We start from the raw sequence: 141,956 nt of genomic DNA, 5'->3' as shown, positions 1-141,956 counted from the left end.
AAAAAAAGCACGGGATCTCATCTCCTGTAGACAGGCTTTCACACCCGCCATCTGACCTTGGACAGTTCTTCCATCCTCCTCACGGCTGAGGAGCAGATCCAGGAGGGGATCTGGAGAAAGGGGGTTTTCTCCTCACCCACCCTGACGAGGACCCCAACAGTGACCAAGGAAAGGAGGCAGCTCTAGAAATTCTCCCACAAGCTCATTTAGGAAGCTTGAAGGCAGTTCCTAGAAAACCTACCAAACTGTCTACAGTGAGTGAGCTGATACTGTCTGTGGGTTCCTGGAGAGCCCCTGTGAGCTGACTGAATGCGTGTTCCCTCATAGGCCCACATGTGCCAGAAAACCAGCCAGCCACCAACTGTTGCTCTTGTTGCGCAGTCTCCGAGATATTAGAAAGAAACTTCAGAAGTTAGAGGGGACTGAGGGCACAAGTAGCTGCCGATTACTGAAGATTGCTCAGAAAGCTGTATAATAACTATGACTCTGAAGAAGAAAATCAGAATCAAGGATTGACCAGAGCAGTATCGGCAGCGCTCAGGGAGACTGAAAAGAGAGACAGGGCGGGGACGGGCCAGAATCTCTGGAAAAGAAGAGGCTAGTGGGCAGTGGAAAAATGGATGCCCACATAGGAAGTAGAAAGGATGCCTCCTCCTTCATCTGGATGAGAAGTGATGGGGCCGGGGCTCCACTCCACTGAGCCCGCACGAGCCTAGGCTGACATTAAAGGTGCGGGCAAATCTGCCGTCTTCAGAATCTTCAAATCTGCCTCGCCTGAATTTAGTGGCCCTATAAGGCAAGCCCCGACAACCGTAAAACAGAAATTGTCCCTTCTTTTTTAGTGGCAGGTTTGCATTTACTTCAAGCCCCAGCCTTGAGCAACTTTGAACCCCGACCCTTCTTTCTCTACCTTCCAAGAGCTGGGAGACCTGTGCCTCTGTGCCCTGCCTCCTCATCCTCGTCTCCTTTTCCTTCTAGTCATTTTTTTTTAAGATTTAGTTATTTATTTTATGTATATGAGTGCTGTATCTGCATGTACACCTGCACGCCAGAAAAGGACATCAGATCTCATTATAGATGATTGTGAGCCACCATGTGGTTACTGGGAATTGAACTCAGGACCTCTGGAAGAGCAGCCAGTGCTCTTAACCACCGAGCCATCTCTCTAGCCCCACTACAGTTACTTTTTTTCTAGTTATTTTTTAATCTGGTTCTTTGTTGTTAAAGTTTTGCTTCTTACTTTTGAGTTCATCTCATGTTTCTGGGATGAATAATCAACAAGTTTTACCCAACTTGAAGCTACCTTTGCAAGAGCTTAAAGAGGGTCTTAGTTCAGTTCACGCCATCACTGTTTTGTTTTTTTCTGTTTTTTTTTTTTTTTTTTCCAAGACAGGGTTTCTGCGTAGGCCAGGCTGTCGTGGAACTCACTCTGTAGACCAGGCTGGCCTCAGACTCAAGAGATCTGCCTGCTTTTACCTCCTGAGTGCCAATCTTCATCATTGAAAAAATCAATGTGAATCTTCATCATTGATTTTTCTTTTCTTTTTTTTTTTTACACTTTATATCTCAATTGTAGCCTCCTCCTGATCCCACCCTCCCTTCCTCTTTTCCCCCTCCCTCTCCCCTAGTCCACTGAAAGGGGGAGTCCTACTCCCCTGCCATTTTACCCTAGCTTATCAAGTCTCATCAGACTGCCTGAATCCTCTTCCTCTGTGTTCTAGCAAGGTCCCCCAACCAGGGGGAAGTGATCAAAGAGCAGGTAACCTAGATCATGTCAGAGACTGCCCCTGCTGCCCTTACTAGGGAACTCACATGGAGACTGAGCTGCCCATGGGCTACATCTGAGCAGGGGGTCTAGGCCCTCTTTGTGTATGGTCCTTGGTTGATGCATCACTCTCTCTGCAGGGGCCCCTGGGCCCAGATTTTTTGGCTTTGTTGGTCTCCTTGTGGAATCCCTGTCCCCTTCGGGTCCTTTTAGACACTCCCCCTTCCCCCCCCAGCAATCAGCCTGCCTCTACCTTCCTGAGTGCTGCGATTAAAGGGGTGCACCACCAGGCCTGGTTTGCTGTATATACTTTCTTTTCTTTTTTGAGACAGGCTCTCACCCTGTCATGCTAGCCTAGAACTTACTATGTAGCCCAGGCTGGCATCAAACTGACAAAAATTCTCCTGTCTTAGTCTCCCAAGTGCTGGGATTATGGCACCACGCCTGACATACATTCATCTAATTAGGCTGAGGAGCAGAAGCCATGGCTTGTTTGTGCTCTGCTCCCGGGCCAACGGTGTCACCACAGAGCTGCCGGTCTCTACTGCCTAGTTTTCTGCTTTCAGTTTGATCATAAACATAGACTTGGTAGTGAGCCAGTTTCCACATTCGCTGGGGCTTTTCTTTTTTAAAACTGGGTCTTTCAGTGTATCACAGGCTGCGCTGAAACTCAGCAATCCTCCTGCCTCAGCTTCCCATGTGCTAAGATCACAGGCATATGCCACCACCTCTGGCCTAATCAAACCTAAGTTTTACTCTACAAGTTCCATGTTCTCTGTCTTTCCCGAAGCTTGCTTTTACTCCCAGGGAGGCCTCAGAGGGAAGGAACTCACCCAGCTCAGCCCAGCAGGTGCTCATCAATGGAGGACTTTTCACCATCCGGTCCTTTCCCCAGACACAAGGCTGAGAGCTGCCCAAAAGGCTGCTCAGGCCGACTTGGCTGGCTACTATCTCTGTCCTGAGGAGATAAAGAACCAGCCCACAGGACAAGGGTCAAAGATAAACAAAATGGGAACACCAAGAAACATAGAGACCTTGGCCCCATTCAGTTGGCATCACAGTCAAAGCTGGGAGCCCAGAGCTTGTCAAGGAAGCTGTAAATGTCTACGCTCCTCCCACAAATGCATTATAATTTTTTAAAAACAGAGTCCTGAACAGCCTTGATTTTTTTTTCAGGGACTTGGGTTTCCAAATGCTCAGAACTACTTTTCACTGTTTCGTCTGAGCTCCCCTTTATTTTTATTTTTGAGACAGACTCTTAAAATATTTTGCCTAAGCTGGCCTTGAATTTCCAATCCTCCTACTTTAACTTCTTTTCTTTTTTGGTTTTTCAAGACAGGGTTTCTCTGTGTAGCTTTGGCTGTCCTAGATTCACTTTGTAGACCAGGCTGGTCTCAAGCTAACAGAGATCCACCTACCTCTCCCTTCCTGAGTGCTGGGATTATGGGCATCACCGAGCCCGGCCACTTTAACTTGAGTGGCTGGAATTACAATACTATGCCATACTGAACTTTCTTTGTAGACCAGGCTCGCCTTGAATCACAGAGATCTGCTTGTCTCTGCCTCCTGAGTGCAGGAACTAAAACCATGCGCCACCACCTCCTGGTAAGATTCCTTTTCTTTCTTAAGATTTTTTTTTATTTTGAATTATTTGTATGTGGTAATGGGGTATGCGCTGGAGCCCTCAGAGGCCAAAGGAGGTTGGTACAAGATTCCTTGGAACTAGAGTTCCAAGTGGCCATGAGGGGCTTGGTCCAAGGTCAAGCTGGATTACACAGTTCCAGGCCAGCCAAAGATGCAGAGCAAAACTGTCTCTAAAAGCAAAAAACAAAGCAAAGCAAAAATTGTCCTGTTTGGGGTTTTTGATTGTTTCTTTGCTGTGGATTCTTAAAATCTGAGTAACCTATAAAATACAAGAAATGATTCTCTGACCCATGCCCATATTAATTATTGTCTTTCAGAGAGAAGGCTGGGGCGAATATCACCTGAGAAACCACTAAGTTCTCCTCCTCCAGGAACATTAGAGAGAAACCTGCGTAATGAATTGAAAATAGTTTCGAACTGGTTGAGGGACACATGAAGGCACGTTAAACTATTAGATCCAGGTGTCTCAGAACCCTCACCATGCCTTAGCTCCCAAGCACTGTCACAGCTTTCCACTGAGAGGGCAGTACGACTGGGCCTCAGCCTGGGGCCCTGGAAAAGGCTCTGGGGCCCCATGGCTTTTTAACCATTCCTTTCCTTCTTGGCTCTTTTGTTTTCCTCTGATAATCTAATCTGGGAAGGGGGAGATCTCTGTCAGTTCACGGGGTGCGGTGAGTTGAAAGAGACCAGAACGGCAGTGGCAGCTGTATGTATGTGTGTATATGTGTGTGTGTGTGGGGGGGGGTTTGAGTGGTTTGTGCATGTGTGTGTGTCTATGCGGTGTCCGTGGTCTGTGTATGTGTGTGTGCGCGGTGTGTGATGTGTGGTGTGTGTGGTGGATGTGTGGTATGTGGATGTGTGTGTGTGTGTGATGTGTGGATGTGTGGTGTGTGTGGGTAGGGGTGAATGTGTGTGTGTGTGTGTGGTACATGTGTGGTGTGTGTGTGTGTGTGTGTGTGTGATGTGTGGATGTGTGGCATGTGGATGGAGTATGCACACTAATGTCAGGGTGCTATGTTGTTTGGACATGGCATGTAGTACCATGTTGTTTAGTCTGGAACTCTGCAACCTCTTCCTGAACCACCTGAACTGGGTTTACACACCCGTGCCACCACACTCAGCAGCGTCTTAAACCTTAAACACTCCGACCTTTTGAGAGCTTAGGGGGAGGGGGGAGGAGACGGTTTAGACAGTAAAGCACTGGCTGCCCAAACCGGAAGACCAGAGTCAGAACCCTCAGAGGCCGTCTAAATGCCAGGCAGATGCGGTGCCAGCCTCGCAACTCCGGAGGTGGAGACAGGGGTCTCCCGAGAGTGAGCTAGCTAGACTAGCCCTTCGGCAAGCTCTGAGTTCAAGTGTGTGCCCCGCCTCATTACATAAGGTGGAGGGCAGTCAGGAAAGACACCCAACATAGACCTCTGGTCTCCACACACATGCACAGCTGTGCGCACGCAGGTGCACACACATGTATGCCCTCCACACACAAAAATAAAAAACTAGGAGAAAGCAAGCGCAGGCGCCACCGTGGGCCACGACCTAGTCACGTGACACACAGGCCCCTCCCCTGCCTGAGGGAGCAGGTGTAAGGTGTGGGCTCCTTACTGGCTCAGCCTGAGATACACTCAAAAAATAAAATAAAATAACCAGTCTCAGCGAAGGCGGCCCAGTCTCCATCCAGTCCCCCCCACGAGACCCTAAGAAGCCCACCGGGAAAGCGGCAGGATGGAATTCCTTCCTCGGGGCCCTTTTCACCATCTCTTTCTCACTTTTCCCTCATAAATCTCTGCTCTGCTTTGCTCCCTCCTTGGGCTCATTTTTTCTTATTATTCATGAGCGTGAGGCAGGGAACTCAGCAGCCCCTGGCCCTGGGTGGCTCTGCTGGCTGGTGGCTATCCTGGACCCTAGTCCTCGGAATGCAGCTCGCCAGAAGCTGAGGAAGGCCCCATCCTTCTCGGAGAACCCACATCAGGCCTGCTGTTCACACAGCCACCTCTGAACTCGGGCGGGTCTCCTACCTCAGGGCGGACAAACCAAGCCACAGAAAAAGAGAACCCCTCCTTCTCTTCAGCTCCCACAGTGTGGTTCTGTGAAGCCTGAAGTGAAAGGCAGGACAGACGTTCGGAGTGACCTCGTTTTACTCCCATCCACGCGCATGCCCACACATACACTAATTAGTAACAATGACAGTAACGGTGCCAGCAATGCTGATCAAGAAAATTAGAAAATTATCAGCTTACAAGTGGCATCTAGGAAAGGGGTCTTACACAAAGTTAGCACGCCCGCTCTCCCGCGGAAAGCTCCCAGGCGGAACACGCCCACTCACTTCTTGGCTGCCTAAGTGTGAGGAAAGTACCCGGAGTTACCCCCAAACACTAGCTCAGGCTGAGTGCGCGGCCACAGGACTTGCGATGAGCATGCGCGATCAGGCACCTGACTTGGGCGTCGCGGGCCCCACAGCACGTCACAGGAGGTGAGCGGGCCAAGTGAAGCCCACAGAGAAAAGGTGGCTGGGGAAAGGCCCTGGAGTCAGCGGGCCTCTGGACCAGGCAGTGTGGGCCGCTGCTGCGCCAGGCTCGGAGAGGGCTAGGAAGCGAAGCGGTGTGGGTCCCAAGGTGGCGAGCATGGACAATTGCCAGGTGCCTCTTCTCACTCTGACCGAGGGGACGCAATGACAGGCCCTACCCGGAGGATGCCTGCTCCCGGCAGCTCCGCCGGAGAGCACTAGGCAGCGAGTCCCCACACATGCGGGCCCCCTTGGCTGAACACTCCGGGCAGAGCTCGCCTTTAATCAGTTGTCTGCTGTAACCAACACCGTGCACGCGACCCCGCCTTCCCTCAACCTGGGGGTACACCTGTGTTTTGTTTTTCGAGACAGGGTTTCTCTGTGTAGCCCTGGCTGTCCTGGAACTCACTCTGCAGACCAGGCTGGCCTCGAACTGACAGAGTTCCACCTGCCTCTGCTTCCTGAGTGCTGGGATTAAAAGGAGTGTGCCTCCACCGCCCGGCTCCACACTCTTCCACAAGCATACCTTGTACTAAAAGGCAGTTGTGAGGACTGTACCCCTCAAAAATTATTTGGGGACCGTCTGCAACAGATTGTTCAATATGGGGTAGGTAGAAAGGGAGGATGAGAGTAAATTCTTAATCTTGGTCTAAACTTGCAGCGGAATTGCCAGAAGGACCAAGACCAAAAGGAATTCACAAAAAATCAAAACGTTCTGAGGAAGAACACAGGGTGTTGTAGTGCACACCGTGGGTCCCAGTGCTTGGGAGGCAGAGGCAGGCAGACTGCCGTCTATTGCTGGGTTTTGTTTGTATTATTTTATTCGTATGTGTATGAGCGTTTGGCCTGCATGGATAGGGGCACGCGGTGCCTACCGAAGCTAGTGGGGACACAGGATCCCCCGGGGCTGGAATTACAGGCGGTTGTGAGTCCCTGTGTGGGCGCTGAGAATAGAACCTGGGTTCTCTGCAAGAGCAACAAGAGCTCTTAACCACTGGGCCATCTCTCCAGTCCCATTTTGTTTGTTTTGACTTTGTTTTCATGCTTTATTTTGAGACAGGGTCTCTTTTGGTCCTGTCTGTCCTGAAGCTCAATGTGGAGACCAGGCTAGCCTCGAACTCACAGACATCCTCCTGTCTCTGCTAGGCCGACACATCCAGCCCTCCCCTTCCGCCCCTCCCCTATTTCTTTGAGGCAGCTCCTCACCACCATGTAAGCAAGCTGAGCTCACAGAGATCCACCTACCTCTGTCTCCTGGGTGTTGGGATTAAAGGTATGTACCATCCAGCCCTTGGAGATCCTGTCTAAAATTTTAAAAAGAAAGATTGGGAAGAAACAGCATCTGGTTTTGTTTGTTTGTTCTCTTTTAATAACTAATTTTTTTAAAAGTTACCCTCATAAAGTGCGTCTTCCATTTTTTTTCTTTCACAAAACCTGCCAAAAGGAATCCTAATTTGTAAAAGGCAAGTAAGCATGATCAAACGAAAGCCCAAGCTTAGGGTTGGCTACATCCTCTGGTGAATAAAGTACTCAGTAAACCTGTCTCCCTGTTGTGAAAACTCGTATTTGATGAGACCAGGAACGAACGATTGTATGCTCCCAAAGCTTTGCTCAGTGATTAAAACCACGGGAAGGAAGGCACAGGTTAGGAGGCGGATATGTTCCCCACATCTAAAAGCCGGTAACCCTGGGGCTGGCAAGATGGCTCCGCTGGTAGAGGCACCTGCCACCAAGCCCGACAAACCCAAGTCTGCTCCCCAAGGCCTTCATGGCGGGAGAGGAGAGCCCACTCCCACGGACTGCCCTCCCAGCCTCCAGGTGAAGCACACTGACGTACAGGCACACACATCCACAAATAATAAAACGTAATCCTTCTTGTAGCTGTTACCTCTTACCTGAGAGCTAGTCTACAAACAAGAAACAAAGCCCACGCCCACCGAAAATACTGAGCTGATGGAGGAGGGGGGCCTGGCTCCATACCATAGGGAACAAAATTGTATCTTTTCTTCGAAATTAACTTATTAATTCAGCCATTGCAGCCCAGGCTGACTTCAGAGTCACAGGGTAGCCAAGGATGGAATTTTGATCCCCCTTCCTCTCCTTCCCCGATGGTGGTTTTAAAGGCATTCACCACCAATCCTTGTTTAAGAAGTGCTGGGGAGGGGGGGCTAGAGAAATGGCTCAGAGGTTAAGAGCACTGGCTGTTCTTCCAGAGGTCCTGAGTTCGATTCCCAGCAACCACTTGGTGTCTCATAAACCATCTATAATGAGATCCCGTGCCCTGTTCTGGAGTGCAGGCACACATGCAGGCAGAATAATGTATAAATAATAAATGGAAAAATCTTGAAGAAGAAGTTCTGGGATCACACTGGCTCAGCCTGCTTTCCACCAGCTACACCACATCCCCAGCTCTTATGTAATGTTTAAATCCCAAAATATTGGAAGATCGTCCTTTGCTGTTGGTCTATAATGGTTCAAAAGCAGCAGTACTTAGTGAACTAGGTTTAAACAACGGCTGATTTTCTTTTTCTATAGTGCGACTCACACTTGAGACACCCTCCATAGTGTAGCCAGGCCTGTTTACAGCTAGTCCCCAAGCCCACTGGTGTCTATGGGACATTTTTGAACAGAAACTCTACAACAGAACTAGATGCTAAAATGCTCTGGAGACAACAAAATTCGGCTTCGATGAATTGTGCCAAGTACAGGCTGTGAGAACGAGGCCAGGAGTTACTCACGCTGGTGGTCCTGTTCTGCTGTCCCTCGTCCTTAGCACCTTTGCTCAGTCCGCTGATGTGTCCCTTGTGTCTGCCACCGCCGTTGATGGTGTTTACATCAAGTTGCTGTTCATCCAGACGTGGTTTCCACTTTGACCACGAATACAGTGGAAGATGGTTGCTCCTTGGACAAAGCTCCTTAATAGCTTATAGTATTCAGTGCCTGCGATGTGCCAGGGACTTCTATACTGGAAGTTCCCAAACTTTCTCTATTCAAAGAACTCATAGTGTGTCGGGAATTTTCCACCACATTCTGAGGCCAAAAGAAATACCTTAACAGGGTCGGGAAGCTGGCTCAGAGGGGAAAGGCGCCTTTTGGGTGGCTTTTTTTGTTTGTTTGCTAATTTGGTTTGGTTTGAGGTTGTGATTTCATTTTCTTACGTGGACAGATGTTTTGCCTGAGTGTACTCTGTGCATGACATGCATGCCTGGTGGAGGGGTCAGAGGGTGGCATTGGACTCCCTGGAATTGGAATGACAGACAGCTTGAGGCACCATGTGGGTTATGAGTCAAACTCAGCCCTCTGCACCACTGAGCCATCTCCTCAGCCCTTCCTGCTTCCTACCAGGCACTCTGTATTCTTGACTTTCGTAATCATCATTCTTCATCTTCCTTTGTAACTTTGCTGACTGCTCACACGTCCGCAGATACTGGACAGTCGAAGCAAGAAGCACCTCCCTCCAGGCATTGCCCACAGCCTCTCGCTCCAGCCAGGAGGCTGCTCTCCTCAGACACACCTGCAGGCTTACTGGACCCTTGCTAAATAGCTTCTTAAGAAACTGCAAAGGCAGGTGTGGTGGTACACACCCAAATTCCCAGTACTCGGGAGCGAGGTGGAGGCCTGAGTCTCAGGACTTCCAAGCCAGGCAGCGCGGTGACCCGCCCAGTGGCCAGGAGGCGGAGGCAAGTGGATCTCTGAGTTCCAGGCCAGCCTGGTCTACAGAGCCTCAGCTATGCAGTGAGTTGAAGGTCAGCCTAGACCAGCAGTTCTCAACGTGTGGGTTGAGACCCCTTTGGCAAACCTCTACCTCCAAAGGTATTTACATCATAACTCATAACAGTAGCAAAGCTGCAGTGATAAAGTTGCAGTGATTAATTTTCCAGTCGGGGAGTCACAACAACAGGAGGAACTGTATTAAAGGGTTGCAGCATCGGGAAGGTTAAGAACCGATGGGCTAAGCAATATGAGATTCTTAATAAGTGAGAGAGAAGTAAAAACTCTGTATCTAAAATGTCTCTATTATGCTATCGTATCTGATTCATAATTTCATAATTTGACTCAGGGTAGAATTCTAGGTTGAGAATCACTTTTCATGGGGCTATCAGTCAGAGTTATCTAAAGGAACAGAACTGAGAGAATGAGTATGTATGTGTATATATATGGGGTTTTATATACGGCGTTTATTAAAGTGACTTTGAGACTGTGGTCCTGCTGGCCCACTGACAGCTGTCTTCTGACAGAAGGCACAAGCCTCCAATAGTTGTTCACACCACAAGGCTGTCTCAGCTGATCTAAGACCACAGTGAAGGAACAGACTTGCAGGCAAGAGCTGTCAGGGCCAAGAGGAAAGCTTTCTTTCTCATCTTTTACGCCATAAGAAGGTGTGGCCCAGACTTGAGGTGGGTCTTCCAACCTCAGGTGATCTGGATTTAAGGTGGGTCTTCCTACCTCAAACAATTAACTAAAAAATCCCTCACGGGTGTGTCCCAGCCCCGTGGGTTCTTAGTTAATTCTAAATGTTGTTGACAAACCAAGTTGACAGCCAAGAATAGCCATCACAAAAGACTCTTAAAGAGTGTGTGTGTTTCCAGGACAACCAAGTCTACATAGAAAACAGAACAAACAGTACGTGTTTGTGAGTGTGAACGGGTGGGTGTGCCCGTGTTCACAAGCACGAGATTTCTCAACGCTGGAGTTACAGGCATTTATGGGATGCCTAGCTTGATGGACAGGTGCTAGGACCTGAACTCTGGTCCTCAACCACTGAGTCATCTCTCCAGCCTCATGGACTGAGAAGGAACTTTGTTGTTTTGTATGATTTGTTGTTGTTGTCTTATTTGGGGTTAAGTTTTTGTTGTTTGGTTTTTGTTTCTTGGGGTTCTTTGTTTGATTAGTTGGTTTTGGTTTTATTTTTGTTTGTTTGTTTGGTTGGTTGGTTGTTTTTTTCAGACAGAAATTCTCTGTGTAGCCCTGGCTGTGCTGGCCTCAAACTCAGAGCTCCGCCTGCCTCTGCCTCCCGAGCGCTGGGACCAAAGGCGTGCACCACCATCCAGCTTTGTCTCTTGTTTGAAAACAGATCTCATCGTGTTGCCCTTGCTGGTCCTGAACACAAGATCTTCCAGCCTCAGCTAACCTCAGTACTGGCTTTCCCAGCAAGCACCGCCACACCTGGCTGCGCCTTCTAATGCTCTCTGAGCATTCTGAGGCCATCTCTCCCTTTGGGCAAGCCTCCTGGTTTGTTCTTTGGAAGCTTCAGGATCTGCTGTTCCCCACGGGTTCTGAAATATGGAAGTCATGGCCATTAAGTTCGCCTCGGGAATGTAGATCTTACCCCCGAGCTCCTGAGAGTGTTGCCATGACAGTTCGTGGACACTGCTTGGAGAAGACTTGGCCGAAGGCTTTGCAGAACCAGCTAGCATCCAGTGGCTGACAGTGTGGGTCATGAAGGACCAGCTCCCTCAACTCAGCGGGTGTCAACCCCTCAGGATTCCACCAGCTCTGGAATGACAAGTAGGCCAGCTGACGTCTTCACCGGTCCTCCGTCACAGCCCCACTTCTCTGTCTGGTCTGGTTTCTTCTATGATGTTCTGACAAACTATGATACGAAGCGCAGACAATCAATCTAGTCTGTTACTGTTACTGTTTACTGTCATTGTGAGTGCGATGGCCATCTAGCCATTACAAAAACCCATTGTCAGCATTATAACTGAGTAGGGATATACTGAAAGTATTTCTTCTGTTTTTTTCCATTCTTATTCGATATAGTACTTGGGTTCTGAGCCAAAGCAATAGACAAGAAAAAGAAAAAGGATCTAAGTGTGAAAGGAAAAGCATTATCCCTATTGGCACACAATATGATTCTATACTTAAAAGATCCTAAAGCTTCCCCTAGGAAACTCTTAAAATTGATAAACACATTGAGCCATGGTAGAAAAGACACAAAATGCTAGTTTTCTCTCTGCCTCCTCCTCCTCCTCTTCTTCCTCTTCCTTTTGAATTGAGACAGAGTCTCATGACCGGGTTGGACCTTACAAAGTAGCTGAGAATAACTTTGAACTTCTGATCCTTCTCCTGTCTCCACCTCCCAAGTGCTAGGATTACAGGCTTATGCCGCAATGCCCTGCTTCTAGCAGTATCTTTTCTATACATTCATTTTCTTTTAATGCTGAGAAATAAGTCAGGAAAAAAAAAATACTATTTACAACATCTCAAAAAAAAAAAAAAAACTTTAAGGGAGCTGGAAAGATGGCTCAGAGTTTAAGAGCATTGGCTCTTCTTCCAAAGGTCCTGAGTTCAATTCCCAGCAACTACGTGGTGGCTCACAACCACCTATACTGAGATCTGGAGTGCTCTTCCCATGCAGGCAGAACAGTGTACACATAACAAGTAATCTTTAAAATAAAAACTTTAAGAAGAAGTGCTGGCTCACGCCTGTAGTTCCAGTATTCTGGGAGGTAGAGGCAGGCAGATCTTTATGAGTTCAAGTCCAGCCTAGTCTATATACAAGTACCAGTACAGGCCAGGACTACACAGAGAAACCCTGTCTTGCAAAAGAAAAAATAGAAAGAAAGAGCGAGAGAGAGAGAAAGAGAGAGAGAAAAAGAAAGGGGAAGAAAACCTCAACACTTGGGAAGCTGAGGCTGAAGGATAGTACGTTTGAGGTCATCTCCTGCTACATGGTGAGTTCCAGGCCAGCCTAAGTTATGTGATCCATTGTCTCAAAAGAGAAAGGTGAGTCAGGCATGGTGGCATACACCTTTGATCACTTGGGAGGCTGAAGCAGGCGGAGCTCTGAGTTCGAGGCCAGCCTGGTCTACATAGTGAGTTCCAGGACATCCAGAGCTATAAATAAATGCTTTCATAAACAAATAGACAGATAATTAAGTAAATTTGGAGGCAGCTCAGTAGTTAAATTTTAAGAGCATGGGTTGCTCTTTCAAAGGACCTGGATCTGGGTTCGAGTCTCAGCACCTACATGGTGGCTCACAACTGTCTGTAATGCTAGTTCCAGGGGCCCTAATGCCCTCTTCTGGCCTCTTGGCACCAATACACACAGCATCTACACACAAACACACACAAATAAAAATAGATTTAAAAACAGATATTTAATAAGTGGATAAAACCTCAGAAATATCAAAGGAGACTCCTCAATACTAAAAAGTCCCACAAAGGCCCAGTCATGAGTGTAAAGGTGTATCATATACACCCTTTCCATTACACAACAGGGTCTCTGGGAAACTTAGAGGTGGAGAATTGTTATCTCAAAGAGGTGTGGAGACTCGCTTCTGTGCAGAGGAATGAGCATGAATGAGTCACGTCAGTTTTCCCTGGAAGCACATCAGTTTTCCAGGGAATTCTGCTGATAGAAATGCCAACTTGGAAGGAGGGAGACTGGACCTTTGGAATTCTGCTAGCAGGAATTAGGCAGTAAACAGTGCAAAGGGGTTCGTGCTTTTAATACTGTTACTCCAAAAGCTGTGATAGGAGCTGCTAATTGAGGGAGCACTTGGGATACAAACTACTGTCTCAGAGGGGAAGGGGGGAGGAAGAGAGAGAGAGAGAGAGAGAGAGAGAGAGTTTTCTCTAAGCATGATGACTCATGCTTGCAATCCTAGCATTTAGCAGGGTATGACAAAGGAGCATTGTGAGTTCAAGGACAGCCACACAGTGAGCACTAGCCTATGCTACCAGTGGCCCTATCTAAAAGAAAGAATGAGCCAGGGAGACTTACATGTAGTGTCATAAAAGATAGATTCATTATGTAACGTTCAAAAGCACAGCTAGATATAACCCCAGCACTTTGGAGATGAAGACTGAAGGGTCAGGAATTCAAGGTCATCTTCAGTTACGTAGAGAGTTCCAGACTATCCTGGGCTACATGAGACATGCTGACTCAAACAAGTAAAGAAAAGTAAGACAAAATATAATAAAGGGATAACAGCACAATGCCATGTTTTGAGTTATACCTGCATAAACGAACTCTGCTGGCACCCACTCACAATCCCAACACTCTGGAGGCTTGGGGGAGAAGGATTACAAACCCGAGGGCATCGTGGGCTACACAGTGAGATCCTATTTCAAAAGGCAACAGTAGGGCCGGAGACAGGGGTCAGCGAGAAAAGCAACTTCCGGGTTCAGGCGAAAGACCCTGCCTCAATGCAGAAGGAGGAGAGCTACGACTGAGTGAGGAAAACACCCAGTTTTAACCTTTGGCCTCTAAACACACACGGGCATACATACATGCCTACCTGCTCACGTGTATGTGAATGTGCGCACACACAAATCCTATAAGTGTATTTGTATGTAGTGCACGTATGTAGGAATATGTGCAGAGAAAAATAATCCACACCAACCCGCTCATAACGATTACTTACAGGGAGCGGGACAGAGATGCTCCTGTTTACTATAGTATATACTTCAATTTCAGGTCTTTTTCTGGTTAACAAAGCAAAAATCACTTATGAAAACACACTTTTGTGTATGCACTCCTCGTCACATGCTTTACGGATAACATTAAATTTGTATTTTGTAGGCATGCAAGTGCAGCACAGGCTTTTTAGGGACAGTCTGCAAACTTGACTGTGCCTGCCTCAGAGAAACTCAATGAAGCCAAAAATCCCAGGCCTGTCAACAAGAACCTGTTGTGCCACAAAGTGCCGCTAGATGGCAGACCTCACCCAGTAGCCCTCTGCTACCGTGGTTCCTCGTCTAGCGCATCATGAGTATGGCGTCACAACGAGCCTTGCAAGCTTCTCTGAGCAGACCCAGAGTTCCTCCTGCACAGAGTTAGCTCTTGGTTTATTTTGGACCCATAAGTGTGAAGTCCTGGCCCGAACCCCTAGGGCAATATTTTTGGAATGGATAGATGCATTTATGTATATGTCTCTGCATACTATTAAAAACCTCACAATCAGCGTCATAGCATCCTCCTTGAAAAGCAGAGAGGAGCTGGGCACGGATCTTGCCGCCAAGCCTGTCAGCCTGAGTTTTCCACCCAGAATCCACGTGGTAGGAGAAAAGAGACACCCACAAGCTGCCTTCTGAGCTCCGCAAGCAATCTGTGGCTTATCTTCACACACGGATAAATGAATGAAAAAGTGTAAAAAAACGAGCCCCTAAGGCTGTCCTAGAACTCACTATGTAGATCAAGCTTGCCTCAAACTCGAGGTCCACTCGCCTCTGCCCTCAGTGTGCTGGGATTAGAAGCATGAGCCATCACACCCGCCAAGCTTCCTGCTCAAGGTACCACCAAATAACTTTGTTTCCAGCTGGCTAGATGGCTCAGTGGGAAAAGGCACTTGCTGCCAAGCTTGGAGACCTGAATTCGATCCTCAGGACCCACGCCGTGGAAGGAGACACCTGATTCCTCCGCGTTGTCTCTGGCAGAGAGCAGGCTTGTGGCGCAGTGAGTAAATGCAAATGTCCCTGAAAGGCATTCACAGCGCTTAAAAACTGCCAAATGGCGTGACCTGAAAACCCCAAAGGCCTTCTACCTCCAGCATACCGGGATGATGAGATGTCAAGTGTTCCGGGGAAGCACTGGGCTGCCACCAGCGAGGGCTGGATCAGAGGTGCAAACCTCGACGCCCAGGGCCATTTATGGTGAGTCCCATTTTACAGGGAGTAGCTGGGATCCAGGGAAAGGGGACTCATCCAGGGTGACGCAGTGCATTGCAGCTCAGGCAGCCCAGATCCCGCCATCCTGCTTCTCCACAGACCGTTCAAACTCCCCGTGCTACAAGGATGACGCTGAGTAGACCAGCGGGGCTGTCCCCCCACAATCCTGTGTCCCGTCTTACTGTACACGACTGGCCTTCCCCAGTCCTTGGTTCCCTATTTCTTTTCTTGACTCCTCGTGGGGCTCTGCGCTCACGGTGGCTGCTTACACCGTGGAGCAAGCAAGCTGAGGAAGAGCTGGAAAGGGGCGTGGGAGGCAGGGTCAAGAAGGTGACTGGGAGAAAGCCATAGCTTTCTAGAGAGAGGATTTCTCCACTACTTCCTTCTCTGCTTCCTAAGAGATGGAAGAATATTTTTATAAAGTGCCCACTAAATGCCACATACAAGGGGCACACAGGAAAGTAAGGCCTAGTCAAGCCAGAGTTGATGGCACAAGCCTCTGATCCTAGCATTCTAGAGGCTGTGGCGGTTTGAGGCAGGCTTGGGCTACAAGGTGTGTTCTGGCCAGCTTGGACAATAGGGTAAGACCTTTCTCTACAAAACAAAAGACCAACCAGAAGAATAAGACCCTACCCTACCCCTCACACACAGATCATTACAGAGTCAGGCTAAAAGTCTTTCAAGGGACTTCTGGGACAACACCAAAATGGCATTAACCATTCCTTCCTGGACCCATAGAGTTGCCCCCAAATCAAGCATGCTCCTAAGAAGTGAAGGTTAAATAACAGATTTGGTTTTTTTTAATTAGGAAAATTAGGGACAGAGAAAGGGCCACTGAGGTAAACTCAGAAAGCCTTTCCCAAGTGCCTTAACTCTGGGGTATCTCTTCCCCCAGCAATGATGCCCACCAAGCAAGCTGTGGCCAGGAGATGGCTTTTCCTGCCAGTGATAACTCCTAGAAAAGTGAGACAGGAAAAGAGAAAAAGTTAAGAAAGAGCGTGAGAGAGAGAAAGAAAGAACAAAAGAAAGAGAAAGAGAGAGAGAGGGAAAGAAAGAAAGGAAGGAAGGAAGAAAAACAGATCCATCATATTATAAATTTTTGCATAAGGTTGCTACACGTCTCTACACACTATTTTCATAATTATCTTGCTGCTCAAAGACAATCACTTTGCAGACTGCCACCACGGCTGACGCCTGCTCTGCCTAAGGAATCCTGGGGACTCCTAAACTCTAGAGTTCTTTTGGCGCCATGCGTGGTGGGTCACCTCCTCCGTGAGCCCAGTGTGCGGGAAGAGCTGTGGATGGTGTGAGGGTCACAGGGCATTGGCTGAGAGCCTTCCCATCCATGCTTCTTCCCCTTCAACTACTCTCGCCTCCCCACCCCTAGGGAGGAGCTCCATCCCGGTGACGTCATCCCTATCCCCACCTAACTGTGCCTGGAGTCCTATTAGAGCCCCACAAGCCTCCCCCCTCCCTTCCCTCATCCTTTCTAACGGACAGGCCTCTGCCTGAGTAGCTGAAACCCTAGTGACGAAGCGGCATGGGGAAGAGGCTACGTGTGCTCAGCATGCAAGAGGCCCTAAGTTTGACACCCAGCACCCCTCGTCCACAAATCTGTGTTGGTTACAGAAATGTCTTTTCAGATAATGGCCCTGGATGGCACAAAGATTCATTAAATGTGTAAGCTCTTGATAAAACTGGAGATCTGACCCTCAGGCACAAGAGGGAAGACGGGAACTACAGCAGAACTGACTGTGATAGAAAGTGGTAGGAGAAACAGCTGGGAGATAGTCTTTGGGGATTCTTCTCCACAGCCCCACCGGTCCACCATCCAGCCACCAAGGGAAAGGTAGAGACAGTGAGAGTGTTCACTCATTTGGGAGGGAGGATCCCCAAAAAGCTCTTCTATTCTTAATAGAATGGTGGGGGTGAAGGGTGTGGTCTGGCTCCCAGGGAGAGGTGATAAGTTCAGGGGTGGGGCCTGGGCTGCTGGAGGCAATGTAATTCTAAGCAATGGGCAGTCTCACACAGTCAGTGACCCCAAAAGTGGGAGACCTCTCAGCCCCTCTCAGTCTGGGAGGGAAGGGTGTGGCCTCCTTGAAGCCTTTGGGCAGAGACCTTCCTCTCTGATGCCCCATTGGGTCAGCAGTTCCTGGGGCTCTGCCAATGAGGGACAAATGAGATGGGCTGTTGATTTTTTCCCCTCTGGGCTATGGAGAATTTGGCCACATAAATACTGAGAAATACTGAGAAATCCTCACTTCTCTGCACTTGGCCCTGAGCTGGATCTGGTCCCCTGGGACAGGCAGGGCCATGGGGCACTTGCTTCTGCTTTGGATGGCTTCGGTCATGTGCTGTTCTGCCTTCAGCACTACTGCCTGGTAAGCCTTTGCCCAGGCCTCACCCCCTACCCGGGAAGCCGCTGTCTCAGCTGCACTCACCTCAGGTTTTCTTTTTGGCAGGTCAGTGAACAATTTCCTGATAACAGGTCCCAAGGTAGGATAGTCTTCCACCCTTCCCGTTTTGTTTTGATCCTCTGGGGTCCCTGATGGAACTCTTCTGGGGAAAGAGAAGGGGGCAGGCGAGACGGGACAGCATCAGAGTGCCTCTCCTTCAGAAATCCAGCACTGTTCACTTTTCCGTTGTTGTGTGGTTTCATGGTGCCTGGGATTGACCCTAGGACCTTGTGTACTAGGCAAGTGCTCTCCCACTGAGCAATGTCCCCAGATGGTTCCTTACTGGGAAGCGATCTTATTTGAGTTCTGCCCTCTCCCTGACCCCACGTGACCTGTGCCAGGGAAGCTCACAGCCCTTTCTCCCGGCCCAGGCCTATCTGACCTACACCACCAGTGTGGCCTTGGGTGCTCAGATTGGCATCGAAGAGTGTAAGTTCCAGTTCGCTTGGGAGCGATGGAACTGTCCTGAGCACGCCTTCCAGTTTTCAACCCACAACAAGCTGAGCGGTGGTAAGTTCCCGAGGGACCACAGCTGGGAGGGGAGTACACACAGGTGTGGCCTGTGTGTCACCGTGAGGCGCTGCCTTGCTGTCTGACCCTGGGTGAGGTCCTTTCCCTCTCTCAGCCTGGGGAAGGGAGGGCTCCAGCCCTGCTCAAAAGGAGTGATGTACCAGAGAGGGGCACGGGCAGCTCGGGGAAGTTGCTTCCCTCTTTCCACCGGTCATCAAGCTTGGCTGCAGACGCCCCGGCCTTCTGAGGTGCCTCACGGACCCCAGGAGGGCTGTGAGGGTGGAATGGGATGAGGGGCACTGTCACAAATGCTGGGGCAGGTGCTCGCGAGTGTCCGCATGGGTGTGTCCGCACATTCTCTGCTCCGACTTGACTGAAAAGAACTAAAAATGGAGAAGGGAACCCAGGGAGAGCCCTTGAAGGAGTTACGTTTACCCCATCATCGTGACTCCAGTGCCGACGAAGCTGAAAGATCAGAGTGAGTTTGCCTCAGGCGGGGGGGGGGGGGTGTGTGGAGTGTGTTATGTGTGGTGTGTAGGTGTAGATGTCCGTGAGGAATGTATGTGGAGGGTGTGGGTAGTCTGTGTGTATATGTGTGAGTGTGTACGTGTATGCAAGTGTCTGTGTGTGTGTGTGCTCATGCATGTGTGTGTGTATGAGTGTGCATGTATGTGAGTGTGTGTGCTCATGCATGTGTGTATGAGTGTGCATGTATGTGAGTGTGTGTGCTCATGCATGTGTCTGTGTGTGTATGAGTGTGTGTGTATGCATGTGTGTGTGTGTGTATGGTGCATATGTATGTGAGTGTGTGTGCTCATGCATGTGTCTGTGTGTGTATGAGTGTGCATGTATGTGAGTGTGTGTGCTCATGCATGTGTCTGTGTGTGTATGAGTGTGTTTGTATGCATGTATGTGAGTGTGTGTGCTCATGCATGTGTGTGTATGAGTGTGTGTGTATGCATGTGTGTGTGTGTGTATGGTGCATGTATGAGTGTGTGTGCTCATGCATGTGTCTGTGAGTGTGTGTGTATGCATGTGTGTGTGTGTGTGTATGGTGCATATGTATGTGAGTGTGTGTGCTCATGCATGTGTCTGTGTGTGTATGAGTGTGTGTGTATGCATGTGTGTATGGTGCATATGTGTGTGAGTGTGTGTGTATGCATGTGTGTCTATAGTGCATATGTATGTGAGTGTGTGTGCTCATGCATGTGTCTGTGGTGTGTGCACGTGCGTGTTTACAATTAGGTTCGATAGCGTGAACGGGAAACCGTTTTGAAGAAACGACGGAGTTGCTGAAAAGAGTGAAGGAGCTGCGGCAGGGAGCTTCCTCCCCAGGAACCTGGTTTGGATCTGGGTGTGGCGGCACACACCTGTAATCCTGTCTCCAGGAGGACCCCGGGCCTTAGTGAGCAGGGTCCAGCCAGCCCGAGCTCGATTCAGAGAGACCCAATCCCAAAGCAAGATGGAGCACAATAGAGGAAGACACCCAGTGTTGACCTTTGGCCCCTCTATAAGCACACAGGTACACACACACAGAAACACACACACCATCAGGCCTGCCTACTCAGTGCTCAGGGTCTTTCTCGCTTACCCATACCGGCCTTGGGGCCGGGTCTCACTACCTGGGTACTGGTGGACAGAGGTCTAGACTAGACTTTAGGGGTGTGAACTCCCCATCTGAAAACCACAACCATGGCTGAGAGTTTCATCTTCCCTGTCTGCAGCATGGGGCTCTCCATTGCTGCCTGGAGGAGGTGAAGAGGATGAACAGCGCAGGCACTCTGAGGGGAAGGAAAAGCGGAAAACCGGAGGGAAAACAACAAGGCACCCTTGCTTTCCCCAGGCCTCTGCTCTGGGCCGCTAGGATCCCCATTTCTAATCAGTCCCCGTTTCCCTCCAAAGCCACGAGAGAGACGTCCTTCCTTCACGCTATTCGCTCCGCTGGAGTTGTGTACGCCATCACCAAGAACTGCAGCATGGGTGACTTTGAAAACTGTGGTTGTGATGAGTCCAAAAACGGAAAAACGGGTAACTTGGTGTCTGATGGAGGTGGAAAGGGATGGGGAGCTACAGAACCAAGCGCAGATTGAGGGTTCTGAGAAAGGTCTGGGGGACTCAGTGCTCTCATGAGAGACTCTAGACTCATGGGAGTTCACAGGCTGAGAAGTACAGTTTGCATCCCTGAGACCAGCAATTAGAAAGTTTCTCTAAAACCAACAAGGAACCTTGGAGCAAGAAGGTGGGAGAGTTAAAAGGTCCAGCCCTGGTACAGGAAGAAGGTTGTCCTCAGCCTAAGCTTCCTTCCCATTTACAGACTCAGACCTGTACCTGATGAGGGCGGAGGGGGGCTGATATTGTTGTAGGCCTGCAGGGGTCCAGAAAGTGTGACTACAAGGAGCCTCTGAGATGACTGGGTTTGGATGCCTGGCATGCGCCTCTTTCCTGTGGGCGCAGAGGGCTTGCCCAACCAGTGCTGAGACACACTCAGAGTCAAGTACCTCCCCTGCCCTGTCTTCCCTCTTGCCTGGCACAGTGGCACATGCCTGTGATCCCAGCACTCTGGGAGGCAGAGACAGGCGGATCTACGCAGCAAGTTCCCGAAAGCCAAGGCTACCCAGAGAAACCCTGTCTCAGAAAAACAAACAAGACCAACCCTGTCTGAGCTCCAGACACGCACTGCTTTAGCGTATCTTTTCAGGGCTCTTGTGGTGACTCAGCTGTCAACTAAAGGTCACTCTCTCCCTGGGAGCTGGCTGTCGTGTGCAGAACTTCTTTCCTTGTGCGTAGGCGGCCATGGCTGGATCTGGGGAGGCTGCAGCGACAACGTGGAATTTGGGGAAAAGATCTCCAAACTCTTTGTGGACAGTTTGGAGAAAGGGAAGGACGCCAGAGCCCTGGTCAATCTTCACAACAACAGAGCCGGCAGGCTGGTGGGTATAGGACTCTCCCCGTTTTGACAACCCCTCACAGTCTCATTCACCCGCCAAAGCCACTCAGGAAGACCTGAGGCGGTTGACTCTGATCTTTGCAAGACAGTTAAGTCCAAGAGAAGTGGCTTGTGTGAGACAATACAGTTGACAAACCTTTCTTTCACGCATTACGTTAATAAGTGTGTATCCTCCAAAGCGGGGCCTTCTTACGTAGCCCTGGCTTACCTGGTACTTCACTATACAGCCCTTGAACTCATGGCAATCTCCCATCCCAACCTCCCAAGTGCTGGGATTACAGGCAGTGGCCCCAAAAGATTCTGACCACCTTAACCGCACTCTAAGACACTAACAGAGGCCTATTACTGTCCTAATGTCTGTCTGGGATTTGAGAGGTTGGGACTGTAGAGTCTATTCTTCACCACGAACCAAGGTTCTGGTTGGGTAATGTTGTGAACCCAAATCTGGAAGCAAGTTGGGCCTAGAACAAAAATCATTGACATTTTTCCCGTGAGCCACTTCCTGGATGTCCTGGACACACACACACACACACCGCCAGGAGAGAGGTGCTTTCAAGGCAACTACCACTGCCCTGAGGGTAAATGGGTTCGGATACCAGGAGCTCTTCTGAGAGAGGGTGGATGTGGAGGAGACAGACGGAGGGTGACAGCCGACAGAGAAACCACAAGTCGTCTGGCTTCAACACAGATAAGAGTATCTGAAGTTGTAATTTTTTGTTTTGTGTTCGAGACAGGGTTTCTCTGCGTAGCCTTGGCTGTCCTGGACTTACTTTGTAGACCAGGCTGGCCTTGAACTCACAGAGATCCGCTTGCCTCTGCCTCCGCGAGTGCTGGGCTCACAGGCATGCGGCACCGCGCCCCGCCATCAGTCCCTATTCTAATCCTTGTTTCAACTGGACCGAGAAACACACTGAAGTGACTTGTTTGGGCCAGGAGCCTCTGTTTCGGGCTGCAGCCACCCTCTCAGCACTTGGCCGGCTCTCCACAGAGAGCATCCTGGTCCTTCACCCGTGAAAGGTCTCCTTAAAAACGTCTGCGACAGGGTTGAGGAGCGTCGCCCTCCCCTGTAACCCAGATAGGTGTCCAAAGCTAGGAAGCCCAGATCTAGAATATTCCATTTGCTTCCCAGCCACTGGCCTTCTCCACGAGAGTCATTCTTGCTGTTTTCTCTGTTTTCCTCCCCCACCCCGCTCTCTCTCTCTCTGAAGGCAGTGAGGGCCGCCCTGAAAAGGACGTGCAAATGTCATGGCATCTCCGGAAGCTGCAGCATCCAGACATGCTGGCTGCAGCTGGCTGACTTCCGGCAGCTGGGAGACCACCTGAAGGCCAAATACGACAGCGCGCTGAAAATCGAGCTGGAGAAGCGCCAGCTGCGGGCCGCCAACCGGGCCGAGGGCCGCCGGGCCCCCGCGGAGGCCTTCCTCCCCAGCGCAGAGGCCGAGCTCATTTTCCTGGAGGGCTCCCCCGACTACTGCGCCCGCAACGCCAGCCTGGGCGTCCCGGGCACGGAGGGGCGCGAGTGCCTGCCGCAGGCCCGGGGCGCCTCCCGGTGGGGGCAGCACAGCTGCGGGCGCCTGTGCACCGAGTGCGGGCTGCAGGTGCAGGAGGAGACGGCGGAGGCCGTGGGCAGCTGCGACTGCAGCTTCCGGTGGTGCTGCACGGTCAGGTGCGGCCGGTGCACGCGCGTGGTGAGCAGGTTCTACTGCTCGAACCCTGCTGCAGGCCGCGCCCGGCCCCGCCCCGGGGCCAAGGCCAAGGCCTGGTGACGCCACCGACAGCTTCCGGCCTAGAGGACCCTGGCTGGGAAACAACTGGGATCTCCCAGGGTGGGCCTGGGGGCCTTGTAGGTGCCGTAGACGACCGTGCGGCCTCCTCCCTCAGAGCTGAGATCGGAACCTTGTTCCCCCTGTCTTTTCCTGTGCAGTTATTCTTGGACTTGACTTCAGTAGCTCATTAAAGGAGGAGGTTGAGCCGGTCCTGATGGCACTGTAATCCCAGCCCTCTGGGAGGCAGAGGCAGGCGGATCTCTTGTGAGTTCCAGTACAGCCAAGGCTACACAGAGAAACCCTGTCTCAAGACAAAAACAACAAAACACAACGAAAGAGGGAGAGAGAGAGAAGAAAAGGAGTTTGATTTGGGGGTGCGCAACCTAAGGACCCTCAGAGAATTCGTCCCATTAAGTTTCAGTTCTCGCTCTGCCCAGCTGTGCTGCTGGGAGTTAGAGCAAAGAAGAGCTAAAGGAAAGGAGTCTGGGGGCTGGAGAGATGGCTCAGTGGTTTAGGACGCTGGCTGGCCTCCCAGGGGACCAGGTCACTTCCCGGCACCCAGTTGGCGGCCGTGAGCCATCTGTACTTTCAGTTCCAGGGGATCCAATGGCTTCTTCTGGTCTCAGACTGTGCATAGACATCTGTGCAAAATGCCTATACATGTAAAATGATAAAGTAAAGTTTAAATTTAAAAAGACACGAGTTCTGCTCCACGCTCTGAAGGACGCCCTGTGAAGGACCAATTGCAAGCTCTTGCAGAGAGAGTGTGGCGCGGGGACAGCTTTCTCCTGCCTCCGGGGTGGTAGTGTGCTGTTTTGTTTTGTTTTGTTTTGTTTTGTTTTGTTTTGTTTTGTTTTGGTCTGCTTGTACACTTTGAAAAAGTACCCCACCCCCCGCCAGTTAAAGTCTAGGAAAATCAGGACCCAGCATGAGCAAGGAACTTTCTAGCACATACACCATCTCCAGAGCCAAAAATGACAACGAGTGGGCCGGGACCTGGACGTAGCAGACAACATTGCAGAAGAGCATTTCCCGGAGGGCTACAGGACCTCTCTGCTTTGTTATTTCCCCGGATGGGGAACTCAGCTTCATTTGCAATACGTGCTCCTAGGATACAGGACTTTTCTAAATAGGACTTTTCTTTAAACATTAACTTGTAAAAATGTTGTGCCTGCATGTACGTCTGTGTGCGTGCGCATGCCGGAGCCGGAAGAAGATTCTGAGTTACGGATAGTTGTGAGCCACCGTGTGGGTGCTGAGAATTGAACTCGGGTTGGGCTCTAAAGGGAGAATGAGGCCGGGCTGTCTCAAAAACCAAAATAAATAAAAACAAAAACAACCAACCAAAAAAAAAAACAACAAACCAGCCGGATGGTGGTGGCACCGGCCTTTAATGCCAGCACTCAGGGGCCTGGCCTACGGGGTGAGTTCCTGAGCAGGCAGGGCTACACAGAGAAACCCTGTCTTGAAAAACAAAACAGAAGAAAAACAATAGGAATAAGGTAACAGGAAGACAATGCGCACAGATTTGGGTGTTGTTTCAGAGGAAGTGAGGAAGCCCTTTGAACTCGGGCCATATTCAAAGCGTGTTTACCCTCTGGGCTTTGACTTCCTAGGGGGTCTGTACGCCTGCGCCCCAGGGCGGTCCTCCCTGAAAGCTGTGGATTACACTCTCACTGCCTCCGAGGGTATCTCTGCAAGACGGGGAGAGCTGCCCGCCCCCTTCCCAAGCCGCTGGGCGCCTAACCCTGAATTTCCCAGCCTGGGGAAACTTCAGCGCAGTGGGCCAGGCTCCCCGCGGGGAGGGTTAACGAGTGAAGCGACCCGACCCAGCAGCCAGAAGCAGCCAACGCTCCCAGGTTTACTGTTTGAGGAACAAGATGCTTCTGTTTCTTTTTTGACTTGCCTACAATAAACAAAGGTTCTGGTCCCTGGAAAGAATTAGAGAGTGGCATTTTTTTTTTAAAATGCCTGAGGGAATAATCAGTTCATCTTTTAATTCTAGTTTTGTTTGTATGCATGCGGGGCGGGAGGGGCCCCTGCACAGGCCTGGCCGGAGGAGGCCAGTAGACTTCCGAGTCTTTTAGAGCTGTAGTTACTGGTGGCTGAGCCACCTGCTGTGGGTGCTGGGCTTTGAACTCGGGTCCTCTGCAAGACGACTCCCTCCAGCACCAACAACCAGTTCGTTTCAGTTTTTTTTTTTTTTTAGTTTCAGATTGTACTAATAAAGGGAGTAAAATATTCACTAAGGGAGTTGGCATCACAGGAGAAACCACTGGTTTCTTTTAAAGTGCCGTTAAAGTCTGGACTGACCTCTATAAAATCCAGTTTTAAAACCCCGACACGTGAGTGACGCACGCCTGTAATCCCAGCACTTAGAGAGGCAGAGGCAGAGGCAGGCGATCTCTGAGTTCGAGGCTAGGCTGTTCTACAAAGCAAGTACAAGAGAGCCAGGGCTACACAGAGAAACCCTGTCTCGGAAACAAACAAACAAAACCTCCACACATGTGTCAGGGACCAGATATAATGGGGAATCCATAGACATGCTTTTCTCGGTGACATACATCAAAGCAAAGGCTTAAAAACACATGACAGTAACGGCAGAGAAAGCTAGAGTGGGTGACATGGGGAGGGGGCTTGATACGGAAAAGAGAGAGACTATATGGGGGGCAAAGGCTCTGAGCAGGAAGCCAAAGAAAATATTATTTTCCCGGGGACTAAAAACTAAAGCATGAAATTATGTAATCCTGAGTCTCTATTCTCAAATAAATGTTGATTTCAAAGTCCCCAGCCTGACACCCAGTTTGAGTTGTGACACGATGGTAGGGAAATGAACAACTCGGTTTTCTCCCTGTGTCCCTAACAGAATTTCCATCCAACGAACCCAAGGCCCCTGATGCCTTGACTTTCCACCCCTCCCTCCTACGGGGGAGGTGTTGGGAAACAAAACCATCCCTGCTGCTCTGTTGAGGAAATCACTCCAGGAGAGCTTGCCTTGTGATCCCTGTGGGGCCATGGAGAAGTTTTTGTTAAGAAAACACAAAGAACTCTGTGGAAAGATGGTCCAGCACCCCCTGAAGCCCATAGTCCACCGCTGTCTTCTTCTGAGCCTCCCCCACCCTCATCCATCTTCCCTTCAACCTCATTCAAATTCATCCGTTACAGCTTGGCTCCTGCCTAACAAGCTGGCTTTCATCAAGGTGACAGAAAATAAAACTCACATGTGCAATAGATTCAGGGTGGGAGACAGGGAGCTGGGCCCACGGTTAACGGTGTTTCTTGAGCACCTGCTGATAGGGGGATTGGCTCAAGGAGGGAAACTTGCACCTGAGTCAGTATTTCATGAAGTCCAGGCACCACATCGCTTCACCTGCAAAACCGACTCCTGTGTTTTCTGTTCAGACTAAAAAAATACACTTATGACAGCCACAGATCCCATCGGACTCTTTCCCTGCTGCCTTCTCTTCTTTCTTCCCATGGGGACAGAACTAGGGACTCCTGAAGGTGCTCCTGAAGGCTATTTCCAGAGGCTGCTGTAGCAGTTTGGTAACATTCAGGGTACAGGAACCAAGATGGGAAGGGAGTATCAGACCTACCAAATGACAAATGACACCCTTTCCTTCAGTCTTCAAACATCTAATTAAAGAGTTAAAGTTACTGGGGACTTGGTATAGCTCAGAGTAAAATATATGCTTAGTACCAGGTCCTGGGTTCAATCCCTGAAGCCCCTTCAAAACACCCCAATGTTTAAGGCTCACAATCATTTGGCCCTTATAGTGCCTCAGGGAGGGCAAGCACCCCAGTCTAAAAGGAACAGGGAGGTGGGTTTGAATTCAGACCTGTCGACACATAAATTTAAATTCTTCCCTTTTACAACCACTTCCCCCGTGGGGAGCCAAAAAATCTCCGGGAAACACTTCAACCATTGTGACAGTTTTGTGGAGTGAGGACCATTCATATGCAGTAAAAGGTGTCTTTCCCCTCCCTCTTCCACAAGTGAGAGAGTCAGAGTCCTCCGCCTTTCTCCGGAATAAAGACCTTAACTTTTGATTTGCAAAAGCCATTCTTAGAATGATAAGGCAGATGGCCCGGCACCTGCTGGCTGGGGAGGGCAGACCTCCAGTTCTCCAACTGGGCTCAAAGGAAAAAAACAAAACACTAATCATTATGGATTCATTAGAGGTCAAAGTTTCAAGAGGGGGTGTCAAGGGAGAGTGTTTAATTCAGGAGGTTGAGGAAAGGGAAACAATCTCCCAGGGGAAACAGGGAAACCCCAGCCCCTCTTCACAAACTGCCTGCGATCCTCATTGGTGACGGAAGACACAGGTTGGGGAAAAACGGAAAAGAAAGTAATGACTGCTGCAAAGGCTTGAAATGCAGCTCTAAGCCCCCCCCCCCCCCCCCCCCACCCCCCCCCCCCCCCCCCCCATCCCGCTTCTCTCCAGCTACAGGAGGAAAGACCCCTCCACAGCAGAGCAGAGAACAGACCCAGCCCCGAGCAGTCTCCACGGCTGATACTCTGGTCAGACAAACCAGGCTGCCCTTCTCAGGGGGAGGCAACAGAGAAGGGACGCGTGACGTCCCAGGGAAGTGTGGACGGAGTCAGGCCATGGATCGGCGGGTCAGAGAGGCTTCAGACTGCACCTTGTCAGAGAGGCTAGGGAGATGATAGATAGGGCCTGGGGACATGGACAGGAAATAGGTGGGGTGCAGAAAGGCCTTGTGGTTGGGGTACTAGGTGCCTGAGAACATAAATGCAAAATTATGATGAAAAAACAAAAACCAAAACCTGACAACCAAAGAAAAAGATCATTTCACTAAGGCTCAGAGAAAAAAAGTTTAAATCATAATTATCTGACCCTGAAGTTAAAACTCTAATAACGATGCCAGAGTACTCATGCCCTGCTGGTGTGGTGTAATCCTAGCACTTGGAAGAGAGAGGCAAGAGGATCAGGGAATCACAGTTATTCAGCTACATTAGACTTGGAGGGAAGGAAGGAAGGAAGGAAGGAAGGAAGGAAGGAAGGAAGAAAAGGAGGAACGAAGGGAGAGAGGGAAGGAGAAGGAAGAAGCCCGGCATGGCAGTACAGGCCTTTAGTCCCAGCACTCAGGAGGCTGAGGCGGGTGGATCTCTGAGTTGGAGGTCAACCTGGTACACAGAGCTAGTGCCAGGGCTACACAGAGAAACCGTGAGGGGGGTGGGGGTGGGGGTGGGTGAAGATAAAAGAAAGTCAAAGAACAGCACAGCACACTCAAACTGTTTGGGTTTGTTGATTGTTGCCCTGGGTTTGTTGGTTTGTTGGTTTGTTCCTCTGAGACAAGGCCTTGCCGAGAGCCCAGACTCACCTTGAACTAGAGATCCTCCTGTCTCCTCCTATCCAGCTATGCGCCCTGTCTTAAAAGACCATCAGAAGAGGGAAGTAGACCCCTCCCTCGCCTCCTTCCTGGAGCAGGTGCTGGCACGGCATGTGCTCCTCTGCCTTCTGTCTTCTAAGGCCCCGCGTTATATGCTCAAGACTTCAGCTGCTCCTAGTTCCAGGAGATAGCCCCAAGTGCTCCAGTTTCTCACTGTTAACCCTTACAGGTTGTCTACAGATGCGCTAACTCTGGGTTTCTGTAAAGCGTCAGGTGAGGTGTGAGTGAGCCTGTCCGGCCTCAGTCACCCTCACCTGTCCTTTACAGCTGAAGGGTATCCTTATTCTGAGTCATCGGAGAACTTTGTCTTACTTGCGTTTCTCCACAGCTGAAGCTCTTCTTGAACTCTTTCCATCCTAGCCGTAGAGTTTAAATGCCAGCCGCATCAGCTGAGATTGACCCAGTAGATCAGCCCCGGTACCAAGGGTCTCCTGGGAACTGGAGGTGGGATGGGGACCAGAATGTGAAAATGACAATCAGGGGCCCTCTGTCCTATGATTCATGGCACCTTCGCACTCCCGCCTTCCGTACTTGAATGTTTAGTCCCAAGTTTATGGTACTGTTTGGGGAGATTTAGGTGAAACAGCCCCATTGAAGGAAGCAAGTCTCTGTAGGTAGAACGTGAGACTCAAAAACAAAAATTCTCCCCCACTCCACCACTTTCCGTTCACTCTCTGTACTTCCTTCTTGCCAGAAAAAAAAACAAAAACAAGAAAACCCTCCCAGCATCCAATTCCTGGCGCCACCTGAGTCCCTCGCTGCCACCCTTCCCACAGTAATGGACTCCCCTGTCTGGAACTGTGAACCGAGATAAATTCTCCTCTGAGTTGCCTTGGTCACAGTGTCTTGTCACAGCAGCAGAACAGCGACTAACACACTCACAGGGATGGAGCTCGTGCTGTGGAGTCTGCCGTGGCTCCACCTCCTGCTCAGCTGTCCGCCCTGGCTGCCTCTCCTTGCTTTGTTCTCCAGCTACTTCTTGCTCGCCAGCGCCTTTGCCTCAACTCCAGGTTGTACCCGTGTCTGAATTTCGCGCTAACCTAGTAACTCGTGTTTTGCTGTTGTTTTTCAACTCTTTAGGGTGTCCCTCTGTAGCCCAGGACCCAGGGAGGCCGGGAACTCATTTTATAGCCCAAGTTGGCCTTGAACGTATGGTAGTTCTTCTGCCTCAGCCTTCCAGGGACTGGGATTACAGATGTGGTGCCATATCTGATTTATTATAATGAATTACATGCACGTGCACAAACATATATGTTTGTGTATAATCACTTTCACTCATCCTCTTTGCCAGCCCAGCATCCTTCCCAGGCACAGCTTTTTTCTTTCTTTTTTTTTTTTTTTATTGAGACAAGGTTTCTCTGTGTAGCCTGTGCTATCTTGGACTTGCTTTGTAGACCAGGCTGGCCTTGAACTCGCAGCAATCCTCCTGCTTCTGCTTGCTCCTACAGCTCCAGCTGGGCCTGGCTGATGGTGCCTTGCACATATAATTTCTACTTGTTTTTTGAACCCGGTTGAGACCATTTCCCTTCCTGAAGTACCTTTTCTCCTGTTTGTTCTGGAAACGGTATCTGCTCCTTGGCCTTGTGCTCATTGGTCAGAGAGAGCCAGATATCATTGCCTATGTCGTGCTTTCCTGTTTCTGCAACAGATTGAGCCAGGCTTGGTGATGCTTGGCTGTGATCCCAGGCGGAGGCAGGAGGATCCAGAGTTCAAGCTTATCCCTCAGTTACTGGACAAGCTCTAGGCCAGCGTGGGCCACAGGAGACCCTGTCTTAAAAACACAAATGAAGGGCTGGAGAGATGGCTCAGAGGTTGAGAGCACTGGGTGTTCTTCCAAAGGCTCTGAGCTCTCTTCTGGCTTGTGGACACATGAATAATACTGCATGAATAATAAGTCTTCTGTTTGTTTGTTTGTTTGAGACAGGGTTTCTCTGTGTAGATCTAGCTGTCCTGGACTCACTTTGTAGACCAGGCTGGCCTTGAACTCACAGAAATCTGCCTGCCTCTGCTTCCCTGAGTGCTGGAATTATGGACGTGCGCCACTGCACCTGGCTAATAAATAGGCCTTTTTGAAAAAAACCACACAAATAAAAAACCCACAGTAGAGCTGACATGCATCTCTCTTGGAGACAGAACTATGATGCCATCGTCAAAATCCCACTGGACTTTAGTGACCTCTGAAAACACAGGACTCTTTCTATTACATCTCAGTTTAGAGCTTTATTGAAAGTGCAATTTTATGACTCCTCCTGTCATTCTGTAAACAGTCCTGCACTTTTGTTTTATTTTGTAGTTTGGAGGACTCCAGCTCAGGGCCTTGTGCATAATAAGGCAGGTGCTTTACCACCGAGCTACAATTGCACCCCAGCTTGTCTCTGTATTTTGAAACAAGATCTTGCCATGTCGCTGTGCTAGCCTGAAACTGGCTATGTAGGTTAGAACCCGCCTCAAACTTTCAGTGAGGACTCCGTGCCTCAGACCCCTGGGCAAGGGGCACACATCTGTAACCCCAGCCCTGTGCAGGCAAAAACAGGCAAGTCCCTGGAGCTTCCTGACCAGTCTAGTAATGAGAGACCCTGACTCAACAAATAAGATGATGAGAAACTGAGGAAGACCCCTGATATCAACCTTTGGCCATCCACAGGCATGCTTAAAAACGCTTGTGCACATCACACACACCCCCACACACACACACAAACACACACGCAAGGGCTGGCAAGATGGCTCAGCAGGAAAAGACACTCGCCATTCTAGCCTGATGATGAGATCTGTCTCTGGAATTCAGATAAAGGTGGAAAGAGAACTACTCCACATTGCCCTTTGACCTCTACACAAATTGGGGAGTGCCCCACCCCCAACCATGCACACACAAAATGGTGATAATGATGGTAACAAGCGTGTGGCTGTACTCAGTCTCAACAAACGCCTGAAAGCAAGCACAGTTAGGCCCATAGCGATGCCACGTGATAAGCGTCCTGCTGGAGCAGTGTGCAAGGGCAGGAGCCCTGGGGAATAAAAGTGGCCCCCGCTGGTGGGCCCGGGTGAACAGTGAGAGGGGCAGTTCACTGCAAGCAAGCTCCAAAACCAAAAAGTGCTTCCTTCTGCTCATCCCCCGGCTTTTATTTTCAAACAAATCGTAGAAAGGTAAAATCGGGACAGGTTTGTGGGCACAGAAAGAAGGTTTTTGATCTCACTGTTGACAATAGAGAGCAGGCTTCTCCAAAGAGCCTTGGTCAGTCAGGTGTGAAGTGAGGGTGGGCGTAGGTGGAAAAGTGGGAACGAGTGGTTTATTACTGCATTTCTCTCTCTCTCTCTCTCACACACACACACACACACACACACACACACACACACACACACACGCAGCAATAAAATCCTTTGCCCTGGGCATAGGGTCATAATCAGTAGGACAAGCTATCATTTAACAGAGGAGGAAATTGAAGTTTCATTTCCTTCCTTTTGCGGCACCCCTTGGATTGGGCTGAGGACACCATTCAGTCGGTCAGCATGAGGCCTGCTTTACCAATTTTGTTTTGCAAAACAAAGCCAGTCATGGTCAAACTCAGTTGGTCAATTTCATAGATTAACACCAGAGGCTTCTGGAAAGCAAAGCAGCTGGGAAAACTCTCCCAGGGAAATGACTGGGTTAATCAGGGCCAGCATAGCAGGGAGCTTCATGAGATTTTTCAGGCCCCTGGTACCCTACTATTTCCCCAGCCCCCCACACCCAGAGCTCTCCTCTACCACCTGTGTCCTCAGCTTGACTCTATAATCTTCAGAGTTTGAAGGACAGGGCCGGGTGGAGGCTAAGAATGTTTCCTCATCGTATACGTAATTCTCCTCCATCAAGGCTGGGGAGCATATTATGGTAAGGGAAAACCCGACCAGAGTCCATAAGAGCAAACCCTGGGAGGTGGTTTAGTCAAGGCTCTCTAGAGGAACCGAACTGATAGAATGAATGATAGAATTATATGTGGGGATTTGCTAGAGTGGCTACCGTCCAACACGGTCTGTCTCCAACGGCAGGTCCCAGAATCCAGTAACGGGTCAGTCCACGAGACTGCATGTCTCAGCTGGTCTTCATGCTACATCAGAATCCCAGAGAAGCAGGCTGTAACTAATGGAAATGAGTGGAGAGCAAGAGCAGGCAGGCAAAAGAGCAAGAGCTTCCTCCTTCCCTGTTCTTTACATGCATGGGCTTTCACCAGAAAGCACGGCCCAGGTTTAAAGCGGATCTGCCCACTTCAAAGGATCCAATTCAAGGTGGGTCTTCCCGCTTCAAATGACTTAATTAAAAAGAAAATCGCTGGGCAGTGGTACACACACCCTTAACCCCAGCAATAGGGTAAGCAGAAGCAGGTGGATCTCTGATTTCGAGGCCAGCCTGGTCTACAGAGCGAGTTTCAGGACAGCCAGGGTGACTCAGAGAAATTCTGCCTCAAAAACAAAACAACAACAGAAGGAAAGAAAGAAGGGAAGAAAGAAAAATTCTTTCTTCCCAGGTGTACCCAGCCACTTGGGTTTAAGTCAATTCCATATATAGTCAAGTTGAAAACCAGGAATAGCCCTTACAGGAGAGGAAAAAATACTAAATATCTTCTTTTAAAGAAGTATATATTCAGGCTGGAGAGATGGCTCAGAGGTTAAGAGCACTGGCTGCTTTTCTAGAGGTCCTGAGTTCAATTCCCAGCAACCACATGGTGGCTCACAACCATCTATAATGAGATCTGGTGCCCTCTTCTGGCATCAAGATGTACATCCAGACAGAACGTTGTATACATAATAAATAAACAAATAAATAAACAAACAAACAAACAGTATACATTCACTTATATATATGAGCACAAAAGCATCTGTAGAGAAAGTTCTCAAGAATTCTTTCAGGGGAGCCCACGGAGCTCCTTCAGAGGAATCTTTACAATCCTGGAAGTTGACAACATCCTCCATTTGGTGTCACTGGGGCTTAGTGGAGGTTGAGGTTCAGACCAGACTACTGGTCTACCTTAAGGGGCTTGAACAATGTGAGCCCAGTGTAGACGCCGAACAGGAATGTAGAGTAGGCAGGTGTGTTATTTTATTCAAACCAAGACAGACCGTAGCTATCATAACAGAAGGTTTTTTAGATTCTTTGGCTTCCCCCCCCCCAAGACCCAGTGTCCTGGAGTACAAATTCAGCCACACTGGCGGTGTTTCTAATGTCTCCTAGGTTGCATGGCAGGTTGAAGGTTGAAGTTCCTGATGATATTCATGTTGTCTCTTGCAGAAGCTCATCCCAGGCAGTGGAGTTACCACTATGCAGCTGAGATCCAGGAAGGGCACCTCCCTGCTGTCTGGTGCTAGCCTGTGGTACAGCTTTCCCAGCCATGTTAGAATCCAGAGACAGCTGGAGGAAAGCTCAGAGGTAGAGTCTTGGCCCTATGTAATGAGTCAAACAGTGTCCACTCATTGGTTTGGGTCTTAAGGGAGCTTATATAAAAGCATGGGTTTTTTTTAATAAAATTTTTATTTTTTATATTAATTATAGTTTATTCACTTTGTACCCCAGCTGTAGCCCCCTCCCTCAACCCCTCCCAATCCTACCCTCCCTCCCTCATCTCCTCCCATTCTCCTCTCCAAGTCCACTGATAGAGGAGGTCTTCCTCCCCTTCCATCTGACCCTAGTTTATCAGTCTCATCAGGACTGGTTGCATTGTCTTCCTCAGTGGCCTGGCAAGGCTGCTCTTGCCTCGGGGATGGGGGGGTGGGGGGGTGGGGGGGTGGTCAAAGAGCCTGCTACTGAGTTTATGTCAGAGACAGTCCCTGTTCCCCTCACCAGGGAACTCACTTGGATACCGAGCTGCCATTGGCTACATCTGAGCAGGGGTTTTAGGTTATCTCCATGAATGGTCCTTAGTTGGAGTATCAGTCTCAGAAAAGACCCCTATGCCCAGATATTTTGGTTCTGTTGCTCTCCTTGTAGAGTTCCTGACCTCTCCAGGTCCCACGATCTCCTCCTTCTTTCATAAGATTTCCTGCACTCTGCCCAAAGTTTGGTTAAGAGTCTCAGCATCTGCTTTGATATATTGCTGGGTAGAGTCCTTCAGAAGCCCTCTGTGGTAGGCTCCTGTCCTGTTTTCTGCTTTCTCCTTCTTCCAATGTCTATCCTAAAACCATGGGTTTTAATAAAACTTGTTTACTTGATGTTTTCCCACAGGTGTTAGGGAGGGAAATTGAGAGGAATGATTTTAAAATTTAAGTTGCTTTTAGCAAGTTGTTCCTATGCAGCTTTTCTATGCCACCTTTTAAATGTATTTGCTTTGGCTTTTTTTTTTTTTAATAAATGGGCTCATTCAATTAATATATGTTTTTATAATATGCTATTCTGTATGTATGTATGTATGTATGTATATGGAATGACATGAGAGACACTAATTCCCCAAAGTTGGCAAACAGAGATAAAAGTTTTACACACGTAAGTGGGACCAGTATCTGTTTGTTTTGGGACCCTTACGACAAAGCGTGAAACAGCTTGAGCAACGCACATCTTCAAGCGCTAGCAAAGATAAAGCCTGAAAAATCATCAGCGCAAACACGAACAAATTTAAAAGGAACAAAGAAATTTATGTGAGTAACTATCTGTCTGCCAAAGAAAATTATAATGAGAAGAGAAGAGAGGGAGCAGAAGATGGAGCAGGAGAGAGAACAGAGATGGAGAGGATGGAACAAAGAGGTCAAGGGAAGTGCACCGTGAGGACAGACTGGTGGGGCAGAAGCCGCCTGGGAGTCATCGGGTTGGATGTCATGATCTTTGATGATGAGCATGTGAATGTCACTCGGGAAGAGTGGGCTTTGCTCGATCCTTCTCACAAGAGTGTCTACAAACATGTGATGCTGGAGACCTACAGGAATCTCATTGCTATAGGCTACGATTGGGAAGACCATCCTATTGAGGAACATTGCCCAAGCTCTAGAAGACATGGAAGGCAGGAAAGAGCACAGACCAGAGGGAAACGCTATGGGTGAAATCAACTCGGTAAAGCCTTTGCACATCACAGTGGTCTTCAAAGGCAGGAAAAATTCATACTGGAGAGAAACCCTACAAATGTAACCAATGTGGTAGAGCCTTTTCACAATTCAGTATCTCCATATCCATAAAAAACACATTCTGGACGAAAACCCTATAAATGTAATCAGTGTGATAGGCCATGGGCCTCAACTCTTCTTGGGATGGAGTCTTCACTGTGCCCAAGCTTCGTTTTCATGGCTTCACACAAGGGTCTTCATGGCTTATATGTGTTTGGGTTGGGGTGGGGGTGTCAAAACTGGTCCAAATGCTTGAGCAGAATCACTGTGCCCACTGAGCCACTCACCTGACCTGATTTTGTTTTCTTTTCACTTCAAAATTTTATGTGTATGGATGTTTTGCTTGCATATACATTTGTGAACCATACAGGTGCCTGGTACCCATGGGGCCAGAAAAGGGCATTGGATCTCTTGAGGCTGGTATAGACAGTAGTGAGCTGCCATGTGGGTGTTCAGAATCAAACATGGATTCCCTGCAAAAGCGGCCAGTGCTTTTAACTGCTGAGCCATCTTTCCAGCTCCTAAGCCCAAGATTCTTGACATAGGCAGTGACCGCTTAGGCTGGCTAGTTTTATGTCAACTCAACACAAGCCAGAGTCATCTGAAAGGAGGGAACTTCAACTGGGAAATGGCTCCTTAGATCCAGGTGCAAGGTGATCAAGGGGTGGGGGGGGGCCACTGTGGGTACCAGCTCTGGGCTGGTGGTCCAGGGTTCTGTAAGAAAACAGGGTTGCCAGCATTTGGGAGGCAGAGGCAGTTGGATCTCTATGAGTTCAAGGCTAGCCTGGTCTATAAAGTGAGTTCCGGGACAGCCACAGCCAAGACTGCACAGTAGACCCTATCTCAAAGCAACAACATCAACACAAGGAAGGAAGGAAGGAAGGAAGGAGGGAGGGAGGAAGGGAGAGAGGGAGGGAGGGAAGGAAGGAAGGAAGGAAGGAAGGAAGGAAGGAAGGAAGGAGAGAATGAAGGGAGAGAGGGAGGAAAGAGGAAGGGAGGAAAGGAAAGAAGAAAGCGAGTTGAGCAAACCATGTGGAGCAAGCCAGTAAGAGGCACCCATCCATGGCCTCCACATCAGCTCCTGACCAGGTTCCTGCCCTGTCTGAGTCCCTGCATTGACTCCCTTCAGTGAGACTGTTATCTGGAAGTATAAACTGAGATCAACTCTTTCCTCCCAGTTGCTTTGGTCATGGTATTTTGGGTATTTATCACAGCAATACTAAACCTAACTAGGACACCACTCAATTTGAATCCCTTAAGAAACATTATCAGGACACTACTTTTATTTTCTTATTTTAAGACAGGGTCTCATGAATCGTAAGTTGACCTGGAACTTGACGTGGAACTAAGGAGATAGTGATCTTTTTGCCTCCCCACCCCCAAGTACGAACTGCACCCAGCTTTATATGGTACCATACTGAACCCAGGGCTTGATGCTTTCTAGGAAAAGTCTACCCACCGAGCTATATCGCTATGCACACTGGTTTTAATTCCTCTGCTCTGTGACAGGCTTATTTCAGAGACTTGCAGCAGCAATGTAGAGGTTACTATGGGGCTGGGTCACTGTGGCTAGCACGTACCTAGCATGCACGAAGTCCTGGGATGATACCTAACACTCCCATAATCCCATGGTGCAGGAGGAGGACAATGAGGAGCTGAAGGCTATCTTCTGCTACATACTGAGTCTGGGCGAACACTGTCTCAAAAAAAAAAAAAAAAAGAAAAGAAAAGAAAAAGAAAGAGAGAGAGAGAGAGAAAGAGAGAAAAGAAAAAGGAGACGGGGGAAAGAAAAGAATAAATAAAAAGGTGAAGTAAACAAAATAAGAAAATGAAAATGAGGCTGGTGAGATGGCTCAGAGGGTGAGGGTCTTCCTACCGAGCCTGATGACTTGAGGATCCCCAGAATCCACACGAGAGGAGGAGAGGTCTAATTCCCAAAGTCCTCTGACTTCTAAACACTGTGGCACCCACCCTCCCACCCACAGAAAATAAGCAAATAAATGTCAAAGGAAGGAAAAGACTGTAGCTAACTGTAGTGACCCACGCCTGTAATCCCAGCCTTCAGGAAGCTAAGACTGGGATCCCTTAGATACTGTCTTAAAAACAAGGGAGCAGAGAAAATGCAAAGACTAGGACTGCAGCAAAAGAGCCAGATCTTGGGGGTGGATGCCCAGGGCTTACGGCAATCTCTGGGTCAGTCTGTTAGAGGCAGGTTTCTTGCATCCATTTTAGGAAACTGAACAATGACGTGAGTTCACTGATGGGATAATAAACCCTACTACGATGACCTGACTTCACTCAGGACATATGCTGTGTTTCTTTCAAGTGCTGTGTTGTTTTTTAAACCACCCTTGGAAGACATGAAGGAATGATTAACAGGCTGCCCTTTGTAGATTTGAGCCCAGATTTGTAAAAATGAAAACAGGTCAAGCTCAAATCAGCTGGGATCTGGGGTCCTCCTACCAACCACACTGTAACTGAGCTGAGGAGCCCTGAGGCTTCAGGAGTCTACAGGTTGCAGCTGGCTTAGTGTGCGCCCAGCCTTGGCATGCACACAAAGGCCAGCACCACCAAGAAGATGCTGGTTTCCAAAGCTTCCTCCTCCGTACAGACTGCTTTAGGCTGGCCCTTGTCTGACCATTTTATGGCGCCAGGAGGTGCGAACCACACAGATATGCTAAGGACCCCTTGAAATGGTCTGACACTGGCAAGGGCCAGAAACACCAAGGTCCAGAGAGGCTGCCACTCCGGCCCCAGCATAAAGCCCACCCGGAAGGACCAGGATTTTATGGCCTTTATTAGGACAAGATTTATTAAGTGCCCCTTCACGTCATGGAGATGTTTACTCTTTTCTTTTTAAACTGTGTGTGTAATGTGTGTGTGTGTGTGAGAGAGAGAGACAACTTGAGGAAGTTGATTTTCGCCTTCCACTGTATGGGTCCCAAGGATTAAACTCAGGTCATTAGGATTGGCTGAGTACCTTTACCCCCTGAGCCATCTTGTCAGCCCCAAGATGCCTAGTTCACATAAAACAACTTAGCCCTCTGCATTCACCACAATGCCAAAAAGTAATCAGCTCCCAGCAAAGCAAGTGAGAACACCAAGTAAGAGATCTAAGTGAGGCTGCCTCAAGTCGGAAAAGGCCAACCTTGCCAGCTACTGGAGGAGGTCTCAGAAATTGGCTTAGAGCCACCTGTCCCTGAGTGTTTATATTTTCCAGACGTTTTCCCTCTTCACATCAGCATCCCAGATTATTGTCATGAAGCTGCTCCATATCCCCATTTGTCCTTTTCTCACCTGACGGGTCCCCAGTTGGTTGGCAACGCTCAGGCTGACTGAGCATCCCTGCCTTGACAAAGCAAATAGGAGGTGGGGACTTCTAGCCTTAGGACAGACAGACCCTTGAGAAGCAGCTTCCCACCTCAGCCCTGACACACTGACTAGGCAAGTGGGGGGGGAAATGGCATTTTGTATGATTGTAGTGCTGGGACTCTTGGTGGGATCAGCCACCCATTTGTCTTCAAGCTGCTCTCTTCTCCCCAACTCCTTCTCTCCTCCCCCCTCCCCCCTGCTCTCCACCACATAGCAACTGCTGCCCAGGAAGCCTGGGGACAGGATCCCCACACACACCCTGGGGCTCATGGCAGTGGGGGGGGGGGGCTATTAAAAAAAACAATTTGGTCTAGTAACAAAAGCCATCAATCAGTGCAGTGTCTTTCGGCCTTTGATTTGGATGAGAAGGCGGGAGGTGGAGGAACAGGCTTCCTTCAGTCATCTCCCTTTCCAGGATCATCAGCAGGCCAGTCAGAAGAAAGGAACCCGCCTGCACAGAAGCCTTCTCCAGGCCTGTCTTTGATGAAGTCAGCAGTCTGTGTCTGAAACTTCCAGAAACCACTGTACTCCACTTTAGAAGCTAGCTTTTCTGTAGGCCTCAAAGTCCCTAATCTCTCTAAATTTTCAAAGGCGTTGCAGGGTCTACATCAGAGTTAGCTCAGGAGATGTTACTAATGGTGAGGGAATCAACAGAAGGACCCAAGAAAAGCAACTGAGGTCGCACAAACAGCGAGCTGAGACCTGGGCCATGTCCCAAGCAAAGTTCAATCTAAATAGTTCCTGCAAAGAAGCTGTTGAAGAGTTTAAGTTAACCTGAGTATAACTCCATTTTGAAATAAAGATCTTGACTGGGAACTGAATTCAGGTACCAGGAAATATCACAGAATGTACACCTGGCAGAAAACAAAGTTAACTCTCCTAGCAACAGCCTCCAGGAAATATAACAGAATAAATACTTCATAGAAAATAGAGACAAACTCCTTGGCAATAATCAATGGGAATCGGTTGAGAATCAGGTGGGAAAATTCTCCCCAATGTTTCAGATGTGGTTTAGAAAAATAGCCATTGTGATTATATGCCTTAGCCATGGTGATTGTGTGCCTCAGAAAAGGTCACCCCACCCTGCTAAACTTCACCCAATTCTGTACCGCCAAGGCTTGTGCCCCCTGCTTGCTGCCATGGAAACCCCTTGATCACAGACTTTCCCTTTAAAACTCCTGTTCACTCAGGGCTCAGGGTCCCACTTCTCTACTGCTGCATCAGTGAGACTTGGGTCCCGAGTTCAATCGCTCTTGTAATAAAGCTCTCTTGCTTTTGCATCGAGTCGTCTGCTGGTGTTCTCTGAGAGTCCCGTGAACCTGGCATTACACTGCCAGTATTTTTGGACACAAACTTCTCAAAAGCTATTTGACAATTTCAATTCAAGCCAATCCATGGTATGGTCTAGGCTGTGGTTAGGAGGATCATCAGTTCAAGGATGCCTTGGACAAATTAGTGAAGCTCTGTCTCAAAAAACTAAAGAACAACTAGGATCTAGCTCATGCATAGAAAGAATGTTAGGCTGCATGTGCAAAGCCCTAGATCCCCCAACCAGAACTGCAATAAAATAAATAAGAAGGAGAAAAGAAGTTTAAAAATGAGGAAAAGCAGAAAAGTAGCGGGGTGTGGTGGCACACGCCTGTAATCCCAACACTCAGGGAGGCAGAGGCAGGTGGATCACTATGAGTTCAAGGCCAGCCTGGTTTACAAAGTGAGTCTAGGACAGTCAAGGCTATACAGAGAAACCCTCTCTCGAGAAACCAAAAATAATAATTATTATTATAATAAAAATGAGGAAAAGGTTCGTGTCCCACACCTTTCATCCCGGCACTCAACAGGGATGGATCATGGGCGATTTATTTGTGCTTATACCTGAAGAAAAATGGCTTCCCCTCCTGAAGCAGGCATTGACCACTGGTAGTTCCTGGCTCAGAAATACGAGATGGCGTTTTTTGTAGTTTGCTGTTTTTGTTTGTTTGAGACACTGTGGCTCAGACTGGCCTCACACTCACAGTTCTCCTTTCTTGGCCTCCAAAATGCTGACAAACTGGAAGAAGTGGCACACATCTGTAATCCCAGCACTTCGTCAGGAAAAGCAGGAAGATCTGGAGCTTAAAGTCGTCCTTGGCACTCAGGAGGCAGAAGCAGGTAGATCTCTCTGCGTTTGAGACCAGCCTGGTCTACAGAGTGAGTTACTGGACAGCCAGGGCTACACAGAGAAACCCTGTCTCGAAAATCAAAAACAAAACAAAACAAAAATTAAAAATGAAGAATTTAGTTTTAAAAAGACTGAAAAAAACGGATTGGTGGCTAAGAATGCACATCCTCTTACAGAAGACCCAGGCTGATGGGGGTTGGTCTGGGGCCTTGTATTCAAATGCTAAATTAATGGCTCCCAAGATCAGATGAGCACATACTCATGCACACCAAGTGATGTTGTGTAAACTTTGACAATATTCTGACTGGTTAAATAAATCAGCTGACAGCCGCTAGCCGGGCAGGAAAGAGAAGCAGGAGAGGAAGCTGGAGAGGAGGAAGTCGCCACGGAGCTGTAGGAACAGTGAGCACGTGGTCATGAGGCTGACCTGATGAAACAGAAGCAGCCCAGGCAGGAGCAATTACGGCAAGTGACTTGGGCTGTGCACCTGGGAAATAGAAAAATAGCTTAGAGGGTTGATATCTGCCCAGTTATTGTGCCTTGAAGCTTTTATAAATCTAAAAAGTCACTATCTTGATCATTTGGGAACTAGCTCGGATAGAGAAGCCTTCTGGGGCCTAATATCGATTCCCCAACACCAAGTTTGGTTCCCAACACTCATGTCAGGTGACTTAAAACCATTCCAGCTCTAAGGGGTCCAGTGCCTCTGGCCTCTTCAGGTTCCTGAACCCACACACAGAAGTAGACCCACACATATAAAGAAAAAATAGTTTATTACATATGTAGCTACTTAAACCATTAGGAAGAAAGTTTCTTTTAGAGGTAGGTGCACAGCTTTGACAGGAAGACAATCTGCCACTTGCTCTGCACAGCGTGCTAATGCTCTTCTGGTCCTGGGAAATAAGAAAGTTTGGGTTTGTTGGGATTATTTTTCAGCAGCCAATCAGCTAGCCAAATCTATGGAAAAAGAAAAAATAAAGTTAATAAACATTTAAATATTTACTTTTGATAATGAAATTAACAACGGAAAAATTAAGTATCTTTTTAAATTTTTTTTTTTTTTTTTTTTTTTTTTTTTTTTTTTTTTTTTTTTTTTTGGTAACAGGGTCTTACAACCAAGGCTGTCTGGAATTTACTATGTAGATCAGGCTGGCCTTGGACTTCTTAGAGATCTAGCTGCCTCTGATTCCTAAATGTTGAGGTGCCGTGACATCCAGATAAACAGGGTTTTCTTTGTTTGCTTTTTGAGACAGGGTTTCTCTGTGTGGCCCTGGTGTCTTGAAACTCGATCTGTAGGGGATTGGGAGGCTCAGACTCAGAGATCTGATGGCCCCTGCTTCTGAAATCCTGTACTGCCACCACCACCACCCTGCCCCGGTTTAGAGAAATCTTTACATCCCTGGAAGTTGACAAGGACTGTATGTACAGAGTTGATATCCTCCAGTGCTCACTGTCTCCCTGGGGCTTGGTGCAGGTCGAGATTCAGACCAGACTACTGGTCTACCTTAAGGGGGTTGAAGATTGTGAGCCTGTAAGAAGGAGCCAAACTGCTATTATGAATATCACTTCCATTTTGAACAAAGGACAAATAAAGTTTAAATTTCGAAGACCTCCCCGGGTAACTGGCATCTTGCTTGGCGGAGAGAGACATGTACACGGCTAACTGACATCCTAGTTGGCAAGTTGAGACATGGATGCTGGGCCCGTCACCTACCACAGCTGAATAAACCAACCAATGAGGACAGGGCCGCATAGAAAAATGTTCCTGGGAAAGTCCTGTATCCCTAAGTCCTGACTGGTGTAACTGCAACTTGGCAAAGATGTTTGTGGGTTTCAGGCTGAAAAGCTCTATAGCATCTGGCTGGCACTGGAGGCAGGGTGTGGCAGTTCAGCCACCAAGTCTGTTTTGCATCCCTGATTGGTCAATAGCGGACTTGATTACAATAAATTTTTGTTTTCTGTCCTGACCTGGTGTTTGAGTTGTGTTGGATCTACCCAGACCCCATAACAAGGCCGGTGTAGACGTTGAAGTAAATCGGGAAAGGACAGCAGAGTGAAGGGAGAAGGGAGGAGAGTTGCCTCATTAGAACTGAGAGACTGGCAGGTGATGATAACAAACAAACAACAACAACCTGGATAATGCTGGTGAGAAACACGAAATAACCGGATGGCGGTGGCACATGACTCCACCCCCTCTGCCTCTTGGGAGGCAGAGGCGGCTGAAGCTCTAAATTGCAGGCCAGCCTGGTCTACAGAGTGAGTTCCAGGATTGCCAGGGCTACACAGAGAAACTCTGTCTGGAAAAAACAAACAAACAAAAATAAAACATAATTTTTACAACAAAATGAAATTATTCTTCGACACAGTTTTTCATTGCAAAATGATTATGAGTATGGGGTCGGGCTGTGTAGTGGCACATGCCTTTAAACCTAGTACCTAGGAGGCAGGGGCAGGTGAATTTCTGAGTTTGACACTAGCTTGGTCTATTGGTCTACACTGCCTGGCTGCTAAACAGCTTTTAAATCAATTTAAGGATAAAAATAAGCCAGGCTCAGTGACGCACACCTGTAATCCCAGAGCTCTGGGAGGGAGAGGCAAACAGATCTCTGCAAGTTCAGGGCCAGCCTGGTCTACAAAGTGAGTCCCAGTCAGCCAAGGCTGCACAGAGAAACCCTGTATGGGAGGTAAAAAAAAAAAATAATAGAAATAAAGGCCAGAGGACAGCTTTAATCTCAGCACTTGTGAGGCAGAGGCAGGATCTCTGTAAGTTCAAAGCCAGCCTGATCTACAGAGTGAGTTCCAGGACAGCCAGGGAAACAATGAGAAACTCTGTCTCAAAAAAAAAAAAAAAAAAAAAAAAAAAAGCAACGAATAAAAATAAAAGTCTGACAGATACACACACATACACACAAAATAAAATAAATAAATGTAATTAAACATTTTTTCTTCTTTGGTTTTTCAAGACAGTGTTTCTCTTGTAGCTTTGGCTGTTCTGGACTCACTTTGTAGACCAGGCTAGTCTCAAACTCAGAGATCTCCCTGCGTCTTCGTCCTGAGTGCTGGGATTACAGGTGTGCACCACCACACCTGGCTTTAAACATTTTTTAAGAATAAAAAAGAGGGGCTGGAGAGATGGCCTAGAGATTAAGAGCACTGTCTGCTCTTCCAAAGGTCTTGAATTCAATTCCCAGCATCCACATGGTGGATCATAACCATCTATGATGAGAACTGGTGCCCTCTGCTGGTATGCAGGCTATGTAATAAATAAATCTTAAAAGAATAGAAAAGATAGGATCTGATAGAATGCTTGTGTGTTAAGTGCAAAGCCTTGGGTTTGATTACCTAGGACTTGATAAACACTGGCAGAAAGTGGAGCACAGCATTTGGGAGGTAGGAGCAGCAGGGAATCCTCTGAGGCCAAGTTCAGTTCCCAGCAGCCAGAAAAATTCATAATAATAGGAAGAAGAAGGAAATTTGTAACGGAGTGTCAAAGGTTCCCAGGGCTCCCCCTCTCTAGGGATTCCTAGCCGCTAATGGCTGAGAATGGAGTCCCGTTCTCTTCAGTGCCGCAGCCACTGGTCTGGTACCATTGCTCATTGAAACAAACCTTCATCAGCCTTTCCGTAAAGGACCTCAATAAACTCACTCAGGCAAAAGAAACAAAAAGGCATGAGACAGCAGATGGGTTAACTGGGAAGAAGAAAGGGGTTAGCAGGTGTGGAGAGGGACAACAGCAGGCAAAGGGGAGATTCCTGCACATTTGTGATCAAAATACATTATCTACTACAAGCCAGCCGGGGCCAGACACAGAGAGGCTTTGTCTAAAAGACAACACTCAAGGCCAGCCTGCTGTACACAGCAAGTTCCTGGCCAGCCATGGCTTCATGGTGAGACCATGCCCCTCCCCAGACAGAAAACCCCCCCCACAAAACAACAATAAGCAAAACAAATCACCCCAGATCATTTACATGCCTGAAAATGTCATAGTAAAACTTCATCATTATGTATAATTGCTGTATGCTAATAAAAACATTAAAAAAAAAATAAGAAAATAGAAGCCAGGTGTGGCGGCTCATTCCTTTAAGCCCAGCACAAGGGGCTGAGGAAGGCCCAGAGGCAGGAGAATAACTGCAAGTTGGAGGTCAGGCCGGGCTCTATAGCAAAGTCCAAAGCCAGCCTGGGCTACCTAGCAAGATCAGACCTAAAAACAGAAGGAGAGTCAAGCCAAGTAACGCACAGCTGCAACCCAGGACTCAGGATGCGGGAGACTCAAGACTCAAGGCTGGGGCTGGGGAGAGGGCTTAGCATTTTCCAGTGCTTCCTGCTCTTCCAGAAGCCTGAGTTCAGTCCCCAGCACCCAGGGCAGGCAGTTGACAGCCTGTAACTCCAGCTCCTAGGGTCCGACATCTTCATACGGCCTCCACAGGCACAGCCACAGCCACACGGGCATAAGCAAGAAAATCAATCTTTTTAAACCAGAAAGGGTTTAAGGCAGCCCGCTCGACAGAGTGAGACCTTGCCTCAAAGTTAAATACAGTGGGGCTGACGGGCTCAGCTGTTACGAGCACGTGCTGATTTTTCACAGGACCTGGGTTCTGTTCCCAGTGCCCACATGGCTGCACACACATACCCATGACCTCGGTTCCAAAGGACCAATGTCCTCTTCTGACTTTTCCAGGCACAGGAAAGCATACAGTATAGACATATATGCAGGCAAAACACTCATTCACATAAAATAAAATAAGTGAATCTAGGGCTGGAGGGATGGCTCAGAGGTTAAGAGCACTGGCTGCTCTTCCAGAGGTCCTGAGTTCAAGTCCCAACAACCACATGGTGGCTCACAACCATCTCTAATGAGATCCCTCTTCTGGCACACAGGTGTACATACAGGAAGAACACTATACACATAATAAATAAATAAATCCTTTAAAAAAGATAAGTGAATCTAAAAATACATATTAAATAAAAAAATCAAAACAAAGCAGAAAACCTCAAAACACTATTCTGTAAAGCTGTCAAATACAGATCTAAACTAGAAAGGAAGAAGTAAAACTATCTTTGTTGCAAATGGCAACCAGAAACAAATTCCAAAGAGGTCAGTTATGGTGCCAGCTGCCTATAACTCCAGTGCTTGGAAACTGAGGTGGAGGGGCCTAGGGTCAAAGCCAGCCTGCTTTACAAAGGGCTCACCCCATGCATACACACACACACACACACACACACACACACACACCCGCGTGCACACCCGCACACACGCACTCCTGTTTAACTTGAACCTGGATACAAGGTTACAAACTTCTGGCAGGAAGCTCTCAGCATCAAGAGCTACGAGAGAAATGCAAATCAGTCACAGTGCGACACAGCCGCTCTGGCGGCTGTTAATGAGGAAGTAAGACAACAAAGGAGCAAGCGGTGGTGTTATTAAGGACAAACTGGAGCCTTCGGTTCTGCAAAGGGGGCGGGGAGGGGGGTAAAGTCACACAGCCACCTAGATGGGGCAGTTCCTGACAGGGCAGAGCACAACTGCCAAATGGCTCAGTAAGTCCATCCTATGTTTACACAGACCTGAAAGCTGGGACTCAGGCGATGGAGGTCTACAAACGTCACCGAGGCGCTGGACACACTAGTGGAAAGGCAGGAACGGCCCCGTTGGCGTGCTGGCAGCCACACAAAAACGTGCTGCGAGCACAGGGTGGGGCGGGAAAGGAATGGGACTGTGGGCATGGGATTGTCGCTACTGGCCCGCTGAAGAAACTTTTAAACGCCCCGCTCCGTGAGATTAGCCGGACACCCATTCCTTTACGTGTTGGAAACTGAACCCACCGCTCCGGCTGCGTCCAGCAAGCACGCTGCTACCACACCACATGCCCAGCTGCCTGCGTGCTGGGGGGAAGGGTATCGAGGAGGTCAGAGGGCAGCTTTTGGGAGCTGATGCCCTAATTCCACCCTGTGGCATCCCAGGACGGAACTCAGGTCATGAGGCCGCACAGTTAGCTCTTTACCTCTCTCACCAACCTGCCCAGTCCCCCAGGACCCATCACACACATTTTGTTTTTCTTTTTTCAGACTGTGTCTTACTGTATAGCTTGACTGGTCTGGAATCTACTAGGTGGATCAGAGCAGCCATGAATTCAAAGAGGTCTGCCCGCCCCCACCACCCAAGAGCTGGGATTAAAGGCACTGGCCACCATGACCAGACCACCTTTTTAAGTTACTTTGAAGCTGGGCCGTGGTGGCTCACGCCTGTGATCCCAGCACTCAGGGAGGCAGAGGCAGGTGGATCCCTGTGGGTTCAAGGCCAGCCTGGTCTACAGAGTGAGTCCAGGACAGCCAAGCCTTCACAGAGAAACCCTGTCTTGAAAAACAAAACAAAAATAAATAAGTTACTTTGAGACAGGGTCTCAATAAATTGTCCTGCTTGGTGGCCATGGAGTCAAGGATAGCCCAAGCAAGCCTCAAACCCTGCGAGTCTTCAGACTAAAAGAATACATTTTATTAAAGCCAGTGCAGTGGCATAAGCTGGAAGCCTGGAATCCCAGCACGCAGGGAGGCAGAGGCAGGTGAATCTCTGTGAGTTCGAGGCCAGCCTGCTACAAAAAGAGTCCAAGACAGCCAAGACTACACAGAGAAACCCTGTCTTGAAAACCAAAAATACATAAACAAACAAACATTAGGCAGGTGGTGCCCATCTTAATCCCAGCCTTCAGGAGGCAGAAGCAGTAGATCTTCGTGAATTCGGGGCCAGCCTGGTTTACACAGTGACCGCTGGACAGCCAGGGGTCCAGACAGACAGACATACATAGGGGCACTCTGTCTCAAAACAAACAAATAAGATAGAGTTTTAAATAGGAAAACGATAAACAGTATTTTCTAGTGAGAATAAAAGGAATCTTACAAAAGGATCCTCTGGCTTTTGCTTACAAAGCTCCGTGAGTCCTTGAAGTAGGGTTGGTGTTACGTACAAATTTAAATAGTCCTTAGCGATTACTCCAGTTGGAATGGGTTCGGTGATCACTGCAAGCACAAATAAGTTCTCACTAAAACTCGAAAAGAAGTGATTAAACATTACACGCATTACACGCGTGGTAAAAGGGTGCCTTCAAGAGCTTTTAACTGTCATGAGACACTCATCTCGTTGTGAGCTTTAAGTTTGATTTTTACATCTTGTATTAATTAAAGTATTATAATTGTTTTTATTACTGGCTATCTGATAGGGTCTCACTGTATTCCAGGCTGGGCTGGGACTCACTAGGTAGCCTAGGCTGGCCTCAAATTCAAGGTAATCTTGCTGGCTGGCCGCCAGGGCGGACAGATGAGTGCCACCACACTCTACCTGCTTACTAGGGTATCATTTACAGACAGTGCTTGCTGGATTTTGATCACACCGAGAAAAAAAAATAATTTAAAACTTAAAAAATTGAAAAGCTGGATGTGGTGACATACCTTTAATCCCAGCACTCAGCAGGCAGAGGCCATTGGATCTCTGTGACTTCCAGGCTAGCCTGGTCTACACAGCAAGTCCAGGACAGCCAGGGCTACACAGAGAACCCCTGTCTTGAAAAAAAAAAAAAAAAAAACTAAAAATAAATAAAAAAACAAATAAATAAAATGACAATAACCACCATATACAAAAGAACGAAAGCAAAACCAAACCAACCCCAGCAGCCACTCAGGAGGCTGGCACAGAAGGATCGAAGGGGGCTTGCCCATGGACAGAGCACAGAGACTGCCTCAAAACAGAGGACTGGAAAACCAGGCTGCAGGAGGCCTGAAACCCCAGCACTCAGAAGGCGGTAGGGGCAGGAAGATCGTTAGTTAGTTCAAGGCTAGCCAAGACGTGTAGGCCTGTCTCCAAATACAAAAGCAGGGGCTGCCTGAAAATTTAAGGGGGCGGGGTTGAGTGGTTAAGATCGGTATTTCTTCTAGAGGACCCAAGGTCAGATCTCAGCGCCCACATCAGATGTGTCACCGCTGTCTGTAACTCCACCTCTGGGGATTCAATGCCTTCTGGCCTCTGAGGACATCTGCACACATGAGGCATAGCTCACACAGACATAAAAAATAAGATAACCTTAAAGATAAAAGACTAAAGGACTGGGCTGGAGAGATGGCTCAGAGGTTAAGAGCACTGTCTGTTCTTCCAGAGGTCCTGAGTTCAACTCCCAGCAACCACATGGTGGCTCACAACCATCTATAATGAGATCTGGTGCCCTCTTCTGATGTGAAGTTGTATGTGTAGACAGAATATTGTATACATAATAAATAAATCTTAAAAAAAAAAAAAAAAAGACTAAAGGACTGAGGACTGAGCTGCTCACCAGCAAAGGTTTCCTGTTATGGAGTCTTTAGGTTCGAACCCTGGACTGAAAGGCAACACACTGTTTTCTTAGTGTGCACACTCCTTTCTTCTTTCCTTTCTTTTCTTTCTCTCTCTCTCCTTCCTTCCTTCCTTCCTTCCTTCCTTCCTTCCTTCCTTCCCTCCCTCCATTCCTCCCTCCTTCCTTCCTTCTTTCTTTCTTTCTTTTTTTGGAGACACGGTTTCTGTGTATAGCCTTGGCTGTCTGGACTGACTCTGCAGACCAGGCTGGCCTTGAACTCACAGTGGTCCGCCTGCCTCCTGATTGCTGGGGTCACAGGTGCACCACTGTGTTCACCAGCATGTTTACTTTTTAAAGGTTTAGGCCTCCAGGACTTCAGACTGGACGGAGAGAAGGTCTGGAGCAGCCTAACTAGCTTCCCTACAACCAAAACTTGAACTTCTAACCCTCCTGCCCTCACCCCGAACAAAGGGTTAAGATTAGGATCACAGGCCTCTGGCCCCACACCCAATTTTATCCTGTGCTGGGATTCAAACCCAGAACCTCCCAGGAACTCAGCCATCTCCATATGAAAGAGCTACGCCCCAGGCCCCTCCAGCTCCAAGTTTCAATGACTCACAACCTGAAAAGAGCATATTTGGAGGGAGAAATCTACCTTCCTTCCCAGCCACGTCTTCAGGATGAAAAGCAAACTTTAAGAGGTGAACAGTTTGGAGGGATAGTGGAGAGAGCAGGCACGAGAGACCCACCTTCTGGAAACATGAACCGAATCTCTCTCTCTGAGGCGGGGAAGTCATTGCTCCCATGAAGTGCGTTCCTCAGTTCATCTGTACCGTAAATCGCCCTTAGGCTAGAGAGAATTAAAGACATTGTCCCTCCGCTCCAGCACTCTTTCCTTCCTTTACATCAGAGAGTTCTCTCTACCCTACTTGGAGGAGGGGGAAGCACCCGTGAAGGCCAGAGGATTACCTTGGGAGTGGTTTTCTCCTTCCAGTTTATGGGTCCTGGGTTCGAATCCAGGTTGCTTGGCTGCAAGCACTTCACCCACTTAGTCATCTTGCCAGCCCTTTCTGGTTGTTTGTTTGTTTGTTTGTTTGTTTGTTTTTAGACAGGCCATCTCAAATCTGATTTTAAGCTTTTCATCTACCTAGATGAGGGTCAAATGCATTTATATATGCTGATGGCACAGTCCATGATAAAAGCATCCTCTAGGTGAAGAAAGGGGTTTTGGGAGAAGTCAAAAGGAGATCTAAATTTGAAAGTGTGATAACTGACTATTTTTTCCAGAAGCTAGCAATAATGCTGAAATTTTGGAGTTTTTTTTTTTTTTTTTGAGACAGGTTCTCACTATGTACCCTTAGCTGGCCTGGAACTTGCTATATAGACAAGGCTAGCCTTAAACTCTCAGAAATTTCCTGCCTCTGTCTCTCAAGTCCTGAGATTAAAGATATGTGCCACCATGTCGAGAAAACAAATCTAAAGAATTCTCGTTTTCCTACTAAAACTCCTACTTCAGGATCAGTGGGTTGGCTCAGCTGCTAAAAGCACTTGCCACCAAGCCTGAGGGCTTGAGCTGTGTTCTACATGTGACAGGCACACATGCTCACAAAATAATAAATAAACAAAATGGATTTTAAAAATCCTATTTCATAGCCATGTGCTGTCACTCATGCCTGTAATTTCAGCATGGGAGATGGGGGCTGGGGTAGGAGGATCATCACAAATTCAAAGCTAGTCTGAGCAGGCCAGCCTGGGCTACAGAGTAAGACCTAGTCTCAAAAAAATAAAAAAAAAAAAAAACAAAAAAAAAAAAACACACAAACACACAAAAAAAAAAGAGGGGGGGGGGGGGGGGGGGGGAGTGCACACCTTTTATCCCAGCACTCAGGAAGCAGAGGCAGGCTGAATTTAAGGTCAGCCTGGTCTATAGAGTGAGTTCCAGGATAGCCAGGGCTTCCCTGTCTCAAAAAACAAGAAACAAAAACAACAAACAAAAAATAAATCGAAACTAAATCTTCCTTTGGAGGCAGTGTGACGCAAGGCTAGTCATCCGCCAATGAGATACTCTCTGATGCGTTCCTTCAGTGGCATTTGGCATTAAGACACACATTAAAATGGTGAGTATGCCGAACTCACTCACCGCCTTACACCAGAGAAAAGTTCTTTTAGGACAATGTGCGCACATAGCAACCCCGAATTGTAAAGATGGCAGGCTCGAGGTCTTTCATTTCTTTTGTTCTCATACTTTAAGGTGGCTTCAAGCCTCCAAGCCACGCCAGGGAAATTACCTGTCCGGGTGTGTCTCCTTGGCTACCAAACTATTGGCTGGTCCCAAAAGTTCTTTCCAGTAAGATATGGCATTATGTCTGGCTAATATCATCGCGACAAGAGGTCCAGAGCTCATGTAAGCTGTTAGGTTTGGGAAAAACATTTTCCCGTACTGGTCCACATAAAAGTTACTGCAGTGCTCAGGGCTGAGGTGTAGCTTTCGTCTCTGTAAACAAAACAAAGTCAGCAACAGCATTTAAAGCTACAGCTCAACGAATGCTCGTTAAGTCATTAGTAACTTGCCAGGCACAGTGGCGCATGCCTGCAATTATCTTTGCATTATTATAAGCGGTAATTAAATGAGTTCCGAGGAAGTATTTATCCCACTTCAAAAAAATGATCCCTGGGCTGCTGCCAAGGCTGAGGTTATAAGTTCAACTCCCAAGATGTACATGTTAGGAATAGAGAACTGATTCGCTCAAGTTTTCCGACCGCAGCATTCACTGTGTATAAGTAAGTATAAAAACTGTTGTTGTTGTTGTGTTGTTGTTTTCCAGGACAGGGTTTCTCTGTGTCGATCTGACTGTGCTGGAACTTCCCTGTAGACCAGGCTGGCCTTGAACTCACAGAGATACAATAACCTAATAACCTCTGCCTCCCAAGTGCTAGCATTAAAGACATGAGCCACCACTGCTGCCAGTGTAAAACATTTTCACTGGCAGCAGTGAAAACAAAAAGAGTGTTTGCTGAACAATCATTAGGAACAGACTGCGGGTCCTGGTACCTACATTACATAATGTAGGTGGATACATAGGGTATCCACCAAACACATGTAACTCCTGCTACAAGGGTTTTGATGCCCTCTCCTGGCATCCATGCCCGTGTGTAGGCACACTTCACACAGTCACCCCGAAATCAAGGCTCGCTTGGTCTGCATAGTGAGTTCCTGGTCGGCTAGGGCTCCAGAGTGAGGCCCTGCCTCTAAAACAATTTATACGAGATCACCCAAAGGAATATTCTGAAAAACTCTGCAGTCAGTTCCCAAGACTAGCTCTCACCTGGCTCCCTGCTTGCAAGCACTTGCCTCCCTCCGCATGCCCAGTTTGTTTGTTTGTTTGCTTTGATTCAGGGTCTTATCATGTAGCCCCAGTGGACCAGTCTCCTTAGCTCCTTAGACCACTGCCTTGGTCTCCCTAGACAGGGAACTACTGGCATGCCCAATGGCCGTGTGTTTTGTTTTTTTTTCAGGTATGCTAGCTCCTGAAGCATAATTGTAAAAATTTAGAGTTCATCCTTAAAGTTGGTACAACATTAATGATTCTATTTGGTTGCTTTAAAATGAAATCAGGTGGGAAATCTTTTGAACTTTGTTTGAGAAAACAGTGATACCAAATACGTGGTACAGAACTCATAGGGTGCGACCAAGGAAAGGCTGCCACCTTCTGGAAGGAGGGAGAAGTTTCCAGAGCTTTCTGAGCCTCCACCGCAATAAAGCCTACTTCATCGACAAACCTTACCGATATCCAACAACTTCATCTGCATGAAATAGCTGGAGGAGTCAAATTTCTCGAAGCAGAAACTAGGATAGTGGTGGCCAGGGGCTGGAGAAGATGCAGACACAGCTTCCTCCCTTTTTAAAACTAAGTTCACAGCTTCAGGTTGAGAATACTGCAGATGAATAGTGGTGACGTCACAAAACAACGTGAACGTATTTAATACCACTACGCTGTACCTTAAAAAAATACAGTTAAGTGGTACAGATAATGTAACATATATTTTGTGAAAAAAAATTAAAGCAAAACCAAAACAAAGGCATCACTGTGGCCAGAGCAGTGGCGGCGGCGGCACAGACCTTAGCCGTCCCTGGTCTAACAAACGTTTGCTGCTGACGTAAATTTTGACTTATGTGTCTTTTTGTTATGTTGCTGTTGTTTTGTGGTAGGGTCTCTCTGTGTGTCCCGGGACGGCCTAGGACTCACAGAGATACACGTCTCTTTGCTTCCTTGAGTGCTTGGATTGAAGGTGTGTGCCACCAGGCAAGGCTCTTGAATTTTAATTTATAATAAACACAAGCCACTTAATAACAAAGTCTGTCTTTTTTTTTTTTTTTTTTTTTTTAAGATGGACTTAAACGTTAGAGAGATGGCTCAGTGAGTAACGTGTTGGCAGCTCACATGTGAAAACCTGGGTTTGAGTCCCCAAAACTGTGCTTGTACCCGGCACTGTAGTGTGAGCCCGTGATCCGAGAACACCCATCAAGACAGGGCAGCTGGAGACGAGAGGGCCCAGTTAGCCGCACTTTTGCAGCAGAGCCTGTTGCAAACAACGGAAACGGTGAGGGCTGGGGCCTGTGGTTAACGTGTTCAGCTGAGCTTCACCAACACGCTGCCCCTGAGAACCTGGATTGTTTGCTTGCTTGCTTGTTTTGTTTGGGGGGAGGTGTTTGTTTGTTTTGAGACAGAGTTTCTCTGTGTAGCCCTGGCTGTCCCGGAACTCATTTCGTAGACTAGGCTGGCTTGAACTCAGAGGTCCAATGGCCTTTGCCTCCCAAGTTAAAGTCATACTGCCACCGCCACCTGGCTGAGGACATAGAGTTTTAAAGTATCTTTTCCCTCGTTTGTTTGTCTACATTTCTTCTAGAAGTTACAAACATGATTTCATACTCGTGGTGGGGGGAGAATGGTAGGGATTGAACCCACAGCCTCATGCTTGCCAAGCCTGTGTTCTTCCACTAAGCTATGCCCTAGCCCTACCTGTAAGTTTAATTTTCAAATATTTAAGATCCTAGAAAAAAATACTCAGTCTTTATTAACGACTCTGTGTCCGCCTGTAGCCTCTCTGTCAGAGCCTCCCTGCCAGGCCATGTGTGTGTGATACATGCACTTCTGTGCTCAGGTGTACAGATGTGCACACATATGTAGGAGGGCAGGTGCCATATGTGTGGAGCCGGAGGTCCACACTGCCTGCCTGCCTCAGCTGTGTTCACCACCTTAGGTCCCCTCCTCACCAGTTTGGTGAGACCAGTGGCCTCGCCGGCTCTGAGATTACCTGTAAGTGCTGCCACCACGCCTGGCCTTTCTGTGGTTGCCGGGGATTCAAACTCAGGTCCTTGTGCTTGCTCAGCACACACTGCCACAAACTCCCCTCCAGCTCAGTTTGAAAACATTGACAAAATAGATATGATACTATATAAAAAATTTGAGACAGTCTCACTGTGCAGCCCTGGCTGGTCAGGGACTTGCTATGGAGACCAGGCTGGCCTTGAACTCACAGAAATACACGTCTCTGCCTCCCCAGTGCCGGGATTAAAAACACCACACTCAGCTACATATACACTTAGAGAGAGAGAGAGAGAAAGAAAGAGAAAAAAAAACTAGAGTAGTTCAAAGAAAATTCAAACAAATATTCAAACAAATATTAAAAATATTAAGTTCTATTTGATACATTTATACACCTTGTCTTTTAGCTGGAGACCTTGTCCTGCTAGAAGACAGAGAACAGATCCTTCCATTTTATGAGGGAAAATGTTTTCAAATCCGGGAGAAGAGAATGCAGTAAGTTGTTTCCTCTCTCTAGACCTGCCCTGGAGAAGTTAAGGGAAGGAGAAGGCAATTGGCTTCTTTTGTGTCTTATTCTATGTCGTGTGTAAGTGTGAAAAACTTGTCTGTTACATGCAACTTGTTTGCTTTTGCAACAGGTCTCATAGAGCCCAGGCTGACATGTCAAACTTTGAAGTTATTCCATAGCTGACCTGGGGATCCTTTGGCCTCCATCTTCCGGTACCGAGATTACAGGCATATGTATGCTTACATGTCCAATTTACATATAACCTATAGTTAGAAATATAAAATTTAGCCAGGCGGTGCTGACACAGCGCCTTTAATCCCAGCACTTGGGAGGCAGAGGCAGGTGTATCTCTGTGAGTTCGAGGCCAACCTGGTCTACAGAGCGAGTTTCAGGACAGCCAAGGCTACAGGGAGAAACCCTGTCTTGAAAAAAACAAAAAAATAAGAACTGTGAACCTAATGTTAGCAAGGATCCAAATGGTGGCTGTATTAAGTATAACGCAAACTAATAAAGGAGATGCCAGAAGTTACCTGAACAATGGTGAAGCCAGACCTGAGAATAATATCACGTATCTCCTCTTCTTTGTCAACAATGTCTGGCTTGATAAGAGCTAGCGTTTTTTCCACGTATATCTGAGGCAGGGGCATTGATACCTTCATTCTGGCGACTCTCCTGACCACCTATCCACTGCAACGAAACACATCCGCGTCCGAAATTCAGCCCGTGGCAATATGTGGTGCTAGGTCTGATTAATTTACTAAAGAAATGCAAACTGCCATGTTCTCCTACAAGTAGTTTTGCAAGAACGCGACTTGCACAGCACCCACGGGGCGCCCTGGCCGCTTGCCTGAGGCTGGAGGCTGGATGGCACCTCGGTGCCGCTCTCCAGGGTGAGGGGAAGGTCCTGGCCGGCTGCCCTTGCGGAGGGGCCCCTCCTCGCAGGTTTGTACAGGCTTAGGTGTGACTGGAAGACAGCGTCCCCAAGTCCTTAGGAAATCAGGCTGGACCGTCCCAGCACTCACCTCCGCTCAGGTGTTGGCAAAATCCGTTGCTAAGAGAGCTGAAGCTGGATCTCAACGGTGGCTGCAGAGGGCCAATCCCAGCAGCGTTTTTGTTTTGTTTTTTTTAAAGGTTGCAGTTTGGTGTTAACCTAGGGCAGCAATTAGCCGTGCGCATTTTATTCTCTTTGTGAGTAGTAGGCGTATTTCTAACGTTTTTTTTTTCCCCTCATAATTAAAAAAATAACTTTATTGTGGTGTGTGTGATGTGTAGTAAGAAAACAACTTTGTGAAGTCATACCCTTTCCATGTTTTCTTGGTTTCCAGAGAACTGAGGGGGTGGGACTTGTGTGCAAGCCTCCTCAGCTCTTGAGCCTCAGCGCCAGCCTTCTCTAACTGATGTCCTCTCATGCTACTTGAAGGATGCCTGCCTTAGCCACACTTTGGAAATGAGACAAACCAGACTCCTCTCTCAGCCAATCTACTCCCTCCCAGACATCATATGAAAGATTAACGTCACGTCTATTTTCTTAATTTACTGTCTTTCCTTCCTTCCCTGTGGTTTTTTTTTTTTTTTTTTTTTTTTTTTTGGGTGGTCATGGTACTGGTGATCAAACGCAGAGCCCTGTGCACGCTGGGCGAGCACCCAGTTATTAGCCACATCCCCAGAGCCCTGTGCGTCACGTGCTCAGGAAACATCTTTGTTAAACCGCACGATGCGGTCTCCAGCGGCAGCTCCTTTAATCACTTGGTCTTCTCAGGGTCTGGCGGTGCCTACCTCCAGCGCCAGCATGCAGTGTAGGTGGAGGCTGGGTGCTACACAATCTCCAGAAACGCCGACTTTTAGAATTGTGAGACCCTGCCTCAAAAACCAAACAAAATACCTGGTTTGCGAAATGTTTATTTATAGACAAGCAAAAGGTTCAACCAAATTACTTCTAAGTCTAGCAACAAAACTGGGCACTATTTACATCCTAAATCCCCGTCGTGGTGCCCCACCCCCACCCCCACCCCTTTGAAAATACTGTATCTGCAAGCACACGGGCTTCTCGTTTGGAAAGTAAGGCATTATTATCCTTGTTAGGAAGGCGGTGGGGAAGGAGTAAGTCCTCACATCTCCGGCCAGTTGTGAGGAGAGCTATAAACTTGAGAAAGAACCGGGCTAACAAAAGAGGCTTCCTTCAGCCACTGGATTAGCTGGCATTCACTCCTGACTACACAAGTCCTTCCTTTTGTCCAGCCAGGTACTCAGCACCTACGGGAACAAGGACAGAAAACAAAGCATGAACCCTAAAGCCACAGAGGAGTGGATGCAGTTTTACTTATTTTCTTGGCAAACTGTAAGGCCACACCTTTAAAGTTTGGTGCTTCCCCAAAGAGAAACCCTTTCTCGTCTCCTTGAACGAGGTCTTATCCCCAGATGTGGAAATACACATGTACACCACCAAGGGCTGCAGCAAACAGGACGTGGACAGTGGATCCAGCACCCGACCTGCTTTCAGCCTTACAACTTGGGCCTCTGAAAGCAGAATGGACACTTCCCAGACAACCTCATCCCATGGTGCATTAAATCTGGACCCCGTAAGGCTTGGAGCTTCCCAACCTGTAGGGTACAACACCAGTCCTGTCCTTTAGTCATCTCCGAAGGTGAACTCCAGGAACACTACTGTTCCCACGGGCCTCAGAAACCACAGGCCGTTCGTGCAGCACCTTGTTGCAGTACCTGGATCTGCTCCAGGACTTCCCGCTGCATCTCCACAGCCATATGGTAGATGTGATGGTCAGAGTCATTGTACATCACGGCATTTTGGAACATGAGCATCAGATCCCGCTGGAATTCAGCCATGGTGCGAATGCGTCCCTTAGACAGATTCCTCTTCAGGGTTGTTAAGTCCATGGGTCTGCAGAAGCCAGAGGAGACCAAACCTTAATGGGCAAGATCTAGTGAACTAGTGTTCTGGAGGCTGAGGCAGGAAGATTACCATGAGTTTGAGGACAGCTTGAGCTACACAATGAATTCCAAACCAGCAGGAGGGAGATCCCGTCTCAAAACAGACAGAAAATGTAGTGTCTGTAACAAGTTCTTTGAGAACTTCTTAGTGAAACTAGCAGCTATACTGATTCATTTTGCTTTTATTTTTTGTTTTGTCAACGTGATACAAGCTGGAGTCATTTGGGATGGTGAACCTCAATTAATAAAATGGCTTCATTAGGCTGGCCTGTGGGTATGTCTGGGGTTATTATTATTATATTTTTCTTATTATTAATGACAGATGTGGGAGGGCCCCACTCATTGTGGATAGGGTCACTGCTGGGCAGATAGTCCTGAGCTCTGTAAGAAAGCAGGCTGAGCAAGCCATGAGGAGCAGGCCAGTAAGCAGCATCTCTCCATGGCCTCTGCATCAGTTCCTGATTCCAAGTTCCTAATTTCAGTTCCTACCTTGATTTCCGTAGATTATAAACTACAAACTGTAAGACAAAATAAACCCTTTTCTCCCCCACGTTGACTTTGGGCATGTTGTTTATCATAGCAACGAAAAATACGCTAGAAGAGTAGCAAAGATAACAATTTTCATAAGACAAAAGAACAGCAGATAACATCTGATCCTTTATAAAGGTCAAGCAAGGTCAAGCAGTATTGCCGAGTATGGTCAGCACATTCTGTGGTAAATCAATCCTCTCACTAAACATACAATGTAGGCTTTACTTATCATCATCATCATCATCATCATCATCATCATTTAGGGGGCACTGGGTATTGAACCTTGGGCAGTGGTTCTCAACCTGGGGTCACAACCCCTTTGTGGGTCAATGAGGCCACATATCAGACACCCTGTATATTAAATGTTTACATTAGGATTCAAAACAGTGGCAAATTACAGTTATGAGGGAGTAACAAAATAACTGAATGGTTTGGGGTCACAACAGCATGAGGAACTGTATTAAATGGCCAGAGCATTGGGAAGGTTGAGAGCCACTGTGTGACACACAGTAGGCAGTACCTTCCCACTAAGCCTTCATCTCATCCCTCTTTTTCAATTTGATAAACAACACCTTCTGCAGTTGCCAGGCGGGCCTTGAACCTGCTGTACTCCTACACCTTCATCACGAGTGAGGATCTCAGGCTTGTTGACACGAGGCCTACCTCTACTACTGCTTTTCAGACAGGGTTTTACTGGGCATGGTGGCATACCGTTCATTCCAGCACCTGAAAGGCAAAAGCTGAAGGGCTGTCTGTCTTGCCATTGCTTATGCTGGCGGGACTTCACCTTGTGACAATCCTGCCTCAGCTTCCAGAGTAAGCATAGGTACCATTATGATGTCCACTGACAGATGAAGAGACTAAAGCCAGAAGAAATGAGGTGCCGCTCTTTTCTAGCTATAACCAGGGGAGCCCCAAAGAGAAGAGAAAGAGGAAAGAAGGTTGCTGCTGTGCCAGAAACCCTAGAAAAAGAAGAAATGTCAGAGTTGAAGGCAAAGCTCCTGAAAAGAGACGTTCCGAAAAGATGCATCAGAAGACAAAGAGGAAGCTTATTGTGAAAAAACATGCTCTACCACAAGGAACACACACAGATGCACAGAACTGAGACTCCAATGGCCAGATGGCAAGAAGAGCTGGTAAGATAATGCACTTCACAGAACCCAAGTTGGCACTTGTCATCAGAGTCAGAGGTTCAATGCTGTGGATGTGAGCTATCGCCTACACTCCATGTGTTGGACAATTGGTCCCCAGATGGTGGGGCCCCTTGAGAAGGTTGTGGAACCTTGAGAAGATAGAGCCCTGATGGAAAAAGTATGTCATGGGGGCCACACACTTCCTGCTTTCTTTCTGCTTCCTGTGGACCAACCAGCTACTTGGTCCTGCCATGCTTTCCCTACTTGTTACTGCACCCTTTCATGCCGTGATGAACTGTATCCCTCTGGAACTGAAACTAAAACAAGCCCTTTATCTCTTAGGTTGCTTTCTTCAGGGTATTTTATCACAGCAATTCAAAAGTAACTAAAAAGGCCAGAAGAAAAAAAAAATGGCTTAGTGGGGACTAGAGATATGGCTCAGAGGTTAAGAGCACTGGCTGCTCTTCCAAAGGTCCTGAGTTTAATTCCCAGCAACCACATGGTGACTCACAACCATCTATGATGAGATCTGGTGCCCTCTTCTGGTGTGCAGGTGTACATGCAGACAGAATACTGCATAAATAATAAACAAACCTTTCTGAAAAAATGGCTTGGTGTGAAGATTTGCCCGATAACCTATGTTCAATGGCCAGGATCTACATTACAGAAGGAGGGAACTAACTCCCAGAAGTTGTCCTCTGATGAAACACGCATGTCATGGAGTACACATATATGTACATGCATATTCACACAAAGACATCCAAATAAATAGATGTAACTATGACAAATGGCATAAACCCAATGATCCGTAAGATACTGCGGCCTCTTCACCATCACGAGACCCAGCTCTCCAGCATGCCTTCATCAGTCCTTGATGGCACCTCTGTTAAACTTCATCCACAGACTTAACATACTGAAGATTGTAGCCCTGAAGTCAATACCTGAATTAACCCACGAGCATCAGAATAACAAAATCAGTAACAAACTGCCTTCATAGATAAATGACTGTTCCCTCTATTGCTAAGCTTGGCATCATATGCTTGGATGATCTGATTCATAAAATACATCCTGTTTGAAAATGCTTCAAGGAAGCAAGTTTCTCTGGCCCTTCAAATGATCTTTTTCATGATATATAATGAAGGGAAAGACAAGATTGACAGTTATCTACAATAGTTTTTTATATATATATAATCGGTTAATTAATAAGTAACTGCTGACAAAAAAAGAAAGAGAAGGATTAAGTAACTGTTCAAAGTCATAGGGTCTGGGTTCCAATCCAGAGCAGCCTGTTCATTTATTCATATATTTATTGGTCAAAGTCATAGGGCCTGGGTTCCAATCCAGAGCAGTCTGTCCATCTACTCATACACTGTGTGCAAACAGGCATGTATGCTAGCGTGGAGGCCACAGTGAACTGTGGGCTTCAGAGGAACCTTGAGAGAGCCAGCCATTTCTTGTACTCAGTCACCAGGTTTGGCAGCCAGTGCCTTTACCCAGTGAGTTCTCTCGGTGGCCCTGTGGAGCCAAGGCTGGTCTTGGCTTCATGGAAGTAACCTTTTACCTTAAATACCACAGCCACTCTCAACCGTGTGTTCTCCATTTTCAGATGGAAGAATTAATCCCCCAAAGTTTGACAACAGCACGTCCCTGCTCACAGCTGCAGCCATACAGATTCATAACCTGCCTGTGTATCTGAGTCACTAAGAAAACCTAACTTTTACTACCTTATTTTTTTAGGATTTGAGCTTTAAATTATATGTACATGTGGGACGGCGGTTGGGGTTTGGGAACATGTGAGTGCAGATGCCCAGAGGCCAGACGTGGATCCTCTACAATGTCCGCACGCTCACCTGCTGAGTCACTTCTAGCCCCTGGTCTCTCGTGTAAGTATGCCTTCCTGAAGCTTTTGGGTCTCCTTCTTTCTCTATAGCTCTACTCTCCATCACAGACCTGCCATGGAGCTGACCTCCACACTGGCTTAACTCAAAAGACCTGGTTCTTTTCTCTGGGAAAATGCCACGATGTACTGCCTTAAGGATTTTTCTTTTAAATTCTAATAAAACTGTCCTCAAGCTTCTGTTTTAGTCCTTTCTTAAATCCCTTATTAAGGAGACTAAGAACCCCAAGGGGGGAATCCAATTTCACTGGTAACGTGACAACTCTGGCAGAACTCCCCAAATTCCCAGTGATATATAGTAACCATGAAGGGTTTTGGTAATAGTTTCTCTGAGGATAAAACATTTGATCATATTCCAAGACTTTAGAAGCCATCTAAAGTGATTCCAGTCACTTCAACAGCTACCCAAGTGTCTAAAAGGAGACCCTGGTTCATCAATTTCTAGTTAAGCCTTTAAGGCCAAAGGTAAAAATACCCAAGAAAGAGCTCAATGGATGGATGCTCCTCTGAGCCTTTCATGAGATTCTAATGGATGTGAACCTTTCAAAAAATCCTCAGTCCTGGCAATTAAAAATAATAAAACTCATGATGAAACTTAACCCCAGCAAAACAGTATTAAGAGGTGTGGCCTTAGCAGGCAGTAGTGGCCCACGCCTGCAATCCCAGCACTCGGGGCGGCAAAGGCAGGCGGATCTCTGTGAGTTTTACAAGGCCAGTCCAGCATAGCCAAGGCTACACAGAGAAACCCTGTCTCAAAAAAACAAAACAAAACAGAAAACAACAACAACAAATAGGTGTGGTGTGACCTTTAGGAGGTGGTTTTAGTAAAGGGCTCCTTCTTCAGGAATTGGCATTAGTGTACTTGAGTTTAAGATAGAAAATGTAACTAATGTTAAAAATAAATAAATAAATAAATAGATAGATAGATAGATAGATAAATAAATAAATAAATAAATAAGGAAAGATACTTCTTGTTTTCTCCCCATATAAGTTTTCACAAGTCTCCATTACTTTTTGAGGGGCACAGCAGTAAGGACCATCTCAGAAACAGAGACTGGGGCTGGCAGATGGTTCAGCAAGTAAAGACACCTGAGTGAAATCCCTGTGGACCAACTCTGGGACTGGGGAGTTAGCCCACCATGAAGAACACTGGCTGCTCTTCCAGAGAATCCAACACCCTCTTCTGGCCTCCTGCAGGCACCAGACACACATGCGGTGCACTTACACAAATACAGGTTAACACAACAACAACAGGAGTTTCCCTCCGACCTCCACACACACCATGACATGTATCTTCCTCTTTGACCAAATAAACGAAAATTTAAAATATACTATAAAAACAAGGAAGAGACCAGCCCTCCCAGACACCAAGTCTGTGGGCACTTTGATCTTGGACTTTCCAGGCTCCAAACCCATGGGAAATCTATTCCTGTTGTTCATAAATTATTCAGTTAGTGGTATTTTATTATAGCAGACAAATGTGTGTGTGTGTGTGTGTGGCTGCCCACGTGAAGACCACTGCCGCCGTGCCTCGCTCTTTACACGGGTGCTGGGGTCCACACTCAGGTTGTCACCCCCTAAGGTCAACACTTCCTGACCCAGCACCTCCACCAGGCGGCATTTTCCATGAGCCATGCCAACATTCAAAACACTCCACTGAGCCAATGTTTTTAATTTCTATTTAACATCTTTATCTTAGCATGTCTAAAACTATCTTCCTGAATGAGCACAGGGTCCCTCCTTAAATTTTCTTTCATAAAACCCAAACACTGTCATGCTGACGGTGGTGGCACACACCTTTAATCCCAGCACTCGGAAGGCAGAGGCCAGTCGGGAACACACAGAGAAAGCTTATCTCACAGAAACAAACACTGTCAAATGTGGAATGGCCAAGGATGCGTGGACACCATGTAACTGCAGCGCTGCGCAGCCTGAGGCAAAACACCTCCAGTTAGCAGCCAAACTGAGGTAAACGGCAAACAAATCTAACACAAAATGTTAATACCACCTGCAATTCCAGGACTCAGGAGGTTGAGGCAGAAGGTTCAGGAGTTCAAGAACATCTTCAGCCAAGTTTGAGGCCATCCTGAGGTGCAGGAGATTCTCTCAAAACCCTGTAATCTCAGTTAACAGAGAAGCAGAAATGGGAAGATCACCCGAACCCACAAGTTTACACCAATCTAGATACTGTTGGGATGGGGAGCAGAACGCATATTAAAAATAAATTTGAGGCCAAACTTTAATTGGCTTTAGATTATATCTTTGAGTTTGTGAGCACCGTAAATAAGATAAAATACCTGAAAAGCTGGGAAATAAAGAATGAGAAGACAGATATAACGGCAACCAAGGGTCTGGTGCAGTGGCTGAGGCCTGTAATCCCAGCACTTCAGAAGTACAAGCAGAAGGATTAGGAGTTCAAGGTCAGCTTCAACTATTTGAGACCAGCCTGGGCTACATGCATCCCACAAAACAAAGAGAAGAGCAACGAGGCAGGCTGGGGATGAAGCAGAGCAAGTAAGGTGCTTGCCTTGCATGCTCTAAGCTCTGCTTTAACCCTCAGTATCATAAAGAATAGGCATGGCAACACATACCTATAATCCCAGAACTCAGGTATCGGAGGCAGGAGGGTCAGAAGTTCAAGGTCATCCTCAGCTATCTAGCCAGTTTAAGTAGTTATCCTGGACTACTTGAAACACTGTCTCACAAAAAAAAAAAAAAAAAAAAAAGTAAAAAGGGAACCAACCACAACCACTCTTGGCCCCTTTCCTACTAACCTTTTCACCACATCTTTGTATCCTGGGGCCTGCTTTTCTGACACAGGCTTCAAAAACGGACTGCTGAACCTGTTAAAAAATAAACCCAAAGAGGATAAAGAAACTCTGTCGAGTCATTCTAAGGGAGAAGTTTACTCTGTAGTTTAAGAGTCACTTAAAGGAAGCTGCGACAGGAGAATCACCAAGCAGAGGCTGGCCTCGACAGCACACTGTGCTCTGGTTCTTGGCCAGCCAGGCTACAGGGCAAGGCAAATGAACAGAAACCTACAACACATGACTTCTTGTTCACTTCCCCAAACATCAAGAGTGTGAGAGCGGACACCCAACCTGTGAATAGTTTAACTATTATTATAATCTTTCTTTTTTTGTTTTGTTTTTGAGACAGGGTTTCTCTGTGTAACAGCCCTGGCTGGCCTAGAATGCACAGAGATCCACATGCCTCTCCCTCCCAAGTGCTGGCATTAAAGGTGTATACCACCATGCCTGGCAATTTGTGTTTTTTAATTAAGAGCTCACAAATTTGTTCAAGTTTTCCAGGACCCTGTCTTCTTCTTCACCTTTTAAAAATATCTATTTCATTTCATGTGTATGAATATTTTGCCTCCATGTATGTATGTGTTCATGTGTGTAGTGGCCCCAGAGGCCAGAGGAGGTCGCCTGATCCCCTGGATCTTACAGACTGAGACACCATGAGGAACTGAACCCATGTCCTCTGCAAGCCATCTCTCTAATCATTTGTTTGTTTTGAGGCAGGGTCTCATGTGGCTCAGAGTAGTCTTAAACTTACTGTATAGCTAAGGATGACCACGTATTTATGACTCTCCTGCCTTGACTCCTCCAGTGCTGGGACTACAGCTGTGTACTTGTATGCAGGTGTACGAAACACTGAGGATTATTAAATCTGGGGCTTCGTGACTGCTAGGCAACCATTTTACCAATTGAGCCATGTCCATAGCTCTGAAGACCTGTTACTGTGGAAAAAAAAAAAAAAAAAAAAAAAATCCACCCTATGGAAAGGAGGCATACATATTTTAAGACAAAATATCATATATTAGGACCAAAGCTCCAGAGACAATTTCAATAGCACAGCAATGACTTCTTATAGACTAATAAAACAGCTATCAGTCTCAGTCATGGCTTGGGTCTTAGTTTCTGGACTCTTCATGCTTTGTTTTGAGGAGTTTCCTGTAGCTCAGGCCTGTCTCAAACTAGGATGCCCTTCAACTTCTGATTGTCCTACTTCCATTTCCCTGAAGTTAGGATGACAGGCATGTGTGGCCTCAGCCAGTGTTTGCTATGTTCAGATTAAACACAGGACTTCATGCATGGTGGGCAGGCACCAGAGTAGCTGAGCTGCAACCCCACACCCCACTCCAACTATGGCTTGTATAAGGGGTGAACATACCCCTTCTGTGCTCATATCCAAGTATGTGTTTTGGTTCTGGAGAAAAATCTCACTTTGGAAACCTACCTGTGACTGGCAATCATCTTCCAGACTTGCAAAAGAGTCTTCTTAAATAGGAAATGATCCTGAATAGGATCACCTTGGCTTAGGTCATTCCTACAGGATACATGACAGAAAAGAGACAGTCGCTTCATAAGTGGTACTGTGTCTCACTAGGTGGGTAATGAGGCTTTCTCAAGGCATAGTTCTCCTAATTAAACATTTGAAGGAATATAATATCATAGGTATGAAAATGCACTTATGTTTTTATAAGGGATAGTAAACTATATATTTGTAACATTTTTTTTCCTTTTATGTGCCTCTGTGTGTACCTGTGAATTTATGTGCACCAAGAATGAACTGGGGCCTGAAGAGCACCATAGGGCGCCCTTGATACTGGAGTTACAGGTGGTTGTGAGCTCTCTTGTATGGATGCTGGGCACTGAACCCAGGTCCTCCACAAGAGCAGTAAAGGATCTTAACTGCCGAACCAGCTCTCTTCAGCCACAATAAACTATGTCACTCCTACTCAATAAAGTGGTTTCCTTTGTTTGTTTGTTTCCTATTTCTCTTTTTCCTTTTGAGGTAGGGTCTTGTGTAAACTAGCTGGCCTTGAACTAGCTATGTAACTAAAGATTAGGGTAACTAATTCTCCTTCCTCCATATTCTAGATTACTTGAATTATAGTCATATGCCACCATGCCAGGTTAAGTGGTCATCATCTTATAAAACACACTGCAAATGTGAAGTTGCTTATGCCCTTTCTTTTCCTCTTTTTCCTTTTCCCCTACCCTGGCATTTCTAGGGTCAGTTATGTTCTCAGGACTATTCTGAAAATCTGTTTAGACCAGGATGGCTTGAAACTATTCAGCCTCCAGCTTGAGCCTCCAGCTTCCCAAATACTGGAATTGCAGATGTCTGCCTGACTCACCTGCGCTTCGTCCGCTCCTACTCATGTGCACCTGTGATTCTAGAGAACTCATCTATGAAAGTAGTTTTTCAAGTGAGCATGGTGGTAACACACCTATAACCCAGCACTTCGGAAGTAGAAGCAGGAAGATCAGAGGGTCAAAGAAATATAAAAAGTTAGAGGCCAATCTGGGCTACATGAGATGCTTGCCTCAAAAAAAAAAAAAAAAGTTTTTGTTCAGTGTTCTTTCCTAAGTACAAATACAGTTGATAATATTAACTTATTCCTTATATATCAAATAATTCTCTTATGTTTTATTTTAATTCTAGAAATGAAATTTTTTTTTTTTTTTTTTTTTTTTTTTTTTGACAGTGTTTCTCTATGTAGCCTCAACTACCTGAACTTGATCTGATGACCAGACTGGTCTCAAATGCCTCTGACTCCTGAGTGTTGGGATTAAAGGTATGTGCCACTACCACCCAGCTAAATTTTTTTTCACTCTCCTTGTATGCCTCATTAGAGGCAGGCAAGCCTAGCAATCTGGAACTCCCATTTCTTTGGGATGTACACCTAACAACCTCTTTTCTAGGAATGCACTTGGCAGTCTAAGAGCCTTCCCAAGATGCACTATGCATATACAACCCTTTGTAAACAATGTAGCTAGGAACCTGCCAGCAGCTGGGACCCTACTCTATCAGGCTGCATGTACCTGCTTTACACAACAGAAATAAGCTACTCCCCTTATCAGCCTCTTAATAATGGCTACCCTCTGCTTTCCATTCTGACACATTTTGAAGTGGGCCCATCTGCCCTAGACTGGTTCTAGGTGCAAAGTGCGTCTCCTAACTTTTTCTCTTTTGCTTCCTGTTCTGGAGAGTAAAGCTTAGCCCTCATGCATGCTAGTCAATATCCCTCAGGCCTCCTCTGTATAGTAATGTTAACTGTCCTGAGTTTCCCCTAATTTCTTTTATACTGTGTGTGTGCACCATGGAGGGCAGAGGACAACTTGAGGAACTGGTTCTCTTCTTCCACCAGGTGGACCCTGAGGGCTGGACTCAGCCTGACAGGTTGGCAGCAAGTTACTTTACACACTGAACCCTTTCTCTGCCCCTTGTTTTCATGTTTTTGTTTTTTGGTACTAGCACTTCTTGTTTTCTGGGCAAGCACTCCATCCCTAAACTATATCCTTAGTTATCATAATCTTAAAGAATAAATACTTAGTATAGATCAATGTTTCCTCATGATACTTCCTTTCCTGGGCTTAATTCTCTTATTCTGCTTTTCTTCTGAGATACAACAGTTCAAATTTTATCTCACCTTATAATTTAAAAAGTTGAAAAGTTTTCTTCTGAGCCACGTGGTGGTGGTGCACACCTTTAATCCCAGCACTCAGGAGGCACAGGCAGGCAGATCTCTGAGTTTGAGGCCAGCCTGGTCTACAGAGTGAGTTCTAGGACAGCCAGGGCTACAGAGAAACCCTGCCTCAAGAGGGGAGGGGGGAGTTTTTTGTTTATTCCAAAGTTAAATTTTATGATGTTTCCAGTTTCACATTATATTCTGTTATTCCCTTGAAAAAGGTTCTCTTAACACTCTAAATTTTTACATTCTCTAAATCAAGCATGGTGGCACATCTGTAATTCCAGGAGACAGAAAGGCAGATCAGAATTCCATCATCTTTGACTACATAGGCCAGCCTGGGCTACATGAGACCCCATCTCAGGGAAAAAAAAAAAAAAAAAAAGAATTTCAAATTTTACATTGTATACCACACGGTATAAGTGCATGCGACACTACACTCCTATTACTTGTTCAATTTTAATATCTCTTTATAACTATTCTCATTATGTAATACGTCAACTGTGTCTGGATTCAGTGTCTGAATGTTTGATTGCATGTATGTATATGTACATGTGTACTGGACCCCCTGTGACTGGAGTTACAGATGTTTATGAGCCACCATGTGGGTGCTGAGAAGTGAACCCTGGTCCTCTCCAGAGCAGCCAGTAGTTATAACTGCTGACCCAACTCTCTCACCCCACTTACATCATTTAAAATTCACTTCCTTATTTTGACATATGGTCTCACTCTATCTCTGACTGGCCCAGAACTTGCTAGGTAGACCAAGATGGCCTTGAACTCACTTGCCTCTGTATCCTGACAGCTCAGATTAGAGGCGTGCACTACCACAACTGGCCTCACCTGGATATAACTGCATACCATCAAATCATATAATTAAGATCTTTACTCAATTTATTCCTAAATGCTATTACAAACCCTATCCAAATAAGACATTTAAAGCACAAAACAAATTTCTTTTCTTTTTTTCCTATTTTATTTATATTTTTAAGATTTTATTTTTGTTTTGTAAGTCTGTGTGTTTCTGTGTACAAGAGTGCAGTGCCAGAGGAGGCCAGAAGAGGGCATCAGATTCCCTGGAGCTGAGTTACAGATGGTTGTGAACCTCCGGATATGGGTGCTGGGAAACGAACTTGGGTCTTCTGCAAGAGTAGCAAGTGTTCTTAACTGCTGAGCCATCTCTCCAGCCATTCCTATTTTATTTAATGTTTTTATCAGCATATATTCATTACATTTTCATACATGCACGTTAATATGTATCAACCACATCCAGCACTCGTTTACTACCTCTTGTCCCCCTCTAACTCCCATTACTCTCCTTCCTTCTTCTAGCTAGGCTCACTTCTACTTCCATGTCTTTGTGTGTGTGTGTCTATGTCCCAGTGAGTGTCATTAGGCTTATTTACAGGAGCGTGGAAGGGAGGCTTGTTTACTGTAGCACGTGTGCCTTCAGTCTCCGATCACTCAGGCTAAATTAACACTCCCTCCTTTGTGTTAGGTTGTAGAACTTCATTCACATATTCACGTAGTATTTACTGTCTCCACTATATATACTATGGTATGCTAGATTTTGTAAACTCATCATTAACCAACTATGCATATTTTAAGAATCTCTATCTTACCTTTATTTCACCCAGGTGGAGAACAATACCAAGCAACATAAATGAAAGTAAGAAGCAAGGGAAAACACAGCACAAGTGGAACCCAGAAGGCTCTATTTCTCTTGACCCTATCAGTAGGGACTAAGGAATGGGTAAGAAAAGAGTGTGGAGAATGTCTGTTTTGTTCATTTGTATTTTCCAATGCTACAATATAAGGTCTCGAGTATGCGAGCCAAGAGATCTACCATTGGGGTCTACCTCCACCTTCCCACCCCAGGGACTGCTGCTGTTGCTGTTGTTGGACAGTGTTTCACTTTGGAGCCCAGGCTGGTCAAACAGGGAACTAGTGAGTTCTGGGATTATATGGCACCAGCTCAGCTATGGGGTTGTTTTTTAAAGGAGTTTTAAACTTCTACTTTAACATAAGAATTCATGTAAGAATTTCTATCTCCCCTTAAGATAACTGGCCAAGCCTATAACCTCACTTAGAGGTAGAGAGAGAAGAATCAGGAGTTTAAGGCCATTCTCATCCACATACAGAGTCCCAGGCCAGCCTGGGTTACAGGAGGCCCTGTTCAAAAACCAAGGAAACAAAAAAGGCCTTTAGTCAGCGACATCATTACTACTATTCTATTGCTTTCTTTTTCTTTCCTGCCTCCTCCCTCCCTTTCTCTTCTCTTTTCTTTTCAGATACAGAAGAAGATAACATGCTCTGAATTGAAACATTCCATTTTGAAATGATGTTCCCTAAAGACTCAGGAAGTTACTGGGCACATGCCTTTAATCCCAGCACTTGAGAGACAGAGAAAGGTGGATCTCTCTCTGAGTTTCAAACCAGCCTGGTCTACAAAGCATATTCCAGGACAGCCAGAGCTATGTATGCTTAGAAACTTGTCTCAAAAGAAAACAAACAAATAAGACTCAACAAGGAGGCTCGTTATAGTTATTTTTATAAAACTGTGTTTTTTTTTCCAAAGATTTATTTACTTATTATTACTGTATTCTGCCTGCATGTATGCCTAAAGTCCAGAAAAGGGCACCAGATCTCGTTATAGATGGTTGTGAACCACCATGTGGTTGCTGGGAATTGAACTCAGGACCTCTGCAAGAGCAGCCAGTGCTCCTAACCTCTGAGCCATCTCTCTAGCCCCTGTGTTTATTTCTTAGTTTCTCTCTCTTTCTCTTTTTTTTTTTTTTTAAGACAAGTGTTTCTCTGTGTGGCCTTAGCTGTACTGAACTCACTTTGCAGACCAGGCTGGCTTCAAATTTAGAGATCCGCCCGCCTCTGCCTTCCCGAGTGCTGGGATTATAGGTGTGCACAATGCACCTGGCTTTATTTTCTCTCTTAACCGGCTATCATACAATAATTGAGACTATTATTTATTTTAACAAGCTTCACAGCACAATTCTGAGCAATATTAACTCTATTCTAATTCTACTCTAAGCTAATTTGGCTTCCTTCAAATATGCATTCCAATGATACTTGCATTTTGTAGCTTTTCTTGCTGAGTTCTCTCTCCTGGTCCCTCCTGGACATCTGCCCAGGGCTGAATTCCCCACTTCCTCTTCTAATTCCTCCTCCCTCCCCTGGCTGGCAGGAAGTTCAGCCCTATTCTCTCTCCCACTCATCCATTGGCTGTAAGGTGCTTTATTGACATATCAGGAAACAATCGGGGAGCAGAGTTTACACAACTTTAAGACAGGAAATTCTCTCCCTTTGGGAGGGTAGTAGGGGAGTTTCCAGACAGGGTTTCTCTGTGTAGCCTTGGCTGTCCTGGACTTGCTTTGTAGACCAGACTGGGCACCAGATCACAGTGATCCGCCTGTCTGAGATTAAAGGCAGATGCCACCATGATTGGCTGGGATAGTAGATTCTCAGAACAAGGACAACCAGATAGAGAGGGTACGGAAATTAGCATTTGAATTACACAATAACCCTATACCTACATCACAACTGTGGCCTATAGCCGAATCCTTTCTAGCCAGCATTTCAGTGGGCTGCATGAAATTTCTTCAAGCCTTTGTGGATGTTCCTTTTTCCTCAAAAAAGGAACTACCTTTTTTGGTGTTATTGTAAATTCTAGATTGGATCTCTCTGAAGATTCCCTATTTTGATTCAAAGATTCCTCCAACCTCTGTTCCATGGCCTCTAATATAGCATCTAACTTCTCAGTCTCTTTTTTTCTCCAAGTCTATCTTACTCTGACCTCTCTCAAAGAAAATATACAAAACTGAAATCGTCACTGAAAAAATTATTTGTATGCTAAGATAAACAAACTCAAATAGTATCCAGAAGCACTGTGACATTGTGTCTTCCTCCATTTTCAACACAGAAAGTAATCTTCTTTAATCTCAAAACCTCTTGCTAAGGACTTTCTTAGGCCCAGCTTACCTTTCAGACCTTACCAGCTCAGATGTTTGAGGCTTCTCAGTCTGTCTTTGGCTCCTGCTTCCAGGGAGAGGCTATTTGTTTTTCTGCCTCCTTCACTGGAGCCTGACCCCCTCCCCTCACTCTGGGAAGTTATCGGGTCCACAAGTGTTTGCTCCTCTGGCCAGCATAAGTCAGGACAGCAAGGGCCCCTTCTCAAAGGAATTTAGCTTCCTGCCTTGGCTAGAAGAGTCTGGCTTTGAGAAGCTTGCTTGTGTTAAAGAGCTACTTTTTTTGTTTGTTTGTTTTTCTTAGCAAGGTCTCCTAAAAGAACTCCTTGGAGAACTTAGCAGGTCTCCTAAAAGAACTGCTTCTGCTCTGTCTCTCTGGCGTTTGTATCCGTTTCGGTTTTTCTGAAGCCTGTTTGTGGCTGGGGTGGGAGGAGCACTGCTTATTCAGGAAACTGTGAGATCCTGCCTTAGAATCTGCAGTTGCTCTCTTTATGAAGAGACTAAGAAATTGCTCTGTAGTTTTACTTTCTACATAAGTCTGGCCCCACCTTGGGCGCCAAAATGTTAAAGTTATTTTTTTTTAACTGTTTTTGTTTCTCTTGGTTTCTCTCTTAACCCGGCTATCATACAAATAATCGAGACTCTATTGTTTATTTTAACAAGCTTCACAGCACAAACCTGAGCAGAATTAACTCAATTCTTATCCCTCTAAGCTAATTTGGCTTCCTCGCAGCAGCGTGAATGCCATCAATACTTGCATTTTGTAGCTTTCCTTGCCGAGGTCTCTCTCTCCTGGTCCCCCCTAGACTTCTGCCGGTGACTGAATCCCCTAATTCCTCTTTTAGCTCCTCCTCCCCTGGCGGGCAGGAAGTTCAGTCCTATTCTCTCCCCTGCTTAGCGATTGGCTGTAAGCGACTTTATTGACATATAAGGAGGCAATTGGGGAGCAGAGTTTACATAACACTGAGACAGGAGAGTCTCAGAAAAAGCAGTGCAACCAGATAATGGGGGTTAGAGATCAGCATTTGAATTACACAGTAACCTTATGCCTACAAAGGTCATTAAGTTCAGGAAGTAAACTACTTGGCAAGTCTCAGGATCCCTGAAACTGAGAAGATTCAAAGCACCCCTCTTCCCCAGTTATAAAAATAGCAAGGACTTCTGATGAGACTCTCCAATCTATTGAGCCGCCTGCAAGTTGAACAGAGAAATCCAAGGTTTCAGCTTTCATGAGATGTTATCCATGATGGGGAGCCTTTGTGATATCCACTCTCTTGTAAGTAATCCCTTACCTATATTTCTTTAAATGAATGACCCCAATAAACTCATTACATGCATACATTCTGGCCCAGTTCAATAGTTCACCAAGTTTCACTTTGGTGGTATCATTATTTGGTTTGTCATCAGTTTTCTATTGAAGTACATAGATGTTCATAGATGTTTGTTTCACATTTCTCCAGAAATAATGTTATACCAAAACAGGCTCATTATGTAGTTCAGAACATCAGCCTCCAAGAGTGCTGAGATTATAGCCTTCCTGACTATCCCAACATATCTGGCTTTTTTTTTTTTTTTTTTTTTTTTTTGCTTTCTAATAAACAGTCTGAAGAGGACATGGTGGAGCATACCTGTAATCCCAGCCCTCAGGATTCAGAGGCAGGAGGAGCATTACAAGGCACAGGCCAGCAAGAGCTGCCTAGGAAGACCAGTTTTCCTCTGGACAGTGGTGGCAGACACCTTTAATTCCAGCACTTGGGAGGCAGAGGCAAGCAGATCTCTGTGAGCTCAAGGCCAGCCTGGCCTATAAAGTGAGTTCCAGGACAGCCAAGGCTGTTACACAGAGAAACCCTGTCTTGAAAAACAAAACAAAAAGACCATTTTTCAAAATAAATAGATAACTATGGTCTTCAGTGACTCAATTACCTATAAAAATAAGACAATTATATTATAATTTTCCCAAGATACAAACAAGAAAAATGGAAAGCATAAATTTTAATCTTAAAGAATTAGGCACGATGGCTTGGGTTTATAATCCCAACACTTGGGAGACAGAAATAAGAGGATCAATAGTTCAAAGTCACCCTCCACTGTATACTTAATCTGAAATTAACCTGGGTTACATGAGATCCTGTCTCAGGGGGAAAATGTCTATCTATAAAATTAACTACTTCAGACAGGGTTTTAATATGCAGCTCTGGAATTCTGAAACTCACTAAATAGACCATGTTGGTCTTGGACTGTTAGCTATCTATCTTCCTACCCCTGCCTCCTAAATGCTGAGACTACACGAATGCACTTCTGGCCCAGTTTCAATAGTTTTTTAAAAGGTATATTTTGTATAATAGTAGATCACTTAGCACCATTCCTAAGTAAATGAAACTAGTAATTATTGAGAAGATTTATGAAAGAGATTCTGTTTTTTCCTTTTTTCAGAATGCTGGAGAGTAAACCTAGAGCTTTGCAAGTGTTCTACCACTGAGCTACCTCCTCAGCCCTGAGACTCTCTAAATATCAACAAAACAGCTTTTAAAAAAATACAAAGATTTATTTAATTTTACATGCATGAGTGTTTTGCTTACATGTATATATTTGTATTGTGTACATGTCTGGTACGGAAGGATAGAAATAGGTATCAGTTCCCCCGGAACTGGAGTTACAGGCACTTGTTAGCTACCAGGTAGGTACCAGGAATTGAACCTGGGTTCTCCGCGAGGCAGCAAGTACTCTTTAACCACTGAGCCATCTCTCCAATCTCTCCAGTACAAAACTATGCTTATTTTATAATAGAATAGCATATAAGCTTCTATTTATAGTACGTTAAAAATTTAACCTGAGCTCAAGAGGTCAGACTAGCCTCGGTAATAAAATGAACACCTTGTTCAAAAAAATTCTTAGTGTTTTCCACCCATAACTTCCTTTTTTGTTTGTTTTGGTGTTTTGTTCTGTTTTTCGAGACAGGATTTCTCTGTGTAGCCTTGGCTGTCCTGGACTTGCTTTGTAGACCAGGCTGCTTCAACTCACAGTGATCCACCTGTCTCTGCCTCTCAGAGTGCTGGGATGGCAGGCATGTACCAACACACCTGGCATAACTTCCTTCTTAAAATATTTATAAAAACAATTTAATTCATAGTAACAAATCCAAGTACTTATAAACAGGAACAAATGAAAGGATGAATCCTAACAACCTTGGATGGAGATCTGTGCTTAGAGGTCCTCGCGGAGCACATCGAGGACCTCCAGGGTACCACACAGCACTCAGCCATCCAGCTGCACCCCCAGCCCTATACTTACAGTTGTGAGGAGTTGTACAGGATGTCCACCAGGGGAGCTTCCTTAATGCCGACGCCATCACCTAAAGGGGGCTGCTCTTCTATTTCTGAAGCATCCCCTTCACCCTGATCCTCCTCTTTTGTGTCTTGCTGAGCCTCCCCCTGGGAATCCAAGAAGCACCGGAAACTTTAGAAAGTCACCATCCACATCCTAATTTTTCTTATACAGGGGAAAGGGTAAGAAGACCTAAGGGTAAAAAGAAGCCAACTCTATAGAGCTACCAGAAAATTAGGAAAAGGTGACTACATTAGAAGAATCAATAAAGGTTTCAGTGATAATCCAAACAATTTAAAAAATTCTCCAAAGTGAAAAAGTATATTTACTCAATTCTAAGTTTGATGTTGACCCCTGTAGGGGAGGAAAAAAACAAAACAACAACAATCAAAAACAAAACAAAACAAAAAACCCAAATCAAAGCAAATAAAACCCTTCACTATCCCCTGGGGTCTTAAAGTTAGCTCTTATAGCCACCCAGATAATATTAACAATGAGATTCTAAATTTACTGATTATGTTCAGGCTAAAACAAATGTTAGAGTGAAAATGGCAAAACCAGAAACACCTGGAAAGCTAGAGAACACACAGCCATCTGTGGAGATCAGAGGACAGCTCTCAGCAGGCAGATCTTTCCTTCCAGCATGTGGGTTCTGGGGTTGAAACTGGGTCTTCAGGCTTGGCAGCAAACACCGTTAGCTGCTGAACCATCCCACAGACCCTTATTTTCCTAGTTAACTATTTACCTATTTGTCGGCTTTAGGTCTTGCCTTGCCCAGGCAGATTCAATCACAAGTTCAAATGATTCTTGTCCCTCAGTCTCCTGAGTAGCTGGGACTACAGGTGTGCCTCACTACAACCCACTGAATTGTTTCATTTGCCTGTTTGCAACTCAGCCTTCTTTACCTCCTGCTGGGTCTGAGTGTGGCTGAGGATAATCGCGATATCTGATCTTTCTGCTGGACCCTCTTGACTGCTGGGATTACAACCATGCAACACCACACCCTGCTTATTCAGTAATGGGGATCACCCCAGGGCTTTACGTGTGCTAAGCAGGCAATCCACCAGTTGCGCTCACCCCCAGCTCTGTTTGTGTTTTAAGACAGGGTGTCATGTTGCCCAGCTAGTCTGAAATTCATTGTGTAGCCAAGGATGGCCTTGAACTTCTGATCCTCCTGCCTTTGCCTTCCAAGTGCTAGGATTACAGATGTGTGCCACAACCTCTGGCTGAATTCTTACATTTAAATCTTACCCCCCAAAATCTTCCAAGTAGAAACGTATTTAATCTGTTTGGAGCAGAGAAAACAGAGGTTTTAAATATCCAGTAACATACTGCCTAAAGCTGGTGCTGAAGCTGGACTTTGGAAGCAAGAAGTTTAACTCTTTGGGTTATGTGTTCTAGCCACTCTGCTCCACCTGCCTGTGGGGATCAGGTGACCTAAGTAGTTTACCTCTTCACTCTCTTTTGGGTAGCCCCTTTAAGCCATAATATCTGTGGGGGCTGCAGCTGCCTCTGGCTTTCCATTCTCTCAGCAGCTTCTTTTCAGCCAGAGTTTAAGTCTAGTTTAGGCCTCCTGAGGGTCTTCACTCTCCACATCTTCCACAAGAAGCCCACTAGAGTCTCTCCCTGGGCTGCTTTCCTCTAGTTCCTCAGCCTCTGCATCCTCAGTTTCCCTCCAACTGCCTGCAACAAGATCCAGACTGGAGTCCCAAGAGCTGAAGAGAGACGTGCAGCCATTGCTCAACTCTGAGTCATCAGGGGAGTCTCGTCCAGAATCCAACCAAACCCACTCACAACACCCCGTCTTCAGTCTGTCTTCAGGGCTCCTCTTTCACTTTGGTAGTTTCCATTCCCCTTCCCTCCTGTTGCCTGGTACCAGATGAAGGGCAACAGTTTTGACTTGATTCGTTGCTGCTAGTGCACAGTGGCCCAATTAAACAAGCTCCCTGCAATCAGTGTACTCGTAGCTGCACAGGACCAGCTGAGCATGGTAGTGAACTCCTTTACTCCCAGCACTCAGGAGGCAGAGGCAGGCAGGTCTGTTTGAAGCCAGCCTGGTTTACACAGTGAGTTCTAGGACAGCCAAAGCTGCATAGTGAGACCCTGTTTCAAACAAACAAACAAATAAACATACATACAAAAAATTTTTTCATTTTTATTTAGTGTGTGTGTTTTTGAGTCATAACACATGTATGTGGGTGTCCTCAGAAGCCAGAAAAGGCTATTGGATTGCCTGAAACTGGAGTTACAGATGTTTATGAGCTGCCTGATGTAGGTAGCTGCTGGGAAACAAACTCCGGTCCTCTGCAAAAGCATTAGTGCTCTTAAGCATTGAGTCATTTCTTTAGTCCCTAAGCTTTTGTTCCAGTCAACAATAGTAAGAGTGGTAGGGACATTCGAGGGTAAGCATTCTGGTGAAAACTTGGGTGGGACATCATGGTGCACATGAAAATGCCCCCAGGAAAGCTGAAGCTGAAAAGGATCTCAAGAGTTCCCATATCTGATCTCAAAATGAAGAGAGAGAGAGAGATGGGAAGGGGAACAGGGAGGGATAGGAGGGGAGGAGAGGAGAGAGGAAGGAAAGGAAAGGAAAAAGAGAACGAAAAGTTTACAAAAAAAAGTGGTCTTTCCAGCTATGGAAATAATAACTTCACCATTACCTCAGAGAGGATTTGGAGGAGGTTCTGGTGTGTGTCTTGTTCTGCCTCCTCCTGAGGGTCTTCGCTCTCCACATCTTCCACAAGAAGCCCACTAGAGTCTCTCCCTGGGCTGCTTTCCTCTAGTCCTTCAGCCTCAGCATCCTCAGTTTCCCTCCAACTGCCCGCGTCAAGATCCAGACTGGAGTCCCAAGAGCTGAAGAGAGACGTGCAGCCATTGCTCAACTCTGAGTCATCAGGGGAGTCTCGTCCAGAATCCAACCAAAACCACTCACACCCCGTCTGTAAACACACAGAAAAAAACAAAACAAAACAAACAAACAAAACACATACACACACACACAAATTAGTTCAAATAAAAGCAAAATAAATTCATTGAAATCAATATTCCCAACACACCTCTATTGTCCAAGTTCATAAAAGGGTCCCGAAATGTCTTTCTATTCATTAGGAGGCATAAAAGCTAGCTAAAGGGAGACATTAGATAAAATTTTAATCTTTTAGATAAACTATAGCTTCATATTACCCCATTTTAAAATTTTGATTTCTTCATACTCCAAAAGAGAATTAGAACATAGTTGCCTTAATAGACTTGCTCTATCACAAATCACTCATGAACTCAATCACAAAGCAATATACTTGAGGATAAAACGATTTTCTTCAGTGTATATCAATCTTAACCTATTATTAACTTATTAATCATTAGTTCAAAATACTCATGATTACCTTTGGCATCTTTCTGGTCATATCTGACTGTACAATAAAAACAAACACTTGAGTTTTATTAATTTATTTGGAAATTTCATTTTAAAGATTTACTATTTTTACGTGGTTTGTGTAAGTGTGAATGAATGCAATTTGTGTGCAGGTGTCCATGGCGGGGGGCTGGGAGGAGGAGAGATTGAATCCCTTGGGTTACAAGTGGTGGTTAAGCCACCTGATGTTGGTGCTGAGAACAAAACTCAGGTCCTCTGGAAAAACAGCAAGCACTCTTTCATTGATCCATCTCTTCAGCCCAAAACATTTTTAACTGCCTTCTCTTGCTCATTACACTTTTTTTTTTTTTTTTGCAATTTTCTTTTTTCATTCTTTTAAAGACAGTCTCCTGTAGACTGGCCTCATGTTCTGTAGGTAGCTGCGAATGACTTGGTTTTCTTTGGTGCTAACCCTGAAATCCAGAGTTTTATGCATGCTAGGTGATCTAGCTACATCTCCAGCATCCTGCTACAGCTTTCAACAAAGATTCTTCTTCAGTTCTTGCTTGGTCTTCTGCTTTGTCATTAACTCCTTTAAAGTTTCATCTTTTTTCTCTGTGCAAGTTGCTCTCTTGATTTGTTCGAAAAGATTTAAAATTACTGTTTATGCATAGATGCCTGTGTGAAGTGTTGGATCCTCAGTTGCTGGAGTTACAGGCAGTTGCCAGCTGCTTGGTGTATGAGTGCTAGGATCTGAACTCAAGTTCTCTGAGAGAGCAGCACATGCTCTCCATCTCACCATTCCACCCTCCCCACTTTTTTGAGTCTTACTGTGTCCGAAAACTCAAAAATTCTACTTAAGCTTCACAAGTGCTGGCTGAAATTGCAAAGCTGTGCCACAATGCCTAGCTTTCTAGTCTCCACCACTAGGGGTGGGGGGAGTGTCTTTTGTCTCATCTGTACTTTACCCCTAATTACGTCTCCTTATTTTTGTCCAACATCTCTTAATATACTTTAAGAGATATGTTGGCAGAAAAGCCAACTTAATTTTCCAACTTAAAATATTTTTTCAAAGATTTACTATTATGTATACAGACTTCTGCCTGCATGTGCACCTGCACTCCAGAAGAGGGCACCAGATTTCACTACAGATGGCTGTCAGTCACTGTGTTGTTGGGAGTTGAACTCAGGACCTTTGGAAGAGCAACCAGCACTCTTAACCTCTGAGCCAGATCTCCAGCTCCTCCCACCCCACAACTTAAATTTATTTCTGAGACAGGTCTCAGCATGCAGCCATGGCTGGTCTGGGACAATGTGGAGAGAGCAGGATAACTTGCCTCTGAATCTTGAGTGCTGGGTTTTCCAACCTCTAGTGCTTTGATGTTTGTAACACGACTGCTTTAAGACTTATTTCCTATTCTGATTACTGGACTAAGTGAATTCTCTTATCATCTCAAGGACTAACTTCTCCCTTAGTTTAACAAAGTTTTTATTTTTGAACAGGGTCTTGTGTATCTTGGAGTGGCCTAAACGTTGCCAATTATTACTTTGAACAGATTCTTCTTCATCTACTGCTAAGTGTCAGGATTACAGGCTTGTGTTGCAATGGTATATGAAAGCTAGTGATAATCTCTAAACTACATCACAAACCCTCAAATTTCATAAACAGTTCCACTTTAGACAGTTGAGATCTTTGACTTTTAGGCATAGCCTATTGTTTGGGTTTTTTTTTTTTTTTTTTTTTTTTAAATGACAGGGTCTCACTAGGTATCCCTGGCTAGCCTTGAACTCATTATGAGATCACCTGCTTTTGCCTCTGAAATGCTGGGATTAAAGGTGTGCATTACCACACCTAACTGTAAGCATATTCTTCTTAAACCTTTTTTCCTCAAGATAGTATTAAAGAATGCCCTACCAGTCATGTTTTAAAGACTCATACTACTAGTTCATTTACTGCTGAATATTTTTATTTAGTAACGGAAGTTAGAACTGAGGTCTTACGGTCCTAAGACATTTTAAAATTACATTTGTGTGCACCCACACGTGTTATGAGGATGTGCATGCCCCTGTGCACGTGGGTCAGAGTACAACTTGCAGGAGTCCATTCTCTCCTCCCACAATGTGGGTTTCGGAGATTAAACTCAGGTGGTAAAGCGTGGTAGCAGGTGTTTGAGGCCACTGAACTATCACATAGGCCCCACTTCTCTAGTCCTGGCTGGCCTCAAACTGTCAGCTGTCCTCTTGCCCCAGCTTGTCTGGTCCTGGAATTACTGGTATGAGCCAACATGTTGTTTTCAAGTGATTTCTTTCTTCCAGCACTGGGGATTGCCAAGGCAAATGCTGTATAATCAGCCTTCACAAACATAGTCCCAGCCCTAAACCTTCAGACTCCCAGAGAGTAACCTTTACAAGTTTCTGCTGTTGTTTTAAGCACACAGTACACACACCTGTAATCCAAACCACTGGGGGAGCTGAAATGGAAAAATTCTGAACTCTAGGGTAGCCTTGTCAAATAAAAGGAAGACTCCACTTCAAATAACAAGACAATATTTTAAAAGAGTTTTTTTTGTTGTTGTTGCTGCTTTGTTTTTCGAGACAGGGTTTCTCTGTGTATAGCTTTGGCTGTCCTGGAACTCACTCTGTAGACCAGGCTGGCCTCAAACTCAGAGATCTGCCTGCCTCTGTCTCCTGAGTGCTAGAACTACAGGTATGTGCCACCATGCCCAGCTTGTGCAAGAGTTTTACCTATAGGAATACGGACAGCATAGACAAAGATAGTACTGACACAAAACATTACTGACATTTTGTTACCTTTGTCCATGCTCTAATCCTTAAGGAATTATATGAACCAGAAAAGACTAGTAAAACAGTCCTTATTATACAATTAACTCTTTGAAAACACTAAATATTTGGTCTTGGTTACTCACCTCTTCTCAGTTGCAGCAGTTTGTAAGACCACTTCTCAGCTCTAACACTCTAACCCCACATATGATCAGTCACGGTAAAGAAAACACATCTCAAACACAAAGGACACATGAAAGGCCAGTTTTCCTTATGTCTGTTATATACACACACTTCACAGGTTTATTTTTTTTAAAAAATCTGTACATTTCACAAGACAGTACAAATTAGCTACAATCTGCTCGCTACACATTAGGCATTGACACAGCCCATGATCTCTGCCCTACAACGGGCTTCTGTGCTACTCCAACTCTCTGAAAAGAAATTTTCTTTTCTCAAGTTATGCCATTTGGCCTGGGGACTTCCTCTTCTGTACTCTCACTTCTGGACTCATATTGCTTCTCAGCCTTTTGACTAAGATCAAGTGTGGAACTGAGCCCACAAGCCCAAGCTATAACATCTTGTTTATTTCTATTTCAGGTCCAGCTCAAAGAAGGTATTCACTTCTTCATCTTCATATCTGCTTCAATTGCACAGCGGCGTCCCCTGGTTCCCCCATCCTAGACATCAAAGAAAGGAAGTTGAGTTGGTTACATACTAAGAGACAAAGTACAATAGGAATTCTGGGAATTTGCTTTCTTGGGGGAAAACAATCTGCAGAGAATACTAAAGGGAAGAGGTGGAAGGAATTTTCTGTTTCCCCACAGAGTAGCTAAAGAACACCGCGTTTTGTTTTGGTTTTGGTGAGGGAACTGTAAGATGTATTTTCTTCATGGCCCTTAAACTTCACCTGGGGTCCTACAGAGTGACTACCAGTCACCACCCCCCCCAGGCTCAAATTATATGTAAAGAAACAGGTAGGGAAAATGAAAGGTGGGAGAGGCAGAAAGGGCAGTAGATAATGAGGTTCTTGGCTAACATACCTGTCCAGTTGTTGGTCCCTATAAGAAAGGCCTTTCCTGCAGACTGACCCTGGCACTAGTTCCCTAGCACCTCCTGACAGTTGTTTTCCATGAGATCAGGACAATCAGGCTTCTTTCCATCTGCTGCTCTCTCCCTGCAGCCCAGCTCCTTCCTCTTGTGCAAAACTTTGCTGTCTTCAATAGATAAAAGATCTTATTAACCAGCCTTGCAACAGCCAGCCACTCGAATGAGGGTCCAGGGTCACTGTTGCAGGCCAATAGAAAAGAATAGCGGTCACAGTGTTCTGTTTATGGCACAGGCCTACAGGAAACATGAACTAGTCAACACTTCTGCTGGGCTGGACCACTTTGCATTTCTAATATGCAAGGATTAAAAAATTTTTAGAACATAAGTTGCCAATAGTTAACAGTAAAAACAGAAATAACACCTTGCAATTGTGTAACATTTTAATAATTTTTTTCAAGTTAGTTTCATAATTTATTTTTATCCTCACAACATCCCTGTGAGGTAGGCTAGACAGTATCTCCATCTTTTTCTTTTCTTCTTTTTAATTTTGACTTCTTTATTTTCATTATATATTCATATATATGCTTTGCCTACATGTGTATACGTGCACAAGTGTGCAGAGCCTGCGAAGGCCAGAAAGGGCTTTGGATCCCTTGAAACTGGAATTACAGGCAATTGCGAGTGGTTGGTGGAAGTCCAACCCAGATGCTCCCAAGAGCAGCAAGTGTCCTTAACTCAGCAAGTCACCTCTCTAGCGCTCTCTCCTGCTTTCTTCTGAGACAGGATCTTACTCTGAACACTAGGCCACTTGATTCTGTGGGCAATCCTCCTGCCCCTCAACTCATTATTTCTATCATATAGGTGAGAAAAATAAGGCCCTCAAGGTTATCCAATGATCTTAAAACCACGTAGTGTTTCAGTATGTTCTTTATCTTACTTCATTGCTCTACCATGAACAAAGTCAGCATTTAATTCATGGAACAAAAGAATAAAAGCCTTTAGGCTAGATCAATTATGTTAACTATAATTCCACCAGCTATTAATCTATCCAGTGGTCACTGCTACTGAGATATTTTTAAAGACTTGCTATTATTGGGTGTGATGGATGTGTAGAAGCGCACATGCCATGGCGTACATGTGGAGTTCAGAGGACAATTCTAGAATCAGTACTCTCCTTCCACCTTCAGCGGGGGTCTGGGGAGCAAACTCAGGCCAACAACCTCCCAAGGCAAGTGCCTTTTACCCACTGAGTCATCTCACTTGCCTCTGCTTCTCTGAGCTATCTTCCACTTGTAAGTAAAGAATTGGTAAAAGGTGGAAGCAAGAATTATGAGGAGCAGGTGCATCCTAAGTTTTTTACCCCAAGAATACTTCATATTTCAGTCCAGTTATTTTATAAATGGTCCCTTCCCAGCCCCCACATACACATACTCCCACACTCACACATGCAAAGAGACCAGAATGCAGAAGGAAAGAGTTTCCTATTCAAAGAATAAAAAGAATTTCAAGACATTGCCACAGTCTGCATGCTGGATTTCCCTCTGCCACCCAGGCCCAGTAGGAGCTGAGAATCTTTCTGGCAACATCATCCCTTGCAGCCATTCAATACTTACAAAGAGAGAGAGAAGGAAGGCAGGAGAGCCCATGGGGACACTGTCCTGTTAGAGGACAAACAAATACTGATCAGGTTCCACAGAAACTCTCAGCCACAAGCACCCCAAACCTCAGGACAGAGACAAAAGCACCACACACACAAAACAAAGACAAAATCTTAAAACTCAAGAACAGGAAGAAGAAAGAGATCCCACAGCCACATGGCCGTATGACTCTATAATAGGAGCTAACAGTCATCAACCACTGTGGGCTAATTCGTCCCCCACCCTGAAGCACTCTCTCAGAGGATTAATAATAATTCACTCACTCAGCTCAAACTTTCTCCCATATAACTGGGCTCTTCAGTCACAGCAGAGTTCAACAGTTATAGAGAAGCAAGCTCCCAACCTAACATCAATGTGCATACAGTGGCTTGCAGAAGGTTAGAACTATCAGAGTAGCTTAAGGTTCTCTGGGTGTTTTGAACTTAATTTTGGTCTGCTCACCTTCTCTGAAGCATCTTGTTTTCGGGTAGAGTCTCTCCCCCGGAGACTTTTAGCACTGATTCCAGACTCAGATGTTTGCATAATCAACTGCGTGGCCAAGAATTGCTGTAGGGAGAAAAAAAAAACGGGAGACCATAAAGATCCAATCCAGTAGGAAATTAATATACTTCAGATTTTGTGAATAAAATTTATATAATACTCTTCAATACTTTTTGGCTTACTAAAAAGCTTAATTTTAGCTATTCCTAAAGAATTTAGAAGTGAAAAGTAGCTTTTAAATAAAATAAGGCAAACAGTTTTCAGCAATTAAAGTCACTTGGGAAACTTAACAAAGATACAGTATTCCTTGAAGATCAACATCACAAAGGGTGTGTGGTGATACAAGGTTAAAGTACACTACTTGTGATAAATAGGCATTACAAACTCTTGGTTGAGTACATGTGCCAGAATATTTTATGTAACTAACAAATAACATTAACCCTTTAAAAACTGACTTAAAACTTCAAGGGGGGCTAAGAATATAGTTTAGATGGAACAGTGCTTTGGTAGCACACATGAAGCCCTATGCCCGATTCCTAACATGAATAAACTGGGTGTGGTGGGGGCATGATGTAGTTCAGTAACAGTATTTGTGCAGCCTGTGTGAATTTAGATTCTTAGAAACAAGAGCAGAACATCAGCAGCAACAACAAAAACCTTCAAAAGCTGAATTCACTTGCCCAAGATAGAATTTGTATCATTAATTCTTCCATCAAACTCATCAAATCTATACAACTCTAGTAAGAAAAAAAATTACCTGTGTTCCTGATGCCTATTACAAGTGAAAGTCATCAATATAAATTCTTCATTTCATTTCATCCCTACTGAAACAAAAATGAGCCAAAATGTACCTGGATCTGTTCCAAGACATCTCTCTGCATCTCTACTGCCATGTGATAAACATCATGGTCTGAGCTATTGTACATAACAGCATTCTGAAACATCAGCATGATGTCACGCTGAAACTCAGCTGTGCTGCGGATCAGTCCATTTTCAATGTTTTTCTTAATAGTTGACAAATCCATAGGCCTAAAAAATAAAGCCAATCTGCATAACAGGCATCAAGAAAAGTAACGAAAGCTTAATTCTTTTAATAAACGATAATATAACCACTGCAATAGTAAAGAGTTAATCCCAGCCTTTAACAAGCTCAGCACTCAGGAGGCAGAAGCAGGGATTACTCACAATCTGAGTTTGAGGCTGGCTTGGTATATAGAGTTCCAGGCCAACCAGGTCTACACATAGTGAAACCCTGTCTGGAAACAAGAACCTGACACCCCCCAACACACACAAAAATCAAAACAAAACACCTTTGCTTTAAATTTACTACCTAAGGCAAAAAAAAAAAAAAAAAAAAAAATTACTGAAGTCTACACACATTTGTAAGTTGGACCACGGCTTACCTCTGTACAATACTATGGTAGCCAGGAGCTATGTCATCTGTAACAGGCTGCAGGAACACATTGGCATACCTGTCCAAAAATAATAGGTTTATTACGGATTTATTTTCTAGAACCAAAAGACGAGAATTTATTCTGTGTAGCAGAAAGCACTAAGGAGCAACACCAACCGACACGCAATCCCACGGTTTACTCAAGGAGTCTAAGCCAGCAACGGGGAGCTGGTAATGCCTGCTCACCTATGATTCGCCGCAGCCCTCCATACAAGCATGATGGCTTTCTTCCATATTTTCTGAGCCTGAATTGCTTCTTGATCTTCACTGCACACAGAGCTGAAACAGACAGAGGAGTGCTACTAAGCATAAAGGGAAAAAAAAAAAGTCACGTTTCTCAACTATTTGTTTCAAGCCAAGAATGGAAAAATAACAAGTAAAGACTACAAATGTGGCTCTATGGTAGAATGCTTGCCTAGCATTCAAAAGACTCTCGGTTCAAATGCCTGAAAACATTCTTGTCCCGAATTAGCATAAGCACACACATGCACATATCAAGTGGGGTGTGTGTGGCAGGCACAGTTGTGCACACCTGTAATCTGTAATCCCAGTAGTATAAGCAAGATGCCCAGGAGTTCAAGATCACCCTCAGTTACATAGTCTGAGTTGAACCCCAGCCTGGCGTACATGAGACCCTGTCTAAAGATGAAGAAGAAGGCATCATAAATACTCACAACTGTGAAGAGGCAGGGCTGCTTGGGATGGAGTCTGCCAGTGTGTGTGACTGCAGTGTGGCGTTATGTATACTAAAGCCATCATCACTTTCGCTCACAGGGGGTTCATTATCCATCTCAGACAAATAGCCTTCTCCTTGATCCTCTTCCTTAGGCTCCTCTAGGCTAGCAACTTCACTGACTCCATCTTCTTCCTCCTCCTCACCTGGAGCATCCTTAGACACAGTGTGCATTAGTCAACAAAGGAAAGCAAAGCTACCTAGTAAGGCATTATTAAGTAAGATCTGTTTTTGGTTAGATCAGCTCTAGAAATGGCCTCACACTGATTTTTTTGGCTGAGCCCTCTATTGCTTATACTACCCTCTACTTAACTGACTGATTAAGGTAAAGTAATTTAGAACCTGGATAAAGAATAAAACCCAGGATCTTTTTAAAAGAAAGAAAGAAAAAAAAAAAAAAGCTACTTACTTAAGACTAAGCTAAGAGGTATTCCTTCTTTCCCCTTGCTCTTGAGAGGTACTCTGACCCTGGATATAAAGTTATCAAAAATAGTTTCATTTTATGTCTTTTTCTGATGGAGAAAGCTCACCTCACATTACTTTAATCTCTGTTACTACTATTTTAGTAATTCTAAAATAAAACCAGATAATTCTCTTTCAATAGTCTAAATTGTAACCAGACCTCCATATGGTCTTCCTGGCCCTTTTATTCACTCCAAGTTATTCTGGATGTATCAAAATGTCTTTGTGTGTTATATACAGAAAGACTACATGGTCTTTACAGCTCTCACAGGGGAAGCACATATTGCTACAGTACTCCCACTACGCCAGAATGTCCACTACAGTTTTTCTCATCCAATTCCTTACCAGTTTTTACCAGAAAATAAAGATATGAATTTGCTAAAATTCATTTAAAAAGGTAGTACTGTGGGGAAAATCTAATCATATGGCAAGAAGAATAAAGAAAAGTCTGAAATACCTTTATCTGGCTTCCAAAAATAGCCCCTGATTCTTCTTTCAATGAGTCTGCAGGGAGAGGTCAGGGTCCATAGGAAGGGGAAAGCTAAGGTGCAAAATCTTCAGGTAGTCTTTCTCTCCTCTGCAGCTCTCCTTTCTTCTCATGCTGTCCTGTCCTACCTCCTTTACTTGCCCACAACCCACAATCCCTGAGAAGCCAAAGGAGAGATTTCAAGTCAGAAACTTCAAACTTCCTGCGCTTTATTTACCTGATATTTCAAACTTGTGCTGAGTCTCTGCCTCTAAAGGATCTTCAATAGGATTTGAGCCATGTGATGGTGACAACATGCTTTCAGGGGATGCCTGAAGACCAAAAAAGAATAAATTCCTTAGTTACTACTAAGTTGTTATAGCTCCCACAATCTGTTCTCCAATGACAATGAGACCATAGAAGAAATTCCAAGGCCTACTCATCTCACATTTTAATGCTCGACATAAAAGGATAGGGTGCGCATACCACTAATGGCAGCCTGTGGCTTTGGGTATGTGCCTAAGCTCGTACTTCTTGCCTAAGTCAAGCCCTCCTCCTCTCTTCCCAGCCCAATCACATTAAATACCTCTGACTTCACAGTTGAAAGTGGCATCTCATCGCCTTTCCCACTGGAACCATCTGTCTCACCAATCTCTCCAGTTGTAGAACTTCTAGGTTCTTCATCTAAGTCTTGACTCCTGAGTTCTGGTGGTTCCATACTTGAGACTGGACCAACTCCAGCTACCATCTCAGCTCCTGTCAGGCCTTGCTCTTGCTCTGTAGGTTCCACCTTAATCTCAACACCTGACTCCCTGATGTCAACCAGTTCATGGATCCCTTTGTTTTCTGTTTCCTCAAAGTCCAGCCTCTCTTGTTTGACTGTCATTTCTGGTGCTGGAAGAGGTGCTGGCTTGTCCCGTTCTTGCTGGATAGGGTGCTCCCAAGGGCCAGGCAGGGACTGAGGATCATCATTTTCTTCACAGAAGGACAATGCTGCTTCTACAGCTGCCACATCTAGCACTTCAGGGTGATCATCTACCTGTCCCACAATGTACAAACCGTTGAGAACACAAAAAAATCCCAAGTTCTTCAGTTTAACAGTACACATTTAGATGCTGAAGCCACAACTGCTTGCTATCCTTACCAACTAGTAGAAGCAACCAGTGGATAGAAAGTTGTGCTATACAAACAAGTTCAGAGGGAAGGAAGGGAAGACAAGTAGTGTGTAAGACTACAAAGATAAAAAGGGGCAAAAACAGAATTAAATAATTCATTTTTTTTGAGACAGGATTTCTCTATGAAGCCTTTGCTGTCCTGGACTCGCTTTGTAGACCAGGCTGGCCTCAACTCAGAGATCTGACTGCCTCTGCTTCCCCTGGTGCTGGAATTACAGGCAAGTGACACTGAGGCCAGCTGCATTAAATAATTCTTATTAAGAAAATAAAAGAGAGAAAGAAGAGTGTAGTCTATGTAGTACCCAGGAAACTTCAGGATTTCACTAGTTACCTTGTCCTCAATGATGGCAATGATGTCTCCAACTGTTTCAAAATCCAACTCTTCACCTGTGTAAGACACAGCAATATCCATCTTCTCAGCCAGATCTAAATCTTCCTTCCCATCTATGCTTGGAGCCTTTGATCCACCAGGAGCCTCTGCAACCCCTGACCGGAAACATTCTTCTTTGATAGAATTAATGATCATAGAGATTTCACTGCTGTCCATAGAAACGGTCACAGTGTGTGGCTCCCCGACAGCTTCCAGGGGAAGACAGGGGTCAGGCTGACTCACTGATTAGCAGAAAGAAAAGGCACTCAGAAGCTTATCCATTATTAAGTGCCCACCCACAGATCACACCAGAGCTGCAGACACTTACGGTCAGACACACCTAAGGTCCAAAACTTACTTCTGCCCATGTTTACTTCTCCCTCGTTTTGTTTACAAAGTAAAGTAAAAATACAGTCTCAAGCGTGCTTATGCTTCTGCACTTCACCTTCTCCACCCAACTCACCAATACCCACCCATCTCTACCCTTGTTTTTCTAAGGATAAAGATGGCCCACATCTATGGAGATGGGAGATAACAGTCTTGGTCACCTTTCTCTAACTAAAGTTTGGTCCTGTGGCTGCTCAGGGCGTGGGTCAGGGACGCACCTGGAGCTACACTTTCAGGAGTGGAGACAGCTGGAGCAGAGGATGGTGTTGGCAGCGCAGGCATCATGACAATGGTAGCCTGGGACACAGACTCTACAGGGGGTGGCACAAGTTTAACTGGAGGCTCACTGGCAACAGTAGTGAAGGAAGGAAGAGGAGTGGTGAACTGTGTAGGACCAGCTTCTAAAAGCCGGGAAAGAGTGGGAGCACCTAACAGACAAAGAGGGACACAAAATGAGGAAAGAGAGCACATGAACTAGAAGCAACAGCTACTCTAGGACTCAATCAAGAATCTTTTTCATAGTTTCAAAGAATGAAAGTAACTCCTGCTGAATAAGCTCATCACCTACATCCCTGCTTTCTTTAACCTCACCTAAGATATTTCTTCAAGTTAGAAATGAACCCAAATGCCAGATTATCCACTTCATCTATTAAAAATGGGTGGCCATTTTCTCTGAGGAAAAATAAGCAGTCATAACAATAAAATAAAAGGGCTGGCATGACAGGTAAGAGACTAAGGAAGGAGGGGAGTTTAATAGCTACAAAATAAAATCCTGGATAGCCTGAGCTCCATATCAAGACCCTGTCTTAAAAAACAAATGAATGAATGAATGAATGAATGAATGATTGAGAAGGAAAAAAAACCGCCAGTTCTTCTGAGATTCAGCACACTGCACACTACCCAAACCCAACATAAATAAATAAAATAAATGGAAAGGAAAAACCCTGCCACTTCTGCTGAGATTCAGCACACTGCACGCTACCCAAGCTCAACATTCATCAAATAACAATCTAATATTTATATTGTATTACTATTTTTGCTTCACATCTTCTATATCATTTTTAACACATCCTGTAAAGTATATATGCCATTATTAGTAGAATAGGAAACTAAGTCTCAATAGAAAAGATATCTCTCCAAGGTCACAAAACCACTAAATATGGAAGAGCTGAGGTTCAAAGAAGGTCTCTAGCTCCAAATCTCTTCCCCCTATTTTCTAATCTCTAGGATCTTTAGCATCTTTCCCATAATTTTGCAAGCACTAATATATCGCCAACATTAATAAAATAGGAACAATCAATAGTTATTTAAACAATGTCACAAGATCCACACTATGGAAGACATGAGATTCAAGCCCAGATCTTGGGTTCTAAATGTCTTTCCCCATTTTACAATCTCACAGATCTCTGGAATCTTGTCACATTTGGCAGAGAAACAGCTTCACTATTAACTTTATTGCTTCTTTTATCATCACCTATACTGTGGTCAATTAGAGCTATCAATATTTTACATACAGAATGGATAAACAATTTCAAACACTATTGTTGTTTAATAGAAAAACTATCCCCAAAGTAGAGTTTAAACACTGTAATTGGGCCTTAAATCCAGGATGACTATTTTCTCTCTAAAGACATGAAAAGCATAAATGGTAACTTACCCGAGGCAGCGGGGGAGGCCGCAACTGCACTGGTTGTTGGCTGGATCTCCCCACCGTGTATCATGGGAAGAACCCCGCCTACCTCCAGAAGAACACCTGTGCTGTTCAGATGGCCAGAAGCCACAGACATTTCACTCTCATTTACCTAGCAGGGAAGAACAGAGGTGAAGGCTATACTCAAGCTCTTTTACTACCACATCCCAAAAAAAGGCTCCAGTGCTGAACCAAAGTTCTTGAACTAAAACTTAGCATCCACAGAAAATAATTTAAGATAGAAGGGAAAGTCTAAACTATAATGGTCAGAACTTTAGTGACAAGAGTTTTCTAGGGGAAGAAAACCACAATAATTATCCTTCAGATACCTTAGGATCCAAGGACCAACCTAATGCATTTTTTTTTTAAAGTTAACCTTTAACTAGGAGATCTTTTCCTGTTTTTTTTTTTTGTTTGTTTTTTTTTTTTTTTGTTTTTGTTGTTGTTGTTTCCCCCAGGTCATATTTTAGGGCCCAGGCATTCCCTTCCAAGTACTAAATCACCACAGCTCTCAAACACCCAAAGAAGTCTCCATACCAGTCTGGGGCTAGTAGGCAGGAGGCTGCCCTTCTTCAAGAGCTCTGACAGCAGAGGGGAAGGGGGTGGAGTTGCTTTCTGTCCAAGCATCTTTTTCTGGGGTGAATCATCTGTTACTGGGGTCATGGGGGCTTCTAAGGGTGCAGAGCCTGGAGGAAGGGTGTCAGGAATCCCAGGAAACGAGGTGACTGGGGTACTCGGCAAAGTCCCAGGGGTTACCTAAGAGACAACAGAGAACCTTTATCTGACTTCTCAAACTATGAAAGGTTCCCTACTAATCTGGATGGGTTAGTGTGTCTATTATTTTATTAGTTCTGAATGGAAACAACCAGAATCTGTCTATACTTCTTTCCCATAGTATTTCTCTTCCACTAACTCTAACCCACAACCCAATCATTCCATCCAACCTGCTATTTCTTTCTTCTTCTTCTTATTATTTATTTATTTATTTATTTATTTATTTATTTATTTATTTATTTATTTATTTATTTAACAAGACAGGGTTTCTCTGTATAACAGAGCCCTGGCTGTCCTCGACTTGATTTGTAGACCAGCCTAGTCTTGAACTCACAGTGATCTACCTGTCTCTGCCTCCCAAGTGAGGAGAGTAAAAGCATGTGCTACACGCCCAGCTCAACCTGTTATTTTCAAACTCCTTAAACATTATTACTATATTTATAATTAGATGATCTCTTTCTTCAGCAGAAATTTTATTCGACTAAACACATTTATAAATAATTTACAGTCTTTTACCTATCTCTCAAAAAGTCAGAATCCTAAGTGCTTTTAGGTGCAGCCTTATCTTACAGGGGAGTGCATAACCTACTCAGTCTTTAGCATCAGACCAAGAAAAGTTGTTTCTAGGCAAAAAGTGGTTTCCCTATTATTCAGTTCTCTGCTGGCATATTGTCCCTTTGCATATCAATGTCAAAAAATGCAAACATACTTACCCCAGAGGTAGCTTCTTCCATACTGGTTGGGGTCAAGTCTCCAAGTGGATAATCACCTCCAGGGGAGGCAGAGTCTATAGGAGAGCGGACCATCACAGTTGGTAACCTTCGAGGAGGTGTTTTTACTGCTTGCCGAGCTACAACATAAGCAAACAGACCAAATCATCAGGACTGAAGAAGTGAAACCAGCCACCATCATACCCTAAAGCAGCGATTAGAAGTTTTATTACTTTTTTTTAGCTTTATTTTTCAAACCAAGGGCAATTTTCACACTAAATAGATTAACTACTTAACTATTTCAAAGGTCCTTGTTGTAGTGAATGGTTTACATACTTCTCAGTACCTTCTTCAGCGACTTAAGATTCCGCTTTTAAAAAAGACGACCTCACTGGTTCACACCATGTAGTCTGTCTTGCACTTGCTAACTCAAGCTTCTCCCTCATCTCATTCCCAAGGCTGGTGAAGAGGAGTTCTCGATCCTGCATCCTTCCTGGATTACAAGTGTGCACCACTGCATCCGGCTTTCCCTTTTCATTTTCATTTTGGAGACCAAGTCTCACAATGTAACCCTAGCTGGCCTGGAAGCCGCCAGATAAGCTGGACTGGCAGAGAGCTGCCGGCCTCAGACATCTAAATGGTTATCACTACATCCAGCTCCATATTTCTTTCCTTTTGATTGGCCTCTGAGTTCTAAAAATTAATTAAGGCCAGTGAGATGGCTCAGTGGGTAAAGGTTCGCGCTACCAAGACTAAGTCTGAGTTCAGTCTTGGAGACCCACTGGGTAGGAGAGAATCGACTACTACAACCTGTTCTCTGGTTTATAAAACACAATACAGCACTCATCTGTGCCCCTACCTCTACACAAGCAAATGGAAAAAAATAAAATTTTAGCCAGGTATGGTGCACAACTTTAAGCCCAGCACTTGGGAGGCAGACACAGGTGGCTCTCTATGAGTTCGAGACCAGCCTGGTCTACAAAGTGAGTTTTCTATGTAGTCAGGGCTACATAGAGAAACCCTATCTAGGAATAAAAAATAAAAAAAATAAGATAAAAAACCGATTACACTGTGTTCCATATACCGGGCTCAAGTGTGTAGTCCCACAAGTAAAGTGGAGACCTAGAGAGGATGAAGAGACCCCATTCTCTACACATTCCTTCTTGGACATAAAGGAGGGTTTATTCTGGTAGGAAAGAAATTAACAGGAATCTTTTCTTTCTGGTTGTTTGTTGTGCTAGAACTTAAGCCTCATGCATGCTAGGCAAGGGCTTACTACTGAACTCTATTTTTAACGAGGGGCCTGATTTTAATGAGACTTCTGTGCACATACGAACAATAGATCTGTGTCTTTCTTCTGTTTACTGCCAGTTTGCTCCAGAGATTTAAAAACACTCAAACTTTATAGGAGGAAAAGTTTTAATTGCCCTTCAATTTGGCAGATCAGTCAGGAGCCTAAGACATTTTGCTTGATCCACAGTCTACAACTGGGAGATCATGGAACATGACAAAACTAGTGAATGGTAAACACAAAGGCTGAAAGAACCCTGATAGGTGTAGCTTTCTGATACTTTTGAAAGTCTACAAGCATACTGGAATTCCTTTTGATAAAAGCCTGTTTATTTAATGCCACTTGGAAGTCTAACTTTAGGGGAATGTACAAGATCCTCAGTTCAATCCCTAGCACAGAAAACAAAAAGAATACTGTTCTGGGGGGAGGAGAGGAAGGAGAGAGACATGACAAATTCTGCAGGTAAATGTAAACAACAGACTGTGTTATAAACATCAACACACAGTGCAGGTCACACACTTATCTCAGTACACACTCAACTGCTGTCAGCATGCAGGACTACACAGTCAAGGGTCAACAGAGCACCAGACTCAGCTTACCCTGGTATGCAGCATCTGTAGCCTTCCTTTTTACTTCAGCCTCTTCCTCCTCCAACTTCTTTTTCCTAAAGAAGAAATTGAAGTATGTTAGCCAGCTGTCACTCTTCTTCACAATTCACCCTAACCCTCATAAAAAAACATTTTTTGCCAAACTGGCACAGAGCACAAACAGAACTTACATTGCAATGTCATTGCAAAGCTCATCCAGTCTGCTGTCCATATGTCCAGCTTGAATTAGTTCTGCATCTCTTTTCAGCCGCCTATGGAAACAAAAAGAGACAAAGAGTGGTTCTCTTCATGATTCTTAGTTTGTAAGTTTTGTTGTTTTTCTTTTGAGACAGGGTCTTCCTCTGTAGCCCAGGCTGGGCTCAACGATATAGAAAATTTCCTGTTTTGGTCTCCCAAGTGCTGGGAGTACAGGCATGAACTACTATACTCATTTTTTTGTTTTGTTTTCTAGTGTGTCTCTGTGTGTACAAGTACAGGTGAACACGTTCCACAGCACGGGTCAAAGGACAACTGTTGGGGGTTGGTTCTCTCCTACCCTGATTCAAATGGGGCCCCTTTCTTTCATTTTTGCCACTGAGTTGCCTAATGGACACCTACTGTAAACTACCACATCCCAAGCTTTTACGTGAGTTCAGGGGATCAAACTCAGTTTTCAGGTTTGTACAATTAAGTGCCTTTATCCACTGAGCAATCTCCATGACGCACTGCTTTCTGAGCAAAAACCTTGCTCAGACATATATGCTGCCAAAACACCAATGTACATAAAATAAAAATACATTTTTTAAAAATTTTAAATAATTTGTTTTTATTTTATGTACACTGGTGTTTGACTGCATGTATGTCTATGTGAGGGTGTCTGATCCCCTGGAACTGGAGTTACAGAACTGTGAGCTGCCAGGGAGTGCTGGGAATTGAAGCCGGGTCCTCTGGAAGAGTTGTCAGTGCTCTTAACCACTGAGCCATGTCTCCAGGCCCAGCAATTTATTTTTAAGAAGCTAAGCTTCTTTTTTTTTTTTTCTTATTAATTTGTTTATTTATTGATTGATTGATTTTTCAAGACAGGTTTCTCTGTGTAGCCTTGGCTGTCCTGGACTCACTCTGTAGACCAGGCTGGCCTCAAACTCAGAGATCTGCCTGCCTCTGCCTTCTCGAGTGCTGGGATGAAAGGTGTGCACCACTGTGCCTAGCTGTAACTACATTCCTTAATCATTAAAAAAAAAAAACTTTTATGAGGTTGGTTCTGTGCACACCTTTAATCACAGTGCTTGAAGGTAGAGGATGATGGATCTCTGGTTTAGTGTACAGAGTTCAGGTAGCCAGGACTATACAGTGAGACTCTGTCACAAACAAACAACACTAACTAAATTCTTGTGTGTACCAGAAGTCAGCCTTTATGTGTTTCCAAACCACCCCCCAAATCATCTGATAACTACCTGTATCTCTCCTGAGTTTCCTTTATCACTTTCTTTAGTTCCTCAACTCTCTCAGCAGTCAGTTTCCGAACAATAACATCTTCAACAGTTTCTACCACTTCTCCTTTTTCACCCCGTTTCCGTCTGTGGAAAATCAAACAACAATAAATCCAAATTTAAGTTAAGAGGACATTTGTTTCCACTTGTATTCTTTGACCCTTTTCTACCATTTAATCACAAATAACATCTGCTACACTTTTCTCACCCCAAAAAATATATATTTCCCCAGTGGACACTTCCCAACTAAACAGTGTGTAGCTGGGTTTATACTCACTTTGGAGTCTCGGTAGTCTCTAAGAGCTCAGAATACTGAGAAGCACAGTGCTACAAAAAATTTCAAAAAGAGAGAAAAGAAAATGTGAGAAGCAAGCTTGGAAAGAAACAAGCTTTCAATATTTCAACAACAGAGAAAGACTTGGTGAAGAAGGCTATTTGAGATTGTGTGGTTTAGATGGTCATGGTGGAAGGCAGAGACAAGGGATCTGTGAGTTCAAGGTTAGCCTGGTCTACATGTTGAGTTCTGGGACTGCTAGGGATGCATAGTGAAACCCTGTCTCAAAAGAGAGAGGCTCACTGTCTTTTTGGGGCTGCTAAGATAGTTCAGTGGGTAGAAAGTGTTTGCTGTAGACACAACAACCTGAGCTTAATCCCCAGAACCCCACAATGAGAACTCAATCCTGAAAGCTGTCCTCTGGCCTCCATGCATGTACACACAAAACTACTACTCAATTTACCGGCAGTTATAAGCCACTGAATGCGGTGCTGGGAACCAAACCTGAATTCTCTTCAAGCACATTAGGTGCTTTTAATCACTAAACCTTCTTATTTTTTAATGTGAACAGACACAACCCACATGTTCACATGCATGCCTAACTGTATGTACATGTGTGTGCACGTGCATGTGGACACGAAGACTGACTCTGGGAGTCTTTACCCCGAGGCAGGGTCTCTCAAAAAGCTGGAGCTTGTTGTTTCAACTCATCTGGATAGGCAGCTTGGCCTAAGGATCACTTATTGCCCCTGCATTCAAATAGTGTAGAAACTGCTGGGCTCCCATGCCTTCTTGGCATGTTAAGTGGGTTTAAGGATCCAGACTCCAGTCTCTGTGCTTCTACACGTCAATACTTTAACCCCTACAGTACCCCCAAGCCATAATTTCCACTGGTTTTCTTTTTCTTTCTTTCTTTCCTTTTTTTTTTTTTGAGACAGGATTTCTCTGTGTAGCCTTGGCTGTCCTGGACTTGCTTTGTAGGAACTCACAGAGATCCGCCTGCCTCTGCCTCCCTGAGTGCTGGGATTACAAGAGTGTTGTCTCCTTCTGGTTTTCTTGAGGCAGGGTCTTGTTGTTTAGCCCTGGCTGGCTTGAAACTCCCAGTGTAAACCAGGCTGGTCTCACATGTTGATATACCCCTGGCTATCTCCCAACTGCCTGAATTACAGGTGTGCTCCACTACAACCAGGCTCTAGCACTGCAAGTTATTCTCCCCTTCATGATACAGAAAACCTTGTAAGCAACAAGGCAGAGCCTGGTAAAGAATCAATTTCACATTCCAGTGGATATAAAAGATCTGAATGGTAACTTACTTTTTGAGAGAACCAGTCTGGAGGCCGGCCAGGTTCTGCAAAAGGCTTGATTGCTCTGCTAACTGATACCCTACAAAATGAGAAAAGCCTTACTATATATCAAACAGGAAAAATATAAGTGGCAAAGGTATGCTGAGTTCAAAGATATCACATAAAGAACTGTCACTGAGAAGTGTTCTAGAATACCTTTCCTTTATCTCACCCATGCACATTAGGGAAGTGCTCCACCAGTTACACCTCTAGTTCTGGGATACCTGACAACGGAAAATGACACAACTGACTACGGAAAAAGCAATTCAGGGGCTAGTGAACTAGCCCTGTGTGTAAAGCCACTTGCTGCCAAACTTGATGACCTTAACTCTATCCCCAAAATCTATAGGGCAAAAGTATCAACTTCTACAGTTAGTTCTCTGACCCCACACCATGCACAGTGGCTTGTGTATAAGTATATACACATACATGCACAAGAAATAAAAATGCAAAAAAATATTTAAATGCTAGAAACAATATTTAAATGAATCCAGGGCCTATGCAGGCAAATACTATATAACCAAGCTATCACCCCAATCTGGATTTGTAAAATTAGCTCTTTGGCCATTCTCCCTTGAGAAATCATTCCCATACTTGGTATATCTTACTTTTATGACTGCTTTTTGAGAAGCCTACACCCCTGATATCATGTTTCCTTCTGAGCCCATTTCTCTCTTCATCCTCGTTATAAAACTGTATTTAAATACCTTTATTTTACCTTTTTAAAAGTATATCTTTTGATGGGCATAGGAGAAGAAGAGGGAGGGAGGGAGGATGGGATTGGGAGAGGATGAGAGGGGGCTACAGCTGGGATACAAAGTAAATAAACTGTAATTAATATAAAAAATAAAAATTAAAAAAGTATATCTTTTAAAAGATTTATTTATTTATTTTATGAGTGTTCTATCTGCATGCACACCTGCGCACCAGAAGAGGGCATTAGATCCCAGTATAGATGGTTGTGAGCTACCATGTGGGTGCTGGGAATTTGAACTCAGGACCTCTGGAGGAACAGACAGTGCTCTAACCCGCTAAGCCATCCCTCCAGCCCCTAAATACCTTTATTAACACTATTTTCTTAAAAAAAATATTCATTCATTCATTCATTCATTCATTCATTCATTCATTTATTTATTTATTATATAGTATATTCTGCCTGCATGTATGCCTACAGGCTAGAAGAGGGCACCAGATCTCATTATAGATTGAACCACACCATGTGGTTGCTGGGAATTGAACGCAGGACCTCTGGAAGAGCAGCCAGTGCTCTTAACCTCTGAGCCATCTCTCCAGCCCCAAACACTTAATTTTAAAGCTCAGTGGGATTACACCTGTAATCCCAGCACTCTCAGAGGCAGAGGCAGGTGGATTTCTATGAGTATGAGACTAGCCTGGTGTACAAAGTGAGTCCAGAACAACCAAGGGCAACACAGAGAAACTGTCTCAGAAAAAGTAAAAAAACAAACAAACAAACAAACAAAACCTAAACACACACACACAAAACCAAAACAACAACAAGAACAAAAAAACCCACTTCATTCCCTTTTTTCTTTTTAAAAGACAGGGCTTCTCTGTGAAACATCCCTGGGTGTCCTGGAATTCCTTTTGTAGACCAGGCTGGCCTCAAACTCAAAAAGAGCCAGTTGTCTCAGAATACTGAGTGCTAGGATTAAAAGCATATACCACCAAGCCCTGCCATTTCAATTTTATTAAGTATTTTTTACTGTATAAAACATATGCTTATGATTCTAACAAACAGGAGGGTGAGATAAAAGACTATCAGAAGTTTGAGGCTAGCCTGAGCTACATGAGTATCCCAACACCCAGAACTAAATAACAAGACCCTATCATCATCATCATCATAACTCCCCCAAACCTGACCCCCAAAAAGCAGCCGGGCATTGGGTCTACATGGCCAGCCAGGCATGCAGAGCTACAAAGTCAAAATACCCGTGTCAAAATAAACCAAACCAATCTACCAAGAGCATGTCTAACAATCAGGCTCTTTAAATATGTTAAACCTCTTCATTACCTCGCTGGCAGAGGAAAAACTAAACATTAGACCATATCTGTAATCAAAACATAAAAAAAGGCAAGGTCATAGCCACTTAATTAAAAGACCGGAGTCAATCTACGTACAACTTTCTGTAATTTTCTGTAATTAAAATATTATCTAGATGTGTATGTTAGTGCATACATATAATCTCAACAATCAACAGATAAAATCTTGTTTCCCCAAATTTTATGACTGAAATGAGATACTGTTAAATATTACAGAACAACAAAATACTAGAACAATTAAACTACAGTGATACCTTCTTTTTCAATTGTTAAATATAAACTACATTTTGGAAAGGGGAAGACTAGATTTTATTTATTTGTTTATTTATTTTAGTTTTTTTCAAGACAGAATTTCTCTGTGTAGCCCTGGTTGTCCTGGATTCGCTTTGCAGATCAGGCTGACCTAGAACTTGCAGAGATCCACCTGCCTTTGCCTCCCAAGTGCTGGGATTATAGGCATGCAACACCGTTTCTAAATGATTTGATTGTTCTTAAAGCAGAAATATCTCTAGAAAGTTGTTTGAAAAATATAAGTTGTTTAGGCATAGAGATATATGCCTACAATCCCAGCACTTTGGATGCAGAGGCAGGAAGATCACCTCAAGGTCAGTCCAGTTTACAAAGCAAGTTCCAGGCCAGTCAGAGCAAAACAGTGGGACCCCGTCTCAAACATATATTTACACGAAGACAAAAGTTGCAGAAAAAAAAATGTGACTGCTGCTGATAATTTTATAAACTCACGTAAATGATTAAAATCTGTAGGGTTTTGTTTAGTTTTGTCTGCGCCTTGAACTGATCTAGAGCTTAGGGCTCCTGCCTCTCCCTCTTACTCCAGGAAACACATGCACAGCCAGTCCCGTTCATCGAGAAGCTTAAGTACCTCAGGCAAGCACTCACCAGCTGAACATCACACCTTTGGCCTATGTTTGCTTTTTGCTTTCTTTTTTTTTTCCTTTCTTTCTTTCTTCCCTCCCTTCCTCCCTTCCTTCTCTCTCTCTCTCTCTTTTGCTTTTTTTGAGACAAGGTTTTCTCTGTGCAGCCTTGGAGGTCCTGGAACTCACCCTGTAGATCAAGAGGCTGGCCTTGAACTCAGAGATCTGCCTGCCTCTGCCTCCTGAGTGCTGGCATCAAAGGCATTTTGTTTTCTTAAGGAAAGGTCTCATGTAGTTTAGGCTACCCTAGATCCTGCTCCTCTTGTCTTCTCCTTTCCAGTGGGATTATAGGTGGCACCACACCAGCTCTAGATTTTTTCATTATATGAGCTGGTATGGTAGGAGGATAGAGTTTAAGGGGATCCTTGATTCTTACCACATTCTGGGTAACCAATAAGACTTCCAGGCCAGATGGGACCAACAATGCACTCAAGAAAGCCTAGACCACATATCCAGACCCTGTCCTTAAAACAAACAAACAACACATTGCAAAAGGAAACTATTTGATTATAAGGCTTAAGAAAATTTCCTGGGTATGCTGGTACATGCTTATAATCCTAGCAACTTGGAAGGCTGAGGCAGGCTAGTACCTTTAAGTTTCAAGGATATTTTGTGTGATTTTGGTCCTGCCTTTAAAACAAATAATACCAGACAGGGTAGTACATGCCTGATTCTAACCCTTGGGAAGGAGTCACGCTCAGCCTAGTCTACACAGTGAGTTCCAGCCAGGACTGCAGAGGCAGACTGTTTCAAGAACAAAAATGGTTTAGAGAGATGACTCAGCGGTTAAGACCATACAATGCTCTTGCATAGGACCTGAGTTCAGTTCCCAGCACCTGCATGAGGTGGCTTGTAGTAGCACATAACTCCAGCTCCAGAGGGATCCAATACCTCTGACCCCAGGAGCACCAGCATGTCCACCCACATGTCCCCAGCATGTCCCCTCCACACACACATGCACAGTTTAAAATAATAAAAACGCTCTTAGGAAAAAAGAAAGACAAAAGAAAAAAATTAGGGCCAGCAAGACAGCTCACCAGGTAAGGTGAGAAAGCTTCCCAACCTGAGTTTGATCCCAAGAACCCAGAGAAAAACTGACTCCACAAAGATGTCCTCTGACCTCCATACCCAGGCCATGGCACGAATCCCACCCTCCTATACGCCCCTAACAAAACTATATGTAAAATAAATAGATAGTACAAGGCTAAAGAGTTGTCTCAGTGGTGAAGAGAACTTGTTGCTTTTGCAGATAATCTAGGTCTAATTCCCAGCACACACAGTGTCTCACAACTACCTGTAAAACACCAATTCCTAAAGATCCAATGACTTCTTTTGACCTCCAAAGGCCAGGCAAGCACATGGTGTACGTACACACACATACACACACACACTTAGGCAAAACCAATACACACAAAATAATGATAATAAAATTATTTTTTAGGGGCTGGAGAGATGACTCGGCGGTTAAGAGCACTGGCTGCTCTTCCAGAGGCCCTGAGTCCAATCCCCAGCAACCACATGGTGGCTCACAGCCATCTATAATGGAATTGGATTCCCTCTTCTGTTGTGCATGAAAACAGAGCACTCATATGCATAAGATAAATAAGAAAATCTAAAAAGATAATCTTTTAATAATAAAAGCCAACAAACAAACAAACAAACAAAAAAGGCCAGATAGGTAATTTCCTAGCTGATTCTCAAGCTAAGCAATACAAGAAACTAAACTGGTTATCAGTTAGAATTAAAAACTTTTTGGCTGGGCCTGATGGCTCACACCTTTAATCCCAGCATGTGGGAGGCTGAAGCAAACAGATCTCTGTAAATTCAAGGACTGCCTGGTCTATATCATGAGTTCCGCACAGCCAGAGCAATGTAGAGAGACCCTATTTTGAAAATAAAGTTTCAAAACTTTTGTTTGTAAACAATAACAATCAAAAAAGTATAAAGACCTGCTGGAGAGATAAGTCAGTGGTTAAGATCACAGGCTGCTCTTCCAGAGGACCTGGTTCAATTATCAGTACTGATATACAAAACTACCTGTAACTCCAGTTCTAGGGAACTCACACCCTCTTCTAGCCTACACATAGGTTATGTACACGCAGACAAAACTCATATACATAAAAAGTAAAATAAGTGTAGCTGGGCATGGTGGTGCATGCCTGTAATCCCAGCACTCTGGGAGGCAGAGGCAGGCGGATCTCTGTGAGTTTGAGGCCAGCCTAGTGTACAAAGAGAAACCCTGTCTTGGGGGAGGAAAAAAAAAGTAAAATAAGTGATTGAAAGATTGTTTATTTTTTAAAAAAAAAGTATAAATATAATATATAAAATAGGAGAAATAGTTGCAAATTAAAGGATTAGCATCAGAATGCACAAAGAATTATAATGCAATTAAGGAAAGAAATTCAACCAAACACAAATGAACAACAACAACAAAAAAAACCTGAGCATAAATTTCTCCACAGATATACAATGCCTACGTAGCCACACGAAAAGATATTCATTACCATACATGGTTCATCAGAAAACGCATATCAAAACAATAATAAGATGCTGGATGGTGGTAGCACAAACCTTTAATCTCATTACTCCAGGGCAGAGGCAGGTGGATATCTATGAGCTCAAAGCCAGCCTGGTCTATAGTGAGTTTAAGGACAGCAGGCTAAACAGAGAAACCCTGTAGAGAAAAACAAAAACAAACTGAAAATAATAAGCAACTAGATGTGATGGCTCACATTTGTAATTCCAGGTGAGGAGAATGAAAAGGGGAATCACTGAGCTCTAGGCCAGCCTGGACTAGATATATACACCCTGTCTTAAAAATCAAAACCAAAGTACAGTGAGTTGGCTCAGCTGGTAAAGATAAGTGACATTTGTTACCAAGCCTAATGATCTGAGTTTGATCCCCAGAACCCACAATGTGGAAAGAATCAAATCCCGCAAGTTGTCCTCTGACCTCCATCCATGCACGCAAACATACAAATAACTGTAAAAAAAAAAATCTGTAATGAGATGATTTATTAGCATGGCTACTATAAAAGTAAAGAAATATAGTGAAGCAAATAAAGAAACTGGAGTGGATGAGGATATAGTTCAGTTGACAAGAGTACCTGCCTTGCATGAATGAAACCTTGGTTCTGATCTGTACTACAAAAACTGGGCCTCACGGTACATGCCTGAAATCCTGGTATTCAGAAGGTAGAGGCAGGATCAGGAGTTTAAGGTCATCCTGGGCTACAGAGTTTGAATGTAGCTTAGCTAAGAGAAAAAATAAAAAAAGGGATTGAGCCAGTTGTACTGGCTCATACCTTTAACCTCAGTGTTCAGGAGGCAGAGGCAGGAAAAGATTTCTGAGTTTCAGGCCCACCTAGTCTTTCTATATAGTGAGTTTCAGGACAGCCACAGCTACATAGCAAGAGCCTGTCTTGAAAAACAAACAAACAAACAAACAAACAAACAAACACAAAAAAGGTCTGAACTTGCAGTTGTGGTGACACAAGCTAGTAGGATAAGCTGAAATAGCAGGCAGCCTGGGTTATACTGTTTTGCTGGGCATGATGGCACATGCCTTTAATCTAGCACTCAGAAGAAAAAAGATAGAAGGATCTTTGTGAGACTGAGGCCAGCCCAGTCTACAGAGTTTAAAAAAAAAAGTTTGATGGCTGTAATAGGATGGTAATAAGTGTTAGTAAGACGGTAGAATCTAGGAACTCATATCAGATGTTTCACAACTGCCTGTAACACTAACTCCAAGGACTCTGATGTCCTCTTCTGGCTCCCAAGGAATTCTGCATTCATGTGCCCACACCCCTACCCAACACACAGCTAAACATACATAATTTTTAAAATGCATTAAAGAAAACAGTTTGGCAGTTCCTCCAAAAAGTTAGACCTGGAGCTACCACATGACCCAGAGACTCAACTACTTGGGTGGGAACACAGGGAAACTGAGGAGTAAGTCCATAAAGACCTAAATCACATCCGCCCCAAGGGGGAAGCCCAAATGACAGGTAATAAATACATTGCTCACTGTCCATAGCTAGGGGATATCCACTCTTGGGATTTCCTCAGCCTAGGATGGACATTGTGATCATCTCTACAAACAAACGAAATAAAAACCCGTGCCTGTACTGAACATGTACAAACTTACTCCCTACCTTCCTAATGCTGTTACCCTTTAATACAACACATGTTGTAGTGACCCCCAAACATACAGATCCTCATGCCGTAGTGACCCCCAACCATAAAATTATTTTCGTTGCTACTTCATAACTGTCATTTTACTCTTATGAATTGTAATGCACATATTACCAGAGATAGAAGTTTGACAAAGTATCATGACCCACAGGTTGAGATCCCCTACCTTAAACCATTTACATGCTATTTCATTGTATTAGGTAATATACCCTGTATTAGGTAATATAATCTAAAGATAATTTGAAGTAAGTGTTGTGTACTTGCAAATATGAGGCATCTTATGGTAAGGAATTATGTTTATATCCTCAAGGATCCTGGAACAAATTCTTCAGAGATATGGAAAGGCTGACTCATACTATTATCTAGCCAAAACTAGAAAAGAAGTATTAACACAAATTACATGTGAATAAACCTTGAAAGTGTTGCTAGGTGACTAAAAAATTAGTCCCAGAAGATTACATATTATACCTATGGGAAATGTTCAAAATAGGCAAAACTATAGGGAAAAAAGTAGACTTCTCAGAAAAGAGAGGAGAGGGAAATGTAAGAGATTTATTTTAAAGATTAAATTAGATTGCAGGGATGGCTGCACAAATTTGTGAAAATAGGAGAGACTATCAAAATCCCCACTTTTAATACACTTATTTTATGGTATGCGGTTTGTATTTTGGTAAAGCTAACTACTCCATGTAGCTTAATGTAACTTAATAAAGTAATACACTGAAGTGAAAAATAGTCCTGCCCAGCTTAATGGCACACACCTTTAATTCCAATACTAAGACGACAGAGGCAGGCAATCTCTGACTTCAGGCCAGCCTGGTTTACAGTGTGAATTCTAAAATTACCAGGGTTACAAAAAAAACAAAACAAAACAAAACTCTGTCACAAACAAACAAACAAACAAACAAACTCAGTACTTCAGCTCAAGAAATCAGATAGCTTAGATGCCTTACCAGTTCTGATCTCCACTTCTCATGACAGAAGATGCTAAACACAACTTCTCTCGGATGGACCATGGCTCTGTTGGGCCAGTACTCAGCAGCTTGTGCTCTGGGAATAAAAAAGGCTTAGACACCACCACTGAGCTAGTTCTAAGCCCCCGAACAGCGAAAAGCCTGCTATAAAATAACATCGTAGGCCGAGAATGAAACATTAATCCTGGTTCTCGGGAAGCAGACACATTCAAATTTCTGTGACCGTGGGACTAGCCTGGTTTGCATGGTGAGTTCCAGGCCAGGCAGGTTCAGTCACACAGTAAAAGTCTGCATCGAAATAAGTAACTCTCAAACTTCTTCGAACAGTGTGAACCACTACCATCAATTATTATCACCAAACCTTGATCTTCACCATTCCAATGAAATACAGCCACTATTGGCCAGGACACGTGTTCTCCTTAAGAACCCAGTGTTTTCATTCCCGTTCGAACGCAAGCCCGTTTCCCAAGATTCCCAGCGGCCCCCGGCAGCAAACCGCCCACCTCCTCCTTTGCATAAAGTTGTTTACCTCCCAGCCCCGCCCCCCTAACTGTCGGGGAGAAAAACAGTCCGTCTGCGGAACCGGGGAAAGACGTCTGAAATACAGGAACCGGGTATTTGTTCTCCCCGGCTGAACAGACGCCAGCTCGGCCGGAGGAACGGCTGGCGCGCGGGCCGCCCGACACTGCTCACCCTAGACCGCGCCTAGCACACAAAGGCCTCCCGGACGGCCGCTCTCCGCTTCCCCCCGGCACCGGGGACCCCGGCGGGGTCCCGAGGACGCCGCCCTCTGACAGCCCGCTCCTGCAAACCCCTCCGTGCGTGACGGAAACGGCACGCCCGGCCTCCACGCTGCACAGGCCTTCGGCGTAAACGCAGCTCCGATACTCACTGCCTGTCCCGGTCGCCATTTTGGCTCCGACGTCTTCAACGTTTGCGAGGGACGCGGGGGACGATGGGAAACACAGGACCGGCGTCCGTTCGCGGTGCCTCCTGGGTAATGTGGGTGGGTCATTTGCCCTAGTAGAAGCGAATTCACTTTAGGGGAAAAAAAATTTATTTTTACTAATAAAGGACAAGGGATCGCAGCCGAAGCCTCAGGAAAGAAACGTCTAGATCCGGAGATAGTTAACCGAGACGAACCCCTTAGCGTTTACCTAGGAACTCGTGGCAGTTGGTAACCCGGACCCACATTAGAGCAAACGGTCTCCCGGTCGGCTCCGCTCCCCCTTTAGTGATTGGTTGCTTCAGGCTTCGCTCTGTGATTGGCCGGACGAGCTCAGCGCGCAATTTAAAACATTGTACGGGGAACAAAGCTGGTCCTCGTGGGCGGAGTCGCGTTCTCCGGCCGCGGGAGTCGCGGTTCTGCAGCTGGGTGGGAGCTGGCATCGGAGAGCAGGGAGGCATCCCGTCTTCGGGTGAGTGCGACTGGGCCGGAGCTCCGGCTGTCGGCCCTTTCCTGCGTGCCACAGGCCCTGAAGGTTGGAAAAGTGCCCCAGGGAGCTGAAGCACACTTGCCCCGGCGGGCCCGTAGACAGCCTGTGTGGAGCGTGGCCTTCTCCCTCTAGCGCCGCAAATCTTCAGAAATACTGCCCCGGGCTGAATTGTTTTAGTCCTTCTCATCCTCTTCCCGTTGGCTGTTAATGGTGTAGAGTCGTGACCGAGCGTCCTAAGCAAGGGCATCCCGCCCGGGGGGGTTGTTTTTAGCCTACAGGTTTGCAGTTTCTGGGCGTTAACGTTCTTCTCCCATCTACGCTTGTCTGTTTTCAGACATAGGCTGTGCTTGTCATGTCTCATGGGATCCTTTCTCCGCCGGTGGGCTTACTGTCTGATGAAGATGTTGTAGTCTCCCCCATGTTTGAATCCACAGCTGCGGATCTGAGGTCTGTGATCCGAAAGGACCTGTTGTCAGACTGCTCTGTCATCTCCACCTCTCTGGAGGACAAACAGGTAAAGGAGTTGAGTGACTTCGGGGCAGAAAGTTCTTAGGGGCTTAATAGTTCTTTGTACAAGGTAGTATGAGATCAAAGGCCAGTAATCCTAAGTAAATGGAAGATCAAAATTTAAAACTAAGCGCCAAGCCAGGCATTGTGGTGCATGCCTTTAACCCCAGCGTTTGGGAGGCTGAAGCAGGCAGATCTCTGTGAGTTCAAGGCCAACCTGGTCTACAAAGTGAGTTCTAGGAAAACCAGAACTACACAGAGAAACCTTGAAAAAAAAAACAAAAAAGAGGGCAAAGTAAAAAATAGTCTGTGTCCATAAGGTTATTATTGGCATTGTATTCATGAAATACAATACCCAAGTGCATAATGCTTTCAGTAAATTGATGACAAATAATCTTATTTCTCTAGTATACAGGCTGTTTATATATATTAAATAAGAGGTACAAGGGTGGAGGCTATGAGAGTGTATGTTTGGTGTGTCCTAGGTTCAGATACCAGCACCACATACAATTATTTTCAGGGAATCATGGTGGCCTTAAGCAGGTAGAATGGAATTGTTTCAGTAATAATCATAGCTGTCATTTCTTTAGCCTTTCTTTTGCAAGACCAATGATTCTCAGTTTTAGCACTGTTGATGTTTGAAGCCAAATCTTGTTGGAGGGGGCTGCCCTGTACTTGGCAAGATGTTTAGCACAGTTTCTGGCCTTTATGCACTAATGCAATAGCTTTTCCCTAGTTAAAAGTCAGTGTCCTTGGGCATGCAGAGATATTCTCTTAAGTATCTGCTGAATAAGTGGAGCGGTTGCTGTTCAACTTCATCCTTCAGATGAGTCACTCAGAACTTGTTCATGATCTCCTAATTACTACATGATGAAATTGAGCTCAAATTCAGGTGTGTCTACTATTGTATGTATGCATATGTGAAGGGGATACACACATGTGGAAGTCAGACTCATGTCTTTATGTGGATTCCTGTGATTAAACTCAAGTTGGCAAGCCTGTTCAGCAAGCTGAGCCATTTTATTAACTCAATTCTCATTACTGAGCTTTGAAAAAAATTTTATTGATCAGAGCTGGAGAGATGGCTCAGGGTCAAGAGCCCTTTCTGCTCTTCCAGAGGACCCAAGTTAGCTTCAGGACACATCGTTGAATGGCTCACAATTGCCTGTAACTCCATATGCCAGTAGATCCAACACCTTCACAAACAAAAATAAATAAATAAATAAATGTACATGCTTTGAGATGGTATTTATAGTCAAGGCTGGCTTTAAATTTCTAATCCCCCTATCTCCACCTACTACTGGGTGTTAGGATTACAAGCACACACCACCATACCTGGTACTTGCCTATTTTCAAATCTCAACCAATTCTAACTCAGATCATTGGTCCAGCAAGCCAGGTTTGCAGGGCAGTAATGAAACAGGGAAGGGTAACACAGTTCATGTGAGCTAGAATGATTCTGGAACCAAAGGACAGCTGTCAGGGCCACTTAAAGTGAAATGCAGTTCCTCCTAGGAACTAGGCTGTTTAACCATTTGTTCAGAGGTGAACTCTGTGGCCTGGCTGGAATCTGTTACAGGCTCCATCTGAAGACGCTGCAGAGAAGGTGAAAGTTTTCCTTCGAATCAGACCCTTCTTAACTTCTGAGCTGGACCGTCAGGAAGATCAGGTAAGGACTTAAGGTAGATTGGTATAGGGCAAAAGAGGCTCCCTGGGAATGCGTGTTTTACTCTGCCAGCTTCTTTCTATCTTCTCAGGGCTGTGTCCATATTGAGAACACAGAGACCCTTCTGCTACAAGCACCCAAAGACTCCTTTGCCTTGAAGAGCAATGAGAGGGGAATTGGTCAAGCCACCCACAAATTCACCTTTTCCCAGGTATGAATACTGGTGTAGGACCGAAGACCCAACACTCAGGGGAAATTTCATTTCTTCTTTAAAAAACTACTTGACTGTCAGGTTTGTTTTTTTTTTTTTTCTCTCTCTCCTTTTTTATTATTATTTTATATGCATTGTTTTGCCTGCATGTGTCTGTGTGAGGGTGTCAAATCCCCTGGAACTGGAGTTACAGACAGTGGTGAACTGCCATGTGGGTGCTGGGAATTGAACCCGAGTCCCCTGAAGAGCAGCCAGTGCTCTGAACCCTGAGCCACTCTCCAGCCTAGAGTGTCAGCTCTTTATATGCGTGTGTCTGTAACTTGTTATATGCTGGTCAGTGTGTCAGGGACTCTATGTACATGAATTCCCATTGAGGTTGTTATTACTGTCACCCCTCTCCTCTTGGCAAGAATACAAGGGCTAGCCAGGCGTGGTGCTGCACGCCTATAATCCAGTCCCAGCACTCAGGAAAGCAGAGGTGGGTGGATCTCTGTGAGTTCAAGGCCAGCCTGGTCTACTGAGCTAGTCCAGGACAGCCAAGGCTACACAGAGAAACCCCGTCTAAAAAAAAACCAAAAAAAAAAAAAAAAAATTAAATTAAATTAAAAAAAATTAAAAATAAATACTATGGTCCACATTACAGAGAAGTTAATTCTACTGAAGCTATTGAGCGTCAGTGGTAGAGATGGAACTGGGATCCATCTCCAAACCCAAGGATACAACCAACAGTATTATCCCCTCGTGTGCACAGCGTCCAACACACTTAAAGCACTCCTTAAGTATTTAACTTGGATGAAAGGGACCAGCAGAGAGTGGCAGAGTCTTTAGCATTTAGGAACAGCTGGAGTCCAACAGGAAAGCCAGAGAAGGAATATATCTACTTTGACATGTGGCCTCTGAGAAACCCGTCTGTTTCTAGATATTTGGTCCAGAAGTGGGTCAGGCGTCCTTCTTTAACCTGACTGTGAAGGAGATGGTAAAGGATGTACTCAGAGGACAGAACTGGCTCATATACACATATGGTGTCACCAACTCGGGGAAAACCTACACAATTCAAGGTAAGTAATTTCAGCAGGGTTGTCAGATGTTATATGTAAAAGTCCGGTTTTTTGAGACAGGGTTTCTCTGTATAGCCTGGGCTGTTATGGACTTATTTTGTAGACCAGGCTAGCCTTGAACTCTAAGAGATCCCCCTGCCTCTGCTTCCCTGAGTGCTGAGATAGAAGATGTGTGCCACTGCGCCTGGCTAAGTACAGTTTGCCTGTCCTAGCTCTGAATAATAACATGGAGACCTTTATATTAAAAGTTTCAGGTACTATAGCTGGGCAGATACTTAGCTATTCTAACTGGATGATATTGGCATGGCCTAATTCCCAGCCACGTGGCATGTTACCTGCCATCTGTTTGACTGCTCCTCCTTCATCCCTGTCCTGATGGTGACTCCTCTTGGTCCCCACTTAAGACTCTCTATCTCTGTCACTGTCCTCTGTCTGGGCTTGGAAGTCCTGTCTCCAGCACAGCTATTGGCCATTCAGCCCTTTATTTGACCAGTCAGAAGGTGATGGAGAATGATGTTTACAACATACCAAGAGTTTATAATAACAGTGCCAAAGCCGAAACTGCAACTAGATCTCTGGGTACAGAAATCAGCATTTGAATGACACAGTGCACAAAAACATCCTCCAACAGGCATCTTATGGTCCCCTTTGCCTTTTGATACCTTACTGAAAGATACTATCTCTAATAATATAATAATAATATAATAATAATAATAATAATAATAATAATAATATTCCAGGTACTATTAAGGATGGGGGGATCCTGCCCCGGTCCCTGGCTCTCATCTTTAATAGTCTCCAAGGCCAACTTCATCCAACACCTGATCTGAAGCCCTTACTCTCCAATGAAGTAATTTGGCTAGACAGCAAGCAGATTCGACAGGAGGAAATAAAAAAGCTGTCCTTGCTGACTGGAGGCCTCCATGAGGTGAAGTATTTATGAAGCTGGGATAGAGTACAGATCTCAGGAAAGATTAGTGCTTATCTTCTCTCTGTGCCCCTTCAGGAGGAGCTGTCCACCTTGAAAAAACGTGGCCATATTGAAAGTCGGATAGGCACGAGCACCAGCTTTGACAGTGGCGTGGCTGGGCTCTCCTCCAGCAGTCAGTTCACCAGCAGTAGCCAGCTGGATGGTGTGTATCACGAGTGGGCTTTGTGCTGGGCAGTGGTGGGGAACCACTTGCCTACTCTGAACAGCTGTAAGGGGCACAGATCAGTGATTGCAACCTGAATTTCATCTTTTGAAGTCCTATAGACCAAGGCAAGATGGTCACTAATGCTCCATGGCTAATGATGTACACATTGGTTTTTCTCACAGAAACAAGTCATTCATGGGCACAGCCAGACACTGCCCCAGTAAGTGTCCCAGCAGACATTCGCTTCTCTGTCTGGATCTCTTTCTTTGAAATCTACAACGAACTGCTTTATGACCTGTTAGAGCCACCTAGCCATCAGCATAAGAGGCAGACACTGCGGCTGTGCGAGGATCAAAATGGCAATCCTTACGTGAAAGGTATGCAATGGTAGAGGAAGTTGGCAGGAGACCTGGAGGGACATGTGGAGAAACTAGAAAAGGGACTAAGTGTTCCCACCTTTCTTTGCCCCAGACCTCAATTGGATTCATGTTCAAGATGTTGAGGAAGCCTGGAAACTCTTAAAAGTGGGCCGTAAGAACCAGAGCTTTGCTAGCACCCACCTGAACCAACACTCGAGTCGTAGGTGAGTTGTGAGAGTTAACAGTGTCTAGGAATCTTTGGCCCTCCAGCTGACCATGGAAGACTTAGAGTGATTTTTCTCTTTTCTTTTTCAGTCACAGCATCTTCTCAATCAGAATCTTACACCTTCAGGGAGAAGGAGATATAGTGCCCAAGATCAGTGAGTAAGTTTTCCCACTTACAAATTTGATCATCTTGACCACCTGACAGTGGGGGCAAAAGGGAACTTCTCAAAGGAATTAGTTGTTTTCCTTCGTTGAATAAAAAAAGCTTTGATAGGTCCTTCCCTTACCAGAACTATATAAGCTGTGGGTTCCGTATGAGCCTTGAGGTCTTGTGCTTTATTCCAGACTGTCACTCTGTGATTTGGCTGGCTCAGAGCGCTGCAAAGATCAAAAGAGTGGTGAACGGCTAAAGGAAGCTGGGAACATTAACACTTCCCTGCACACACTGGGCCGCTGTATTGCTGCCCTGAGACAAAATCAGCAGAACCGGTAAGCCACAGGCTGGGATGGTCTGGGCCCTGGCAATTTGCTCAGTTCCAGGTCAGCACTCAGGATGCTGCTTGGATAGCCCTCAAGGGCTGTAATTGTGTTGACAATGCTATTTGATTCTATGCCAGGTCAAAGCAGAACCTGATTCCTTTCCGGGACAGCAAGTTGACTCGTGTGTTCCAAGGCTTCTTCACAGGACGAGGCCGTTCCTGTATGATTGTCAATGTGAATCCCTGTGCATCAACATATGACGAGACTCTTCACATGGCCAAATTCTCAGCTCTGGCTAGCCAGGTGAGAAGCTGTAGACATAGTGATTCTATTTACTTTGGACTGTCAGTCCTTTTCTTCTTTTTTTTTTTTTTTTTGAGACAGGGTTTCACTGTGTAACTTTGGCTGTCCTGAACTCATCCTGTAGAACAGGCTGGCCTCAAATCTCCAGAGTGCTAGGATTAAAGGCGTGTGCCACCACTACCCAAAAGGCCTGGCAATCTTAAAGTAACTCTTAGGGACCAGTTAAGGAGTCAATTAAGGTTTGTTTCATTTTCCTCCTCTAGCTTGTGCACGCCCCACCTGTGCATCTGGGAATCCCATCCCTGCATTCACTCATCAAGGAACACAGTCTTCAGGTATCCCCTGGCTTAAAGAAAGGGGACAAGGCTGACTCAGGCCTTGATGACAATCCTGAAAGTGACACTGACATCTCCATGTATGGCAAGGAGGTGAGGATACAAGAGCTCTAAAATAGCAGCATGATGGCTGCATCTCCACAGGGTGCTGTTCCCAGTGGACTGGGGCCTTTTGGTGCAGGAGCTTGCTTATGCTCTCTCTCACACGTTCTTCCTAGGAGCTGCTGCAGGTGGTGGAAGCCATGAAAATGTTACTTTTAAAAGAACGACAGGAAAAACTGCAGCTGGAGATGCAGCTCCGTGAGGAAATTTGCAACGAGATGATAGAGCAGATGCAACAACGGGAGCAGTGGTGCAGGTACTGGCTGAATGACCCCCTTTCCTGGGGTAGGGGACAGAGGGGCTTGGGACCCAGTGTTTGTCTCACTTCTCACAACCCTTTTCTGACAGCGAGCATTTGGACACCCAAAGGGAACTGTTGGAGGAAACCTATGAGGAGAAACTAAAGATCCTAAAGGAATCACTGACGAGTTTTTACCAAGAAGAGATTCAGGTGAGGTTACCCCAACTAGTCCCAACTGCCACTCAGACTTCCATCGGTTGGTTGTCTGAGATAAATTTTTACTTTCACTTGTTTTTGTTTGGTTGGTTGGTTGATTGGTTTGGTTTGGTTTGGTTTTTCAAGACAGGGTTTCTCTATGTAACAGAGTGTTGGCTGTCCTGGGAACTTGCTTTGTAGACCAGTTCAAGGCTGGCCTTGTCTTGAACTCAGATCCCCTAACCTCCTGATTATCTATGTATTTCTGAGATTGAACCTCACTCCTTTTATTAATTTCCCTTAGTGCCTTATAGCTGTTGAGTTTAAATTCAAGATTAGTTTGCCACAAAAGAGTGCTAATAGGCTTAAGGTCAAATTGAAATGTCTAGAAAGCTTATGTTCATATAATCTGGTTCTTTGGTATTTGTCTGATCCTGGACAGAATTGTGCTCTCTGCTTGCCTCTTAGGAGCGGGATGAAAAAATTGAAGAGCTAGAAACCCTGTTGCAGGAAGCCAAACAGCAGCCAGCGGCACAGCAGTCAGGGGGCTCTGAAGTGTCCCTACGCCGGTCAGAAAGGTTGGCAGCTTCTGCCTCCAATCAGCAGCTCCAGGAAGTTAAAGCTAAGCTAGACCAATGCAACGCAGAGCTAAACTCTACCACAAAAGGTGAGCAAGGAAGGCAGGAAGCCTGACAGTGGCAGTGGGTGAGGGAGAGCTGTTATTCAAACTTTTAGTTCTGACTCCCAAATCTAAGCTATATCTACCACAGCTTACTCTCGGATGCCCATGGCCTCACTTTGTCTACTTGCTAGTGTTAAAAGCCCACAGCTGAAAAGCCCATGTATTAAATGTTCTGTATATTCCGTGTTTTCCTCCCTCAGAGCTGCAGAAGTATCAGCAAATGTTAGAACCACCACCCACAGCCAAGCCCTTCACCATTGATGTGGATAAGAAATTAGAAGAGGGCCAGAAGGTATTTAACTTTTCTGTTTTCAAAGCCTTTCATCAACGGTTTTTGTGAGAGTAAGGTGGGCTTTGTTTTTTGTACAAGAGTCCTGAGGAATGGCTATTTGTTTTTGCTTCATCTTTACTTATTTGTACGTGGTAATGTGGGATTGAACTCAGATGTTGGGCTTGGGGGTGCCCTCACCAGCCCCCAGCCTCCTAAGTCTGTCTTCAACTGATTCCTATTCTTTCAGAATATAAGGCTGCTACGGACAGAACTTCAGAAACTAGGGCAATCTCTCCAGTCAGCAGAAAGGGCCTGTTGCCACAGCACGGGGGCAGGAAAACTTCGTCAAGCTTTGACCAACTGTGATGACATCTTAATCAAACAGGTGAGGGCAACCTAGCTACCCTGCCCCTTCTCCCTGCTCTCCTTTCCAGCCCACACCAGTGTGTATGTGACAAGGGAACCGAGAGCCCAGGGTTCTCTGGATGTTAAGCAGGCACTCTACCACTACACTATGACATTCTTCATCAATAAGTCATCTTAAAATGCTAAATAAAAATGTACACTTTAGACTAAACATGGCACTTGTTACCTAGGTAGAGTCTAGAAATTATGGTATTTGTTTTTTTCTATAATGCTTACTCTAACTTTAATGTTCTTAGAACCAGACCCTGGCTGAGCTACAAAATAACATGATGCTAGTGAAACTGGACCTTCAGAAAAAGGCAGCCTGCATTGCTGAGCAGTATCACACTGTACAGAAGCTTCAAAGCCAGGCTTCTGTCAAAAAGCGGCTGGGAGCAAACCAGGAAAACCAGCAACCAAATCAACCCCCAGGAAAGAAACCATTCCTTCGAAACTTACTCCCCCGAACACCCACCTGCCAAAGGTCAACAGACAGCAGCCCTTATGCACGGATCTTGCGTTCACGGCACTCTCCTTTACTCAAATCTCCTTTTGGCAAAAAATATTAAAGTTGTGGGGATGAAGATAAGATGCACGGTTGTTGCCCTGAGGCTGGTCAGCTGCTCAGCTTATGAGGCTCTTTTAAGCGGCAGCATATACCCAGAACTTTACGCAGAATCACTGTATTATAATCACCTATATAATCTTGTTTTTCTTGCACAAATATTATATGGAATAAAGATACTGTTTATGCTTTTTATTTGGATTCCAAACTTAGAAAAATATAAAAAGGGGCACAGAAAAGTGATATAAATACCATCTAATCCACTGGACCCTTAGACAGTAACAGCAATGGAAACCAGCCTAATATACACTACAGATGAATACAATGGCAAGGGGTATTCTTGTTTTGGGTTGTTTTAAAGTTTGTAGGTTTTAGGTCTGGCCTGGACCTTGCTGTATATAGGCTAGCCTCAAAATATCTGTCCGCCACCTCTGTCTCCAAAATATTAGGATTAAAGATGTGTGCCACCACACTTAGCTAATGTTTCATACATTTAAAAGGGGAATAAAAATGTTCTACATACAAGAGGAAGGCTAGATCCTAAACAGAATGATCTATAGCATCTTCTGCAAACTCATCACAGCATCAAAGGGTACTCAAAACTCAACAAGAACACAGGATTCCCTCAACCTTGTAGGTAAGGTTGGAAACCAAGTATTCTTTTAGAGATTAAAAACAAAATAAATGATTACATCAAGCATTTACTAAAAGATACCAGCATAAAAACTTAATATCTGAAGTAAAAAAAAATTACTTTTAAATGTCCACGAAGTTATCTGTGATCTTGTCTCCTTGTGTTTCCATCATGGAACAGTTTATGAGCCACAGTTCATGCTCATTCAGATCCCCACTTGAAAGGTTTTAGGAGACTCCCTTTGAAAACTCCCAAAGGTCATATGGATAGCTCCACTCTTATTAAAACCTAATCTCTGATATGAGAATAGAGGACACTCAGCAAAATAAAAGTTATTCTAGCCAGGCCTCATGGCATGCCTGTAGTCCTATCATTAGAGAGGCAGAGGCAGGGAGACACCAGCCTAGGCTACACAGAGAAACCCTGTCTTAAAAGAGCCATTATTGTTCAAAGCTGACCTCCCTACTACCGGAACAGAAGCATGGTAATTTTTACTCCCTTCCCTTTCTTAGTATAGTGCTGTAAAGTCAAGTGGGGGTCAAGGTGTGGAGACACTATGGGAAGGCCAAGACCTGCCATTCTGAATAGAAAGGAGACTTGCTGGCTGGCAGAAGACATTATCTGTCCCTTGCCATATTTCTGTCTGCCTCTCAAGGTGGTTCCATAGGCTATCTCCCAGGCTGTTTCTGTCTAAAAATGAGAAGAACTCAGGTCCTTGGAGAACAGATGTGGCTGTTCTTTACTGGAGGTAAAGTTTAATACTGGTCTAGCAATGTGCTGACGAGCCAACTACGGTGTGATTGAAGACAGGTTGAGTGGAGAAACTCTGCGTGTAGGAGTGTTGTTTGCAGACAGTGAGGCAGGGAGGAAAAAGGTACCCGGCGTGTCAGTGGTGGGCGTCTCCCCCCTGGTTCCGAAGCTGTAGGATCTGGCGGAGCAAGGCCTTACCTTCTTCCCGGGTCTGAAACAAAGTCACAGCTGTTTCAAAAATGTGTTCAATGCTATTCTCAAAATCTGGTTATTAAAATACTATTTAGATCATTCCTTACAAATAAAAGGAATGCTCTTTTTAAAAAAGGTACTATTCAATGGATAACTTCCACAGGTCCAAGTAAGTTTCCCTACACTACATTGTAAAGACTGTACATTTTGGCCTAAATCTGAAACCCTTTAAAATCACATCACTGAAACCCTAATACTCACATCATTGAATGCACAACATTTTTTGGGCACAAGTTGAAGCTTCATCCCACAGCTTGCACTTAAAATAGTACTGGGCCAGATAGCGGAAGGCTGTGCTCTCCTCTAAGTGCTCCACTGTTTCCTAGATAAGGAAAGCAGACATGACTGAAGTGACAAGAACCCGTCAGTGACAGCTCTCATGCTCTGACACATACCCCACAGGAATAGATATCTTGGATGTATTTGATGTAACACTGGGCAGCCTGCTCTGACTCAGTCAACTGTTCATGAAGCCTACAAAAGAAATAAAAGATCACAAAACAAGTCAGAGATTAAAAAGTAAAGATGTAATTAAAACCAGAAATGAAGTAAACAAGTAAATTTTAAGATAAATTACATATTGAGACCCGGAAGACTGTCAGTGCCCACTAGACAGTTACTGGAAGAAGGTTTAGGGGCTGAGTGCAGTAGCACACATCTGTAATCCCAGCACTTCAATCCCAGGCAGAGGTCAGCCTGGTCTACAGAGTGAATTCCAGGACAGCCACCCAGAGAAACTCCATCTTGAAGGGCTCAGTTTCCTTTTGGGGGCTGGCCACTGGAGTTAGCCCACGCTGCAGTGAGGATATAGACAACACAAAGTGGACTTGAAGAGTTTTGTGGCTGTTTTTCCCCTCTTTGGAGGGGAACAGGAGGGGAGGGTAGACATGGGATAACTGAGAGGTGAGCATGATTGGCGATGCATGATGTGAGATTCTCAAATGTTAAAAACAAAACAAAACTGCGACAGGTGTTTAGCTAGGGCTACAGAGTAAGACTTGAAGCCAAACCTGTTAACTGAGTTCTGTTCTCGAGACTTACATAGCAGCAGGAATGAACTGACTTCCACACGCATATGCCCAACACATACACAAAATTTTAAAAAATGTTTTTTAAAAGATTAGTTAACTTAAACTGGACAGTGGATAATATACCCTTGCAAATACTGGTGAAAATGTGTACTATACCAAACAACTGACTAGTACTGAGCAAACATAGACTTGCTGCATGCTAGGCAAGTCCCCAACCACTTAACTACACTCATAGTCTAGTCATGGTTTTTCAATTCACTTTGCAACTCTTGCCTGATAGGAAACCTATTTCCAACTCAAAATGAAGTGGCACTCTCTGGAGTCAAGAGACTCAGGTTAGAATGTAACTCTGTGCCCAGTGTGTATAAGATCCTGGGTTCATTCATAACACGGAGAGGAAGGGAAGGTGCTCAACTGACAAATCAGCATTTTCACACCCTTCTCCATGCACATATCTATGTATGATCAACAACTCAGGAAAGCCAATATAGGTGTCAGAAATATTCACTCACTTTGCCAGCTTCACGAGAGCCATTTTCTCCACATCTCCCACTGCGTATGCCCTCCAATAACACTGTCAAAGAAAGAGAGGTCACTTCTGACTACTGCACATGAGCAACAATTTGCACCTTCCAGAAACTCATGCTTTCAGAATACAGAGCATTTTTCCTAACGGTGATAGATCCAAGCTACATATAGACATCCACACTGATAACCTCAGCCTACATTTCTTTTTCCTTTTTTTAAAAAATTTTATAATTTATTTAATTTTATGTACATTAGTGTGAAGGTGCCAGATCCCTTGGAATTCAGGGTACAGACAGTTGTAAGCTGCCATGTGGGTGCTGGGAATTGAACCTGGGTCCTTTGGAAGAGCAGACAGTGCTCTTAACCACTGAGCCATCTCTCCATCCCTACATTTCTTTTTATACTGTATACCCACAAAATATTTAGATTTTGCTATACATGTAGAACAGAATACAGAAAAGAAAAAAAAAAATCACAGCATATACAGCCCAAACAGCTTCTAAACAGCAGATTTCTGCTCAAATTCTCCAGGCTGCAATTAGAAATACCTTTTTGGCTTCCACTAGTTGATTGAGTTTCTCATAACATTCTCCTAAGGCAACCAGCATACGAGAATCATTGGGACTATGAAAAAGAGTAACATCGTCAAGGCAAAGGCTTTACCAGAACCTCAAGTCTTCAACTGAAAGATTACTCTCTATTCCCATGCTCTTCCAAATCTATGAAAGGACCGTTCTCCAATCAGATGTCTTGTTTAACTACACTACACTGTGTTTACAGTTACCCTATAAACTCACTAGTAGAAGACACTAAGAGAAAGTGACCAACCTACGCCCTTTAGATCTCATCGAGATGGCATCCTGTCAACCCTTCCCACACTGTCAAGTAGCCAACTTACCGAAGCTGGTGGGCTCGTCTATAATAATAAAGGCAATAAAATGGCATCTTCAAGATTTCATAGGTCTGCCCAAGGCCGTACCAAGCTCTGTAGTCTCTCTTGTTGACCTCAATGGCATGTCTGCGAAACAGACAAAATACACCAGTAACACGGCAGAAGAATCAAGGTTAGCAACAAACAGGTGCGCCAGAGCCACCCGACAGCACAGGAAAACGTTCTTCCACCCCTCCCCACGCTACTGGATGCTCACCGGTAAGCTTGAATAGCAGCAGATGTGTTTTTCATTTCCATGTACTCATGCCCCATTAGTGTCCAAGCCCCAAGATAGCGAGGGTTCAATTTTAGAGCTCTCTGAAAATATAAGGCTGCTTTCTCATGCTGGGAGCGCAAACTGTAATAATTGCCTGATTAAAAAACAAAACAAAACATAGTAAAACAATACATACAAACAAAACTAAAGGGGCTAGAGAGATGTTTCAGCAGTTTAAGAACACTAGGTGCTCTTCCAAAGGACCCAGGTTCAGTTCCCAGCGCCTACATGGCAGCCCACAACCACCTGTAACTACAGTGCTAGGAGATCTGACACCCTCTTCTATTCTAGCCTCCTCTTGTACCAGACACATACACACATACATACATATACACATACATACATATACATACACATACAGGCAAATACTTGTAAACATTAAAATAATCTTTAAAAGTTAAACAAAAAAATTAAAACTGTTCTCATTTCTTTATTTCATGTAGATATAGCATGTGTGTGTGTGTGTGTGTGTGTGTGTGTGTGTGTGTGTGTGTATTTTAAGACAGGGTTTCATTGTGCAGCCTTGGCTGTGTCCTGCTGGCCTTGAACTTACAAAGACCCACCTGCCTCTGTCTCTGAGTGCTGGGAATAAAGGCATGCACCACCACCACCTGGCTATATACAGCAATTATATACACTCTTGAAATATAAGAATTTTCTATAGCATGTTTAAATTTGTAAATTTTGTTTATTTCATTTTATTTTTGGGTTTTTCAAGACAGTGTTTCTGTGTAGCCCTGGCTGTCATTGAACTCACTTTATAGAGTGGGCTAGCCTCAAACTCACAGAGATCTGTCTGCCTCTGCCTCTCAAGAGCTGGGATTAAAGGTGTGTTCTACCATACCTGGGCTTGATTTTTGTTTAGATTAGTGGTTCTAAACTATATTATTTTAAACCTAGACTTCAAAGCAATTTCCCAAAAGGATTAAAAAGGCAGAGCTCTGAGCTTCTTCCCTGTGAATAACAGCAGTTCTATTACTGTTTGTGAAAAGAGAAAAGAACAGTTTAGGATACTATAAAAGATATTAAGAGTCTAAAAGCTACCTGTCTTACCATGAGTTATGAATAGATAAGTAAAATATGGTAGATCCAAACAATGGGACACAATCCAGAAAGAAATAAATACTTTAGATGTTACAAATATTTTTAAGTCTCAAAAGCATGCTGCCTGAGTGGGTGGAGAATGCTTTGAATCCCAGCAGTTTGGAGGAAAAGGTAGGCAGAGCTCTGCGAGTTTGAGGCCACTCTGGTCTGCAGAGCAAGCTCTAGGCAGCCAGAAGAAGAAAGGAAGGAAGGAAGAAAAGAAAAAGGAGGAAAGTCAGACAATAATATTTTATTAATACTAAATAATATTATTCATTTTTATATTTTATGTAATTACTGAGAGAGGAAAAATTATAAGCCTGAAAGCTAATCAGTGGACTGGAACCAGGGCAAGGAACTGACTACAAAGAGACAAAGAAAAATTCTTGTGCTGATAGACTCAGACTGTAATGTTGCTAACAAAACTGTAAATCTACAAAAATCCCTTAAGCCATGAATCTAAAACAGGTAAATACTGTGGTTTGCTAACTGTTCCAATAAAGCTTTTCTTAGCCAGGCAGTGGTGGTGGTGGCTCACCTTTAATCCCAGCACTCCAGAGGCAGAGACAGAGGCAGATGGAGCTCTGAGTTCAAGGCCAGCCTGTTCTACAGAGTGAGTTTCAGGACAGCCAAGGCTACACAGTGAAACTCAAAAAAACAAAACAAAACAAAACAAAAAAAAAAAAAAAAAACCAAGCAAAAATAAAGCTTTTCTTCTTTTAAGGAACCAACTAGAGCTAACATGAAACATGAAGGGGTTTCTTTTCTTTTTAAACAAAAACTGTATTATTTTTTTCATTTGTCATTGCTAAAGAATGAACCTGAAGCCAGGTGAGGTGGCACATGCCTGTAATCCCAGCTCTTGGAAGGCAGAGGCAGGCAGATCTCTATGAGTTCAAGGCCAGCCTGGTCTACAAAGCAAGTGCAGGACAGCCAAGACAGCCAAGGCTACACAGAGAAACCCTGTCTCAAAAAACAAACAAACAGAATGAATCCAGTGCCTAGGCAAGTACTTTACCATTGACCCAAACTCCCAGTCCAAACCAGAAAGGATTCTCATACAGTTAAATAAGAAAAATAATTGCACAAGTAAGAATCTAACTTGGACTACTTTTTCACAAAGCACATAACCATTACATATGACGTGTGTTAATTACTCTATGGGTCTCAACCTCTTTGGAGGTCAAACGACCCTTTTATAGGGTCACCTAAGACCATTGAAAAACACAGATATTTACATTATGGTTCATAACAGTAGCAAAATCACAGTTTGGAAGTAACAACAAAAAAGTTTATGGTTGGGGGTCACCACAACATGAAGAATTGTATTAAAGCGTTGCAGCATTAGGAAGTTTGTGGACCACTGTTTTATATGGACCAAGAACACATTCAAACAAGTATCTTAAGAAAGAAAAAGTACAACAAGCAGAACAAATGAAATTGCACAAGCCCACTCTTTAGTTGGATGCAGTGGACCCTTAGGAGGATGAAGCACGTCTGCCTAAAGGAGCAGGCCATCTTGGGCTACAGAGTGAGTTCCAGTACAATCTAGGCTATAGCCTTACCTCAAAAACAATATACAGCCTGGCATGTGGCCTACAGCTGTAATCCCAGCACTCAAGAAGCAGAGGTAAGCATATCGCTCTGATTTTGAGGACAGCCTGGTCTACAAAGAGAGTCCAGGACAGCCAAGGCTACACAGAGAAACCCTGTCTCCAAAAACCAAAACCAAATAAATAAATCAAATTTCCCTTGTATAAATTATATGTGCACAAATAAGCCAACCAAAACATAGTCTGCACAGTAAATATTATACTAACTTGCAGAGAACATGAGATACATAAAATATGAAAATTTGAAGTAATTACATAAAGAACTCCATGCTGGTAAGTCACCAACAAAAACTTTCTTTATGTTTTTAAAATAGCTTTAGTTTGTTTATTAAAAAAAAATCAATTACATTCACTGTTTGTACTCTACGCCTGATTACTTAAGTTCAAACTAGTTGTGAACTTAAGTTCACAATAGGGTTTTATGTCCTCTATAGCCAGGGATGGTGGCACGTCTTTAATCTCAGTACTCAGGAGGTAGAAGCAGGAGGGTAGCTATGAATTCTAGGCAGCCTGGCCTATACAGTCAGTTCCAGGACAGCCAGGGCTCTGTAGATAAATTCTGTCTTAAAAAAAAAAAAAAAAAAAAAAAGGAATACCTGTAATCTCACTACTCGAGAGGTGGTCAGGAGGCTAAAAAGTTCAAGGTCATCCTCACCTACAGTTACAGAGTGAAGTGTATGTGTGTGTGCATATACATTTATATATACACACATACATATACATATATGTAAATGTATATATATATGTATGTACAGTGGGGTAGCACATGACTGTAATCTTGGCATTTGGGAGGTGATAGGAGAATCAGTATTCTCAGTCAACTCCACTGATTACATTGCAAGCTGAAGCTAGGTGAAGCTGAGGGAACTGTCTCAAAACAATAAAAAATTTAAAAATTACAAAAAATAAAAATAAAAAATAAAAGCAAGCCAGGTGGTGGTGGTGCATGCCTTTGGTCCCAGCACTCAGCAGGCAGAGGCAGGTGAACTCTATGAGTTCAAGGCCTGCCTGGTCTACAAAATGAGTTCAGGACAGCCAAGGCTTCACAGAGAAACCCTGTCTAGGAAATCCAAACAAAACCAAAAGCAAGTCAGACAGAGCTGAAGAGGTGCCTCAGCATCTAGGGCGGTGTATGATTTTACAAGGCCTGAGTTTGATTCTTAGTGCCCATGACATTCATGAGGTCACAAGCACATGTGACTCCAGCTCCAGAGGGATCTGATACCTCTGGCCTCTGTGGGTACCAGTATGCACGGGTGGACATGAACACAAAATTTTTTTAATTAAAAATTTCAAAAGCAAGCCACATATGGAAGCTCATGATCCTAACCCTAGCAAATCTAAGACAGAAGACCCACCAGAGGTTAGACGCCTGCGTGGGCTAGAGTTCCATGTCATTCTGGGATAGGGTTGGGACACTCAAACAACCTCTAAGATGGGTCTAGAGTGATGGCTCATCAGTTCAGAGCAGAAGCTACTGTGCCAAAGGACCTGGGTTCAAGGACCAGCACCCAGATGGTTGCTCACAACCACCTGTAACTCCAGTTCTAGGGTACCAAGCCCTCTCTTGCCTCCATGGACACCAGGCATACCATTCAAGCAAAAATATCTTTACACATAAAATAACATTTTAAATTAAAAAAAGAGAGAGGAAAAACAAAACAAAACAAAACAAAACCTCCAAGATGGCTCAGAGGCTAAAGGCACTAGCTTTGATCACTGGGACCCACATGGTAAAAAGAGAATCTCTTCAAGTTGTCCTCAGACTTCCACAGTGCACCTGGAACACATATCTTGGTACATACACGCACACATACACACAAATAGATATAATAAAAGTAATCATAAAAACAGGGCTAGCACAGAGGCTGGTGGATCTCTGTGAGTTTGATAGCCTGGTCTATAAATTGAGTTCAGAGCAGCCAAGGCTACACAGAGAAACCCTCTCTGGAAAAAAACAAAACAAAACAACAACAAAAAGAGGGCTAGCAAGATGGGTTTTAAGCCAGCCAGTCTATACAAAAGGTTGGGCTTAGGGTCAGTAACAGGTCCTGTCTCAAAGAAATCAAGGTGAAGCCAAGTGTGGTGACTCTGTCTTGCCTTTAATCCCAACATCTAGAAGCAAAAGCAGGCTATCTCTGTGAGTTCAAGGCCAGCCTGGTCTACAAAGCAAGTTCTCAAGTTATAAACAGTGAGATCCTGTCTCCAAAAAATACAAAAAGAGATAAAGAGAGATCTTAAGGGAAATAAAAGTAGTTAACTCACCAATCACACAACACGTTTCCACTCGGTATTTATCAATCTCACAAAGGTTATGCGCCAGATAACTCAACTCGGACTTCATGCTCTGAAAGAAAAAAGGAAGACCACATGAGCCCAAAAAAGCACCCTGTGGTTGTTTTCTTCAGCTAGTGAAAACATGATAATCTAATAGAGGAGCTTCATCAAGCTCAATCAAGAGAAACAAATTACCCTGACATAAAGAAGATTGGAGAATGTGTCCATATTTTCAATCCTGTAAGGATCTTGTTTCCTCAGCTCATTAAAAATAGAAAGGGCTTTGTCGATATCTGCAGAAAGAGGGCAGAGTTCAAAACCCAACTAACTGCACCTCCACTCTGTTGGCTCTGGCAGCACCCCATCTGCAGTCACTCACCTCTGATATTGTGATAGGCAACTGCGATTTGGGAAACAATGTAAGAGCTCTTGGAAAAGCCCACATCAATGAGGTGCTGATACTTCTGCAGGGCCTCCTCTATCAGCTGCAGTTCTGTGTATATATGAGCCAAGAAGAACTCCTTCATCCACGTGTCGGGCAAAGACAGGAACTTTAGCTGGTACCAGAAGAGAGGGACACACTTAATATAATCTGGCCGTTCTCCCAAAAGAACCAAAGAAAGGTCATTACTCTCTAAACGGAGTCATCCCTAAAATGTTATTAGAACACCTACAAATAAATATAGGATAATCCCACTAAGTTTGACTTACATACATAATTAACCTAGTAGGATAGACTTCAAAAAAACAAGACACAAAACAAACAAAAATTCACAAAATTTGAGAATAAGTAGAATCTAAATAGGAACAGAGAGAAGAGGGAAAAAAAAAAAGCGTTCCAGTCAAAGGTAACACGATTATGGTGATTAATACAAAGAAACTAGCTTGGTTTGAGGAAGCTATATGCAAAAAAGTTGATCACATCACACAGTAGAGAACAAGACACAGTAAGAACCCATTCAAATTCCTGCCCAAAGTGTTTTACGTGGTTTCTTATAATCCTAGCACTCAGGAGGCTGAGACAGGAGGACTGCCATTAATTTAATGCCAATCTGGTCTACATATCGAAGCCATCTTATAAAAAAATAAAAAGGGGCTGCGCATGGTGGTATACACCTTTAATCCCAGCGCTTGGGAGGTAGAGGCAAGAGGATCTCTGTGAAATCCTGATCTACAGCCTGGTCTATACAGAGTTCCAGGACAGCTGGGCTCCAGAGAGACCTGTCTCAGGTGAGGGAAAAGTGCTCTTGAGCAGACCTGGGCTCAATCCACAGCACTGACATGATGGCTCACAGCTGCCTGTTAACTCCAGGGATTCCGATGCCTTCTTCTTACCTCCCTGGGTACCAGATACACATATGGTGCGCATTCATTCATTCATTCATTCATTCATTTATTCAGGCAAACACCCAAACACATAAAATAAAACCAAGTAAGTCTTTTTAAAAATATTTTATTAAAGTAATTTTGGAAATGGTATGCAGGATGAGTTGGGAAATTCAGGAAAAGTGTAAACCAGAAGTTATTTACGTAATACCGATCTGAGATGCTAACAGGTAACAGGCAACCAAGACAAAGATTCCTATAGAAAAGCAGCCATGGCACTGCTTCATCACTGGACAGGAAAAAGGAAGCAACAGACTCTGAGGTGGAGAGACTGGCTGTCTTGAATGCACATCAGTGGGAGAGGGCTTTCTCAGCTCAGGGAAGGATTTAAACCCTACGATGACCAACACCAACTGTACCCACCCCCACTGGAAAGCCAGATATCTTGAGTAGTGATAATAATGATGGAGGTGGAAAGAAGAAAAAATATAGGCAAGAGAGATTTTGATATGTAAGATAAAATACTTGTTTTTGCATATTTTGAGTTCAAGGAACTAACAGGTGAATACAAATAAAGATACATTTCAGACACTGACTTAGCAGCACAAACCATTGTTGGGGGAAGGAGAAAAAAATAAAGATGTATATCTTTAGTTTTTGTGGTTTTTAAAACAAGGTTTCACAATGTAACCCTGGCTGGCCTGGAATATACAGCTCACAATAGCCTTGAACTCAGAGATCTGCCTCTCAGGTGCTGGGATTTAAAGCATTCACCACCATGTTTAGCCCAGCTTTCACTCTTTAGGAGCAACAAAAGGAAGTGTGTAGTTGCTTTTATCAACTACTATATGAATACTAGAAACGAAGTTCACAGATAAAAACTAATACAAAACCTTTGGGACAGGGTATAGTGAAACACACCTTTAATCTCAGCACTTGGGATACAGCCTGGTCTACACAGAGTTTCAGGATAGCCAGGACTCCATAGAGCTAGGCATGACACCTACACTTCCAGGGAGGTATGTATGTGAAGGCAGAACAACCAGGTTAAATAACCCCTAGGCTACCTAGGAAGTGCCAGATCAGCCTTTACAGGTAAAACACTGTACCAAAACAAACAAACAACAGTGAAAGGGGCTGGGGACACAGCAAAGAGCTAGCTATGAACAAAGGTTATCACAGATTACAAAGGGTTTCCCATGAAACTTACCATCTCTTTGTCTGTGATCAGGTTACAAAGCTCCAACCAGGCTCCCCAGTGCAAAGGCAAAACATGAGCAGCCTCCACAAACACGTCAATGGCCTCCTTCACCAAGTCCAGCTTCCGAAGCACCACCCCGTACCTGGGAAAGAGGGAGGTTAGGCCTGAGATTAACCTATACTCAGGAGGCAAAGTAGTGCTGACAGCTCCAGACCCCTGTAACACTCACAGGTAAAGGCCAAATCCATCGAGTCCCCGCGCTTGGTGCTTCCTGCTGAGCTCAACTCTCAGTTCTCTGAGAGCCTCATTTTTCACCTGTCCTTTTTCTAGGGGTCCTAGGAGAGAAACAGTCCCTCATCTGAAGAAAGGAGGTTCGTTTTCATCCCTAGGCACACACACAGATTTCTGTTACTATCAACCAAAATTCTACCTGCAACCTCCAGTAACTGCAGGTGGCCCTCCCTCACACAGCCCATTTACTCTAGACGATGGCTGCTGTGCAGTCCTCGCCTATCAACGTTTACTAGACAGAAGCTTCAACTGAAGCTGACTTTTCCACCTTAGCTTGCAGAAAGGAAGCAGGGCTTGGGTCAAGGGAAGCAAACAAGCCACCAGGCTGATTCCCACAAGCAGCCCTCAGGTGGATCTGAGAGACAAAAGTAGCTCAGTCATGAGTTCTCCAGTATGCTTGGGCCACGCAGTCTATTTATTACGTTACCTGGATGGTCTGTATGGCCTCTAAGCATGCAGCCCTGCTTTTCTGTCTAAAAGGTTAGACAGGAAAAAATAAAGTAAAAATCATACCTAGGCTATCAACTGTCTCATCATCCTTCTTTTTCTCTCCAGACTGTAAGAGAGGGGAAAAAAGAAAAAGAAAGAAATCAACAAATAGTTTTTCCCCAGGTTATTCTAAAATTAGCAGCATGATTTTATCTACAGGGTTAACTAATGTCTAAGCAAAATAACATCCACCATATAAACAACTGTTCATTCAGGTGTTCCCACTGGCTAAATATGGAATAAACTGAACACCAAACACTTAAATATAGTAATGAATTACAGAATGGTTAAAAATATGAGAATCCATGAGTTCATGATGACACTAAAGAAAAAAAAAACGTGGAAGGAGATAGCGGCTCTAATTGGAAACAGAATGCCTCATGTTGATTAAGTGTGGAGAGAACGCTAGAGTGGAGAAAAACCAATCATTTTGCAGTATCAGGTAAAAGTGCTTTGGGGAGAAAAAAGTCCGTCTCAGGCAAAACCCAGCAATGGATACTGTAGCTGAAGATGTAGTGCAGTTGTTAAGAGTGCCTGCCTACCATGAATGTACCCGCTTACTATGCTTGCCAGCTTACGGATACCAGAACAAAAAATGGGTAAGAATCATCAGATAGCCCAAATGAAGAAATGCTCTATTTTTTATAAGAGAATCAAACTGGGCATGGCCTGGTGGCGCACACCTTCAATCCAAGCACTTGGGAGGCAGAGGCAGGCAGATTTCTGTGAGTTCTAGGCTAGGCCAGCCTATTCTACACAGAGAAACCTTGTCCTGAAAAAACCAAATGTAATAATAAGTACATGAATAAAAATTTAAAAGGAGCCAGTAATATGGTCGGCACGTAAAGGAGCTTGCTGCCTAACTGACGACTAGAGTTCTACTCTCAGGGATGCACACGATAGAAAGAGAGCCCGGCTCTCCCAAGCTGTCCTCCACATGCTGCCCAATCTCTCACAAAAAAAGAGAAACAAATAAGGAAATGTAAAGCCTTAACATAAAAGCAAAAAAGGGGTTGAGGTGTAGCTCAACTGGCAGCGGGCCTGCTTAGCATATAGGAAGCTTCGGGTTTGATTCCCAGCACTGCTGGGACTGAACACGGGAGCACACACCTACAACCCCAGCACTTGGGAGGTGGAAAGAAGAGAATCAGAGGAGTTTGAGATAATTTTAGGCTAAATACCAAGTTGAGGATCAGCCTGGGCTACACGTGACTCTGTCTCGAGAAAAGGAATTATTTGGACTTGTATACTTAAATTGTATACATTCACCTTAAGGAAAAATTTCTCCAAAACTTCAGCAAAAGCTGTTTCTTTTTCTACCCTAACTCACCCAAACTAGTTCTGCTAGATGCATGGATCACACACTGAAAAGGCAAGAAAAGCTACATGCGGTAGTGCACGGCTGTAAACCCGGCACTCGGAAAAGCTATCGGCAGGAGAACTGTCCCAGGGCGGCCTGGGCTGCGTTACATAGTGAGAAAGGATCCAAAACAAGCAAAGGGACAATTATAAATACAACATTAGTTTTATTTACATTGTCATTTATTTATTTAGGCTTTTCTGAGGCAGGCACTCACTACTGTAGCCATAAGTGGCCTAGAACTTTCAATGCACACCAGACAGGCTTCAACCTTAACAGAAATCCTCCTGCCTCTGCCTTTTGGGTGCTAGGATTACAGGTGTGTGCTGCTACACAAGGCTGCACTGTTCTTTGTATTAAAAAAATTTAGCTGGCTGGTGGTGGTGGTGCCTCTAATCCCAGCACTAGGAGGCAGAGGCAGGCGAATCTTTAAGTTTGAGGCTAGCCTGGTCTACAGAGTGAGTCCAGGACAGCCAAAGCTACACAGAGAAACCCTGTCCTAAAAAAAAAAGAAAAAGAAAAAAAAAATGGTGCATCCTGGTCCCCCCCCCCCCCTTTTTTTTGGAGACAGGGTCTCTCTGTGTATAGTGCTGGCTGTCCTGGACTCACTTTGTAGGCTGGCCCTGAACTCACAGAGATCTGCCTGCCTCTGCCTCCCAAGTGCTTGGATTGAAGGTGTGCTGGAATTATAGGCGTGTGCCATCTAGTCTAGCTATATCTACATTTTTTTATGTTACTATTTCTTTAAACTTTGTTCCTCTCTTTTCTTTTCTTTTTTCTTTTTGGTGGGAGGTGGTTTGAGACAGGGTTTCTCTGCATAGCCCTGGTTGTCCTGGAACTTGCCCTGTCTGTAGACCAGGGTGACCCTGAGCTCAGAGATTCAAGGCCTGTCTCTGCCTCCCAAGTGCTAGAATTAAAGAAGTGTACTACTAGGCCTGGCATCATTTTTTTTTTTTTAGTACTACAATATAATTATTAAGTACATTTACTTGGTGACTTGCTGCCTAGCTATTTAAAAATTAAACTTTTTCAAGGCTAGAGAAATGGCTCGGTGGTCTGAACTCCTGTTCAGGGGATCCCACGCCCCCTCAGGCCCTGCTGGTACCAGGCCTCCCATGGGGCACATACATACATGCAGGTAAAACATCCTTATACATAATTTCTTTTTAATTAAAAATTTCCTCTTGGTTCTAAATATAGGTGCTTCACCAAAGGCAGAGGAACATCCCAAAGCGGAGCTCACCAGGTATCTGGAGTACATGTACAGGAAATAGGCTTTCTTGCTATTGCAGCCCTGCAGGAAATGCGCTGCCCGGTCATACTCTTTAACATCAAAGTAGGCCTTTGCCAGGGTGTAAGCGTCCACGTCCTGTGCATCTTCCTACAAGAAACGGGTTATGTGAGTGATTAGGACTAAGACAGCCCAAGCTCACCTAGGAAAGAACAATTATTTCTCCTCGCCAAACTGTCGTAACACAGTACACAGTAACATTATGCCAACAAGGACATGCATTTATACAGTATTTTTAATAAACATTATCACCTGTAAAGCCAAAGAACTTGCTTTTCCAAAGTTGTTCCCCCCCCCCCAAAAAAAAATAAAAGTGGAGCCTGGCATGGTGGTACACACACCTCTGATCCCAGCAGCTGGGAGGCAGATCTCTGTGAATTCAAACCAAGCCTGTCTATAGAGTGAGACTCAGGTCAGCCAGAGCTATAGAGTAAGACTTTGTCTCAAAAAAAAAAAAAAAAGAAAGGTAGGGTAAGAGTGGCTGAGTGAGTCCAGTGTGTGCCACATACATGACGAACTGACTTAGCCTCTGCAGCACCCACACAAACACCGACACAGCACTTTCACTGTGACCCCAGTGTATGCCCACAACTCCAGCACTTGGAAGGCAGAAGCAGGAGGAACTCAAGGCCACTCTCAGCTTTACAGCAAGTCTGAGACCAGCCTATGAAACAAGAGGCCGTGTCAAAAGAGAGGGAAAAGGCAAGGAAAGGCAAAAGAAGGACAGAAGAGGAGGGTAGGGAAAGGCAACAATGCTATCTTGAGGGGAAAAAAGGTCATCCTCATACTATAATGGTAAGTATCCCTGCCTATCACACACAGCAAAGGTGGCTCAGAGGATAAGAGCACTTGCCACCAAGCCTGAAAACCTGAGTCAATCCCAGGGCCCACCTATAAGGGGAGAATCAACTGCAGGCTCAGCTCTGACCTCAACATATGTGCCATGGCATGCACAAACACACATACATGTACAATAAGTAGATAAATAAAATTTTACATGAATTATGATGAAATTCATCCAGGTCAGGTATGGTGCCTATAATCTCAGCACTTCGTAGGCAGAGGAAGGATGATCACTGAAAGTGCAAGGCCAATCTGTTCTATGTATTAAGTTTGAAACCAGCAAACACTACCAAAAAAAATATGAAAACTGTACATATACACACAGAAGAATATTCCTAACTCCTTATGCACCTTCATAACTCAGAAAGTTTTACAACTTGGACTGTATGGCTTTTGAGTTTTTATTTTGGAGCCAGCAAGATGGCTCAGTGGGTAAAGCAGCCTGTCACCAAGCCTGATGAGCTGAATTTGACCCCCAGGATCCACATGGTAGAAGGAGAGAACCAACTTCCAAAAGCTGTCTTCAGCTCACTACACAGCATGGTGGTGCACACCTGTAATCCCACCACTCAAAAGGCAGGGGCAGGCAGATCTCTGTGAGTTCAAGGCCACTCTGGTCTACACAGCAAGTTCAGTCCAGCCATGGTGTCTTAGGGTTACTATTGCTGCAATGAGACACCATGACCAAAGCAACTTGGAGAGGAAAGGGTTTATTTCACTCACAGTTCCATGTTATCATCAAAAGCAGGGCAGGAACTGGAGGCAGGAGATGATGCAAAGGCCATGGAGGGATGCTGCTTACTGGCTTGCTCCTCCTGGTGTGCTTTCTTACAGAACCCAGGACCATACCGTTACTCTGGGGGGAGGGGAATGACTCACAATGGCCTGGGCCTTCCCCATCAATCCCTAATTTAAAAAAATGCCTTACAGTCCGATCTTATGGAGGCATTTTCTCAGTTGAGGTTCTCTCCTTTTAGGTAACTCTAGCTTGTGTCAAGCTGACATAAACTACCCAGCACACATACATAATGAAACCCTATCTTAAAAAAAAAAAAAAAAAAAAAGAAAGTAGAGCCAGTCAAGGTGGGACATGCCTGTGATCCCAGTGCTCTGGGAGGCAGAGGCAGGTGGATCTCTGTGACTTCAAGGCCAGCCTGGTTTAGAGTCCAGGCCAGCCAAGCCAAGACAACACAGAGAAACCCTTTCTTGAAAAAACAAAACAAATTTTACTTCATTTTTGCTTATAGGACACACCCAGAATGTTCTGTTCAAAGTTAGAGATAATGTGATTCAGAAGTAACTGGTTTTAAAATGAAAGTTTCACCCAGGCCTAGTGACACAGGCCTTTAATTAGAGCTACTCAGAAAGCTGAAGCAGGAAGATGGCAAATTTAAGCCCTGCTTGGGACCAGTGAGATCCTGTCTCAAAACAAAGAGTGGTGCTGGAGAAACAGTTTAACATTAAGAAGAGGCTTGGACCCAGCACTCAGGAGGCAGAGGCAAGCGAATCTCTGAGTTCGAGACCAGCCTGGTCTACAAAAATAGTCCACAACAGCCAAGGCTACACAGAGAAACCCTGTCTGGAAAAAACAAAACAAGAAAGAAGATGATGGCTGCTCTTGCAGAGGACCTGTGCCTGGTTCCCAGCACTGAGAGGTGGCCCACAGGGACTCTCATACCATCTGCTGGCTTCTATAAGCACCAGAAACACATGTGCTGCACATACACACACACAGGCAAACACTCATACACATAAAATGAAAATAAATAAATCTTTTTGACGAAGAAAACAGAGAGCTGACAATGTAACTCGGTGTTAACAGTGCTTGCTTAGCAGTTCCTAACAGAAAAACAAAACAAAACAAAACAAAAAACACCTGAAGTTTTAATGTTTACTCTACTGATCAAGGCTAACTTAGTTTTGAAGGTTTCTTCCATGACAGTCCTTAGAGATAAAAATAAAAACAAGTACTCAAATCAGCAAAGAGGCTGCTAGGTCAATACACCTCACAGCAATCACATCTCATAGCTATTAACCTCACCAAGGCCTAACGCTTTGTAATAATTCAATAATGGCCAGGTTTCTACAATGTCCATAAAACCCAATTATTTACATGAGTTCTTAAAAATCACTTAAATATTTTACATTGTGTGTGTCCACATGCACATACATGCCACATCATGGCTGTAGAGGTCAGATAACAACTTTCCACAGTCAGTTCTCGCCCTCCACCTTCTGTGGTCCAGGAGACCAACTGTCAGCCTCTCTGCTGGACCTATGTGACATGATTCTTGAGAGGGGGATATTTTCTGATGCTCTTCTCTCACTTGATAGTGTTCACTGCCTCCTCGTTCAACAAAGCTTTATCCCAAGAACGTCAATGCGCCTAAGCACTGTGACAGTCAGTGCAGAGAAGTACAAGCTAATAAGACAGATGCAAATCACAACGATTAAATAAGTCATATAAAAATAATATATGCATGGCTTGGTATGGTGGTCAGCCCACCTGCCCTCCCTCCTTCCCTTCCATTGTTTTTTGAGACAGCATTTCTCTGTGTTATAGCACTGGCTCTTCTGGACTCTATCTGTAGACCAGGCTGGCCTCGAACTCACAGCAATCCACCTGCTGGGATAACAGGCATGCACCACTGTGCCTGGCTGCAGGTGCACAGCTTTACTCTCAGTGCTTGGGAGGCAGAGGCAGGTGGATTTCTGAGTTTGAGGGCAGCCTGGTCTAAAGAGTGAGTTCCAAGCCAGCAGCAGCAGGCTTGCCACTTAAAATTCACCTGCCAACACTAATATTACTAAAGAACATGCCTGAAACACAGATAAAAATCTACTTGCAAGCCACATGCACTCCATCTCCCGCTGTTAGTGAGAATGGTTCATTTTACTGAATCTATGTGCCTGGTACATTTTTAGCTTTTATTTGTATTTGCTTTTTAGGTACTGAAGGTTGAACTTGGAGCCTTATACATGCTATACAAGAACTGCTTCAATTTAGTTTGTATTCTAAGCAGGCCATGACTTGGCATTCTCTGTCCTCAGTCTCCTGAGCAGCTCCTGTGTCACTAAGCCCAGGTATATTTCTAGGCAGTTTAAACCTTTAATCCCATTTAATTCTTTCAGCAACACAACATAGATACTATTATTATCCCCATTTGACAGATAAGGAAACTGTGGACCTCCACAGTGACTTAAGAGTTTAGTCACTCTATGTCAGTAATTTGAGCTTCAAAACCTGAACCCATACTTTTTTCCCCCCAAGAGTTTTTCTGAATAGCTTTGTAGACCAGGCTAGCCTTGAACTCACAGAAATCTACCTGCTTTTGCTTCCCCAAGTGCTGGAATTACAGATGTGGGCCACCATATCCTGCCTTTTCTTCTTTCTTTCTTTCTTTAATTTTTGAGACAGGGTTTCTCTGACCCTGGCTGTCCTGGAACTCACTCTGTAGACCATAGTGCTGGGATAAACGGCATCTGACACAGCTCAGCCCAAACACCCTACTCTTAATCATTTTGCAATGAAGAGCAATGGTAAATAAGAATGATTTCACTCTTCTGCAAAAGCTTCATTTCAAATGTTTCTTATTAGCATTATCCAGGTTGTCTACAAAACCTAAAATGTTTGAAGTGTTTATTGGTTGTGTTTTGTTGTTGTTGTTTTAATTTCTGTGCATGAGTGGTTTGCTTACGTATGTCTGTACTCTACACCCATATCCAGTACCCTCGGAGGCCAGAAGAAGGCATCGGATCCTCCTCGAACTTTGTTCCAGGCAACTGTTAACTGGCCCCATGGATGCTAGGAATCAAATCCAGATCACCTAGAAGAGCAATAAATATTGCTAATTGCTGAGCCATGTCTCCGGCCCCTCTCTTTTTAAGATTGTTTTTAATTATGTATGTATGTGTGCATAGTATGTATTTATGCATGTGTCTTCATGTGGATTCGTGCGAAGGTTTCAGAAGCCAGAAAAAGGTGTCAGAAGAGAGTGTTGGATCCCCTCTCCCAAGAGCTGGAGTTACAGGAGGATTATAAACAACCCCTACTTGCCCCTGCCCTGGGTACCAGGAATTGAGCTATAGTCTTCTGCAAGAGCGGCACACACGCTAGCCACTGAACCATCTCCCTAGCACAAGGACGAAGACGAACTTTTTAAGCTTTATTACCATATGGGTATATGTATATGTATATGGGTACCCGTAAGAACAGAAAGGTACTGGATCTCCTACAGCTGGAGTTTTAAATGGTTTTGAAACGCCTCCTGAAGGTTCTTCAGGAGGGGTCTTCAGCTCCAACAAGGCTGAAATCTTAAGCAATAATTATTTACCAGTTCTCTCCAGCTTAACATCTTCCAAGGCACAAACATCTTCCGACCCCCACACACGATTCGCTTTTAAGGACCCGTTCAAATGCTCGCGTTTCAACTACATCGTTCCCACCGAGCAGCTCGCTCCCCTCCAGTGACAGGGCGCCGAGGACGTCCTGGGCCACCTCCCTCCGTTAGCGGGAAGCCGGCTGTCACGACGCCCTTACCTCTGTGAGGGGCGGCGGCGGCTGCAGCTCGGACAGCGGCAAGGCGGGCAGGGAGAAGGCCAACTCCGCGGACCTGGAACACCACACACACGGCATGAGCCACGCGAGCCCCCGGGCCGAGATCCAGCGCCGCCCCGTCCGACCCCGACCGCTCACCATTTGCTGCTGTGGAGAAGGCCCCGCTCCCGAGTGAGGCCCGCGATGAGCAGCAGCTGCTTTTTTATTTCCCGCAAGTCGGAGAAATCCGCGCCGGCGGACGCGCCCGGAGGTGCCGCGGCGGCGGCTGCCACCGAGACTACCGAAGAACTCGCAGCCATTTTCCTGCCTCGGCCGCCCCAGCCAATCAGCGGCGACGATACTTGCTGCTCGGCCGAGCCGAAAAAGTCTGCCTCTCATTGGTCTCGCCTTGCTCCGGAACAACCAATCACAGACCTCCTTTCTAATACCCCGGAAAGGCGGTGGGAAAAAGAGACAGAGCCTGATTGGCAAGAGTTACTGAGGGAGGTAAATTAGAACAAGTGAAGGGGAGGGAGATAAATAAAGGACTTGGGGTACAGGAAAGACTGAGGCGCCGCAGGAAGAAATTATGGAGAAGGAGCCGTGCACCTTAAGGCGGTGTGACTGAGCGGTTAGAAAGGGGTGTGGTTATGGGAAGATCCTGGCTGTGGGAGGGCAGTGATGGATGTGTTCTGGAAAGAGCGGGTTCCCCTGGGATCTTTTCCTTGACGAACATGAAGGTGCCCTGCCCCTTGTGGAGCATCCTTCCTCTTTACCACCCTCGGTTTTGCCCAGCAGGGGAAAAGCAGCCAGTATTGATTAAGAGGATACCTGGTGAAGCGCTAAATACTTTTAGAAATATAATCTGATTTAGTTCTAAAGTCAGAGCCGTGGCATGCCTATCATTTTATCATTTTGTAGATAAGGAAACTATCTCAGGCTCAAGAAAAAAACTTTAAATTATCAGCTAGGTGAAACGCTAAAGCCCATGCTCTTAAACATCATCTACAGAGTACTGTGTGTGTAACCTCCTGCCCTGGGTTCAATCCCTAGCGCCCCCAAAAATTACATGAAGATTTTAAACATTCCTTTATTTGACTGACTTGTAGGGGTAGATTCTCATGGAGCTCAGGCTGGCTTCGAACTGAATTCGCTGCCAGGGAAGGCTGGCCTTAACTCCTAATCTTCCTGCCTTCACCTGCTCTGTGCCGAAATTACAGATGTATACTACCAGGCATTGCGGACTTTTTTCTTCCTAAATCTAAGGGGCTCTCAGATAGGCAAGTGTGGCACATGCCTGTAGCTGTATTCTTCTGGAAGTTGAGGAAGAAGGACTGCATGAGCCCAGAAGGCCTAAACTGCCCTGGGGAACACAGTGGGATTAAAAACATTCGTAGTAATAAACAGTACAGTTCACTAATTCCTTTCTGTGGTGGTCTGAATGGCTCATATATTTGAATACTTGGTCCCCACTTGGTGGGACTGTTTGCAAAGGATTAGGAGGTGTGGCCTTGTGGAGGAGCTGTGTCCTTGGGGATTGGCTTTGGGATTTCAAAAACCCAAAGTTAGTTCTCCCTTTCTCTGTGCCTCGTTGTGGATAAAGGCGTCACCTCTCAATACTGCTCCAACACCATGCCAGCCTGTCTGCTGCCATGCTCTCTGCCGAAATGGCCATGGATTCTAACCCTCTGAGACTGTAAGCTCCAAATAAATGCTTTCTTTTATAAGTTGTCTTGGTCGTGATGGCTCTTCACAACAGTAGAGAAGTAACTTACGAAACCTTGGAACATCTTTTTTTTTTTGAGCTATTTTATTATTCTTTGGATTTTTTTTTCCTTTGGATTTAGTTTGGGGTTCTTTTGAAATAGAGTCACTCTGTGTAGTGCTGGCTGTCCTGGGGTTCTTTATGTAGACCAGGCTAGCCCAAACTTAGATCTGCTTACCTTAAAGGGTGTACATCATCACGCCTAGAATTTTGGGGTGTTATTTTAAAATTTCTTTTTAATTCATGTATTATGTATACAGTGTTCTGCCTATATATATCACGTGTACGCCAGAAGAGGGCACCAAACCTTATAGATGATTGTGAGCCATCATGTGGTTGCTGGGAATTGAACTCATGACTTCTGGAAAAGCAGCTAGTGCTCTTAACCTCTGAGCCATCTCTCCAGCCCCCATTTTAAAATTTCAGAGGCAGGCGTGGAGCCAGTAGAAATGGTTCAGTGAGTTAAGGCACTTGTTGCCAAGATTGACAACCTGAGTTCAATCCCCAGGACCTACATGATGGAAGAGGAGAAACAACTCCCCAAAAGTTATCCTCGGATCTACGATCTACACACACACAGACACGCACGCACACACACACACACACACACACACACACACGAGTAAATAAATAAATAAATAAATAAAAGTAATAGAAACGTCAAAGCCAGGTGTGGTGGCATCTATCTATAATTGCAGCACTTGGGAGGTAGAAGCAGGAAGATTAGGAGCCAAGAATAATGTAGATTATTCTTGGCTACATTGGGAGGAGTTCAAAACCAGACTGCAACATGATTCTAAAAAAAGAAAGAAAGAAAGAAAGCTACCAGAAAATTATTTTAGATAAAGTATGTTATTGTAAATTTAAGTGTTATCATTAAAAATTATATTATCTTTTCACTCCTTATCAAATAAACATCTCTGTGCAATAGATAGAGGCTATTAGTGAAAACCACAACCAATCAAAAAGCAGAGAGCAAGGGCTTTATGGCATCCAGTATACAACACAACTCCTGCACCTAAGGCTCAGAGATCATTGCAGAAGAAGAGGAGCAGAAAGACTGTAAGAGCCAGAGAAACAGGAAGTTTGCCATGAGAACTGTGTCTTTAGAAATGTAAGAGATATTACACTCATGAAATCTTTTAACATATCTGCCTAAATAAGACCTGAACAACACCATCAGTGGATATGCTGACGGGAAGTTCAAGGGGCCTCAATCCTAGACAATGAAGTTCGGGCAACTAAGGAAGATGTCCTCCCCCACACACATTGATTATCAAACACCAGTGGACAGCCCTGAAATCATATACAATATACAAACTAAGCAGGTTGATGTTGTATTTAGGAATATATATTTATAAACAAAGAAAAAGAGGCCTGAATCTGGGAGAGAGCAGGGAGGGGCTTGGAAGGAACACTGGAACATTGTAATTATAATTTCAAAAGATATAAAAATTATTAGCCAAGCACGGTGGTGCATTCCTTTAATTCCAGCACTCTGGCAGCAGAGACAGGTGGATCTCTGTGAATTTGAAGCCAGCCTGGTGTACAAAGCTAGTCCAGGACAGCCAAGGCTACCCAGAGAAATCCTGCCTTGGAAAACAAAAACAAAACAAAACAAACAAACAAGAAAGCAGGCCAAACAAGCCATGGGAAACAAGCCAGTAAGCTGCACTCCTCCATGGCCTCTGCATCAGCTCTTGCCTTCAGGTCTCGCCCTGTTTGAATTCCTGTCCTGATTTCCTTTGATAATGAACAGTAATATGGAAGTGTGAGTCAAATAAACCCTTTCCTCCCCAACTTACTTTTGGTTGTGGTGTTTCATCACAGCAATAGAAACCCTCAGATACCTGGGATCTTGACATATGTAGTCACTAATCTTCTTGGCCTCCTACAGAACAAGTTTCATTATCTCTTTATCACACAGTAAAGAACAACCTCTACTAACAGTTTAGGTGAGGTGAACCACAAGACCTAATGTCCATGCTCTTCCATTATATTTTTATAACATTGAATTTGTAGTGTTTATTATCTTTATTTTTATTACATTTAAAAAAATTAATTCTGTGTGCTTGTGGGTACCCTGTGTGAGTGTGTGTGTGCCATGGCACACTTGTAGAGGTCAGAGGACAACCTTTGGCGGTCACTTCTCTCCTTCCACCATGTGTATCATAGGGACTGAACTGAAATCATACAGTTCTATGAAAGGCACATTTGCTCACTGAGCCATCTTGCTGGCCAGTATTATTTCTTCTTATTTATATGTTGCCATTTACAAGTCATTTTCAGATTTTATTGGGTCCTATGAAGCAGACCCTGTGTTCTTTTTCTGATGCTAAAAAGCCCGTTTTATAGATTTGCCGTGACAATGAGAGATATGTATATGCAGGAGAGACTGCTATTTCTGTAAAGAAACAGGATGACACAATTTGGGGCTGTTCATACATTCTGAGGTGTTCAGCCTCTCCACAAGAGCTACCACTCCTAGAAGTAGCCTAGGATAGGGGTCCAGAAGAGCTGAAATTGGCTATGATCTAAATACACTTGCAAAAATATTACCTCAGTTGTAAAGGGACAGGGCCAACCAATGTGACTTTAAGATTCCTTCCACCTCTATTAAGCCCTGTTGTGTCTAAAGACCAGTTTGCTTCTGAAAAACACAGGGGGGACGGACGGACCATGACTTCCTCTTTTTGTTTTTTTATGTTTGTTTTTTTTTTTCTTGTATTATTCATTTACTATTTATACAGCATTCTGCCTGCATGTATGTCTGCAGGGCAGAAGAGGGCACCAGATCTCACTATAGATGGCTGTGAGCCACCATGCGATTGCTGGGAATTGAACTCAGGACCTCTGGAAGAGCAGCCAGTGCTCTTAACCCCTGAGCCATCCCTCCAGCTCTCTTTTTGGATGATTGATAGGGAATAAATGGAGGTAGAGGCAGGAGGACCG

At 44.9% G+C, this 141,956-nt stretch overlaps 7 protein-coding genes and 1 long non-coding RNA gene across 10 annotated transcripts in view; 2 read left to right on the top strand and 6 right to left on the bottom strand.

Moving 5' to 3' along the window:
* The window catches only part of Fam13b (family with sequence similarity 13 member B), a 69,499-nt gene extending 66,800 nt beyond the window's left edge, over positions 1-2,699 (bottom strand). For both annotated transcript variants that reach the window (XM_055625281.1, XM_055625280.1), the window contains exon 1: positions 2,599-2,699. The gene's annotated coding sequence lies outside the window, so the exon portion shown is untranslated. The remainder of the gene's footprint in view (positions 1-2,598) is intronic.
* A 15,141-nt stretch (positions 2,700-17,840) lies between these two features.
* Positions 17,841-23,206, top strand: Wnt8a (Wnt family member 8A). Its single transcript, XM_055625698.1, has 6 exons — positions 17,841-17,908; positions 17,990-18,023; positions 18,355-18,493; positions 20,396-20,521; positions 21,281-21,423; positions 22,649-23,206. Exons 1-6 carry the CDS (start codon positions 17,841-17,843, stop codon positions 23,204-23,206), a joined length of 1,068 nt encoding a protein of 355 aa, XP_055481673.1.
* Positions 23,207-42,021: 18,815 nt separating this feature from the next.
* On the bottom strand, positions 42,022-56,438 carry Nme5 (NME/NM23 family member 5). Its single transcript, XM_055625585.1, has 6 exons — positions 56,389-56,438; positions 55,897-56,053; positions 51,820-52,025; positions 50,281-50,381; positions 48,109-48,227; positions 42,022-42,170 (listed from the first exon to the last, which is right to left on the bottom strand). The coding sequence occupies exons 2-6, from the start codon at positions 56,023-56,025 to the stop codon at positions 42,090-42,092; spliced, it is 636 nt and encodes a 211-aa protein (XP_055481560.1). The 5' UTR covers positions 56,026-56,053; positions 56,389-56,438; the 3' UTR covers positions 42,022-42,089.
* Positions 56,439-57,401: 963 nt separating this feature from the next.
* Positions 57,402-78,609, bottom strand: LOC129690022 (bromodomain-containing protein 8-like; the record flags this gene model as incomplete). Its single annotated transcript, XM_055625532.1, has 6 exons — positions 57,402-57,619; positions 58,088-58,265; positions 64,651-64,719; positions 66,122-66,211; positions 75,632-75,771; positions 78,325-78,609. Coding segments are annotated over 6 exons (813 nt in total), but the record flags the coding sequence as incomplete, so codon positions are not given.
* A 3,459-nt stretch (positions 78,610-82,068) lies between these two features.
* On the bottom strand, positions 82,069-107,331 carry Brd8 (bromodomain containing 8). Of its 2 annotated transcripts, XM_055625530.1 has the most exons (22): positions 107,244-107,331; positions 106,331-106,427; positions 98,161-98,230; positions 96,851-96,900; positions 96,538-96,660; positions 95,275-95,355; positions 95,096-95,160; positions 93,209-93,345; positions 92,259-92,477; positions 91,689-91,833; positions 90,250-90,459; positions 89,606-89,886; positions 88,686-89,138; positions 88,338-88,431; positions 88,091-88,137; positions 87,113-87,327; positions 86,625-86,717; positions 86,389-86,457; positions 85,837-86,014; positions 84,947-85,051; positions 84,461-84,505; positions 82,069-82,477 (listed from the first exon to the last, which is right to left on the bottom strand). In XM_055625530.1, the coding sequence occupies exons 1-22, from the start codon at positions 107,260-107,262 to the stop codon at positions 82,418-82,420; spliced, it is 2,856 nt and encodes a 951-aa protein (XP_055481505.1). In that variant the 5' UTR covers positions 107,263-107,331; the 3' UTR covers positions 82,069-82,417. The 2 variants fall into 2 exon arrangements, with proteins under 2 accessions (XP_055481505.1, XP_055481506.1); XM_055625531.1 differs by lacking the exon at positions 92,259-92,477.
* Positions 107,332-107,641: 310 nt separating this feature from the next.
* Positions 107,642-116,723, top strand: Kif20a (kinesin family member 20A). Its single transcript, XM_055625461.1, has 19 exons — positions 107,642-107,769; positions 108,122-108,301; positions 109,874-109,963; positions 110,052-110,171; positions 111,091-111,229; positions 111,970-112,157; positions 112,236-112,362; positions 112,548-112,742; positions 112,837-112,948; positions 113,040-113,108; positions 113,295-113,438; positions 113,567-113,732; positions 113,996-114,160; positions 114,286-114,425; positions 114,518-114,620; positions 115,074-115,272; positions 115,488-115,579; positions 115,806-115,943; positions 116,221-116,723. The coding sequence occupies exons 2-19, from the start codon at positions 108,140-108,142 to the stop codon at positions 116,530-116,532; spliced, it is 2,661 nt and encodes an 886-aa protein (XP_055481436.1). The 5' UTR covers positions 107,642-107,769; positions 108,122-108,139; the 3' UTR covers positions 116,533-116,723.
* Positions 109,343-116,519, bottom strand: LOC129689984 (uncharacterized). Its single transcript, XR_008722215.1, has 4 exons — positions 116,439-116,519; positions 113,237-113,327; positions 112,926-113,070; positions 109,343-109,490 (listed from the first exon to the last, which is right to left on the bottom strand). It is a non-coding gene; the product is annotated as an uncharacterized LOC129689984 (long non-coding RNA).
* Cdc23 (cell division cycle 23) lies at positions 116,706-137,566 on the bottom strand. The gene is given in 18 exon segments (XM_055625462.1): positions 116,706-118,068; positions 118,070-118,123; positions 118,366-118,386; positions 118,388-118,486; positions 118,560-118,638; positions 119,708-119,769; positions 120,272-120,347; positions 120,622-120,741; positions 120,872-121,025; positions 125,893-125,974; positions 126,100-126,197; positions 126,284-126,461; positions 128,441-128,573; positions 128,661-128,766; positions 129,236-129,278; positions 131,815-131,952; positions 137,243-137,315; positions 137,399-137,566. Coding segments are annotated over 18 exon segments (1,794 nt in total). The 5' UTR covers positions 137,560-137,566; the 3' UTR covers positions 116,706-117,951.
* Between the last annotated feature and the right edge of the window lie 4,390 nt (positions 137,567-141,956).

This window comes from Psammomys obesus, unplaced genomic scaffold (genome assembly GCF_907164565.1).
Source record: "Psammomys obesus unplaced genomic scaffold, mPsaObe1.curated_primary_1811, whole genome shotgun sequence".
NCBI lineage: Eukaryota > Metazoa > Chordata > Mammalia > Rodentia > Muridae > Psammomys > Psammomys obesus.
The sequence above is the reverse complement of the archived record's forward strand: the minus strand, read 5'-3'. Positions and strand labels throughout refer to the sequence as shown.

Bases quoted from the DNA above. Each gene is read 5' to 3' on its own strand.
- Wnt8a (XM_055625698.1), top strand. From the start codon at position 17,841: ATGGGGCACTTGCTTCTGCTTTGGATGGCTTCGGTCATGTGCTGTTCT. The intron at 18,024-18,354 runs GTAGGATAGTCT...CTCCCGGCCCAG, and splicing joins TCCTGATAACAGGTCCCAAG to GCCTATCTGACCTACACCAC. The intron at 18,494-20,395 runs GTAAGTTCCCGA...TTCCCTCCAAAG, and splicing joins CCACAACAAGCTGAGCGGTG to CCACGAGAGAGACGTCCTTC.
- Nme5 (XM_055625585.1), bottom strand. From the start codon at position 56,025: ATGAAGGTATCAATGCCCCTGCCTCAGATATACGTGGAAAAAACGCTA. The intron at 50,382-51,819 runs GTAATTTCCCTG...AATTCTCTCTAG, and splicing joins AAGGAGACACACCCGGACAG to CCTAAGGGCGATTTACGGTA. The intron at 42,171-48,108 runs GTAAGATTCCTT...CTTTTTCCATAG, and splicing joins AAAAGCCAGAGGATCCTTTT to ATTTGGCTAGCTGATTGGCT.
- Brd8 (XM_055625530.1), bottom strand. The intron at 95,161-95,274 runs GTAAGTTCTGTT...TTTCTTCTTTAG, and splicing joins CTTTGCAATGACATTGCAAT to GAAAAAGAAGTTGGAGGAGG. The intron at 86,718-87,112 runs GTGAGTATTTAT...TGTCTGTTTCAG, and splicing joins AGCCCTGCCTCTTCACAGTT to CTCTGTGTGCAGTGAAGATC.
- Kif20a (XM_055625461.1), top strand. From the start codon at position 108,140: ATGTCTCATGGGATCCTTTCTCCGCCGGTGGGCTTACTGTCTGATGAA. The intron at 113,733-113,995 runs GTGAGAAGCTGT...TTCCTCCTCTAG, and splicing joins TCTCAGCTCTGGCTAGCCAG to CTTGTGCACGCCCCACCTGT. The intron at 115,944-116,220 runs GTGAGGGCAACC...TAATGTTCTTAG, and splicing joins ATGACATCTTAATCAAACAG to AACCAGACCCTGGCTGAGCT.